At 39.4% G+C, this 144,179-nt stretch overlaps 6 protein-coding genes across 7 annotated transcripts; 4 read left to right on the top strand and 2 right to left on the bottom strand.

The window, feature by feature from the left end:
• Positions 1 to 6,301: 6,301 nt before the first annotated feature.
• Positions 6,302 to 16,494, bottom strand: SARAF (store-operated calcium entry associated regulatory factor). The gene is made up of 6 exons (XM_081940493.1): positions 15,912 to 16,494; positions 14,692 to 14,870; positions 13,904 to 14,285; positions 13,324 to 13,423; positions 10,344 to 10,480; positions 6,302 to 7,207 (listed from the first exon to the last, which is right to left on the bottom strand). Exons 1-6 carry the CDS (start codon positions 15,994 to 15,996, stop codon positions 7,182 to 7,184), a joined length of 909 nt encoding a protein of 302 aa, XP_081796619.1. The 5' UTR covers positions 15,997 to 16,494; the 3' UTR covers positions 6,302 to 7,181.
• Positions 16,495 to 18,691: 2,197 nt separating this feature from the next.
• LEPROTL1 (leptin receptor overlapping transcript like 1) lies at positions 18,692 to 28,984 on the top strand. The gene is made up of 4 exons (XM_081940511.1): positions 18,692 to 20,125; positions 24,227 to 24,302; positions 25,367 to 25,553; positions 26,224 to 28,984. Exons 1-4 carry the CDS (start codon positions 20,110 to 20,112, stop codon positions 26,338 to 26,340), a joined length of 396 nt encoding a protein of 131 aa, XP_081796637.1. The 5' UTR covers positions 18,692 to 20,109; the 3' UTR covers positions 26,341 to 28,984.
• Positions 28,985 to 31,364: 2,380 nt separating this feature from the next.
• On the top strand, positions 31,365 to 60,078 carry SRP72 (signal recognition particle 72). Of its 2 annotated transcripts, none has more exons than XM_081940489.1 (19): positions 31,365 to 31,535; positions 32,855 to 32,975; positions 34,218 to 34,341; positions 35,111 to 35,254; positions 37,629 to 37,740; positions 38,570 to 38,601; positions 39,262 to 39,386; positions 39,478 to 39,535; positions 39,718 to 39,849; positions 40,972 to 41,100; positions 42,126 to 42,198; positions 42,965 to 43,029; positions 43,715 to 43,810; positions 44,886 to 44,989; positions 46,625 to 46,702; positions 46,886 to 47,023; positions 47,247 to 47,280; positions 47,862 to 48,022; positions 59,802 to 60,078. In XM_081940489.1, exons 1-19 carry the CDS (start codon positions 31,403 to 31,405, stop codon positions 59,980 to 59,982), a joined length of 2,040 nt encoding a protein of 679 aa, XP_081796615.1. In that variant the 5' UTR covers positions 31,365 to 31,402; the 3' UTR covers positions 59,983 to 60,078. The 2 variants fall into 2 exon arrangements, with proteins under 2 accessions (XP_081796615.1, XP_081796614.1); XM_081940488.1 differs by having other exon boundaries at positions 31,368 to 31,535; positions 47,247 to 47,284; positions 47,863 to 48,022.
• Positions 60,079 to 61,744: 1,666 nt separating this feature from the next.
• On the top strand, positions 61,745 to 76,180 carry ARL9 (ARF like GTPase 9). The gene is made up of 4 exons (XM_081941893.1): positions 61,745 to 62,008; positions 65,448 to 65,616; positions 66,219 to 66,394; positions 71,376 to 76,180. The coding sequence occupies exons 1-4, from the start codon at positions 61,838 to 61,840 to the stop codon at positions 71,553 to 71,555; spliced, it is 696 nt and encodes a 231-aa protein (XP_081798019.1). The 5' UTR covers positions 61,745 to 61,837; the 3' UTR covers positions 71,556 to 76,180.
• A 308-nt stretch (positions 76,181 to 76,488) lies between these two features.
• SPMAP2L (sperm microtubule associated protein 2 like) lies at positions 76,489 to 112,636 on the top strand. The gene is made up of 9 exons (XM_081940492.1): positions 76,489 to 76,875; positions 79,067 to 79,097; positions 81,092 to 81,145; positions 88,695 to 88,817; positions 91,822 to 91,962; positions 95,898 to 96,018; positions 109,140 to 109,271; positions 111,003 to 111,178; positions 112,355 to 112,636. Exons 1-9 carry the CDS (start codon positions 76,857 to 76,859, stop codon positions 112,467 to 112,469), a joined length of 912 nt encoding a protein of 303 aa, XP_081796618.1. The 5' UTR covers positions 76,489 to 76,856; the 3' UTR covers positions 112,470 to 112,636.
• A 1,833-nt stretch (positions 112,637 to 114,469) lies between these two features.
• On the bottom strand, positions 114,470 to 133,773 carry HOPX (HOP homeobox). The gene is made up of 3 exons (XM_081944408.1): positions 133,349 to 133,773; positions 120,347 to 120,519; positions 114,470 to 118,603 (listed from the first exon to the last, which is right to left on the bottom strand). The coding sequence occupies exons 2-3, from the start codon at positions 120,482 to 120,484 to the stop codon at positions 118,526 to 118,528; spliced, it is 216 nt and encodes a 71-aa protein (XP_081800534.1). The 5' UTR covers positions 120,485 to 120,519; positions 133,349 to 133,773; the 3' UTR covers positions 114,470 to 118,525.
• Positions 133,774 to 144,179: the final 10,406 nt, after the last annotated feature.

Genomic DNA, 144,179 nt, shown 5'->3' with positions numbered 1-144,179 from the left:
TTGTTTGAAGAAGAAATAGAATTTTGACATATGAATTTGGAATATTCTGTTCCCAGAATGGTAGCTTTCACACATAACTGAAAAGAAACTATAGAAATGGAGACAGACTGGAGCTTATTTTAATGGTATTTATTTATTTATATGAGCTAAATTAGACATTCATAGTGGTATAGGCAATTCTAGTCTAAATTAATATAGCTAGTCCAGCTAGGAAAATGTGAATGACGTTTCTAAAAACAAATTACAGTCTTTCAATGTGGCATGAAGTAATACCAGTGGCAGCATTAATTATCCTGACCTCTTTCAGGAGACAAATTCTGTCAAGCATGGATTTTCCAGGAAACTATAATTAACAACTTTCTCCTTTAAAGGATTGAGGAGAGTATAATAATATCAGCTATTACTGACTGGATGCTAAGTATTAGAGAAAAGTTAATCATAGATGAAACAGGAACATTGAAAAAAATGGTAAATGAATAATGACCCGACATTAGAACCACCTTGGACTTCCGCTCCTTCCGACAAAAATTGAAGACTCACCTGTTCCGATTAGCTGGCCTGGCATAATTAATTATAAATGTTACAACTATGAACTCCTGGAAGCATACTCTCAACTGGTTATTTTAAGGGTAATGTTTTAATGTTTTAATTTTAATTGATTTTAGGGCTTTTAGAGCCATATTTATTCTTCTGTACAGTACTCTTAATTTTAACCTCCTCCACATATATACGTATATTTATAGTTATATTTGTATTTTATCTGTTATTTGTTGTGTGGACTGTACACCGCCCCGAGTCCCTTTTTGGGAGAGGGGGCGGTTTAGAAATGCGAAGAATAAATAAATAAAATAAAGACCTACTGGCTTATTATGTGCCATCAAGTCATCACTGACCCTTAGCAATGACATCAATCTACCACTAAATGGTGTTTTTTATTTTCCAATGGTCCATTCATTGTAACAGTGTGTCCATATTGCTATTGGATATCCTCTTCTCTTTCCTTCTACCTTTCCAAGCATTAGCCTTGTTCAAAGCATTAAGTCTTTGCATTATATGTTTGTAGTAGGATCATTTAAGCCTGGTCATTTATGCCTCAAGTGAGAATCTGATTGTTTTATTTGATAAGCCATTGGTTTGCTTTGCATGGGTTTTTAAATTTCATTTTAAAGATAATTAAACCAATGTGGTCCGTTCTATATTTTAGACTTTAAAAAAATATAATGTTAATATATAGAGAGTAATGATAAGTGGGATCCCATGGCAGGAGAAACTAATAGAAAAAAAGAGGTCAAGATGGGTGGGAATTCCTAAAGGAGGAGATAAAAGCCCAAGTACAAATACTTTCAGTGAGGAAAATAGAGATTAGCAGAAAAAGTGCAGCTATATCAAACATTTAATGAATATCTGGAAACAAAAAGGAGATGTAGAGGATGTAGAAGGGAGACAAGTCATCAAGAAAGATTATATACAGGCAGCAAGGAACTGAATAACTTCCATAAGCTCAACTATTTTGTATATAGGAGTCAGCCCTCCCCCAGGCTATGGAATGCTATTCTTAGAATATTTTGTTTCCACACTTTCAAATTTAGGGGGGGTGGGAAATAGCAGAAATGCATTTCTTTTACCAAACTTTTAATTATGTTTGTTTGAATTGTCTTGATTTTAATTTTGAATGTTGCTTTTTTGTAAGCCATTTGGGTATTTTTGAAAAGCCAAAAGTGGATTCTGCATAACAACATAAAATTAGTAATAGTTCCACTTTATTTTGAATTTATCAGAAACAGTATAAGAAAGATTCAGATAAACTGGAACAAGATCAGAAAAGGCAATGTGAATAATTAGGAAATTCTAACAGAACATCTAACCTTTACAAGAGAGAAGACTGTGAACTGTATGATAATATTCTTCAAATACTTGAAAGATGTCACACAGAAGGTCAAGACCTGTTTTCCACCATTCCAGAGCATGAAATAATAATTCCAGTTATATGAAGGCAGATGCCAGTTGAGTGTTAGAAAAAAATGAATACTATAATATGCAACCTTTCAGATTCTTCAAAAATCTTTCTTGTGCAATAAAATATGTAATAAACAATGTGATAAATGTAATAAAACAATGTAACAAAACAGAACAGTGGAATGGGAAATGGAAGGGAGATATATGCCTCTGTAGCCATGGAAATCTCGTCATTATCTGATTTAACTATTGAAAGGCCACTCCCTACTCGCCCGCATCCCTAATTTGCTGCCCAATCAAATGCCAAATCAAGTGGCCCAATCTTGAACTGCTTTGCGTGGCTGGCATTTTAAAATACAACATAAATGAATGCATTCTTATATTGAATATACCATCTAACTGGTTTTCTCTTTGAACTCAGCAATACCTAACTATTGAGGAAACAAATATACACTAGTTTGCAATACCTTAAGCATTCTGCTCTTGTAATCCATAAACACACTTTCCAAATACTTCAATATCCTGCTGGCCAATTCAGTATCTTGCATATTCTAATCAAATCAATTCAAGATAGGTTGCTAGCCACTGAACAGTAGAAATCCACTACAGGATGATAAATGTATTTAAGCCTGAGTATAAAGACCCATATCTAAGGATGATATAAATATAACATATCTATAGTTTATAAATGTAAAGTACAACTGTTAGTTTACATCCAACTTTTCTCACCCTTCCAAATTTTTGCATTCTGCCTGAAGAGTTCTAATGCATAACAGTGGGCCTTGATTTTGTGTCATTTCAATTAAGCTTCATGAAGGTGTTCCTATTCTTGTTTTGTTTGGATTTTTATTGTGAAATTGCAATGATTCTGAATGGAATCTGCACGAAAGCTTGTCTAGGTTGCAAAAGAATTAATCAGCAGAGGCAAATTAAGTCATGCAAGTTATCAAGGGAAGGTTGTTGGTGAACTGGTCAGATGTTATATTCTAGAGTCTCTTGTTTGAATGAACAGAATAACATTTTTTTAGATACTGGCTTTCTTGTACATCAAAGTTAATTTGCTTTCTATTTGATTCTGGGGCAGAGTGTTTGCTCATTCACATTTATTTTATGGAAGTATCCATATTATCATTTGAAAAGCCCTACAGTTTTTTGGCACTACAGGTAGCTTTCCTTGTAAATTTTATAACCTTTGAGGGTTGCGATAAGAAAGCCTTAAAATGTGCACTGCATTTTTATTTCTGAAGTTTCACATAAATAAAAAAAAGGTATTCCTATATTTGTCATAGGCGTTGGCCTGTTAGAATCTACACTAATATAAACGCTAATGGGCTGCAGAGTTCTGTCTATACTACCAGTCTATTTTATGAATAATTAAGTACAGTTAAGACACAAAGATTTTTTGTTCTGGAGACTGCACTTAATTTTTCCCTATTATTTTGGACTCCAGTAGTTTCACTAGTAAGGGATTGATCATCTTTCTCTTCTAACACTTTAGAAGTTCATATGGTGTTTTATTTCTTGAGGCTTTTTAGAAAACAGAGCCAAATGGGATCACTGAAGAGTACAACCTAAATAGGGGCAACTCCAAATCCAAGGCCTAGTTATACCCCCATTCCAGCTGCCCAATAATGCCTCAGTGAAACTGCCTACCAGTTCTTCAAGCTCCCTCTGAAACTGATCAAGGTCCATTAGTCGCCTAGGGATAGACTGATCAAACTGGTCTAACTTCCCCCTGGTAAGTACAGGACAGCATTAGCAAAACAAACAGCAACCAGACTATAATGACTGTAACACCTCTGTCCTGGATTCATCAGTGGTAATTGACAATAACAAAGGCTGATGATAAGGTTCACCATCTTATATCACAACTGCTCATATCACAACTGCCATAAGACAAAAAGAAAAAGGAAAGAAAAAAAGCCAAATTTTATATGCAACTTCCTATGGGCATCAGGCACTTAGCAATTTGAGTCAGATCCATAGTTGTCATGGTGGTCATGAATTCCTGAGTGCCCCCCCCCCCCCGTCCCTATATCATACAAGAGCATTTAAATAGCTCAGGCAAGGATGTCACTGTTCTCAGTAGGGAAGATAATACCATTAATAAAACGTTTTGAGACCAGTTTCAACCACAGGGTCTCCGAGTTTTCTGCAGTACAAAACTTCTGAAAGTGGTTAAGGGCCTTCTCAGATGACAAATGTCACCTCACTCCAGAGTTTGGCTGCTCCCAAACTCAAAACCCAAGTGAGTATATCTCGCGCATGCACAGAACAATAAAAATTGCTCTGCGTATGCGCAGAAGCAATAAACAAGATGGTGGCACCTATGGTGCTGCCTGGAGAACTCGTTCGGGGGCGTTGCAAGCCTAGGTCGCTGCCGGTTCCAGTGACACAGGCTGCCAAATCACTACCTGTTCGGCTGAACTGATCCGAACCGGTAGGAATCCACCACTGATCTAGTGATAGCAATAGAACTTAGACTTATATGGTGCTTTACAGCCCTAGTGTAAAGCACCATATAAATCTAGTGATAGCAATAGAACTTAGACTTCATGGTGCTTTACAGCCCTCTCTAAGCCATTTACAGAGTCAACATATTGCCATCTGGGTCCTCATTTTACCAACCGTGGAAGGATGGAAGGCTGAGTCAACCTTGAACCTGGTGAGATTCGAACTGCCAAATTGCAGGCAGTCAGCATCAGTAGCCTGTGGTACTGCATCCTAACCACTGTGCCACAACAGCTCTGATGGAGCTTTAAAAGTTAATACTAGGGTCAAAAACCAGGGTAAGTCACAGACATCAACTGTTTTCCCATGGAGGTCCATCCACAAATCCTTATGAAGTTGCTTTCTATCTTCCATTATCCTGATGTTGGTGCCTGCCTCCTGTCCATCTAAATCTCTCCCAAACTCTGCTCTCCTCCTCCCAGATCATGACACACACACACACACCCAACTTCACATTCCACTAAATATCCAAATTGTGCATCCTATCTCCATTAGAACACAGCACCCCAAAGCTGTTCCTGCTCAGGTATCACTAGGGAGATTCAGCTATTGTCATTTCCTTAATCACATAATCTACTTCAACCCCGCTTGCTCCAAACTATTGGAGCCACCTACGATAATTACAGTATTGTTTCTATCTTCAATTCTCCAGTCCATTCCAGGGTGTGTTCCAGATTTAATAACTAAGTAGGTGATCCAAGAGCCAATCCTAGCTGTTAGTACATTTAACATAAATCCTCTAGTGTGATTTTCAGAAAGACTTGAGCAGATGATCTACATTTGGAAGCCACAACCCTAGGTTATGGTACAGACCAATAACACATTATTTGGCATGACCTGCTCCTACTACCCAGCCTTCTCACTGCCATTCCTCAGATCATTGTTCTCAGGTCTGCTGAAGGCTATATTTCAGAAGCCCAAATTAAGACTGCTGCAATTCCCAAGCAGGAAAACCTTCTCTCCTGTGATGCCAACAAGCATTCATACATTCTGGGCCAAAGCTCTGCTCAAATCTATGGAGGGAATTGCCTCAGTGCAACCAGCAGGCTGACATGTAACTCCTAGTACTTAAGCAGAATATTGATCTGATAAGACTTTCTGATCCAACCTCTGGACTGGTCTGAAATAATTCAATGCTCTGTTATAGCCTGCTTCCAGGACAATGCCATTATGATTATTTCAATCATTGACTCAATTACCTCCACCACTAAAAACAATTAATAAGATTCAGGTCCCAAGGGAGCATCACCTTGAAATAAGTGTGTATGAGTGGTCATATGCGTGCATTTTTCTCTTCCTCTCTCCTCTGCTCTTCAATCAAAAAGCATTCAAGAGCAGCTTTCATGTTAATATTATGTCTGCTAGAGCAAAAGCTATGTCAGCAGGAAGATTCCAGAGGTTTCCATTGCCTTCCTTAAGTAGATTAGTTTTCAGCATTCAACAACTATAGAGCAAGACCTACTTCTATTAAAAAAAAGGTTTCTGCAGCTATAGTAATATTGTCAGTGTAATATAACAGATACCAGAGGTTTAGATTAAATTAATTCAACTGTTATGAGAGAGCTTCATTGTTTGGGGAATTTTTCTGTTTTTCAAAGTGTCCCTGCCTTTTATTATTAGATATTAATAAATACTTAATATTTATTAAGTATTGTTATGCTTATAATTCTGTCACTGTGTTGATTCTTTACTGCGATTTTATGCATTTGAATTTCATGAATTTCCTTGTTGAACAATTATGAGTTTCTTTACATGCCTGTTTCATTCACTCATTGTTTAAATATTTTAAAAAGGGTTCACGAAGAATTAACATTAAAATTCAGCTATGACATACTTTCAGACATTATTACTTTATTTTGAAATTTAAATACAAACTTTTGGGACTGCTGTTAATTTCCTCACCAATTTAATTTCCTACAGAAATGTAGGAACTACTAAGAAAATATTCACAAAATGCTAGGAAGAAAGGTGAGAAAGGGCACATACAAAAGAAAGAGGGGAAAATACATTTAATTGGAAATAAACAAGATGCCCAGTAAAGATAAGTCCCCAATGCCTTGTATCATTTATGTCCCATGCCAAGAAAGTAATGCTTGATCTAGTAAAGGACAATTCCACTGAATCTCGTGGAATTACTATCTAGTTAACTTTTTTCTCTCTATCTCAGTTCTTTCTAAATAACTATTGTAAAGAAAATAAAAGACCTAGATATCTCTTCTGTTGGTTAGATCAGTCTGTTCAGACCAAAGAGTACACTATTCCAAATAATGTTCCAAATAATGTTTCATTCTTTGTTTTTATAATGTATAATAGCCATCATCAGAGAGGCCTTAGAATAGGGCCAATCCCTGGTACATGGACCGGCACAATACAATTATTACTGATATTCCAATCTTTAGTCTCCAACATGATGTCAAGCTATTATTTCTAGAAGAGATATTCCAATTCATTGAAAGGCACTAGATTGCAGAAGGCTACCCTATGATCTTCCCTTTTCTATAGAACACAGTTCCATGTTAGAAATTACTTGAGAAGCTTCCCCATTTCGTTAAAAGCTACTATTCCAAAATAAATTTAGCCAATTTTTAAGAGATGCACAGATACAAATATATACAGTTAGAATTTTATAATTCTAGCAAGCAGACTTAGGACACATTTCAGAATTGCCAAAATGTTGCTTTATTCACTCGCTTAGGTAGAGTGGAAGTCAAACTTCATCTTCTTTTGGTACCTCCAAAACCTAAGAAAAAGAGATGGAGAAAGAGAAAAAAGCTATTATTAATCAATAGCAAATTCTAAAATAATCTGAATAATGAAATAATAAAGGAGATAAATATATTCATCTCTGTGATCTAGTTTACAAAAATATTTAACCAAGGAAGGGGTAGAGCAAATCAGACAGGGCCTTCATTTTCTGTATGGTAAGGTCTGATAGCTTGTGTATTTATTAAGGGTTGTAATATAACTTTGCAAGATGGCACAAGTGCTCAATCCTTTGATTAAAAATGACTGAAATATGAGATTGCTAAATCTTGCAAGATTTCAGCACTTTAGCCCCCAAATCTGGGGGAAGGAACTTATTCTTGCTTAAAGCATTTAAGATGTGGATGCATTGCTAATTTCTCCCTTACACTATGTGACCAGAAGATTCTACTGCTTAAGATCACCCAGACCCTAATCCTATTTAGCATTATTGGAAATACATGTTGTTTAAATATTATCTAGGAAATGGCTCAATGATTAAAATAACATGTCTTGCACTGTAATCCTACATATGTCTACTCAAAACTTAAGAGTCCATCTATTTGTAGGTGGAGGAGAATATGACTGCAGCCTCAGGGACAGAAATATATCAGTCCTGCCAAAAATATAATCAACACTTGCACTAGTTTGTCAGGTAATAACCCCCCCCCCCCCCCATTTTCCTACTAGCTGAATTCTTGGGTTTGACTATAATTCCAGGTAGTAGAATTCCATTAGGAAACCAGTTATCTGCTACTAGAGCTGGTCCTCAACCATTCATTTAGTGACTGTATGAAGTAATGACGACACTGAAAAAAACTATTTATGACTGTTTTTCACACTTAGGATGATTGAAACATTCCCATGGCCATGTGATCAAAATTTGGGTGCTTGGTAGCTGCCATGTATTTATGATAGTTGCACTGTCCCAGGCTCATGTGATCTGCAACCTTCCCAGGTGGCTTCTGATAAGCAAAGTCAATGGGGGAGGCCAGATTCTCATGATCCATTTAGCAGTTGCAGTTATTTGCTTAACAACTATGGCAAAAAGATTGTAAAATATGGCACAACTCATTTAACAACTCTCTTGCTGAGCAATGGGAATGTTAAGCTTAACTGTGATTGTAACTGAGGACTTTCTTGAATGGGGAGATGTGCTCAAATCTGAAATCTGGATGAGGCAGAATATGAAATCCCTCTCCTCCAGTAAGTCTTACATGAATGGTTGCAGAATAAACAAATGCAGACCTAAGCATTTGTTTATTATTTACCAAATTTGTAAGCTGACCCAATCTGCATGATTCTGAGTGGTTTAAAAGATACAACAGTAGGAACTATACAAATGTAGAATATATAATACATTAAAAAAAAAGGTCCTGAGAAAATAATTAATTAACAGCTAAAAGATTCCACAAGGGCTCTAACAAATATTCTAACCTAGGACCTGGAGACAGAACCAGAATTTTAGGAATCATTAAAACACTGCCAGAGTGCGGGCTATGAAAAACCAGCAACATAAGAGTAATAAAAGAAAATATTCTTATTTCAATAAAAGCAAAAAATATAGCGGATAGCAATCTGCATTCCAAAATTAGCATTCAATAATCTGTAAATAGTGTAACCAAACAAGAAAAATAGTGGATTAAAGCAAATACAAAACTGGAGAAATTGAGCAAACTGCATTAAACAGAAATAAAAACCAACCTCCGATTAAATCTTGCCTGGCAACTTTTATATTACCAGAATTTTTTAAGTTTATATTTGAATCCTGAAACTAGTTGCATAAAATCCATTTTCTTCAGATACTTGCTCCTCTGAGAACAAAATAAATTCCTTAGTTTCTCTGCCTTGAATCTCATCCTCTTCATTCTTATTGGAAGAGACAGTGATAGAGAATACTTAAAAGATCTCCCACCTAGCTGGCAGTAAATGTAAGAGCCTCCAATTATGAATTGTTTACCAGCCACTCAAAATTATTAAGTCCTACTAATGCATCCCAAGCTGTCTAAAATTTTGCATTGGGAAATTTCGGGTACTATATTAGATCCTCTGTCAAAGATCCAATCGCAAAAATCAACTTCTAACCAATCTCTGCTTGTTGGAGATGAGTACTTCATGAACCAAGTTCCATTCTCTACTTAGGAGTTCCTAAACTTTTTGCCATCACATCTACTTTGTGTATTCTTAATGTACACACCTCCCCTAAAACTCCAAACATTACAATGAACACAAATGAACAATGAAAAGAATACTATGAAACTTTGGGAAAAGGGAATTTATTGAACAATATACAATTGAAAGGTTACTCGCACTTCCCTTGGACTCTGCACATCCACAAGAGAGATCTACTTCAGTTTGGAAAATCCTGGTCTACAGGATGATTTGTGTATCTGTGCAAATCTACTTCTGAGACATTAAAGAAGCAGTACAATTTAATTCAGAAATCTTTCTGCTGTTAGACTATTTAATTATTATTCAATTATGTACTTAAAATCACTCAAAGATCTATTAGTAGATCCTGATCTCCCTTTTACTCATCATTTTTGAAACATCTGTTACAAATCAACACAGCCTAAAAAAAATTAGCAACAAAAAACCAAAAAAAACTCCAACAACCCCAAAACAGATCATAGTAATGGCAGAGTTTCATCTGAAGAGTCATTGTTAACTGATTTTCTTAACAATTAACCAAATATAGATACTTTTTGAAACTGATATTGTATTCCAGCTATACTCCAAACATCTATATATGGGAATGAATTATGTCTTCATATAACAAAGTACTAAAACCAGTTTCCATTTCAAAACAAAGAAAGATTTACAGACCAGATGTAGATTCCCTACCGCAATGAGAACTAGATATAAGTCTGATTAAAAGGAGTGGGGAAAGTTTATTTATTTATTACATTTATATGCCACCTATCTAATTATCCAGAGTGACTCTGGGCAGCTTACAATGGCATAAAAGTATAAATATAAAAGCATTAAAAACAATTAAATAAAAGATTAAAAACCAAAATTTGCTATCATTAAGTCAAATCCAACTCTTTTCAATAGGATTTTTTAAATTGGAAAGTTACTGATATCGGGCACAGTTAACCCAAAAATTAAGGATAACACGGCTTATAACTTACCAGAGGAGGGTTTTGTTTCTGAACTGTAAGATGTTGAACAGCTATTTGAATTGCCAAATGAACCAGAAAATGGAGGTTGAACAGATGGACCAGCCCACGTGCTATAATAAGGAGAATACCTGTGATCTGAAGGTGACCTAGAAGAAAATGATTCTGTTAATTATTTAGAGTTTTTGCATGTGTACAAAATTAAATTTTTAATAGATGAATAATCTAGAAAAGAAGTAGAAAGCCATTTAAGGCAAAGATGCTCTTTAGCAATCAGCAAGTAACCATAGAAAAAATATGTAAATAATTGGAATATATTCAATTATTCCAACAAACTGAGGATATCTGTTCAGTAATTTTTTAGTTCTATTTCTATTTAAAAAGGAATATTTGCAAGAAACACATTGATTTACCATTAAGGAATGTATTGCTATTAGGAAAAACTTAACAAGATTTCAAATTTTAAAAAGTGTGGTTGGAACGTCATACAAATTTGGTACAAAAGTCATACAAGCTGTATAATATATGCAAAAAGCTAAAAAAAAAACCTTTAAAAAGTCCAATAAAAATAAAACAGTCAGAATCCAGTGGTTTTGGAAGAAAATACAGGAGAATTATCAGTGAAAAACTGGGAGTGGGATTAGAGCAGTGCTTCTCAATTATTTTCTGTCATGCCCCCCCTAGGAAGAAGAAAACATTTCGCCCCCCCCCCCCGCGCGACTGTAAATAGTATAATTTGTCTATAAAATTGTTATAAGTACACCTCTGCATAACATAGCACACCGGTCTTTCCTCGTCTCCCACCGTAGTCACATGCTTTCTTTCCTCTTTCCCTCTTACTTGTCTATCCTTCCTTCCACCCTCCCTTCCTCCTTCCCTTCCTTCCTGCCTCCCTTCCAGTTCCCTCCTTCCTCTTTCCCCCTGCCTGCCTGCCTTCTTTCCTCTTTCCCTATCCTCCTATCCTTCCTTTCTCCCTCCCTCCTTCCCTGCCTCCCTTCCAGTTCCATTCTTCCCTCCTTCCTTCTGCCTCCTTCCTGCCTGCTTGCCTTCTTTCCTCTTTCCCTCTTGCTTGTCTATCCTTCCTTCCTTCCACCCTCCCTTCCTCCTTCCCTTCCTTCCTGCCTCCCTTCCAGTTCCCTCCTTCCTCTTTCCCCCTGCCTGCCTGCCTTCTTTCCTCTTTCCCTATCCTCCTATCCTTCCTTTCTCCCTCCCTCCTTCCCTGCCTCCCTTCCAGTTCCATTCTTCCCTCCTTCCTTCTGCCTCCTTCCTGCCTGCTTGCCTTCTTTCCTCTTTCCCTCTTGCTTGTCTATCCTTCCTTCCACCCTCCCTTCCTCCTTCCCTTCCTTCCTGCCTCCCTTCCAGTTCCCTCCTTCCTCTTTCCCCCTGCCTGCCTGCCTTCTTTCCTCTTTCCCTATCCTCCTATCCTTCCTTTCTCCCTCCCTCCTTCCCTGCCTCCCTTCCAGTTCCATTCTTCCCTCCTTCCTTCTGCCTCCTTCCTGCCTGCTTGCCTTCTTTCCTCTTTCCCTCTTGCTTGTCTATCCTTACTCCCTCCTCCCTTTCTTCCCTCCCTCCCTGCCAGCAGCTCCTCCAGCATCCCAGGGGCGAAGGGGTGGCGGTGGCAAGTTCGGGCGACCGCCGCCCCTTTGTCCCTTCCCCAACAGCGGCTGTTGCGCTTCCGCTTCCAGACGGAATCCTGGCGGTGGAGCTGCTGGCGGGGAGGCGAGCTACCTGCATAAAGACGCCGCCGAGGGCATGGCAGAATATATCCCGGCTTGAAGTGGCAGCGCTGGGGACTGCTCAGAGACTCATCAGAGCCGCGGGCTGGAGCTGTGCAAAAAGTCTGCTTGGGCTGGGGGGGGGGAAGGGAGGGAAGCCAGGGACAGCCATGCTTCCCTCCCTCCCACACCCGCCCGAGCAGGCTTCTTGCACAGCTCCAGCCTGCGGCTCCAATGAAAATCCACAGTCCGAAGTGCTGCCACTTCCAGGCGGGATATATTATGCCTCGCCCACGCCGCCGCCGTTGCACCCAGATGGAAAGGGAGCCTTCGCGCCCCCCTTTACGGAGCCTCGCGCCCCCCCAGGGGGGCGCGCCCCACTATTTGAGAACCGCTGGATTAGAGACAGACAACTTTGAAAGTTATAAAAGCAAAATTCAATGTGGAAAAGAAATAGTTAATAGGAAAGACATGATCATATTCGTACACAGAAATTTTGGAGAAAACAAAAGTAAAACAGAGAAGTGAGAATCTATTTAATAACATAAAAACAACCAAATCAAGCCTTTAATTCTTATATTTATCAAAATATAACCATTATTATTAAAAGAAAGACAAACAAACAAACAAGGATTTAGAAAAACCTGTGATTTGAAAAACAGATAATACTGAAGTAGTGATCTTAAAATTGACAGCAGTTTCTATCTTTGTTCTCTGGAAAATGCAGCTTCTATTTTTAACAGCATTGCAGGAGTTTCTTCCCTACTGATGCAATATTAAGCAACCACAGGGCATAATTGAAAGTGTATTGCATGAGTCAATGACAGCTGTTTTCTTTATTTTACAAATCAATCCATTTATCACCATTTACTACTAGGTTCTGAATTCCATGTATTCTGACAAACAACCTGCTTCTTCAGTATTTCTCAGTTATTCTAAAAAAAATTCCTAGACATACCTACCAATTGGACAACTATTAAAATGTTTTAATAGGAAAAAAAAATCTTATCCTAAAATAAGGATGCTGTAGACAGCTACGTCACCAATTCATCTTTTTATATGGTATTATTCATTAATGCTGACTGCAGTAGTGATGAGTTGGATAACTATTTCTCAAAACATTCATAATCTATTGTTACTTTAAAATCAACATGTAAACAAGACATTCCATGTTTACAACTGATTTTATTACTAGTATGAAAGAAAAAATATTTTTCTTTAGGAGAAGCAATTCCCTTTCTGTCATTTAGGATTGTTGCAAGAGAAGACAAGATTACCTTCGGTTGCCAAGCAAGTATCCAAGAAGTCCTCCGGCACCTAATCCAGTCCAGAAACCTGGACCTGTACTGGAATCAGAGCTGGACCCACTAGCAGCTCCTTAATTTAAATAAAATTATATCGATTTAGATCAAATAATATTTGGGATCAAAGCTTTTATAATTAAATATATATATTTATAAATAGGCTACCTCAGCAGATAATTGAAGAGTCTTACAAGCTCTCCAAAGTTTTAAATCAAACATTGCTGTGTAATGCTATAGAACTATTGATTTTACTGGAGAAACAGACTATGGGCTATCACTTTTTATCCCCTTATTTTCTAAAAGTTATATTTCCTAGACTTTAGACTAAAGAACCAACTCAGAAACACAAGGAGTTCTCATTTTAATTGTGCCTGAAATTTCTGCCAACTATATAAACAAGAGCGTAGGCTAGACATGACACAAAATTCTGTAGAAAATTCAGTGACCCAATTAACAATGATAATTATTAATGAAAGAACTTCCTAGAATTTGAAAAGTAGATTACCTATCAATGTTACTAATAAATGTTTTTGTTGTGACATAAGATATTTACCTGTGTAATTTGATTTAAATCCTGGTTGAGGTGGGCTTTGATAACTTTGCCCATAGGATCCTGAATGTACATCATCATTAGAGAAATTATGTTGTCGGTTATCACAGAGGAATAGCTTGTAGATGCCAAAAACAAAAACAGCGAATAATATTACCAGGATCACTCCAAATCCGGAACCAAATGACTCATGAGAAGGTGCAGAATAATAGGTCCCAGAAAAAGTGTTAGATTTTTGCTGTCCTTTCTTAGTTAACTCTAACGTGTATTCCAAGCCACATGATCCTTTTAAAATGAAAGGGTCATTTGGGTAATCGTAGCCTTCACAGCTTACTTCAATTTTTCCAAAGCGATATGAAACATCCAAATGTGCTTTACATTCCCACTGAAAATAAAAGAGAATTATTTTTCTACAATAAAATATATAAAATTGAACATTGACTTAAAATTGATATGTTTTAGCAATTTTATTAAAATACAACATTTTCCCAAAAAGTTCTAATTAAACTCATAAGTTTTACAACTCTAATAGGGCTTGAAAGAATACACATGAAAATGCTGCCAGACAAGAACGCTAAAGGAATATGCATTTACTTTAATTTTTTCTCCTGTTGGCAATGTTGCAGCCCCATTTTTAATTTTCAACTCATTGCATCCTCCTGGAGTTTGAGAGTTTTGCCTTGATATGTATAATTGTTCTTCAGTCTTCAAAAGCCAGCCATTTAATTAATTTTACATTTATACATATACACCACAAGATAACACATTTTCCTTCATACAAAGAAGCATACCTGCACATCATAGCCATCCCAACCTTTGTTGTAACACTGAACAACCTCAGGGGTATATGCCGTACATCCAGCTGAGCCTCCGGTACATTGCAACTGGGGCACTGGAGATGTCCTCCTATAATTTGTGTACTTTCCCTGGTAGAGTGTCAGGGCTTGGACCTCGCGCAATAGGACTTTCTCTGATAGAATATAAATATGTAGTAGATTTAGAAACACTATGCAAGATAATAAATACATATTTTAGGATTTCGTGACTTTATTAATGCCAATAAAGAAATTCTCAGAATAATTCCTGTTAGGTTGTATATTTTGAATACATAGAATTAGTAATTTCAAAAGGTGCTTTAATAAAGAATATATCTAAGATTAAAGTTAACATCCATGCTCTCTAATTAATTTTGCTTTAGTTGGTCACCAATTATCTCATTTTATCAAGTAGTCAAGTTTTCAGAATTTCACAAGCAATACATAGGTACTTCCCCCTGTTTCTTTTCTATATAATATTCAAGAATTTGTGAACAAAGACCTCCAATTTGCTCTCCAATGTCCTATGCAATTACGTACTTAGGAAAACATCTGCAATAGTGACTGGATTCCCACAAATCATCGTTTCTTTCAAATCTATTTTACAGAATAAACCACAAGAATAATATTGGCGAAACCTTAAATCTCTTTTTACACATCCCAGTGACCATATTTACACATTGCACTGGGCCAAGCTCACACCATTCACACCAGTTATAACCTGTGATAAACCCATTGATTCTGGGGAGCGCACAACAGAGTACAAGTAAAAACAAAAAGGCAGGCATCAGTGAATCAACATCCCCTGCAATGTGAAACATTTAATTCTGTTAAAACATGTTGCAGTGTGTGGGTGTGTGTGGGTATTTACGGATGAACGGGACATCTGAACCCAACCGGTGTCGTCGAGGAAGCCTGCAGCGTTTCGACTCACAATTGTTACAAATGGCTTCTAAAATGTCTCCCTAATAAGGCCGACGCCCGTCATTACATCGCACTTTCACTATAAAAACCTGTGCAGGAAATGGCCCTCGCTCCCCCAGAAAAGATCCTGTTTCCGGGGCGAAAACCCTCTAAACCAGGGACAGCAGCGTTAAGTCACAGACGCGGAGAGCCACGATTCCTCCCCGACAGTCGTTAAACGAGAGGCTGGCTTCCTAAAGAGGATCGCCCGGTGAGCCCGTTCCTCGCCTTACCCGGCTGCTCCCAGCCCATCGCTAAAGTCTTTGCCGTCAGCACCACCAACAGCGGCAAAAGCAGTCGTCCCAGAGACGGCTCCATTTTAGCCCTTTGATTGAGAAACGAAGCGGCAGCGCTCCAACCTTTTCCGCCTATGGCAACGGGCCTCGAGGCCTCGCCCCTCGCCGACAGTGATTGGCTCTTCCGATTGTCTTTCTGACAATCCGTTTCGTCAGCTGACTATGAGGCTCGGCGGCGCCATCTCCAGAGAAGAAGGGTTCGGTCCGCGGTAGTTATTACTGAGCGGAAGGCAATCTTCTCAGGACAATGGAATGGGAGGAAAGCCTTGATCTCACCCAGCCATCCTATTGGCTCACGGGCGCCGCCCAGGAAAGTCAGCATAACAACAAAATCTATTTACGCTCAGAACAACCAATGGAGTTCTTAATGGACGTTTAGCGTCGGTTTTTCTTCTTCCAGTGAGTCGTCGGCCGCAAAGAATGACTTTGACTTCAAAAGAGTATTGTACGCCGCTCAGAGTCACTTCTGGTGCGATGGGCGTTTGTATAAATAAACAAATAAATCTGTGTTGCGCTTCTGAAAACAAATTCGTTTTTTCTCATAAGAGTATCTAGGTTGTTCTCTGAACACAAAACAAGAAAAACTTGCAACTTCTTAAATTACCAAATGCTTCGTGGCAGAAAAATTAGCCACAACCAGAGTCAAGAGTAAGATTTCTAGAAAGGTTGCGATGTTAAGATTGCTAAATACCTAGGAAAAATGGGTCTTGTACATTTTTAACAGTTGCTCCATTAGTTTGTTGAATGAACAAAAGCTATATACTTTGAAATGCTCCCTATCGAGTAATAGATTACTTCTGAATAAAGAACATTGCATTTTAAATCATATTTCCTATTTATATTGCAATCTTTATAACCCACTCCAATTCCAACAACGTCTGATCAGGATACACAAATGTGCAAAAGACAAAACCAAAGTACAGTGTTAACAGCTAATTATAATTAAAAGCCATTAGTGAACCTTATTGTTGCTCTTAAAATTAAATCTAGGACTAAGTAGGATCAGATTATTGCTGTTTTTAATCTGAGGTATGCATATCCTGTTTCCCTGAATATAAGACCTCCCTGGATAATAAGCCCAATCCGGCTTTTGAGTGCATGTGCTAAAATAAGCCCTCCCCACAAAATATGGCAACAGAGCAGCAGCCATGAGGTGACCACACTCGCCGCCTCCTGCACCCTTTTTTATAAGACCTTTTAATAAGACTGCCCTGAAAATAAAGCCAAGCACTTATTTTGGGGTCAAAAGAAACATGGTATTAACTTGCAACTAGTGTAAGCATAATTGAACTTTTTGGACTTCTGAAAAAATAAAGATCTTCCTAGCTTTTTCTCACAAATGCAGGTCCACTTATCACCCAGGCCTGATGTCATGAGTTGAAAGACTTGACTAGTCCAAAGGCAGATTTCATGAGTAACAATGTGGACTAGAACTCAATCACCTGATTTTTAGCCTAGTGCCTTAACCACTAGGGCAGACTGACTGAAAACTGGGATAATCATTAGATGAAAGCAACAAGTTAGGATTTTCTGAATTTGTTTGCTGACAACTAGTTATCTGAATGTTTCTATCTCAGACCTCATAGCCCTAGTAAAATTTTTGAAACTTTCAATCGTAAGAACTCTGCTTGCCTAAAAAAAGGTGGATAAGTTTACAAATAGCATTTTAATCAGGTTTGCTGCTTGATGTGTCCTCTGAAGCTGAAATGGAAACTATTTGGAATAAAATTATCCAAGCTTTTTAATTTGTGTGTCATGCAAACTGTGCCAATATGACTTGAAATGTAATAGTTATTGCAAGCAGAAAATTCAGTTCACATAAGAGGGAACTGTTTCTTTTAAAAATAGATATGATATATATAGCCTTCCAATTTAGTCCCATGGTATGCATTTTTGCTTTGCTTAACGGTTTTCAATACATGCATAGTTTTAAGGCTTCGCAGTAGATGTTACAAAGATGGGTTTGAAACTGTTAAAATAAATAACTATATCTTTACTGTTTATTTTAGTCTAAATTATGAGTTCTACCATTTATATCCTGATCTCTATTACAAAGTAAGAATTTGGGATTATCCTTAGAAACTAAATGAAGAGAAATTTAGGTTGACAAATGATCTTTATATAATAGAATTAAATGATGGGATTTGTTGCCATTGTGGTGAACATCACCAATTTGGATGATTTTCAAAGGGGACCAAACATACTAATGAAAGACAGCAATATTTAATCTTTGCCCTACCTTTAGTTTAATCAACTTAAGGTGTAGCATACATACCTAATGTTCCTGCCTTTTATGTTTTGCAAAATAGCCACCTGTGAGGTGGGCAGAGACATAGGGACTGCTCCAAATACACTACATACCCATGACAATTGGTTACCAAAATGTTCAGTTTGGGGTATCCATGTAAGACAATTACTTGTGAGCTTCCTGAATGCATTGGACCATGTTTTGTGTGACACAGAATAGTAGAGTAGATGGACTATACAGTTCTTATATTACTTTTTTTCAAAGTTGCTCTCCTTTAGTCACAATGATTTTCAATATTTTACTATTTCGAATAGTATATTTACATAACATTGATAACCATTTCCCAAAACAAATCTTAATATTTTCTTAGCAGTTATTTCTGAACATACAACACTTAATTTATTAAAATATGAAAATTATTTATATATACTGAATCTGTAGAGATAACTCCCCAAATTTTATGCTTTGTAGACCAATTAGAATCAGTAAAGAAGTATAAGCAGTATTCTAAATAATTGCTGAATCTGGAAGTTTCTAGATAAAATAGATATGGGTGCTTGTACAATTAATCAAGCTTTCAGAACAGACAAAAAAAATATTAGGTTTGGAAGATTAACAGAAGTAATTATAAAAGTAATTCTGGTGTCATCTTGTTTCTGCAAACAAGGTAAGCTGGTGGATCTACCATAACTTCTATTTAACAATATCTGGCTGTTATCTTAATTGTGCTAATTCATTGTTTTGCAGTAAAAAAGCAGAAAAAAACCTTTAACCATTCAAGCCATTTATAAAATGGCTGCAACTTTACAAGTGCATAAACATATAGCAAATCACTGATGAAATCACTCTTACAGTCAATAAGTAAATAAACTTTCCACAACTATTTTGGGATATTTTGTCCAACAACCTCAGGTCCTAAAAGATTTTAAAAAGACAAAGAGTTGAAAAAAGCCAGACGAAAATGGAACAATATGTCTCTACAGAGTCAAGATTCAGTAAAAATTTAAAGACCTAATTAACTTATAATTGAAATCAAAAGTCTTTAATGTTAACAAAAATGGAAAGAAAGAGAAGACAACCAGCAGTGGATGGACTGACTCTACAGTGTTGATGAGTGATCCATTGGAAGCCTTGAAAGAACAAGTTAAGAGACAGATGTTGTGAACCAAATTTATGTGATAAATAGATAAATTCATGAGTTCAAAACGACTTGATGGCACATAAATGGGTCTTTTTTAGTTTTTTTTTTCTCCCCACATTTTGTTTTAATCATGGTAAATAGATTCTTGTTCCAAAGGTGCTTTTTCAAGAGACAACTGGACTTTCTAGTTTTTTCTTTGAAGGCGTTTCACTTCTCATGCAAGAAGCTTCTTCAGCTTTGACAGGATAGTGGAGAATGGACTGATTTATATTCCTTACAAACAGTTGGCAATTTGCATCCTGCTTTGAGCTGAAGAACCTTTTTGGATGAGAAACGAAACGTCTTCAAAGAAAAAACCAGAAAGCCCAGTTGCCTTGTGGAAAAAGCATCTTTGGGGCAACCATGACCTAGATGGCTGAGAATCTCCATAGATAAATAGGTTCTTGTTGTATTATCACTCGCGACTTTTGTAGCCGAGTGGAGGCAGCAGCAACTAGACCCGTCCATTACTGTCTCAGGATTTTCTTCTGTTTCGGAAAATAGGTCTTCCCTGGGGAAGGAAAACAGAATACAAACACGAAGCTTTGCCTTATGTTCCGAAGTTACGTCCGCCGTTTCGGAGGTCGCGATTCGTCGGAAGTATTGCCCGGGTCTCGAGCGCGCACTTCCGGGGCTTGTCTAGCCGCGTTCCTTCCCCTTGGTGTTGGTTGGGAGCGGCCTGGGCGAAGTAATACTGTAGCAGCACCATGGCCGGCATCAAAGGTAGCCTTGTTGGGGGTTGATTTCGGGGGAGGGCACGGGGAGGAGGGGAGCTACTTGGGGACCGGATCCCCCCATCCAGATCAGGTCGTTGGTGGAGGGGAGGGACGTCGCCCCCACCCTGACGATGACGCACGCCGGCAATGTTGGGGGGGGTGGAAACCTCGCTGCGTTTCCATGACAACGCAGCCTGCCCCGGTGCAGTGGCTGCGCCGCTGAGGTTTGAAAGAGGGCCTGTGGAGAGCCCCTATTGTCTCCTTTTCCCTAACTCTGCCCGATCAGACACAGGGCTTGACTAGGCAACCGCCGCAGGGCAGCCTTGAAAAGCACAGTGAGAGAGAGGCCTGTGCTTTTCAGTGGACTCAACTTTCAGGCTGTTAGGTCTAGAATGGGAGCTCTAGGTGGCTGTGTTGCAGATAAATATACGTGATTATTAGTCCTTGGCGGTTTGCATAAAACTTCCGGCTGCAGCGGCATACAGGCAGGGTGTCTTAGCTGATGGGCGGAAATCAGGACAGGAATGAAATCTTAAGGCTCCACCAGACTTCACTAAATTCATGCTCTCCAACAATATTCGACTGCGGTCCCCGTATTTCATCTGTCTGCATCTAGAGATCCTGGTGTGCTCATTCTTGCAGCATTCTTAAGATGAAATTGATTTTTAGTGGGATAAGATCGGCAGGAAGAGAATATAGTCTGATATAGTCTTGACACAGATCAATGCAATGCATATTACTATTTGTGAAATAGACTTAATACCAGTGCTCTTGTGGAGTTTTTCACTATTCAGAAATCTCTAATAATTCTAAATAAGTTCTGTATGTATATGTTGGGACTGCATATCTTTTATAGATCGGTTTGATAGAAACATATATTTTGTATTAAACACAAGAGTAAAAAGATAGCACTACTGTACATTTAATGAAAGAGAGAGTATTTTGAACTTTTAGCTTTGTTTGATGTGTTTCAATCATTAACCATATCTATGAAGACCCATAGCAGTATTTGTGGGTATTTTATATTTTTATGTGTGCTACATAGCAATTTAGGGGAATATTACAAGGAGGATCATAAAAATAACAATGTGACAAGTTGAGATGCTGTTTATCATAATAATAATAAAGTTTGGTTAGTGTACATGGCAGAACTTGAAGATAGCAGAATAGAACAGAAAGAATTGGAGAAAATCGCAAAATACTGAAACCTGCAAATCAAAATAAAATTACTGTGACAAAAGAAAGTGAAATGCCAATAGTAATAGTAATGAAATCCCAAAACAACCAGACCACTACTTAAACACGTTCAGCATTGACAAAATAACCATTGGTCAATTTGAAAGGGCAGCTTTACTTGGAACATCTTGAATCCTCTTATCATAACTTTATCATCAGACATCAACATTTGCATATCCCAGGCCCTTGTGAAGTACTTGATAGGTGGCTAAAAGTGCCAAATACAGTCTAAATACCTGGCTGACTGTGCAACCAACCATAATAAAATATCCACTGGAAGCTGCCAGTTCTTCCACTGGTTTTGATCTTCATATGCATTGAGTTCTTCCCAAGAACCTAGGATGTTGTAATGTATTGGCATTCTATATGTATAGTTCCAAGTAGCATGGCTTATTGTAATTGACAGATGGAAATTTTGTTAGTGCACAAATTTACCAAGTGCTGCCAAAGAGTTTTTGATATGGCATCCAGTCTATCACTACTGGGACCACAAGGGCCAGGTTATGTCATAGTATTTCAATTTTCACATCTTGATACTTTGTGATCAGTTCTTTCTGCTATCCCCTGGTATTGTCCCATCAATTATCCACATGTTCCTCTTTTCATCAACAGTTATATTTGGTGTATCACGAGCCTATTATTATATACACAACAACATGAAATCACAGCTGCCATTTTTTTAGCTGGGCTTTCATATAATCATTATTATGGTTGGCTGCACAGTCAGCCAGATGTTGAGGCTGGATCACAGCTGCCAATTTTTTAGCTGGGCTTTCATATAATCATTATTATGATTGGTTGCACAGTCAGCCAGATGTTGAGGCTGGATTTGGCATTTTTATCCATTTTCTTAAATCCTATTCAAGAATTTGGGAGAGGCAAATCTGCCTGTCTGATGCCATTAAAGGTATTGTAATTATGGTTTGTCACCCAGTCACCCAGATATTTAGACTGGATTTGGCATTTTTATTCATCTATTAAGTCCTTCCCAATGACTTATATAAGCATATATTGTTTATTATTATTTAAATACTAATAAGCTGCTTCACTCAATTATAAAGATTATTGATGTAAAATCATTTTACCACGCAATGTTAGGTGTTTATTGTTCAAATAGGAAAAGGCTGTTTTGGCAAAAGAACCTTAGTCAGGAGTGACGTAATAGTACCAGGCAAAACTTGCTAGAGACTAGTTGCAAAGCTGGTGGGGATTGGATGCTGCAACGTGGGTGGAAACACATCAGACATTTGAATGAGCATACTTTGACAAAAAATATGAGAGCCAGTTTGGTCTAGTGATTAAGGCACAAGGCTAGAAATCAGGAAACCATGTGTCTTGCCTTACACAGGAAAGCTGGTTGTGTGACTGAGCCAATGACTCTCTCAGCCCAACCCAATTTATGGGTTGTTACAGGAAAAATAGGAAGAGGAAGGAGAAACATTAAAGTAAAACTGATCATAAATATTTGATTATTGATCAGTAAGGTTGCAGTTAATGTGACTAAAACATAATACAATCCTTATCTCAGAGATTAGTCATGTAAATGTTAGTGGCTCCAGGATCTTGCTTCCTCTATAAATTCACAAAGGCAATTCAGTTTTTCTGAATATACCTTGACCTCCTATCTTTATAACAGCAATACAAAGATGATTCAGGTATTTTCTATAAAGTATATTTAACATCAGTGAAAAGTTTTTTGAATTTTCCTGTGTTCACGATACTTAATGCAGTATCAATTAATACACTATTAATGTCCTGACTGTTCTCTTGAAAATCTGCAGCAATAATATAAATAACAGTAAAACCTGTGGCAACTTGGCAGAAAGAGACAAATAAAAAAAAAGTAATAGTCAGAAAAATCAGTTATTAATAGCAGTGCCATATTGTTACAAAGCATAAACACGCATGTATAAGCTCTTTTTCATTTTATGGAATCATTACATATATGAATATAAATGCAATATAGAAAATTTATAATAATAATTTATAAAAATATCTAAATGTATAAATTAATGGGAAAAGACCCGAATACAACAAGACCAGCATACCTACACCGTGAAAATCTACGAAAAGTAATATAAATATAAATATAAATATGTGTGTGTGTGTGTGTGTGTGTTGTAATTGTACTGATAAATAAATAAAGGGAGACTAGGATAGATCTATTTCGAGCTAATTAGCTCTCATCAGCTAGCCATACCCTTACTGGGATTAGAACCCGGGCAGTATATATCTTAGGCAGGAGTCTTAAGCACTAAGCCACGGGTTCTCTTCCTTATCAGTTGAGCCAGGGAAATAGGTATGTATTTATGTTACAACCCCTGGTATGACTAAATATGGGAGGAAGGTCACTACTCCCTCTTTCTGTCCTTCGGCTTATCACAAAGACCATGCAGGCAGAAAACCATATTTTTATTTTTACTGTTGCCTTTTTATATTTGTGTTGTAATTGTACTGATAAATACAATTATACAAATAATTATACAAATATAAATACTGTGATAAGCCGAAGGACAGAAAGAGGGAGTAGTGACCTTCCTCCCATATTTAGTCATACCAGGGGTTGTAACATAAATACATACATACATACATACATACATACATACATACATACATACATACATACATATATATTTCTAAATTAAGATAAGGGTATTTAACATTGAAGTTTCACTTTTCCATCACGTTTATTGGAGTTTTTATGGTAAAAATATAAGTGTTCTGTATTTTAATTATGCACAATAGTTGAACAAGAAGTAATGCATTCAAAAAACAAACAAAATATTGATTTTTCGTTTTCTTATATTTAGTGTTTATTGATGCAAAACCATACAGTTTTGTAACTGACAAGGGTTTACATCTGCCTTTACAGCTTTAATCAGCTTGTCTTTTGGGGGAGCTGTTGGACTAATGTTCCTGATGCTTGGTTGTGCCCTTCCAGATTACAGGTATTGTACAATATTTCCTTGTTTTTTCTTGCAGTTTATAAAATTAAATAAACAGAGAACACCTGTGCTGATTTCAATAAAGGTCCAGCAGCCCTCTGATGCTGGGAGAGAGTAAAAGAAGGCAATTCTTCCAAGCTAAGAATAGCCATTTCAAACATTCTATGAAATTATAGTTATGTTTTGTTTGTGTTGACTGCTTTTCAGCCTAAACTAAAGTAGTACCTTGGTACTCATTGTTAATTGACTCTGGGAGGCAACATGAGTACCAAACAATTTTTTCCCATAAGGAATAAAGTAGTGAATCAAAGGCAGCTGACACCAAAACTTCTAGCTTGTGCACTGAGTACCAAACAAATGATGAATACCAGGACAAAATGTTCACATCAAAATGCATTGTATACCAAAATCAGTAAGTTTCAAAGCAGTTGAGTATCAAGGTACCACTGTATCTTCCAGGTTGGCATGTAACAAACACATAGTTTCAAGACTTATAGTAAAAGTGACAACCGAATTTCAGTCTGTTTTATAATTTTCAGCCTGATTTATAATGATATGCAAATGGAAGTATTTGGAAGTGCAATCTTTTATTCCTACTACCTTTAATTAATCACTTTATCCTGTTCTGAGGGACACTTAAAGGACCATGTTCTGATTAGATTTCAGGCTAACACAATGTATTACACTTGCCTGCCAAAATCTGTCTGTTCAATTTCTTGTTTGTGCTCTCTGCACATTATTACCTGGGGATTCTTCACCTATGGAGAAACTATTCCAAAAAGCTACTATAACTTGATTAGCAATATAGGTGGAGAGTCCTGTCACTAGCCATCTGTTACATACGTCATGCTCTGCATTGTCTTTGTGTGGTATTTTCGACTGTCATAAGAAAAAGTATTTTTAAAACTAGACAAAACAAGATAAATGTTAAGTCTCTCCACACATACACATGCACACCCAATGGGAAAATAGATAAAATATTTACATAACAGTAGTGTGATTTTTGAAGCAAATATAAGTGAAAGAATATCTATAAAATAAACACACATCTTTTTATTTACTTTCAGCAAATATTGGCCGCTGTTTGTTTTGTTCTTCTATACCCTATCTCCAATTCCATATTGCATAGCAAGAAGAGTTGTTGAAGATACAGATGCTACAAGTAATGCTTGCAAGGAACTTGCCATATTTCTTACAACCGGCATTGTTGTTTCAGCATTTGGACTTCCAATTGTATTTGCCAGAGCAGAACTGGTTAGTAATTCCTTCTTTTTAGCAGCTTTTCTTTAATGTTTGATACCTGCTTTCAGAATAGGACACAGGTCTGTAGTGATTCTCAGTCATCCAGGTCACAGTTGTCTCAAAGGTGTCGTCGTCCCCCCCCCCCAAAAAAAGGCAACTGGACTGTTTTTTCCTTGAGGGAGATGTTTTGCTTCTCATTCAAGGTGCTTCATTGATCCAGAACTGATGAAGCGTCTTGGATGAGAAACGAAACATCTTTCTCAAGGACAAAACAGTCCAGCTGCCTTTTGAAAAAAAACACCTTTGAGACAAGATGCAGAAGCCTACAAAGCACAAGTTAGCAAGATTTTGTTAACATATGCAAACTGTCATTAAGCGTTGTGATGAAAAAAAAAACAAACCTTGAAAGTTCCCCATTTTATAGATCCTTTGATACATAACATTCAGTCAGTGGATGTTGGGCACCACCTGGTAAAAATAGTTTGAGGGTATTGAAATTCAGAGGATACCAAGTTGTTTGCCTTCCCACTAGGCAACTAAGTCTAAGTGTTAACAAATACTGTAATTTAAAAATTGCATTAAATAGAATTACTTTGTGAAAGGATGTTTTCCCCATTCACAGAATAATTAATGTATGTTGGGTTTTTTGTGTACGTAAAACTTGTCTTTCCTTTTTCCATAGATTAAGTGGGGTGCCTGCGCACTTGTCCTCACAGGAAACACAGTCATATTTGCTACCATCCTAGGATTTTTCTTGGTTTTTGGCAGCAATGATGATTTCAGCTGGCAACAGTGGTGAAAAGAGTTGGAGTGAGAACTATCAACATGTCATGTCATTCAGTGGCCATCCATACTCAAGAAAGAATGGGCAATAAAGTGAATGTACTGTTTTCACAGAGGGGACCTGGGGTAGGACGCTCGGTAGCCACTTTTCTTCTCTTTTCACAAAGAACATTAACATTTTGCTTGATTTAAATTTTTTAACAGGCTGATGCTCTTTTATTTTAGTACTTTATTTTGATGTGAGAACAGAATGCTTAAATGTGATGTTTAAAATGTATCTTTTTAAAAGAACATGAGAGTGGTGCTTAAATATAAAGTCAAACTTTTCACCATTGATTATTTTAAAACTAATGTCAGGTTATGAAACCAAGTAAGAAAGAAAAAAACAAGAATGGCCCAATACAGTCAAAAGTGTGAAATTTTTGACTGGGTCGTAAGCACAGGTTTGGAAGTATTTGCCAAATTCAGCAAAGATTATGGTTATGCAGAGAATTGTGCATATGGCTTGTTGATTTTAATTAGAGAATTAAGCATGTGTTCAGTACTCTTAATTCTTTTCTGAAAATAAGTATGATTCTGGAATGCTGAAGTGTGCCCTTCAAGAGCAGTTATGGATTTTGTTGTGGGATTTTGGAAAAGAACTGAAAAGAAAAGCATTCATAGTAGCTGGCTGGTAGGTTTTTTTATTATGTATGCGTCTGAAAATGTTACATTTCCATTAATTCCATTTAAATGAGAATGAGCGAACTTTTGATGATAATGGAGTATCTAAGTGTCCATTACTTTAAAAGTTTGTCCAATGTACAAATACTTTGACAGTTTTTATTTTTGATTATCTGAAGGGGGGGGGGGGAGATGGAATTTTAATTTTTCTTGAGGAGTAGAAGACAGGACATTTAATGTTAATTTTTAAAGCCTTTTCTGAAAACTCTGTGTTTATGTATTGTGTGATTCAACATTCTGTATCCATTTTTTTTTATGTTTTACCAAAGGAAAGTGTAATGAAACTACTGAGTATAGTTATAACCAGGAGGAGGAAACCCTGCACCAGGCATGTGGAAATAAGTGGTCCTGCTCCTTTACTATTCACTTGTACTTATTACCACAAAGTATAAAAAGATAATTTCTGCTCCCCCATTTTTTACTTTGTACATGGTATAAAAAGGTTTTTCAGATGTAGATAAACATTCCCACTGTAGATAAAACATTTACCTGGAAGACTAATTACTGCATACATATACAGTCAGAGCTTGGTTGCATTGCAAATCTTTGACTATGGACATTTTATAGTAATTCTGTTAATGTTTTAGTTTATGCACTAATGTATTAAATGTTAGATCAAAAGTGTAGTTCTGTTAAATATAACACATGTAATTTGCAATATTGAATAACTGTTCCATGCCACTTGAGTTTTTTTGTTTCTATTAACCATAAATTACCATGTTTTGTAGATATAATTCTTTTGTAGTCATGCTTTCCTGGTAACTCCTTAATATGATACCCAAGTGTCTCTGTCTATGCTTGCATGTTATTTTATGCAAACTAGGCAAGATTTGATATAGTCACTTAAACATAGTCCCTTTTTTAAAAACAATGCTACTGACATAGTCCTCTCCACTATCAGCCAAGTCTAGAGTGCCTTGTCTCCTCTCTCCTTGGCTGCTCAGTAGATGTACGTGTTTCACAGTGTGTCAGATCTATGGTATAAGAGACAGGTGAGTGCATATAAAGGTACTGTGCAGAGGTGTCCGATTACAAATAGTGCTTGGGGCACAGCAATATTTGGCTTGAAGAGAAAGGAGGGAAGAAGACAATTTACTGATCTCTTTCCACTGACAGAACTCCGACTGGAGAAGTAGAGTTGACTCATGGTCTACGTTTGCAGACTTCATAAGATAAAGTGAATGTTACACAGGCTGTAGTAGTTATCAGTGCGGCATTATATAAAAACACAAGGATTCCTATGCCCCTCTTTTAAAAGTGTATGATATAGATTTCAGATAGAGAATGAACTCTAAAGCCCGATAATTATTAGTTTTATCTGCACTGCATTGAATCTTCCAAAATATTTTTTTCCTAAGAGTTAAAAACAGAAAATGGGCAACTACAAGTGTACTTTGCAAAACCTGCAGTTATTTACATCCCAGTCCAACTTTTAAATCTCTAAACCATAGCAGTCTTAGAAACCATGTGCAACTTCTGCTGCATGATACTAAGATTGATGCAATCACGTCCCTGAAACTCCCTGCACTGCACTGATGGTGGACTAGTCTTAGCCATCATATAGACAGATGTGAACTCATTTTGTGATTCCCCCTGCAATCCTGTATTGTATCAAGATGGGTTCTCATTTTTCCTGTAATACTCTTGCTTTATGATGACAGGCTACTCTTAGAGAGTGCTTACTCTATTATATTTTATAGTAATGTTTGTCGTCTTAATACTTTTGGGTAGCATTGTGGCTACAGACCCCATTAGACATACTGCTGCCTCCAATTATCAGGTGTTAAGATATTTGAGACATATATCTTTTCCCATGTAATATGCACTGAGAAGCATTGCCATCCTACCGGCAGAAATTTTGATGAAAAAACAATAAACGATTTAAATATCAGATGGTTTTGGATTTTTAATGAGCATCCCTTAGCAATAAGTTTTTTTATAAGAAAAACTGTTTCATTCTTTAGCAGAAAGGAAGTTATTTAAGATAACTATTGGTCATATATGTGGCTTTTGACATATTCTATGCATTTTATTCCATGTACAGGTAAATATAATGCTACATCCAATAATTCAAATTCTGCTAATTGTGGGTAATTAGTCAGATTTGAAATAGGATTTGTAAAGATCATTAGCATTTCTTTTAAATTTAAATTTAAAAAAAAAACAAAGAGAGAATACACTGATGTTTTAGGTGGGAACTGATATACAAATGTTTTAAATTAATAAACAAAAAAATGCTGTAATGAGCCATTTATACCTGAGGTAGGGGAGGGAAAGGAATGAAATACAACTTTATCTCTTATCTGAACCATGATCCACTACTTCTTTTGGCAAGAATATTTCTTAAAGCAGATACAAAAGGAGGGAAGAAAAAGCCAACATGCAACTACCCTGGTAATTTTAATTTTACTATTTTTATATACTTATTTTCCTTGTTTCAATAAATAAGGGGCTCTGCTGTGTGCCAGAGTATCATATTTCATTCAGAAGTGCAAATTGCTTCTGAAATTTTAAATTTCAATTTTAAAGTGGCGCAGTTGCTAGAGTGCAGTGCTGCAGTCTACTTCTGCAGATCACCGTCTGCCAGCAGTTTGGCAGATTGAATCTCACCAGGCTCAAGGTTGACTCAGCCTTCCATCCTTCTGAAGTGGGTAAAATGAGTTGGGGGCAATATGCTAACTCTGTAAACTGCTCAGAGAGGGCTGTAAAGCACTGTGAAGTGGTATATAAGTCTAGGTGCTATTGCTCTTGAGATTCCATAGTATTCTTACGAAAAGTAAGTAGAAGCTTCCAATTTAGACATTACTGGATACTTTCTTTTAAATTACAGATTAACCAAAACATCTTTTACAATAAGAAAGAGCTTCCAGTCTAAAGATGCTGATATGTATCTCAAAATCCATGTTTGGAAGGAATGGTTTTGATAGAATTTGTAGATTGGGTTACTTTGTAGTATAATAGTTTGGTACTAGATTTGGGAGGTGAAATTATAACAATAAGACTTTTTTTTAAAGTGGAGAAAACTAAGTGGATTGCCTTACATTTTCTATTACTAACTACTAATTTCCAGGAACTCAATAAAATATAAATTTTTAATGCACTTGTGAACTTGGTCCTCTTGGATGAGAGGCCTGTAGAAAACCAGATTTGTTGCTTGAGTTATTTGGGAGTAATGACATAGGGCAATAATTATAGTACTAATCTATTGGACTGACCCTAAATTGGAATCCAGTTTGAAATGGACTCTATTATAATGAATACTAAGAAGATAACATCAAATATCTAAAATAATTAGTGGTCAGAATGGTTTACAAAGTGTGTGCTTTGTTCTCTGCCACAGTTTTGCAACTAGTGCTCTGCAAAAACATTAGGCTGCTGAGTCCAGGTGTTAAGTTTTTTTTTCCCTTTTGGAAAATGCAATGTGGATCCTGCAATTTAGGTTAAAAAAAGAGATTACAGCTGGTGACGGATGTGTTATATGTTTTTCTAATTTCTTTCACCCCATGAAAATGTGATGACCAAATTCTGAAGGGCTGGGAAATTCATTTGGCTTCATTCACTGTATTCATTTTGTTTATTATGGTAACATAGCAGTAGGAGAATACAAGTACATAGATCTGTAGTCTTGAAATTAATTACGTTTATTTTGTTATTTCAGTGTTGGAGGGAAAAAAACCTGCATGTTTATATAGAATTTGATTTTTTTTAAAGATAAAAACTAATACAAACTAAGAAAAACAAACCAAAGAGAAAGTTAAAAGTGCAAGGAACAAAAAGTAAAGAAAAGAAAAAAAAGAAAAAAGGGAGAAGAGTCAAAGATGTGGCTTCTGATCTTTACAGTAATCCAAGTATAAATCTAGCTCTTAGTCTTTGGCTACAAGTATAAAAACCCGTTTTAAACAATTCTATTAAATCTTCTATATTCATATTTTTTGTTAACATCTCCGTCTTCTCTCATTTACTCTTGAAACCTGCTAATGCACCAATTATTTTAGTTTTCCCATTAATGTTTCAATTCCCTTTAAAGGATCTCCCAGGAGCAAAACTTTCAAGGTTTAAGTTATACTAACACGTTCAAAGGTTTCCAGATTAGGGTGGGCCAAAAAATAAAAACCCCGCGACCAAAAATACTCAGAAAATTTTCGAGGCGGAAGACCTCTCGACAGTCAAAAAGCCAACTTGTCGCCACCTAGCCCCCCGCTGGGCACGCTTGCGCCTTAGAGAAATCGCGAAGCACCATAGAGAGCTGTACACGACAACAGAACACGGGTCTCGATTTACTTCCGGTATCAAAGAGGCATGTTCAGCTGTTTCCTCTGCTCGTAAAGTTCGGTTACTTCTCTACCTCTGTCAAGATGGCGGCGGGCGCGGGGAGCGGAAGTGGCTCCGGCGCGGCTGGAGCTGCCTCGGTAGCCTCGCTCTGGAGCGAAGTGAATCGCTGCGGCCAGAATGGGGACTTCGGGCGCGCGCTGAAGTCCGTCAATAAAAGTGAGCGAGTGTTGCCGCCCTACCGGCGTATTCTCTATTCTTTTTACACGGAATGGGGGGGGGGAGGGGAGGTCAGTGTGGACCGGCAACCCTCCGTTGTAGACAATCGCAGCAGCACAAGTGACGATGCATTTGTCTTCGGTGGAGTTCTTCCGACTTTGTGAGGCAGATTGCTACCTGCCTTTCCCCCGCCGTAGGTAGAGCAGCGGCAAAGGAGTAACAGCTGGTCTTGCCTGAAGTGAAATTCAACTGGAGCTTGTTATTCTGGAGTGCTCCGCTTCTCTATTAAAGATACAATGTATCTGCTTTCACGTTGATCTCGCCATGGGGGGGGGGGGGAAGCTTGCCTCTGAGAATGGTTGTTGGCTACTTTGATTTAGCCTTAGCCGATTAATGTGCCTTTTTGCCCCAAGATCTGTGACATAGGAATGGTAGTAAAGTCGGTATTTACTTTCTGCGACTCTGTAAAAAAATAGTGTGACAGAATGACACCTACTACTCAAAAAATATTTTATAATAGGTGTATAGCTTTTTATGGGGTTAAACAAGCTTCCGAAAGCTGTTGTTACTATAATGCTTCAGCACCAATGCTTCATTTCTATTAATTAATATGCTCTGCAAAATATCCATTTCATGCGCAAACCCTTTTCTATATTTTCATCTCAAGCGAGCTCTGATGGCTTTTAACAGCTGTGTCACAGGTAGGAATTCATTACAAGTCTTTCTAGTCACTGCATTAAAAAGTGCTTCCTTTGCTGAATGGCCCCTTGTTATATAGTTTTTAAAAGCATAGGGAAAATGGAAAGTTAACAGCCTTTCATGGAAAAAGCACCTGTATTTACTAGAACAAGCTGGCCTTCCTCACAATTGTCCTAAACAGCCATACCTTTTTAATGTTTCCAGGCACAGCTTAACTGTAATTAGGCAAAAGAAAAATTAACTAATATTTATAACGATCCCATTCCCTAGTAGTATTAGCATATTATTTGTCTCCTTTATCATACTATGTGAATTTAAAACTCAGTTCCATTTTAAATTATTTGGAGAAAATTGAGATAGATGTCCTTTCAATTAGATACAGTAGTTCAGGAAAGACAGTAATTATGTTGTTAGTGATTTTAGTCCAATATGGAAACCTTCCACCAAATAATTCACTCTCCAAAAATAAAATTGACATGCACATGAGCATACATTCTTCAAAATGTTCAGTTTATAAATCCATCAAAGTTTTCAAAATCAGAGATATAAATAGGTAACAGGTGCAAACCATTTTTAGTATATGTTCATTCTGTAGCTTAATGCATTGAATTTGCTTCTAGTACTACAAATCAGTAAGGACGATGTGACTGCTTTACACTGCAAAGTGGTATGTCTTATACAAAATGGAAGCTTTAAAGAAGCCTTGAGCGTGATTCACACCCATGTCAAAGTATTAACTAGGTAAGTATTATTAAATATTATTAGACAGCCTATCTCTGCTATGTTTTCTGTATTTTTTGAAATATGAAAAATTACATAGATGTGTAAAAGTAAAACACATTTATAGAAAACATAGGGATGCACTTCATTCAAAACACATTTGAAGGAAGTTTTTCAGAACTCATACAATTACTATACCTCTGATACTTATTAAAGCAACCCAGTCTTTCTCAGTTTTGTGAGCCTGAAAAAAGAAATTGCTGCCTTAATAAGTCCACTGATGAGATTGTTGGAGCAGTCATGTCTTTTTTCAGGCGTGCTCAGACCTAATTATCAATGCACAGAGAGCTGTATTCTCTTATAGTATAAGGTGACTCAGAATGCAGCTACAACTATATATGCTGTTATATATTATCCCTCCTGAACTTGGTATCAAGTTGAATTGAAGTAAATCTTCTCATATAAAATGATTTTAGAATACTAGTAATATCAATCCAACAAAGTATTGTATCCAATTAGTCAGTGTGCTAAATATTCCAGAATTTCAGCTTCATAAGAGACAGAAATAATATTATTCTCTATGCCTTTTGTTTGTTTCTCCCATTGGTATAGCATGCATTGTTTTAGGTATTTTTTGCTATTACTTCCATGGTAATCCCTTTTCCCCAACCTGTAGATTTGTTAAAAACCAGATATAGTAAGCCTTAGGAATAATGAACTCATTCTCTTAAATCCTTTATTTTGTAGTTTAACAACTGTCAGTTGTCCATTAGGACTTAGGTTAGAAGGTAAATGCTAAACCTTAGCTGTGTTACATATGCACCTGAGTTAATCTCGGAACTGGCAGTTTTATCTATTCATTAAACCTCTGCTAACATCCTTTGCAAGGTTTTTATGCTTATATTTACTCTTCACGGGAAACAGCTGGGTTTTCTTAACTTTTAAATACTTACAGTGCATTAAATTCCAGGATGTTGTGATCATATTTTATTACATTAATATCCTCAACATAGAATATAGGTTCAGATGTGAATTGCATCAATTATAATTAATCAATTATTATTACATGCTGCAACTTTGAGCAGTTCCATAATATATTTCTAGAATTTAAACTTTATTCTCCATTGTACAGTGTAAGAAAGTAACCTCCCCCACAGGTAAAATGTTAAGCGACATACTATGTATATATATAATATATATATCAATGTTTTGAGAAAAATGAATAGTGAGAAATAACCTCTGTATTTCATTTATATGTTGCAGTGACTTGATAGCTTTTGAGAAGGCTTATTGCGAATATAGGTTGAACAGGATTGAAAATGCTCTGAAGACCATTCAGGGAGCAAGCCACCAGACAAACAAACTAAAGGAGCTCTATGGACAAGTGGTAATTACTCCTTTGTTTCAAATGCAAAGTCCTCCTGTTGGTTTGGTGTACATTTAGTGATTATGCAAGTAAAAAAACTGGAGGTCAACCATTACTGCCCCAAATGTAGCATTAATTATGAAATAACTTGATATTACATTTCCTTCTATCATATTAAAGTGTAAACTAAAAAGATTGTTGGACATTATGTGTCCAGGGCTCAGGTCTGAGGCCCCGAGGCCTGTCTCCTGGTTATGTGGATGGTTGTTTTTCTCAGTTATTGCATATTTTAATTTTTGTACATATATTTGTTTATTGTTTTTATTTTTTATTATTATCCATTGTTAAGTAGTGTACACAATTTACAGAAAACCTTTTCCCCAAAAGGTATTTTGTTTTTTTCCACAAAACAGCTTTTTATATCCAAGTGTTTAAATATTGTGAATATCATTATGACTACGTGATTATCTTTTTTAACTTCACACTTTTATATATACACTGTAGATTCTTTCAACTATAGAGGAAAGAACAACATTTTACTCTTCTGTGTAGGTTGTGAATTGAGGGCAGATAAAAATATAGCTGCTATTGGTTAGAAATATCCTGGCTCAGATTGAGGAACCAGCTTTGTCCGAAAACTTGTAGAAGCTTTCTCTGTTGTTTTTTGGAACTGCTAAAATGTGATGCTAAATAAAATGAACTGCAGCAACTGGATGTTTATCCAGGGATTTGATTTTATACATGTTTATTCTGTATCTGATTTACCAAGTTATTATTTTTTTCTTTTCAGTTGTACAGATTAGAGCGTTATGATGACTGCTTGGCTGTGTATCGGGATCTTATCCGTAATTCACAGGATGACTATGAAGAAGAACGGAAAACCAATCTTTCTGCAGTAGTTGCTGCACAGAGCACCTGGGAGAAAGTGATGCCAGTAAGTAAGTTTATAGTAACAATATACAGAATATGTGAATCACTCCTTTCACACCTCAGTTCTGTCACTCTGCCATAGATTAATTACATGAAGCATTTAATTATATAAAGCATGTAATAATACAGGATCCTTACTCACCAGCATTATTATAAAATGACTAATGAGAATGGAGGGATTAAGAATTGTTCCTGAGCCATAGACTTATGCAACTGCTTTTTCATCAGCTCTAACTTGGCAGCAAAATTAAAAGAAAAGAAAAAAGAAAAAGAAAAAAAGATCATCAAATCATTTTGCTATGCGAAAGTGTCAAGTCTCTATAGTACCCTAAGGAGTAGCAGGATTTTCCCCTCAACTGTGGCATCCATGGATCTCAGTCCTTTATAGCCAAAAGAGAGCAGCAAATACAGTCAAGACCAAAGTATCTACAGTAGTAGTGAACGAGTTGTACATCTTGCCCGAGAGAATTGTACAATGGCAAATTAGTCATCTGTGATCCAACAATAACGCTGCCTTTCTGAATCAGTAGAAAGTAGAGAATCTTAGTTACAGAATCCAGTGATGAAACAAGAGTTTTACTAGGTGTGCACACTGAAAATAAGGATTGCAGTCTTTTTCTACTTTCAACAACATCAAGATATGAGCACATGTTTTAAGCATTGCATTGATTTTTCATATCCTATTGCATACTCTGCCTTCTTAGATAGGAAGCAGACAAGCAGAGTTTGGGAGTTATTAATTTAATTTAATCAATTCTAGCTTTAACAACGCAAGTACCCCTCCAATAGCCAAGCAAAGAACTAAGGCAAGTGTCCTTTAGCATGCCACCGCTATCTGTTAAGCAGGAACACAAGTTGACAAATTGCACCATAGCTGGAAAGATACTGTGCTAGAGAGTTAACATCTTTTGATGGTGCTGAAGAAAGATAGAGATTGGAGAGCCATCTGGACCCTGAGGCCTCAAATATATTTGCCACACATTAAAGTTTACAATGGACATATTAGTAGAAGCTTTCCTGTGGATAATTTCCTAGGTTTGGTGGATATGACAGAGACCTATCAAACATCACAGAGGCCCATCACACAATTCTCCCTTATCAGAGGCCTCTCAGGTTTGGATCCAATAGTGATCAATTTTAGTTGAGAGAGTTGTCCTTCAATCTGATATCAGTAGCAAAAGTATTCATTGAGGTGAGGGTGGGACTTACAAGTCATTTAAGATGCTTATATGTGCACAAGTTGTTTCAAGTCCATATCCCTATTTATTTATTTAGCGAATGGCATATAAGTATAAGTATACTCTTTATTGTCATTGTACTTAAATAAAACAAAATTGGTTTTAACCTCACTGGTGCAAAATTATAACAGAAACGAAAAAAAGAAAGAAAAAGAAAAAAAACTAGCGTGTGCATGGAGTGATTGTGGTTGTATTTAAAAGTCTCACAGCCCAAGGATAGAAACTATCTTTAAACCTGTTTGTTCCGCTGGTATATCATACATGGACTAGCAATATATCTTAACATTGGCCATATCTCATAGTCAATTATCTAAATACCTTCAGGCATAAGATACTTCTCAAGTTCTGCCTGGGTTCCGCCCCAGAGAACACATGTAGCTCAAGCAATGTGCATTAGATTTTGAGGATCTATGTTATATGTATATTAGAGAAGCAAAGCCCTGGTGAATTACTTGTCTCTTATGAACAAGAAATCAGAGGAGACAAGTTTTCCATTCTGCAATTAATAGAGAATAGATTAATACATTATCTTGGTCTTCATAGTCAGCAAGATTACAATGCTTTCTGTAGGGGACCACTACACTGGCAGGTTTAAAGGCAAGAGTCCTATTAAACATTTGTAAGGCAGTTTTAATATGAAAATGTCTACTTTTATAAAAAATAAAATAAGGATGCTTCTTTTGTAGATGTGTATGCTTACACAGATGTACACTTGAAATACTGCTGTACTTTTCTGTCACTGGAAGATGGACCCGATACTCCCATCCTGTGGCCTATGGCCTCCTAAACTCTCCATATGACTCCAAGGTTGAGGTCCTTAGACACTTAAGTGCATTATGCTAACTGTTAGACGTTGTCCATCTAACTTACCAGTTATAATTTGGTTGTAACAAGAGGATGTACAGTAATCACTGTTAGCTTAAGTATGTTCATGCAACTGAAGGGAAGAGTTTTCCTCCATGAGATAGGAAGAAGTACTGTCCTCTAGCTCCACATGTAGATTTCACCCTTTCCTTCAGATGATCAAAAAGGTAAATTTTGAAACTACCCATTCATATTGGAATAGTTTAAATAAACAAGCAGATGCTATTTAAACTTATTCAAACTAAATTTCCTATTAATTAATTTTGCTCTGCTCAGGAAGACCTGGGCCTTCAGGAAGCTACCTATGAACTGTGTTACAATGCTGCCTGTGCTTTGATTGGACAAGACAGGTTGAACGAGGCAACGAAAATGCTACAGAAAGCTGAAGGTAATGAGTAGTAAATTTAATTGATCCCTTCCATATTTAGAAAAAAAAATATTTCACCTGGATTTTGTGTTTATAAGCAGTGGTATTCATTTTTTTAAGAAAAATAAATCTGAAGAAGTACATTAAAAAGATCATTCTTATGTCCTCAGTTAATTGCTTGATCCATCTGCCTAGTTAGTTGGTAGTAAATAGCCAGACTCAAAAACAGATTGAAACCTGGGTAATATCTTGGTAGACAAAACTAGGAAATTACAGAACTTCACCAGGTGTTTTAATGTACTTGTTAGAGCCACTTATATACACACACTTCATATTCAGGGCAAACTCATAATTGGGCAGAGAATAATGATACCACCTTTCACAGCCCAGTACTCCCAAATGTTTTCTCATATAATTCCATTTTTGTAGACTAGTGCGTTGAATGTTCATGTTGATGCTGCTACTTCTATATTGTTGGTGGAGACCGATGCATACAACGAGCACCAGCTTGGGGAAATAATAATGGCTCATCAGGAGTGAACTGCATTCTAATGTTTAAAGATGGTTTGCTTTCTGATTAGTTCTTCATTCTTGTCCCTAGAATCACTGCAAAAACAGCAGTATCTTGTTCACATATGCAGAGTCTAGTTCCCTATATATTTTTTGTTTACAGCAGTATAAAATAATCTAAACGCTTTAAATATAGCTCTATTTCTTATAAATCTTGAAACCCAAATATTTATGTTGGGGGAGGCGTAACTTTTTGACTTGCTAACATTCTGTCACTGCCTCAATGTTTGATTTGTGGTTTTGTATCTTCCAAAATTAATTTGTTACACTTTCCCTATAGATTTGTGTCGCCAGTCTCTCTCTGAAGACTCGGTAAGTGTTTCAGTTCAATTGAACAATATATTTTTGCATATTTTGTATATATGTAAATATGTTTAGTTGGTTGCAGCTGATATTTGCTATCCAAAGGTTTATTAAATTGGAGAAAGTCATTTGTGTTTTGTATTTCAAAACGTTTTAATGTTGTCTTTATATATTTTGTACTTATTCTGAATTTTAATTTAGAATTATAAACCACCTCAAAATGTGGGCTGAAATATAATATAATATATATATATATATATATATATATATATATATATATATATATATATATATATATATATATATATATATATATATATACATACATACATACATATAATAAATATATTATATTTATAAATATAATAAATAAACAGATAAGCAATTTATAAGAATCATTTCTGAGAGATTCTGAAACAGCACTCTTTCTGTTGAGCCTTTAACTAACATCATATCTAACATGTAAAATGTAGTAGTGAAAATCTAGCTATAGACTTGGTAGCAAGGTCTTTAAAAGATAAATAGTAAAATTGCCCGGTTTTATTGTTTTTTAAAAGTTTAAAATACTTGCAGTTACTGATTTGTAGCAAAATATATTTATTGTGTTTGTAATTTAAACTAATAGGATTCAGTTATCATAAATCATGTGTGTCACATTATTTGTTTTAGGATGTGACTGAAGAAGATGTTGAGGCAGAATTGGCCATTATTCATGGTCAAATGGCTTATATTTTGCAACTCCAAGGTCATACAGAGGAAGCACTACAACTTTACAATCAGATAATCAAACTAAAGTAAGTAGTTGTAAGTGTATATTTTGATAGTGCATTTAACACTTTTTAAAAATGTCATACTTTCCAAAGTGGATGTATTCTATTTTTACAGACCCACAGATGTAGGATTGCTTGCTGTCATTGCTAATAACATCATCACTATTAACAAGGTATGGAATTTTTGCCACAATACCTGAGAAGTCTTCATAATGTGATACTGTTTTGAACTACATTATATTTTTGTAAAGCTCCACCTTCTGTTTGCAAAGCATAAGATGAACAGATTGTCATAAGGCACTCATGAAATACCACATTTATGTTAATTAAGCATTCCATTCTGTACCTTTCACAGGACCAAAATGTCTTTGATTCAAAGAAAAAAGTTAAACTGACCAATGCTGAAGGTGTTGAACATAAACTGTCCAAGAAACAACTCCAAGCAATAGAATTCAATAAAGCTTTGTTGGCCATGTATACTAATCAGGTAATGTAGATTTTGTACCAGTTTAAGTGGATTGATTAAGCCAAGTCATCAGGTGATAACTCAGGAGATTGAATTCTAGTCCTGCCTTGGCTACAAAGCCAGGGTGAGTCAGTCTGTCTCAATCTTGGGAAGGAAGCAATGGCAAATCATTTCTGAAATCTTGCTAAGAAAACCTCAGGGGCTCATCCAGGCAAACACAAGGAGTCAACTCATTTATTATGTCACATGGCTTTGAAATACACAGCTTAAAATGTAGGAAGTGACTTCCTCACATAAGAAAGTAAACATCCATGCATATAAGAATCCTAACTTCTAAAGAAAGAGTAGATCAACAATTTCCTAAAAAGCAGAGAGCTTATGTTAGAAGGAAGCTTGTGATACAAGGGTACTGTCTGTAAAGAATTATGTTCTCAGTGGCTTTTCTTTCTCTAAAAAAGCTTTGTAAAATCTGCCATACAATTCCATGTATTGTAAAGAGCTGTGGGTCTAAAATTATTTATGACAGTTGCACTGTCCCAGGATCATATGATCACCATTTGTAGCCTTCTCAGATGGCTTCCAACAAGCAAAATCAATGGGAAAAGCCAAATTTGCTTAAGAACTGCATGATTAACTTAATAATTGCATTAATTTGCTTAACAACTATGGCAAAAAGGTGGCAAAATGGGTCAAAACTCCCTTAACAACTCCGTGTATACTATTTTGGAAAATTACAATAGCAATAGTACTTAAACTTATATACTGCCCCATAGCGCTTTACAGCACTCTCTGGGCAATGTCAGCATATTGCCCCCAACAATCTGGATTCTCATTTTACCAACCTTGGAAGGATGGAAGGCTGAGTCAATCTTGAGCTGGTCAAAATCGAACTCCAGATTGTGGACAGTGTTAGCCTGCAATCTAACTACCAGGGCTCTTTATTAATGTGGAGTCTACATAGGTTCTTTATTATAATTCCTACACATATATTATATTCTCTTTTGAGAAATGTTGGGCAAAATCACTACAAACTGGATATCCTGCTAATGTAGTATTCAAGATGTTTATTTGTTACATATATGTCTATCCTTCTTTATTGAATTGGTTTTCTGAACTTGACGATTTTTTAATCTTACCTCTTAGGCAGATCAGTGCCGCAAGCTGGCGTCAGGTTTACAGTCGCAAAGCCCTGAACACCTCCTTCCTGTTTTAATCCATGCAGCTCAGTTGTGTCGAGAGAAACAACATACTAAGGCAATAGAGCTCCTACAGGTATAGTTGGCTGCTAGAAAAAAAAATGCAATAAATTTCCTGCAGGGGAACAAATAAACATTCTGATACAATTTTTCCCAATGGTTTCCTTTTAAAGATTCTTTTATTTTGATATTTCTGTATATCACTGAAAATCATTTCATTCTCTAATAATCATGGTCCATGGTAAACTGTTAGCACTAACTGTATTTGTAGTCTTATTTCTGATAGAGGTTAAAAATAATCAATATAGCTGTAATGCTGTTAAATTCCTCATAGAGGTCTATATCAACCAACATCTTTCTCTGATCTTTGCTTAATTCCTTTTTACATTTTTGTGAATGAGCAAGAACTATTTTTCTTGCGGTTTTTAAAATTCACGAATAACTTTAAACTGTGACTGGTAGCAATTGCTAGTTGGAAGAACATTTACAGTTTTGATTAATGTTCGTTGACAATAACATTAGTAGAAATATAATACTGCACTACAGCTCCTATACTTCTAAGAGAAAATTAGTATATCTGGATTTGTTTTAAAAAACTTGCAGCATAGGCAATAAAGGAAGACACGATGAAGATTCATAACATTACTTCTGGTATAGAAAATAGAGATAAGTGTTCCTCATTTCCAACATTTAAATTTTGAGGGAAGTTCAAAGCCTATAAAAAGAAGTGCTTTTTGTATAGGTCATAGTTAAACTATCATTAATTCTATAAAGACTACTATTTGCTCTCAGTGGCTATTAAGCTTTGCAATCTCCCAGATCATAGGCTACATGTCTTGGATATTGCTGCTAGGAGAAACAGTGGAATTATGAATCAACGTCTGTGCTTCTGCTTGGCCAAATGCTTCACTAAGTGACCAATCAGCTTGATTCAGCAGAACTGCTTTCTTAGGCTTTTACAATTAGATTAGTCTTTTCATATTCACATCTAAGAGTTTATTATTGGGAGGTAAATATTCCCCTATGTCATAGTCACTCAAAATAAAGTTCCTATTTTGAAACAAAAAAGTCTGATTTGAATTATTTCTTTTTGCCCTGTAGGAGTTTGCAGATCAACACCCTGAGAAAGCATCTGAGATTAAATTGACCATGGCACAATTAAAAGTTGCTCAAGGTACTCTGCCCCCACTTGCCAATTCTTTAAAGAACTTTCATATGCTTAAAGTAGCGCTGTTACAGTCATATGTTGTTTTTTTGTTCAATTATTATCTCTGTGGAACATGTTGCTGTTTTCTTGTAAGAATAAATTAGCATTAGAAGAAAATAGGTAATTGAGCATCAGTTGTTGGGAGACACTTAAGCCAGGAACTGCTTCTTTTGTGCTTAAGGGTCAGATGAATTCTTTGCTTTATAGAAATACTATAAATTGAATACCATTTATGGTTGTGCATTTTTTAAATATTTTGTGTGAAGTTGGTTTTGATTTTCAAGGGAATTATATAAATAATGCTGTGACCAGAGTGACATACAAATTTGATAAATAAATAAAAACTTAACTGTGATGAATTGCATTTGTATTCCGTCATCTCTTGTGCTTCTAAGATTTCAGGCAGGTTTGTAAGGATATTTTTGTATTCATTAGAGGCAGAAGCCTTCTAAATTTTTCTATTAACTTTTGTCTGCTTAAATAATAACCAATATTCCGACAAAGCTGGCTTATGCAATGTTGTATGTCTGCAAGCCACCTGGAGTCGCTTCTAACAAGATTGGCAGCACACAGGTTTAATAATAAATAATTAAATATTGTGGTACACCTGTAGCTCTAACTGAAGATTTGTTTGGTGTTGCCCTCTTTCCTCTTATTTAGATGGTAAATCTAATGTCTAATAAAAGACTGGATAAGAATATTGATAATTATGTTCATTTGTTCTCTATCAAAGGCAGTGTCACGAAAGCATGCATCATCCTAAAGAGTATAGATGAGCTAAGGCATAAACCTGGCATGGTGAGTTATAGATATAATTCAGCATATATGAACGTAGTTATAAATTCCACGATAAAACAAGAAATTCAGAATTTGCTTTGGAAGTCATTCTAGCACAACTGACAACTAATTTGTACAAGCAGTGACATTGAGAATCACGACCAGTGTGCTATATATATTTGTTTGTTTGTTTGTTTGTTTGTTTGTTTGTTTATTTATTTATTTATGAATTTTTAAACTGTCAGGATGTCTCTTTAGTTATGCATAAGAACAAGAGTTGCAGCCAATGAAATAATAGCAATAACAAGTAATAGAAATATGCAATTTCAGTAAAAATTATGATTACAATAATTCTTGTGCTGGACATTTTATAGCAGTCTACTCCCAAAGGCCTTCTGGATTAGGTTTTTATGAGCTTCTGGAAGGCCAAAAGAATAGGGCTATTCCTTCCTTGGTATATTATTGGCAAGAAAAACTTTTTTGTTTATAAAATTTGTAGCATTTAGTTGTTTGATTTTATTTTAGTTCTGAGAGATACTTTATTTCTTGAGTAGTGATTAAATTACTCTTGATTCTATTCATTTTACACACAATTTATCCATGAGAAAGTTACAATTAAAACACAATGATAGTCTTTGTTTCAGCATTTATTACTTAAATAAATGTTCTCTTTCTGTATCGCCTATCCATTCCTGAATGGCTATAGATATCAGCATTGGTGACAATGTACAGCCATGAAGAAGATATTGACAGTGCAATAGAAGTCTTGGCACAAGCCATTGAATGGTATCAAGAATTCCAGGTAAGTTATAAAATGTAGATGTGATTCAAGAGATAAGGTGGTAATGTACAGTTATAGGAGCGAAGATCTTACTTTTGAATTAAATACAATTTTCTCTAGAATAGTTAGCACCCAGGTGTTTATTTTCTTAAAAGATTGCTGTGATTTCTTAAGCAACTCTGAGTGGCTTACAACTACCATAAAAATCAATAAAAACAATAAACAAAACTCTCCACATTTGAATAGTCTCTTTCCTCCTTTCAAAAAAATCTGCAATGCCATGGTTATTCCATAAGGTTTTGGGGCAGATTGAATATAATGTATGATTTAGAAAATTCAGAGAAACAGCAGAATAATCTATTGAAGAAGTGCAGATAGAAATAAGCAGTAGTTCTTCCTTTTGCATAGATAGATAAAGTATGCCTCCATTTATAATTAATAATAACATATCCCCCAGTTATCAGAGAGTTGAGACATTCTATGGCCTGGAATTATGCATTATCCCCATCTCAATGGATTACTCTTGTTAGGTGTTAAAATAATTCCACAACAATAAGTGATTTTTTATGTAGCTGTAGCTTTGTTGATTTGGGACAGAATTGGTAAGGAACAGAAATGTGTATTCAGGGAAAGGGTTATTGATAATTGGGAGGTACTGAAAGCAATGTACTATTTTTTAAAAAAATTAAAAAGTATATCATCTATCTTAGCCATTACTACATGCCTGCTTCCAAATTATTTCTTGAACTTCAGTATTAAAAAAAACTTGAGTTTCAAAGGCATAAATTTCCTCAGTGTTCTATAGGATACTATATTACAACAAATATCTATGTATAACAAAAATTATATATCATTTGTAAATTCTTGCCAACTTATGACATCTAATAAAAAGTTAAATATAAAAATAACCAAAGAAGATTATACATGAGCTTCAAATCGGGATATAGATTTGCTACTAAGATTGATACATAATAAGATTGATACATAATTGACTTTGGAGGCCCCTAACATTCTGAAAGCCCAGAGTAGGCATCATCTCACACCAGCATGTTAGTTGCTTTCAAATTAATTGTAAACAAATACTGTATTTTTTCAGCCCAAGTCTCCAATACTTTTGTCACTAATAAGAGAAGCTGCTAACTTCAAGCTAAAGCATGGCCGAAAGAAGGAAGCCATCAGTGACCTTGAGGAACTGTGGAAGTAAGTCTGTCTGAGAACCCCTAAAAAAAGAGGCTTACAGGAAGTGAGAAAGACATTCACAAGTATGCTCCTGAGCAAATATATTAAAAATAACATAAACTTTATGTTAAATCCAAACATGGTAGTAATTAAAGCACGGATCAAAATTAGACATGGTCTAGTTTCACAGTTCATAACTTTGAGACAGATGGACAAAAATAATGATTCTCCTCACATTTCAGCCAGGCTAGAAGTATTTTGAGACATTGTTTAGGAAACAAATCTCAAGGGTTCCTTGGTAAATACTGAAAGAAAAATTCACTACAAATGTGGGTTTAACCTGTGTGTTTATTAATAGGCTTTAAAAAGCAATTTTTAAAGCAATCAAATATATAACCTGTAGGCCAACATTCAGATAAAATTTCATTGCTTTTGATATTTCATGATCAAATTCCACACTTTTCCTCTTTCCCAAGAGCAATTTCATTCTTTTGTTAGAGAAGTTTGTCTTTTCAGTTAAATACAAAGTCCCATGGCTCCTTGCCTCCTACACTCTTGGTAGTTCAGTGGATATTCTATTGAATTTAAAATTGAAACATTATTCCTTACACTATTCATTAGATTTTTAAAAAATTGTTCTTGGACTAAACATTTAGGAATAAGCAAACTTATAATCTTCCTCTTAGAGAACATATTAGCCACCCTGTGATTCTTTTTAGTTTGCAAGCATCTGATGTATAAAATCTGACTTAGGGTACTGCCACTGCACTAAGTGCTCTCTAGTAAAAATAGATTTTTGGATGAAATTTAGATTTTTTACCTTACTATTTTTGTATACAGTGGTCATGTTTTGTTACAATAATGGATCTGCTGCTGTTGAGAGAAATTACTATATCTGATCTTTGTAATAATCCTGTGAAGCTGGTCCCTGTTGAACTATTTTGGCAGATTTTGTAGAGCAGAGGCAGCGCTTTCCACAGTAGTTGGTGGTTTTAAATCTGAATCAGTATTCAACCTCAGTTAATTCAAGTATAGTGGTACTTCAGTACTCATTGTTAATTGGTTCTGGGAGGCACAATGAGTACCCAAAAAAATACCACACAGGTTTTTCCCTTAAGGAATAATGTTGTGAGTCATGAGGCAGTTGACACTAACAAGTTCTAGCTTGTGTATTGAGTACCAAACAAAGGATGAGTACTGGGACTAAGTTTTCACATCAAAATGCATTGAAACCAAATTTGATGAGTTTCAAAGCAGTTGAGTACCAAAGTATCACTGTACTGTATTGATTTATCTCAAGGTTGTTTCTAGCTGTAGCTTAAATAAACTTATTTCATCCAGCAAAATCTTAGGTTTGTAGCCATGCTGATTCTTGACCAAGTAAGTGAGGGTTGCGTTAATAAAACAATATATAAATCATCTTAATCCAACTGGATTTTCCTGTCTCTTTTCTGATATGGATGTAGGTGACAAGCAACTGTGAGCTACAGCTAGGCTTGACGTAAGAAATAAAGAGGCTACATAGTTCTTGAAATATTGCTTGTAATTCCCACGGGTTTTAGCACTGGGATACTTCATGGTTGCTGCTATCCAGAAATAATTTATCTGCTGTTAGTGGAAAAGATATCTGATTAATTCAGCTCTTTATTTTCATAGACAAAATCCAGATGATGTCCATACCTTGGCTCAGCTGATTTCTGCCTACTCACTGGTTGATGCTGAGAAAGCCAAAGTGTATCCTTTCTATGAGATTGAGGAGATGAATCTACAGGCAGTGTTTGGTCATTCCATCAAGTAGACCTGTTTGCTACAGTAAACTTGTACACCTTCATGTTGTTTGTTTCAATATTTAAATCATCCGCTTGCTTTTACTTATTTTATCTATATTGTTATTCCTAAGCTCTTTCCTTGCAATAGTCTCAGCAAACATCTGCCTTCTTCAGACACAATGTCTTTGAAAGTAGATATAGAGGCACTGGAAAACTCACATGGAGCAACATACGTTCGGAAAAAAGGCGGGAAACCCACAACTGAGAATCAACAAAAAGAACAAGGGTAAAATAAGCTTTCTAAAATGATTATAAAATGAATTATAATGTCAAGCAAAGGGGATATGGAGAAGTCCAGTTCCATAAACAAAACAAATATACTGGTTATACATTTCTTTCTTTCTCCCTTTTAAATTCTAAGTCAAAGTCCTAAAATTTATCTTGGGCAACCATTAACTTCGAATCTTCTCATGCTCTTCATTTCAAACATTTTCTTGCTTTTTTTTTAGACAAGGGGATGTTAAGAAAAAGAAGAAGAAGAAGAAGGGTGAGTGTCTTATTGCTACAGTACTAGCTTGTTGTAAAACATACATTTGGGGATTTGGTTATTAGGACCTAAACACTTACCAGCTAAAAATAAAATTTAAAAATATAGATTTTATTTTATTTTATAATGCAGCATTAGCTGTAGCCTCTTACTAAATTATTATTTAGAAGGTAATACATTTCTGATATCTAAGTGCTGGATGAAACAAGGAATACCTGCTATCCTGCTTCCCAAAAGCAATTGTTTAGTCACAACTGGATGCAAGATTAGATAGATTTTGGTAGTTTTAATGCATCTTCTAAACTTCTAAAAAGACTGTCATGCTTGAAACAAATCCAATTTCCACAAGCCAGAGTTTCATCTTTGCATAGTATGCTATTTGTGCTATTGTATTACTGCAAAAAGGGACTTTTAAAAAAGGCATATAGCCTACAATTAATATAAAAGTCATAGTCCCATACATAAAACATTTGGATTATATGAGTTTTGCAGTGGAATAAAATTTTGGGTTATTTGAGTTTTGCAATGCAGCTATTCTTAAACATACAAATAATCATTTTATTCCAAACACTATATAGGAAAACCGCCGAAGAATCATGATCCTAAAATGACACCTGATCCTGAACGGTGGCTTCCAATGCGAGAACGCACTTACTATCGTGGGAGAAAGAAAGGCAAGAAGAAGGACCAAATTGGTAAAGGAACTCAGGGAGCAATGACAGCAGCTTCCTCTGAATTGTGAGTAACTAGTTATCTAAACTTATGGATGTCAGTTTTTGGCCTAATGCTACCCAAGAACTAATACAGGTAGTCCTTAACTTACAAACATTCATTTAGTCACCATTCGAAGTTTCAACAGCACTGAAAAAAGTGACTTATGTCCGTTTTTTATAGTTATGGCCACTTGGCAACAGGAAGCCAGATTCACTTAGCAACTATGTTACTAACTTAACTAACTTAACAACTGCAGTAATTCACTTAACAACTGTGGCAAGAAAGGTTGTACAACTGTTACGCTTAGCAGTGAAAATTTTGAGCTGAGTTGTTTTGTAAGTTGAGGATTACTTGTAAGAAGGATGAAAGGATAGATATTTCATGTTAGGAACAAAAGATGGTAATTCTTTGCTGTGATAAATAAGCACATTGACCAGGAATCTGAAATAATTTTATATTACATATATAGTTGCGTTTAGTTAACTTATAATTAATTCCAGTATATACAATGGGTTGAGAAAAGGAAAGATAGGTGAGCATTTTATGTTGTAGACAAAGGGAAAAGTAAGTTATAAAACAACAACGTTCTGTTCTGAATTATTTCTTGAATTACTTTGTTTGCTTGCATAAGTTTACTCATGGCTACTTCTATACACAATATTCTTATACATACCTTTTCGCAGATGTTCTCTTTTAAGTATTTTATCATTAATGCTGTCAAGAAATTGCTTTCTACTATCCTTGGAAAAGCAGAGTGTGGGGCAAAGTGTTGCTGCTTAGTTAATTGACATGTTGTGATCTGAAGTGCTCAGGGCGATGAGGTTGCCAGTTTAAAATCATTTAATATGGCTTCCTGTTTTGTCCCATACTGAAGCAGACAAGGCTTTTCTTTTTCTTTTTTTTTTAAACAAAATTTTATTGGTTTTTTAAAAAAATATTCAAGGAAAGGGGTACAAATTTTGACAGTTACATTATGCAGGAAATGGCCCTCCCCCCATTCTCATAACTTTCATTTACTAATACATTAGTTTGTTATTACTTGATACTATTTTGTCAGCATATAAACTTTTATCTTAAACTAGTTTCAATCGTTTTATATCACACGGATTTTCAACTTCATTTTTGTGATCTGAGTTTTCTCAATGTTGCCTCTTCTCCCCCACCCCCCGCCCGGCAGAGCTCCGGCACCTCCCGTGTCCTTTATGTCCGGTGTAGTATCATCAGGTTTATCTAGGCGGACTTTATTTTTTTCCATGAAGGCCTCAGCCTCAGTGGTTGTGTTGATTCTAACTCTCGTGTCCTTTCAGAATATTAACATACCTTCTGGCAGCAGCCATCTAAACCACACCCCTTTCTGGTATAATTTATTCGCTAAGAGCGAATATTTTTTTCTTTTATCTCTAACTTTCTTTGGGATCTGTTTCAGAATGGCTATTTCTCTATCCTTGTATTTTAGTGTTTGCCCCCTTTGTGCACTCAGAATCTCGTCTCTTGTGGTCTTTCTAAGAAATTTAATATGTACCTCCCTTGGAACATTGTGTGTTCTAGCATATGTTGAGTTTACTCTATAAACCAGGTCCATGTCCCACCCCATCTGTTGTCTGTCTTTTTTAATAAATTCAGCCAATATATTTGCCATAATATCCCTCAAATTTTCATCATCAGCGTCAATTACATTTTGAAACCTAAGGAAAAAAGACATTCGTTCAAATTCCGTTTTTATCTGGTGGTTCTCAAGTTCTGGATTTCCTTTCTGGACCCCCTTCACCTCTCTCCTCATCTCAGCCGCCCCCTCCTCCAAAAGTTCCAGTCTCTGTGAGTTTTGGATCACATGCTCTTTATTCTCTCTGAGCTGCTCATTCATTTCTTTCAATTGATTTTTTAATTCCTCCTGCCCCTTTAAGAGTTGTTCAAACATCTGTTGAAAGTCCACCTCAGAGGGCTTTGGCTGAAACAAAGAAGTTGGTGTCTGTTGTCCGCTGGGGCTGGACATTGAGGATGTTGGGGCGGAGCCCGCAAATCCCGGCTTCCCCGGTGGTGGTCTTTTGGGTGGCATTGTGGTAATCAAAGCTCAGAGATAAAGATTTCAGTACAGAGAAGAAGCAACTGGGGAGGTGGGTAGCCGAGAGAGATCGCGAGGCAGGGAGCCCAGACAAATAGGGACCTAGGCAATAAAGCAGTAAAGTCCTTTGTTCCAAGTCCAGGATAAAATGTAACATGAGACTTCTCTGAGTGCCACGGAGACAAAGACAAGATGCCAGCAACTTCTGTGGGTGGAGTCAAATTTCAAAGTACATGAAGACAGCGGAAGTGTGCCATCTTGCCCTGCCAGCTCCGGGATCCAAAGGCAAAACTTTTCAAAGTTTTCAAAATAGAACAGATCATCACCTCATTTCACAGTTGCAGTAAAGGAAATCTGCTATTTGCTACGAGGGTGATTCCATTCCAGGGCTCCCCCCCTCCTCTTCTGGGGGCAGGGAGCAAAACAGTTTCAAGCCGCTTGTCCAAGGGGGGGGGAAATCCCCCTCCCTCCAATCACACTTCCCAGCCACAAGTTGAAAACCTTTCCAAAGAGCTGACAATCTTTTTATTTTCATTCAGTCATCAAAGGGAACGGGGGGAATTCCATCTCACCGCACAGCAACTGCATCCTTTGAATCTTGGGTTTCATCCTGCTGCCTCAACGCGAAGACGCTGCGGCGCCTCCCCTCTTGCCTCCTGGTGCCTAGGGCGATGCGGGGGGAACCCTGGCCGCCGCCGACACAGGGGATCCCCCGCTACGCCGCCCCCTCGGCAGGAGCCCCTCCAGGGTGTCCTGTGCCCCCCCCCCCCGATTAAAGGGGAGCCCACCAGGAGTGTGCAGGGCGAGCAAAGCTTGCCCCAGACGAGGCTTTTCTAAGTTTGGGTACAGGTAGTCCTGGACTGCCCATTTAGCAGTCTGAAAGTATGCAAATTTGAGTACATAAATAAGAACCACTTTGGTGGGAAGGTAACAGGGTATCATGTACCTCGTCATATAGTTTTGCTGGCCACACGATGATGGAAATGTCTTTGGACAATGTTGGCTCTCTCGGGTAAGAAACAGAGATGAGCACCGCCCCCTAGAGTTGGATACAACTGGATACAACTGGACAGGGGAAAACCTTCACATTCACATTTGACTTATTGACTTATGACCTGTCCTTAAAGTACAACTGTCATATAACACCAGGGTCATGTGATTATAATTTGGGCAATTGGCAATTGCTTGCGGTTACAACTGTTACAGCATCTTGTGGTCACATGATTGCAATTTGTGACCTTCGTAGCCAGCTTCTGATTAGCAAATTCAATTGGGGAAGCCAGATTCACTTAACTGCATGATTTACATTAACAGATGATTCATTTAGCAACCATGCTAAAAATGGTCATAAAGTTTGGTCTGATCATTAGATAATTTATTTATGACTACACTGACAGATATTCTCATCCCAATATGGTCATAAATTGAGGATTACCTGTATTGCCTTCTTAATATTTGAATAATATTTTTTTAAAAAAACTTTTTTATTTATTTTTAATTTTCAAAACAAACATAAAAATCCTCCTTCTTTACATACCGTAGAAAGTGTATCAGTTGGTTAAAAAAGGTTTTTGTGCATCTCTTCTACCGTCAACAAGTATAATTCATATTAACTCTAGTATCTTAACTCAAATGTTTATATATATTACCACCATCATACCTCCACTTTTATTTGACTATAATTGTTTAAACGTCCTTCATCATAAAATATAGCAGAATTTAATACATAACCACATTCTGGCATTTCATTTATTTAGTTATAAAATCCTTCATTAACCCTAAATCCTTATATCCTATTCTAGCTAAAAATCCATAATATTTATTAACAAAGTTTTCTAATCCTCCTTTCCAAATCACTGTTTACAGTTTACATCCATTTCCCTTATATTATACCCATACATATATATAGATTATTATCATTATCCTTTCTTTATTTGGCTATATCCTACATCATAACATTTCCCCCCTAATGATCAAAACTTAACTGTGTCTAATTTAGTTCTTTTTTTAATAATAATAATAATAATAATAATAATAATAATAATAATAATAATAATAATAATAATAATAATTATTATTATTAGAAGTGTATCACAGCGGCCAGTTGTTTCGCCGGATTTGGCATTGATTACTAGTCGGGCCCCACCCAGGGGCCTAGGACGTCGTAACGTATTTTCGTAATATACGTGCAGATCCAAGCAGTGCAGCCTTTTGCATTTGACTGATGGTGATTTTGTCAATTTTTAACTGTTTTAAATGTAATTCCAGTGCTTTTGGAATAGCACCCAGTGTGCCGATTACCACTGGAATTACCACTGCTGGTTTGTGCCATAATCGTTGAATTTCAATTTTTAAGTCCTGGTATTTTGCGATTTTTTCATATTCCTTCTCGGCGACCCTGCTATCACCTGGTATTGCGATGTCTATGATTGTAACCTTATTTTTCTCAACCAGTGTGATGTCTGGTGTATTATGCGCCAGTATTTTATCCGTTTGTATGCGAAAATCCCACAAGATCTTGACCATCTGACTCTCGATGACTTTTTCAGGCTTATGTTCCCACCAGTTTGTTGCTGTTTTAATATTATAATTTTTGCACAAATTCCAGTGGATCATTTGTGCCACTGAATTGTGCCGCATTTTATAGTCAGTCTGCGCGATTTTTTTACAGCAGCTGAGTATGTGGTCAACAGTTTCATCAACTTCTTTGCAGAGTCTGCATTTGGCATCATCAGAGGATTTTTCGATTTTGGCCTTAATGGCATTTGTTCGGATAGCTTGTTCTTGCGCAGCCAGGATTAGTGACTCTGTTTCTTTCTTTAATGTACCTGTTGTTAACCATAACCAAGTTTTTTTACTGTCCACTTTATCTTTTATTTTTTCCAGAAATTGACCATGTAATGCTTTGTTCTGCCAACTCTCCATTCTTGATTTTATCACATCTTTTCTGTATTCTTGTTTCGTCTGTTGGGCCTTCAATAGATTTTTGTTCTTTACTTCGATTAATAGATATTCTTGACTTTCTTATAATAATAATAATAATAATAATAATAATAATAATAATAATAATAATAATAATAATAATAATAATAATAATTGACATTTATATATAATCCAAAAGGATTTCTAGTCTTCCCTTCACGGGTATCATTCAATATTCATATCCATTTATTGCTTATCATAACACTACACATTGTATACAGTATTATCATTATCAATTTTTTATTTAACTATACCTATTATCACTAAATTTCACTAGGTTTAGCTAGTAATTTTAAATTATACTCTTCCATCTATCAACCTGTATCTTTCCAATAACAAAACAATCTTATGTCCTCTGCCATTTGTGGCATCAATCTTCTGAGCTTCTTCTTGATCCGCTTTGTATGGACTATTCCTAGCAACTCCTTGCTTGTAAGATCTCTCATATAATCCTGATGCCCTCTTTCTGTTTCTTTATTCCGCTTATCTTTAATTGTCAGCAGTGTTATCCATATTTTTGCTGATAAGGTTTCATAGTCCATAAATTCTTTACTTTCTTCTTCTTCTTCTTCTTCTTCTTCTTCTTCTTCTTCTTCTTCTTCTTCTTCTTCTTCTTCTTCTTCTTCTTCTTCTTCTTCTTCTTCTTCTTCTTCTTCTTCTTCTTCTTCTTCTTCCTCTTCTTCTTCTTCCTCTTCTTCTTCTTCTTCCCCTTTGAAATAGATTTCTCTCCATTTATTTCCTCTTTCAATATTCCATTCTTTGCATTTTCAAAAACAAACCAATTGCCATAAATATCAGCAAGTTTAATCGCTTTATATTCATTTTCCACTTCAATTCTTTGGATTTTAATCCCCTCATTTTGCATTTGGTGAACATCATCACATTTTTCATCACATTTTTCTGATAGCTGTTCCAAATAATTCAGTTTTTGTTCAATTCTCTCATTTATATTTGTTAGTTTTAGTAATTCTGAAAATATTGTCTGCAAGCTTACAATCTCTATATTTTCTTGACATTCTGCCATCTTAAACAAAAGCGCTCTCGCTTGGAAGATTTTTTAAAGTTAAAACATGGATTCACAAAAGCCGTTTCCCCCCCCCCCGCTTCTCTGGTTGAAAACACGCTTCAAAGGGACATTTGGCTTACCCCTATCGCTCTGTAACGAGCCGTCAAAACAAACCGTGAAGAAAGGGAAAAGTTCCGCTTGAATACCCAAAGCTCCAATCAAAAAAACCTCCCAGCACGTAGTGCTTTTAAGATATTTCTTTTATACACACACACACACACACACATACATATATATATATTGTATTTCAAATTAGAAAAGGAGGTCCAGTCCTTAAATGAATTAAAAAAAAAAATACTCACAGCGATGAAAGGGGAAAGCTTTAGTCTATAAATCACAGAGAGTCACAGAAAAAAAAATAGAAAAAGAAGACTTGATCTTTCCATTTTAAAAGGCTTGTAAAGATTCCATCCATGAAGATAGCATATTAAAAAATGGGATAACCACTGTCCAAAACCGTTACAAGTTTAATTTCGCCGCTTGATTCTTCTACAATTTAAATCAATTTTTAAGTTTTTATAGGTAGTCTCTCTTTTAAAACAATAAAGATTCCTCACCAGCTGGAAACACTTTCACTTTCCATTCCTTCCGTTTTGGGGCCACCACAACTTCATTAGCCTTGGCTGGATTTTTTGTCACTGGCTTGAAGAAATTTCTCTTGCATCTTTCAGGATTTTGCGATATCCCTGAGATCAGCAAGACACATTCTTCTTGTTCACTGTCTCTTCGGGACAGTTTAGATCCATTTGGACCCCCCCAGTGGCAAAAGTGTCGACTGGGATTTCAGAGCATTGAGATCGCATGTCGTGCCGTCACGACTTTGGCCCCGCCTATCTGAATAATATTAAGGTACTGTGCATGCCCTAGATCAATGATGGCGAACCTATGGCACGCGTGACAGAGGTGGCACACAGAGCCATTTGTCAGGGCATGTGAGGCGGTGCCCTGTTAGCTGGCCAGTGCTCATGCACGCGCTGGCCAGCTGAGTTCACCCTTTTTTAAAGCCATTTTTAGCCCTCCCCAGGCTCCAGAGGCTTTATAGGAACCTGGGGAGGGCGAAAAGAGCCTCCCCCGCCCCCCCAGAGGCCCTCCGGAAGCTTCATGAGCTTCCCTGAAGCCTCCGGAGTGCAAAAATCGGGCAAACCGGAAATTCAGGAACGGACTTCCTGTTTGCTCGGAGGTTCGTTTTGACTGCTCCGGGGGCTTCAGGGAAGCATCCTGAAGGTCCCTGAAGCCTCCGGAGGGCTTCCGGGGAGGGTGGGGGGGCTGTTTTCACCCTCCCCGGGCTCCTATAAAGCCTCTGGCGCCTGGGGAGGGCGAAAAAAGCATGCAAAAAATGGGGGGGGATCGTGCCTGTAGTGTGCGCATGTGCACTGGGGGGTCACACATTGCATTATGGGTGGGGCACGCCTGCACACGACCCCCCTGCACTCCCCCCACTTATGGCACGCGATCCAAAAAAGGTTCACCATCGCTGCCCTAGATGGTGTCCTGTCACGTTTGAGGAGAACTTCGGGAAGATGATTTTCCTTTTCGGGTTATGCAGGGGATACCCTATCCCATCGTCGGTTCCAGATCCAGCTATGGGAATTTCTTGGAACATCGGGGGTGTTATTTCCTGCCTTGTAGCCGGAACGTTGTGAGTGAAACGGGGCGGTTGGCGGTGAATGGAGAATGAAGAGTGTTTTTTGGCTGCTGGCGTGGGTTTGGACGGTGGGGGTGGCGGGGCTCCCTGCCTGGGGTTTCTGCCGCTGCCGCTGCCCACACCAAGGTATTATCCCGGTTGCTCCCCCCTCCTTATGGACGTGATAGACAGGATTAGCGGGGAGTGGCTGAGGCAGCTGGCATGGGCATTGATGCCAGCGGAAGATAGCTTCGGTAGTTGGCGTGGGTGCGGTTGGAGTGGGGGAGGCTCCTTTGTTGTGGCCCCCACCGGTATCACCGCCGTTGCCTGGGCCACCTTACTGTGCCATTTGGCCCCTCTCCTTGTGACATTATGGATTGGGTTAACGGAGTGTGGCCGCGGCGACGGATATGAGTGTGGCTGGCATGGACGGAGCTCAGTTGGAGTTGTTGGAGCAGCCACCACTTCCGCCGTTGTCCTCACCGCCGCCATCATTGGCCGCCTCACCAACTCGCAAGTTATCATCTGCTGCGATTTTGATATCTGACTGTTACCCTTACATATTGTCTTCAACATCGACCATGGCTATGATGGACATAAGCCTCCCACTACTCCCCTTGAACACTTGAACACTGTCGGCTGTTCCCCCTTGGATATGTCATCTACCCGTTCCATCTCCCTTTGATGTCACTCCTTTTTGGTTGATGCCACACTCTCCTCTGTGTTATACTGCGACAGAACTTTACTTCCTTCGGGAACTCCCCCTTTCCTGGGGATGGCCTTCTTGCTTATCAAGACGCTTCCTTAATGATGGCTCTTGGGATCCCGAGGGGTGGCATGCGAGGAAGAGGCTTCTTAGGGTTTTTTTACAGGGTTTTTTAAATCAAATTTTAAGGGGTGGGCGGGGGGGTTGATTCGGATGGCTCAGACAGGCTTGGGGGAGAGTCTGCCAGGACACAGGCCAGAGCTAACTAATGGGAACGGGTCGGGAGTGCTGAAAAGGGTTGGGATTCCGGGAGAGATATTAAACCATTCCATTGGGGGGTTTGCCACTTCTACTGTATGCGGGAGGGGCAGATACGGTGGGAGCCTAGGGCCAAATTATGTCCGGGTTTGCTGTTTAAGAGCGATCGCGTGCTCCGACCCTCATTGCTGCTCTCGCACCCCTGCCTATTAGGGAAAGTCTCAGACCTCAGGAGGTCACTGTGCCTCAGATAGGCTTCAATACTGCTACCCCTCGCCGCAGGGAGGCGGAACCAATTAGATGGTTCCGCCCCAGGCGCCTGATGGACCCTGAAAGGTTGCTGATGGAGCCTGGGACTTTTCCTGAATCCCTTGCTCACAGTTTGACCGAAGCCCTAGCTGAAGCCCGGGATAGGGCGGCCACTGGGGCTTTGGACCACGTTTTGTCTTTACGGCCTTTGACCCAGTGCCGATCCCGGGTAGCTTCCTGGTTTACCGAGGAGCTCCTGGAGATGAAACGCAGGAAAAGACACCTAGAGAGTGATTGGAGGGCCAGCGGGTCTGAATTTGACCAAACACTAGTAAGAATTCATATTAAATCCTACTTAGTGGCGATAAAAGCGACAAAACGGCAACATTTTTTCGCTCTTATCAATTCCGCAGATAACTGCCCAGCCGCCCTGTTTAGGGTGACCTGCTCCTTACTTAATCAAAGAACTGGGGAAGACCCCTTGCAGGGTAGGGCTGAGGAATTTGTTCAGTGTCTGCAGGATAAAATTGCTCAGATTCGGACAGGCTTGGACTCTGACTGGGTAGATTCGGGCGAGTCGACGGGGATGAATCTTATGGAAGCTATCTGGGATGAGTTTGACCCTGTGACTCCCGAGGGCATGGACAGGATTATGGGGAGACTCAGCGCTGCCATTTGTGTGCTGGACCCGTGTCCGTGTTGGTTAGTTTCGGATTCCCGGGAGGTGACACGAGGCTGGCTCCAGGCGATTACCAACGCTTCATTGAGATTAATTAATTTTAATTGTAAATTTTAATCTAATTTCTAAATCTTATTGTTAATGTCTATTGGGTTTTCTAGATATTCTATTTAATCTTTCTTTTTACCTTTTGTAATATGTGTTTTTATGTTGTACGCCGCCCTGAGTCCTTTGGGAGAAGGGCGGCATATAAGTCCAATAAACCTAACCTAACTTACAATACAATAATACAATAGTAGAGTTGGAAGGGACCTTGGAGGTCTTCTAGTCCAACCCCCTGCCTAGGCAGGAAACCCTATATACCCTTACAGACAAATGGCTATCCAACATCTTCTTAAAGACTTCCAGTGTTGGGGCATTCACAACTTCTGGAGGCAAGCTGTTCCACTGATTAATTGTTCTGTCAGGAAGTTTCTCCTCAGTTCTAAGTTGCTTCTCTCCTTGGTTAGTTTCCACCCATTGCTTCTTGTTCTGTCCTCAGGTGCCTTGGAGAATAGCTTGACTCCCTCTTCTTTGTGGCAACCCCTGAGATATTGGAACACTGCTATGTCTCCCCTAGTCCTTCTTTCTCTTAAGCTAGACATACCTAGTTCCTGCAACCGTTCTTCATATGTTTTAGTCTCCAGTCCCCTAATCATCTTTGTTGCTCTTCTCTGCACTCTTTCTAGAGTCTCCACATCTTTTCTACATCGTGGTGACCAAAACTGAATGCAGTATTCCAAGTGTGGCCTTACCAAGGCATTGTAAAGTGGTATTAACACTTCACGTGATATTGATTCTATCCCTCTGTTGATGCAGCCTAGAACTGTGTTGGCTTTTTTGGCAGCTGCTGCAAGCTGCTGGCTCATGTTTAAATGGTTGTTCACTAGGACTCCAAGATCCCTCTCACAATTACTACTATTGAGCACAGTACCACCTAAATTGTACCTGTGCATTCCGTTTTTGTTGCCTAAATGTAGAACCTTACTCTTTTCACCATTGAATTTCATTTTATTAGATAGTGCCCAATGTTCAAGTTTGTCAAGATCCTTAATAGGGAAGGCAAAGGACAAGTCTTATAGAATACATTGCTCTCAAAGAATGAGCCTGCAAACAAAAGCGTGAAGTGGCAAAAAATAGAATCTGAGAAATTCTCACTTTGTTCCAGTTCTTGAAGCCTAGCTTTCTATTCATACATCCCCTTTAGTTCCATTTCTGCAGCTATTTCTGCTGTTTCCTGAGCAGTTCAGGCAGAAGTTGGAGGGAATGGAAGGTTGTAGTTCTGTTTGGAGAAATAGTAATCTTATCTTTTACAGTTAGGGAATTCCATGGGAAATTTTGCTTTTTAAAAGGCTTTGAAAAGTTTTGTGTTAGCATCGAATGGTAGCATCATATCTCCATCTTTAGTCACCTCTAATTATGGGGCAAAAGCTGCTGCATAATTGGTTTTGAAACAAAGAATCTTTAATAAATTTGGCATACCAAGCAGCAAGCCATCACAACTATCTTGCTTACTTCCCCACTGCTTAGTGGACATTATTGGTCAACTATATATTGCTGTGTGTCTCTGAGATAAATACTCTACAGCTTAATAACAAAATTGTTTAAAAGTTCTTTGATTAGATTTGGAACTCAGTACAGACTGTCAAAGATAGTAAGTTGACAGATAACTTCTTGTAGATAGAAATTAATCCTTGGAAAATAGCCTTATATACTATTTAAATGCTTGTCAACCTTACAGAGCTTTCTAGACGAAGAAACCAGTGCCATGTTGGTCTAAAACTTCTTTTATTACAATAGCTTTAGTAACAAAATATTTCAAATCTGAATGTGCTTCCTCCTTCATTTTATCTTTGTATGAATTGGTGAGAGGGCTATCTGAAGTGTTTTCCCAAGTTACCATAGTTTCTGGGAAAGGAGTCAGATCCCACTTGTCTGATTGTTTCCCTGGTAGCAGTTCTTCCAACTGTCCTCCAAAGCCTCTTCAGTTCTTTGGAAGCAAAAGTTAGAATTCTTATGTAGTTTATCTGTGTTGAATATGTGAATACTGTAATTTCTTTGCATGTAACGTATTTTGGTCTGTTTGTAGGCATAAACTAAAAATCAACTTTATATTATTCTTTTTTTTTTTTTTGCAGGGATGCTAGTAAAACTGCTAGTAGCCCACCTACATCCCCACGGCCTGGCACTATAACAGCTATTCCATCAGCATCAACAAGCAACATGATACCACCCAGGCACCAAAAGCCTCCTGGTGCAGCAGCAACAAAAAAGAAACAGCAACAGAAAAAAAAGAAAGGTGGGAAGGGAGGCTGGTGATCAGGACAAGCAGTTGAAATTGCTATATTTTTTTTCTTGTTATGACAACTATGAGCATAATAAAGGTCAAACAAAAACAAGGTGAATTTTTCAAAATTGTGTTTGGTCTCTAAAAATTTTTTTATAGAGAAAGGTTGTTTTTGTATTAGAATCCATTGTTGGGGGCATTATTTATTTTTGAATTAACTGAACATTTCAAGGAGACATTTAACTAAATGGGAACTGAATAGCAACGCTAAGAAGGAATTGAGTTCTGATTTTCTTTTACTTGCAAATGTTTTAAAAAGAATGTCTTCAGCTGATTTTTCCACATGTTGACTGGCTAGTAGCAACTAGCATAGATTGCTAGATAGACTGTTTATGGCACTGAATGAAAAAATAAAAAAAGCCTGGAACTCCTACTGAGGTTCCATTCTTTTCTATGACTTGAGTTTTGTTCCGATTATATCTCTGACCACCTTCAAGTTTAATTTCATTAAAATGCACTTAGACTATCCCAACAAAACTTGTGTATTGATAATATAAAAGAGAATCAAAATTGAACATAGATGACAAATACTCAACATTTGACTCCAAAATGGAAAAAAACCCAGCTATAATACTGTCATTAAGCATTTTACTGCAATAACATTTTTAAATGCTGTATCATGCTTTTGTATTTTATCCGTTTCTATATTCCCTAATTTTCCTTTTATGGAATATTAAGAGAGTACAAGTAATCCTCGACTTATGACCACAATTGAGCCCAGAATTTATGTTGCTAAGTGAGAAATTTGTTAAGTGAGTTTTGCCCCATTCAATGACTTTTTTGCTACAATTGTTAAGTGAATCACTGTAGTTGTTAAGTTAGTAACATGGTTGTTAAGTGAATCTGGCTTCTCCATTGACTTTGCTTGTCAGAAGGTCGCAAAAGATGATCACATCACCCCGGGACACTGCAACTATCATAAATGTGAACCAGTTGTCCAATATCCAATGAAAATCACATGACTATGTGGATGTTGCAACTGTCATAAGTGTGAAAAATTGTCACTTTTTTGAGTACTGTTGTAACTTTGAATGGTCACTAAATGAACTGTTGTAATTCAAGGACTACCTGTAGTTTAGTTATGATAAGGTACCCATCCAGTTTAAAACAATAAAGTGTAGCTCTTGGCAAGTTCCAAACAAAAAATATAAAACAAAAAAAAAAGGGGGGGGGGAGAAGAAACAGGTTTTTAAGCAGCAATGCACCTTGCAAACACTATGTCATAAGTAAAAACGAATGTCGCATAAGTATTTAAACTTTTTTAATGTCTAATTGGTAATGATTTTTTCTTGGTGGGTAGAAAATACACACACACTGAACGTGTTCAGAAAGAGCCTAGAATTAATGATCTGTATTCGCGCTCAGGCGATAACATTGCTGGAGCTCTTGAATCAAGTGGTAAAGCCATTCCTTGCCTAATTTAAAAGGAAAACAAAAAGAAACTGCATATTAGTGCAACAGGCGGAAAGCCAAACGCCATGTCTTGCGCAAGTAAAGCGATCCTTTCTTTGGCTGCCCAGAGACATTTTATCACTTATCCCTCTCGCTCGCTCCAGCGGGGATAACTGCTCCGTAAACGAGCAGGCAGGATCGTGCTTTAGGCCCCAATTCCTACACGCCTGTTCCTACACATAATACTAAGGCTTATCCGCTTGGAAGAAACCGCAGCGACCTTCCTTCCGGTTGTGGACGCAGCAGGGGCGGAGCCCCAACGAGAAGAGGCGGGTCTTGGAATCGGGCTCCGCCTCCGCACCGGAGGGGACCCAAGTGAACGTCGCCGATCTTGTTGCTTGCCGTCCTGCCCGAGCTCTATTCTCACGGGCGGTCATGGCGGGCAACCTGCGGCAATTCGCGTTCGTGGGTACGGCGGTTGCCGTCACCGGTGGGGTCGCCTACGCTCTTTGGCGCAATTACCTCTCCATTCAAGAGCCTCCGGGACGCGACGATCAGCAGTCTCGGCTCCGGGTGCAAGAAGGCACAGGCCCGCCGGAGGGACAGGTAGTGAACGCGTGGGAATTAACTTCCAAGGCTGCAAGTAGAGCCCCGTGCATTTAGGCACTGTTCTTGTCAGTAGAAGTCGAACGCGTAAAACTCTAATTACTTGTAATTATTTTTTCTTTAAAAAATTGTGAACTGTTTGCTGCTTCTCCCTTCTCGCAAATGGAGTTAAGGAAGAAGGGTTCTGGTAGGAACTGTATTTTGGGGACATTTTTTCTAATCTCAGTATAACTCTTCTGGTCGGAAAGAGGAAAGCCACGGGTTAAAAAGTAATTCGACATCTACTTTCTGGAAAACCTTGCAAAAGTGGTTTTAAAAAAGAAGAAGATGGTTGTTGGTTTAAAATTAGGTGCTGGGTTGAAATTTTGGAGAGTCAGCCTCCTGGAAGTCACAACATTTGCTTCTGGGTAAGTACAGGTGGGATCAGACCACACTGGTGATGGGAGGTTATAAAAGAAGAACGTTGTTGTTAGTTGCTAAGTCATGTCCGTCCCATCGCGACCCCATGGACAATGTTCCTCCAGGCCTTTCTGCCCTCCACCATCCTCTGGAGTCCATTTAAGCTCACGCCTTCTGCTTCCGCGTGACTCCACTCCATCCAGCCACCTCATTGTCTGTCGGTCCCCTTCTTCTTTTGCCCTCAATCTTTCCCAGCATTAGGCTCTTCTCCAGTGAGAAGAATAAATAGAAACAAATCTTGCTTTATCCCACCTGCTTAGAATCTGCCGGTTTGATTTTGGTTCCAACAGTCACTTGAAACAAATAATAATCCGTAGAAGTTTTTTTGTGAAGCATAATTTTGTAATGTATAATTTGTAAGAATTTTAAGTTAGATTTAATTGGGGAATTATATGAAACTAGATTACATTTATTTAAATTAATTTAAAATTTTAATTAATTAGATTAATTGGCGAGTTAATTTAAACGTGCCAATATACCACTACCCTAAAGATAATTGGTGTTCAGGGTATCTGCTAGTTAGGTCTAGCATTAGAATAACAGTTGTTGAAAACTATGGCAAGAAGTTACATTTCAACTCTGGTTTCCCATTAATTTTTCCAATGGGAACATTTATTTCTATCATTGTTGGATCCTCATCTGTTTGGAAATTGTTTGGGTTTTGCCCCAGGCATTGGAAACAAAAACAATTCTTCCGTCTCAATGTTCCACCCAACATGGTCATATCACTTTGTTTTTCAACGATACTCATTTGTTTTCAGGCTTGATTACAACTTGATTGCATTTGAAGATATTTTTAAATAAGGAGCTACTAAAAGGTTATACATCAACTAGTAGTTTTTTTCCTCTAAGTAAATTTATACAAACTTAGCTTTTGGAATAAATACGTTGAGGAAGAAAAGTGGCCAAGACTGTAACTCCAGATTTTGTAAGCTCTTGGTTCTTTTTAACTATCTGAAGGCAGGCATAGATCTTAACCATTGCAGATTTATTTATCTCTTTGAGATCATGAAAGGCTTAGATAAAATCAGTCAGGCAGAATCCTATTACTGCAGAATGGAAAGAGATAAGAATAGAAACCTTCCAGAGGGCTAGCCCTCCTTTGTTTTACCTTGGTATCTTATCAATTTGAATGCCAAATCAACTTAATAGTGAGCCATTTGGAATTGTTTGTTTCATTGCTGTTGTGTACCCATATCATTTTCTTCAATTGATACAAGTTTCTGTTATGAGATGACTATCAATATATGCTATTCTTATTTATAGAGGGAAAAAACCTGTTGTCTTTGTTGGCTGGTACATTCCATGGAGGCAAATTAATGAAGGAGGCCATTTTTTGCTTCAGTTGCCTTTCCAACATCCTAGCATCTTTTGCATATCCATTCTGGATACTTTTGTAATATTTGCACATTATTGGCTGGGGCCTTTGGGACTTTGATTTAAAGACATATGAAAGATTTTAGATTGAGAAGACTGGTTTGTCTGTTTTGATACCTTACTGTTGATGGATTTGGTAACCATTATGATTTTTTAGGATGGGAAACATTTGACCCTCTGGATTTTGTCATTATACGTTTGATTTGTTAAGGCAGCCCAAATTCCAAGAAGACATGTTTTGTAGAGCTATAACCCAGAACATCCTTGGTTATATTGGCTGCCTGACTTGAAGTTTAGAAACCACTGGAGCAGGGGTGTCAAACTGGTGGCCTGTGGGTCAGATGTGTCACACACAGACCATGCCCACTCCAGCTCCTCAAATGAGAAAAACATAGCTAAACGCCTCATGACAGCAATGTGAAGTGGCAAGTTTGACACCCATGCACTAGAGCAGTGATAGCGAACCTATGGCACGCGTGCCACAGGTGGCACGCGGAGCCATTTATCAGGGCACGCGAGGCGCTGCCCTGTCAGCTGGCCAGCATGCATGCGCGCGCTGGCCAGCTGAGTTCACCTTTTTAAAAGCCATTTTTCGTCCTCCCCAGGCTCCAGTGGCTTTATAGGAGCCTGGGGAGGGCAGAAAGAGCCTTCCCGCCCTCCCAGAGAGCCTCCGGAGGCTTCAGGGACCGTCTGGAGGCTTCCCTGACGCCTTCGGAGCGCTTAAAATCACCCTCCGAGCAAACCGGAAGTGACTTCCGGTTTGCTCGGAGGATCCTTTTGAGCACTCCAAAGGCTTCAGGGAAGCCTCCGGACGGTCCCTGAAGCCTCCGGGGGGGTGGGGAGGCTCTTTTTGCCTTCCCCAGGCTCCTATAAAGCCTCTGGAGCCTGGGGAGGGCGAAAAAAGCATGAAAAAATGGGGGAGCTCGCGCGTTGTGCGTGCATGCGCACTGGGGGTCGCGCATTGCATTATGGGTGCGACACGCCTGCACACAACCCCCCTGCGGTCCCCCCATTTGTGGCACGCGAGCCAAAAAAGGTTCGCCATCGCTGCACTAGAGGATCACCAGATACCTATCCCAGCTGTAAATGATAATATCAGTATAATTTTCAGAGTATTACACATATTTTGGATAGTAGTTTATAGAGTTGTCTTTAATTATAATCCTTTTGTGTAGTTTTCTAATGTCCAGATTTCTAGGAGAACTTACCTGCTTTTACTTGTCTGCTTAGAACTCTTACGTATCTATCAACCCAACTAGCTACTCCAATTATGATCAGAAACAGTGAACTACGATTCAACAATTGCTATAACAACATTTGGATAATTAGCTATTTCAGTTTCTGTCACTATTTCAGTTTTGTCACTTGTAACAGTTTTATGCTGAGTTAGCCAAAACAAATCTAATTAAAACATTTGATAGATACAGTACTTACATTGAATAATGTAACTATGCTGACCTGGAATTCTAATCCAATTTATGTGTAGTCGGTATATGTATGGTCAGTCACTAGTGAGGAAGGTTGACCACATAATCATCACTCCATTATTTTATTTGTTCAAATGTCTACTTTTCTGATAATTGTTTTGTCTTGTATTTTGTAGGATAAAACATCCAACAAGCAAATCTTGGTTCTAGGCTTAGATGGGGCAGGAAAAACCAGTGTTCTCTATTCACTAGCAACTAACCACGTAAAGCGCAGCACAGTTCCCACCAAAGGTTTCAATGCAGTGTGTGTCAACACAGAAGAAACAAAGATGGAATTCCTAGAAAGTAAGCATAACTGTCTTATAAGAAACGCACACGCTCACATTTGCAAACCGATCGGGAAAGTAAGTGAATACCATCCCTGACACACATATACACACACACATTCAATTTAAAAAGTGCTGTGTCATAAGATCCATCCCATCTATTGGTCATTCAAGAGAAGTCATATTTGTCAGGGTTCCAAATAGAATCCAAAAGTAAATCAGAGTCCAAGGCAAAGTATTGCTCAAATTTTGTTATGGCTACATAGCATCTATCTCCATACAATCCCCCCTCCCATTTTCCCACAATAGAAAATGCATAATAGAATAATAAAAAGTGGCAGGCCAAAGATCCAAAAGAAAAAAATGGATGCAAGCCTGACAATATTATCATTTTTTATTCTATATCTTAATTCCAGTTGAATGTATGCACTTTAACCTTAGTATTTTTCTGCTATATTTTGAATTACGGATGATAACTTTTGGCAAGATTTTCTATCATGTCCTTCAGCATTTCCGTGAAATGAGTTTGAAACGTAACTGCCTCCTGTTGAAAGTTTTACTATGCTGATGGGAGTTTTAATTGATAATTGCTGATTCTTTTCCTATATTATTGATTTACAGTTGGGGGCAGTGAGTCTTTAAGAGAGTATTGGAAGATGTATATGCCGAGAGTCCTGCTGCTGATCTATGTTGTAGACTCAGCAGATCATGAACGCTTCCCAGTTGCAAAAACACTTCTTCATCAGTTGGTCCAGAATAATTCTACGTTGCCAGTAATGATTCTAGCCAATAAGCAGGTAAATATAAGCTGTAGAACTCAGAGCAGAAATGGTAGCTTTCTGGTGAGTGTGTGAAAAACCTTAATTCTATAACAAGAGTATCATTCAATAATTTCTATAATGGTTTAGTGCAGGAAGAAAGGATCAGAGTTGTGGTCCTTGACTATAATCGATTTGTCTTAATGGTGTTGCATTATTATTTATGCTGCATTTTCTGTAAGTAAAATTAACGGTTTGGTTAAAACCATGACCCTTTGGTTTTCATTTCTAGCAAAATATGTGCCCAGCTATATATACTATTGTATATATTGATGTGCTAATAGAATATGGTAGCATTGTTTGTTTGTTTTGTGACTTCAACTCAGTCTTGATGTCTGATGACTACCTGGTCTAGTCCCTGTATTTTTCTTGCAAATATTTTTTGAAGGTGGTTTGCCTTTTACAGTTTCCTAGGTCTATGCTATGGTTTTCCCAGTTGCAATGTATGGTTGTGAAAGGCTGAGCGCCAAAGAATTGAGGCCTTTGAACTATGGTGCTGGAGAAGACTCCTGCGAGTCCCTTGAACTGCAAGTCGATCAAACCGGTCAGTCCTAAAGGAGATCAACCCTGACTGCTCTTTAGAAGGCCAGATCCTGAAGATGAATCTCAAATACTTTAGCTACCAAATGAGAAGGAAGGACTCACAGGAGAAGAGCCTAATTCTTGGAAAGATTGAGGGCAAAGGAAGGAGACAACAGAGAATGAGGTGGCTGGATGGAATCACTGAAGCAGTAGGCGTGAGCTTAAATGGACTCCAGAGGATGGTAGAGGACAAGAAGGCCTGGAGGAATGTTGTCCATGGGGTTGCGATGGGTCAGACACAACTTTGCAGCTGACAACAACAAGGACTGAGAAGAATAGCTGGCCCAAGCTGACCCAGCTAAGCTTTATGCCTAAGACTGGACTAAAACCCATGGTCTCCCAGTTTCTAGCCTGGTGCCTTATCCACTACACAAAACTGGGTCTCCATATAGGAGCATAGTAATGGCCAGGACAGTGGCTTCAAATCCCTGACAAGCTTCCTGACCCATATTTTATAGACCTCCTGTACTTACATATGGCAAAGTATATGTAATTTCTATCTATAAAACCTAAATAGTGAATGCTATTCTCTGGTATCATTACTATAGTCGGGATTATTTAAATCTCAAAAATCATTGGACTTTATCTCAGAATTAAAGAGACAATTGTTGAGACAGATGTGATAGTATTTACTAAGATATTTGCCAAAGCCAGCTAACAGTAATATGTTAGGTAAAGTTTGTTCTTCAAAGGTTTTCAGCTTCCATTTTAAAACTTTTCCTAGTTGTCTCCTGGTTGGAATGAGCAAATATATTCTAAAATCCTATAAAATGTATTTTTTTAACTATATACTTTACCTTCTAAGTTACTTGGATTCTGCTTTCGTTAGTAGTTGCATACAGGTGTTCCTCAACTTACAACCATTTATTCAGAGTTATTGCGGTGCTGAGTTATGCTCACACTTACAACAGTCATCCAGTGTCTCTTGTGGTCACATGATCAAAATAGGGCTCTTGGCAAGCGGCATGGATTTATGATGGTTGCAGCATCCCAGGGTCATGTGATCCCCATTTTTAATTTTCTGCGGGCCTCTAATAACTAAAATCAATGGGGGAAGCCAGATTTGCTTCGCTTAATGAACTCAGTGATTTGCTTAATGACCATGGCAAAAAAGGTTGTAAAATAAGGTGTGGTTCACTTAAGAACTGCTTCACTGAGCAAGAAGTCTCAAATGTGGTCATAAGTCAAAGACTATCTGTGGCCAATAACAGCTTTCAAGCAACTCTCAAATACCAATAGAGAGAGCCTCTCTTGATTCAGATGTCCAAGAAAAGGTTCAATGTTATCTAAAAACTGATGACAGAAAAAAAATTGATAGATAAATATCAAAATTATTATCTCTGCAGCTTCCTATAGCGGTAAAGAGCAGCAAAGAAAGAATAGAAACTTGTGAGGTCTCGATACAAATGCTTAGCAGAAATCGTCTACTGTAAATCTGCGATTGTATTATTGCTGCAGATAGGAAGGGACCCATCCATCTCTATTATTTTGGTGGGATCTACCGGTATAAGCTGTATTATTTTGGTGGGATCTATTTATTTATTTTTTCTTTTAAGACAGTTGCTAATCAGTAAAATTATAAAAGTGATATGCAAAAAGCAAATCCATCTAGTCAATTTACTTGTCATGTTATCAAACCAATAAGAAAAGCAAGGAACCTTGAAGCAAGTTATCTATCACATACAAAAAGTCTTAAGCCATCCTTAGAAAATTAATCTGTAAGAATTTTGCTTGACTCTCATTTGGGGCTTAGTTTCTCAGCCTCAGGGGGCAGTAATAGAGGACTACCTTTTTGTGTTTTATCTTACAGGTAAGAACTCTGAATTTAGAATTGAAACTGAAAAGATCCAGGCAGATAACCTTTCTTTACCACAAGGCTTGTTAATTGATTTTATCTTTTCTGACACAAAAAATTCTGTACAGGACCAGCAGGTGTTGTCACAGGGATCCATTGTGCACAAAGAAAAGGATTGCTTTAAGCACAAGCTCTTTGAAGATGAGATCAGTTGCTCCAGACTTCAGAGATAAAACAGATCCAATACTAATTGAAATGATCTGATACTGTTCAACAGAGGACAAAAGTAATATTACAGCATTTTAATCTGTTAGGATATTCAATTACAGAATGTAAAATATCTATCTTAGGGCAATCAAATTTCTCCAGCATCATACAGCAAGAGACTGCTGAATTCATATTTATATTATATTTATATTTCTTTGCACTTCTAGACCGCCCCCTCTCCCAAAAGGGACTCGGGGCGGTGTACAGTCCACACAGCAAATACATCATCCACAGTAAAATACATTAAATAGATAAACAGATGAATAAGTGAATAAATATAAATAAATATGGAGGAGGTTAAAAGAATTAAAAGAACTGTACAGCAAGAATATAAATATGGCTTTAAAACCCCTAAAATCAATTAAATTTAAAACACCCTTAAAATACCAGTTAAAAGTATATTTCCAGGAGGTAACAATTATAACAATTATAATTATGCCAGGCCAGCTAATCGGAACAGGTGAGTCTTCAATTTTTGTCGGAAGGAGCGGAAATCTGTGGTGGTTCTAATATCGGGGGGGAGGTCATTCCAGAGGGTTGGGCCCATCACAGAGAAGGCCCTACTCCTTGGCGCCGCCCGCTGGCATTGCCTAGTGGACGGCACCTGGAGAAGCCCCTCCCTGTGAGAGCGAATTGGCCGCAGGGATGTATGTGGGAGGATGCGATCCCGCAAGTAACTAGGTCCTGTGCCATGGAGCGCTCTAAAGATGGTGATCAGAACCTTGAAACGCACCCGAAAGACCACAGGCAGCCAGTGCAGCTCGCGCAGGAGTGGTGTTACGTGGGAGTATCTGGTACTCCCCATGACAACCCGCGCGGCCGCGTTCTGGACTAGCTGCAGTCTCCGGGCGCGTCCCAAGGGAAGCCCCATGTAGAGAGCATTACAGTAGTCTAGGCGAGACGTCACCAGCGCATGAGTGACTGTGCGTAGGGCATCCCGGTCCAGTAGGGGGCGCAATTGGCGCACCAGGCAAACCTGGTGGAACGCCCCCCTTGCCACGGCTGCCACATGGTCATCCATTGACAGCCGGGCATCTAGGAGGACGCCCAAATTGCGCGCCCGTTCCACAGGGGGCAATTGCTCGTCCCCTATGGCCAGTGATGGAGTCAGCTGGCTGAACCGAGGTGCCTGTAGCCACAGCCACTCAGTCTTGGAAGGGTTGAGTTTGAGTCTGTTGTCCCCCATCCAGACCCCGACGGCTTCCAAACACCGGGACATCACTTCGACAGCCTTGTTGGGGTGGCTTGGGGTTGAGATGTACAGCTGGGTATCATCAGCGTACAGATGATATTCAACCCCAAAACCATGGATGATCTCGCCCAGCGGCTTCACATATGCATTGAACAGAAGGGGCGAGAGGACCGACCCCTGCGGCACCCCACAAGAGAGTGGCCTCAGGGTCGATCTCTGCCCCCCTGTCAACACATATTGCATCCGGCCGGAGAGGATGTCCATCAAAAGGCTATCTCAGAGAATCTTAACACAATAGATTTTTAATCTTTTGTATGTATGTATGTGAACATGCACTTTCAATCACTGTTAATTGCTGGCTACTTCCTGAATTAGTTCTTGCAGTTTTCTTTGCAAATCTTTTGGAACTAGTTTACTATTATTTCCTTTGTAGGGCTGAAAGAGAAAAGATCTTCCTAATTTTTATTCATTTGGGGAAAAAATTTAAACATCATCCTGAGAAGCATTTCAGTATGTACTGTCTCTTACAAGTTCAGTGGAGAAAAAACAATGGGGAAGATTCCATTCAGAAAAAGATTCCATGTAAGGAACATTGATCATATATGAGAAAGTTAAACAGTCAGAGCTGGTTAAAATGTGGATGAGATACCCTCAAGAAATTGCAGGAATGTAGATTGAAAAGAAATAATGGAAGAAGACAAGTGTTTCCATATTGCATTTGTATCTAAATAGGAAACAGATATAGCTAAAATTTGGAGCCCACTTCCTACAGGTTTGTTGGATTTCTTATGCATCAATCACTGTCCTAACAGATCTCCCCCAGTGCTTGAACAACAGAAAAATGCTGCTTCTGCGACATGAGTGGCCTAAATGACAGCTGTAAATTTGGTCTTTTTTGAATGCCTATATTTTAATTTACGTAGATTACTTACAGTATATCTTGTGTAAAGGACCCATCCCATGACAAACTTGTATAATAAAATAATAAATTCTTTGCCCCTAGGAATATTGTTTCTTCACAGTTTTACTAGGTGTTTTGACAGGACTGTGAGGGAGATTATTGTAACCCTGCTTTGAAAAAGCCAAACTGAATAGATTAATGTCTCTTTTCTTTTGTCGGACAGGATCTTGCAGACGCATATTGTATCACAGACATTCATGATGCTTTGGCTTTATCTGAAATTGGAGACGAAAGGAAGATATTTCTGATTGGTACACATGTGGCAAAGGAGGGCTTAGAGATCTCTTCCGGCTTGAAAGATACCCGGGAACTGATTACACAGCTGGTGTCAGAAATTCTGTGATAATGAGACAGAATGGAATTCCATAATAGGACATGGAATAGCAACTATGAGTAGCGTCTCTTATAATCTTGATGGCAGTCAAACCCCAGATACAGAATTGCTATGAAAATGGTTTTGAAATGGAAAGAAATGATGTTTAGAAGTGCTTTAGCAGAAAAGAAGACAGTATGCTCTGAGAGCCCAACATTTCTACATGTAATATGTATTTGTCCAAAACATTTCTTTTTCTAGGTTGTTTCACATGTGATCACTCCTTCAATTTAAATGCATATTTCTGTGTCAGTTTCCTTTAAAATAATACTATTGTGTAGCATTGCAGAGGAGCCAAAGTTGCTAACCTGGCTAAATACTTATTATCTCTAATATAGAGGGCATAGAGAAAAGATTATACCCTAAGAGTGTTTACGGGACTAGAGATTTCATGTTCAAATAACTGAGGAGGTTATAAATTATTTTCTTACTTGAGAAAAATGTAATGGAAAACATATATAGAAGTATACGTATTCCTGATCTTTCCTTGGGACACTCCAAGTAAGAATAATTAAGCAGATCTACTCCACAGTTCTTTTAGCATTATCTCAGTTTTGTTTATTAGTATTGCTGAATTCAATACTGGAATTTTAAAAAGTAGGATATAGTATTGATACCTTCGACTTTGATGTTTGAGGAGACCTCTGGAAATACGATTAGACAAGAAAACAAATTTACAGATTACAGAAAAAAATCTAGAGCCCTCACTTGAGGCACAAATGACCAAGTTCAAATTATATTTTAAACATAAGATGGACCATTGAGCAATCTATAATTCTGGGAAATTGGCAGCAAAGATGATGGACTTGATTACAGAAGAGATGGGGCACCATTGGAAGGTCTAAATTTTAGAGACAGAAAACATCCTGGAGAAAGTCTAGGAGATATAAACATCTTAATCTCCACTACCAGTAAACTGCATGCTCACATTTCATCAGCTTTAGTGTGTGTTCAATTAGCATTTTTTAAGATTTGGTTCTACCAATTTCTTCACTAATGTTTATTTACTATTTAATCCCTCAAAGTCGTATTTCTGAAATCAAGAGTAATGAGACCTCCTTCAAAACTGGCTTTTCAATCAAATAACCAAATTCCAAGGCCAGTATTAATAATAGTAGGATATTATTAGATTATTATTAGATAGTAGGACCCAATAATGAGGCTGTGTTCCAGCATTTTAACATCCCAGACTTCTGCCTAATTGGGTTGGCTCATTGGAAATCTAAAGATAAAAAACATTGATATGGAGAACGAGTGAGAATTGATATGAGAATGAATAGAGTGGTGTTTGCTTCAATTGGTAAAATTTGCCCTGAAGATCTTCAGTAGATTTACTCTAAGTGATAGGGTACACTCACCTTTTGTGCTCCAGAGGAACTTCTGTTGTAGAGTTGATTTTGAAGATTCAGTCCCTGTTTAAATTTTAGTATTAACTTCCACCTTGACAGTAATCACTTATCATTAATAGAATCCTTTTCCTTGAGTCTACAGAATGCGGACAATTGCACCTCAATCTTGCTCCCATCTGCTTTGTCCCTCATCTGATAGATGCCATCCAATACAGTCTAGTACACTGTTCCTCAAAGTGTGATCCTTTCAGGAGTCTGCAAAATCAAAAATATGTGCCAGCTTATGTTGAAAAACAATACATTACATTATTAAAATGCCATTAAATGAAATGAAGCAGTAGCACATGTCAATTTAATACAGTAAATGTTGATGAATGTAACCTGTGCAAGTAACAGCTATTTTGGGGTTCTTGGTAAGTGTTAAAAGTGGGAAGGAATCCTGGGGGGGGGGGGGAGTAAGAAACATTAGTAAAATGCTGCATCTTAATTTCTTTAATCGTAGTTCAACCATTTGAAACAAATCATTGGTATAATCAAGGATACTTCTAACATTTTTTGCCACTGTTCAAAAAAGTGACAGATTTACCTCAGAACTGCCTAATCAAACTCCAACCCATTGTTCAAATAAACAGCCCAAACCTTGGTTTGTAAGAATAGTGTTTGAGTGAAGGCTATATTAACCCAGTTTATAGATGATTCTCCCTATCATGAAACATTTCTTATACTAAAAGAATGATAAAAACATTCCTTAGAGAGAAAAGACAATACTATACATTAATGAGATAGAGTTCGAACAGGCAGTAACAAATAAAGATGATAGTTCTGGCATTTTATTCTATGCAACCTTTGGTAGTAATTCTCTTGGCTCACCATATCTGATGCATACACTGGTTGGTCCCCAGCTTCACATAACCAGATCTAAAACTGATTTTCTTGTTTTAAAAATGGTAGACCCCAGGTAAAAATGGGATTATGCCAGAATGGTTGAAAACAAATCCTTATTGATGAGTCTCTCTGTTAGCCCTCTTACTGCCATTAATAATTCTTCACCCCAAAGAATTGGTTAATTCTATCACCTATTATACAAGTAAGGTGATGGGCAAAACCAATTAATTATTGCCTAGTTAAATTAATGCCAGTAATTAGTAAATTCTATGCTCAATTTTTGACCATAAACTTTTATAGACTGCTTGTATTCGGAGAATATTTTGGTCCCTGAACCAGCATGCTTTGGACAAGGATATTCCACCATGGATCAGTGTGCAATTTGCACCATTTAGCTGCAAAGTATTCCTAGCCTAGTGTTGCTCTCATTTAGGTCCTTGAGAGAGTCTATGAGGAAATTACCTGCAGCAAGCATCCATTGACCAACACTTGTCAAATTGATAATTTTGCTACATCAAAAGGCAACACCGGTTAGAGGCAATCGTAATGGCAATTTAACAACTCTGTCCACAAACAGGTCAAACAGTGCTGTAACCTTGACCCTTTATTGTTTAACCTCTACATACATGACATTGATGTAGCTCTTTTTATACTAGAGTTTCACTACTCCCAACACTTGCCCATTAACCTATTTCCTCTTGTACACAGGAGATGCATCCATATTATCTGTAATTTGAAAGGGCCTTCAGAGGTGCCTAGCTGCTATAATGTCCTGTCCTAGGAAATTTCTTGATACCAACTACTATACTCTCAAGTTTAGATATCTTTAGAATACACCCTAAGTCCCTTGTTAAATGGAAAATTAACTAGTTGATTAGGCCAAGATTGAAAATGAGAAATAAGAGGCAGTTGAGGATGTTTTATTATAATGTCAGTTTTATAGGTCCTGCATGCTGGCTTAATTCTCCTGTGCTAAATTTTCTACTAGGTAGACAAGATAAGCATTTCATATCTGAGCTCTGGTACCAATCTTACTCAATAGCTACATTTTGTTCTGTTAAGTACAGTATGAAAATCGGCTCTGGGCTGACATCAATAAACTGGGGTAGTCACCAAATCCATACAGGGTTATACAAATCTAACCTTAGATTAACAAGGACAATTCTGGCACTCTGGTTGGTATGGATAAGGAAATCATTGCGGTCATCAAGCAAGGATATCACACAATTGCCATTTGCAATCTTCTGCCAGGTTCTCCATTAACTTTGTGGGAAATCAGCAAATAAGGTTGCAAATAAGGTGGCCGCTTGAGTGCGGGATGCTAAAATGGTAGAAATTCCAGGACTAGGCAAAAGTACCACTGTTCAAATGGTTGCTAAATGAGTGGTTGTTAAGCAGGAAGCACCTTAAACATCCATTAGATTGTCAATTATGCCACTTTGTTCCATTTGTAACAAGTGCAGCTTGGTTCCTCAAGCTATAAGGTCACAGTGACATTTCATTTTAGTTTTACAAAAATATTAACAATTTTGATTTGATTTTAGGCTTAGCTGGTTGATATATTTTAGATAGTTCATATGGCTCTCATCTGCTATTTTTATATTGTATTATATAATTTATTTGCTATGTTATCTCATGGCTTTGTATTTCTGTTTGTTACATTGATTGGTCATTTAATAATACTAGCAGTCTTAATGTAAATTCCTTGAAGAATTGAGAGTGTCTTGAAAAGTTTAAGTATCCCATATAACTTGGGATAATATCTTTATTTTTTCATATAACATCATATGTCTTGTTTTTATTGTTGTAATAACTTTATAGTCCACTCAAAAAAGTTGCGGTCAAAACTGTTTGTGAAAAGATGAAACCCGATCTTCAAAAATAGATTTGTAATCTTTTAAAATAGCGCGGTAATGTTTTAAAATAGTTCCTCCACCCAGTTTTCTGTCTTAAGACCATATGCCTGGATATTTCAGTGTAAAAGTGTGCCCCTATGAATTGGGGGCAGGGACAATTAATGGGAGACATTTTCTGTGAAATATTAACGGTGGAGAACTCTCATTCTTTGCTTCGCTGTGTGGCATGTTTATCTTTCACAACATTTGATGGCCTTGCCTGGAGAAGCCTAGTGGCTCCTGTGATCTAATCCCATTCAGTATTGTTGCAATTTTCAGCCTAGAGGTACTTTCAGCAACGGAATAAAATTATTTAAAGAAATATTTGGTGCTGATAGTAGTGCTAGGTTACATTGACATTGGCAAGAAAATGTAACAGAAGACACTACTTTTGTTTTTAAAACAAGTTTAAAAACTTTTTAAAAAATTGTAAGAATAAAAATTCTACCAAACTTTTCTAAACATGTTTTCTGCTTGAGTGTGATTTTTTTAAAAAATTAAATCAGAATATATATATATATATATTTAATTATGCATTTTACTGATATAAAAGTATTGTACCGTGTTTCCTGCAATGACCTCTTCTTTTTTTACTAAGACAAATGCATCCGAAAGAAGGTGATAGAAATGCCTTGACTTCCCTTCTTTGGTTTTTCAGATTTTAGAGCAGTGTTTCTCAATCCCGGCAAATTTTAAGTCATGTGAATTTCAACTCCACGGTTGCATACTGACTGAAGAATTCTGGGAGTTGAAGCCCACATGGCTTACAGCTGCTGAGGTTGAGAAACACTATTTTAGAGCACTGCAAACAGACAGCTAGTGAATATTCATGTTAGATATAGTAATAAAAGCAAAGCAATGTTAATAATCGCACAGAATCCTCTTGCATAGAAAAACAATTAAAACGAAAGGGCGAGCCGAAGCGACTGGACTTTTTGCACTGTTAGGAAATAGCACCTACGGATCCTAGGCGCCCTCCCACGGCACAGAAAGGAAATTCAGAGAAAAGAGAAACAAACGGCAGTGTTGTCGTGGCGACGGGAACAAAGAAGAACGCAAGGTGCGCTCCCGAGCACCCGCTTTTCTACAACTGCAAGCTGCGGCGTGAGCTAGGAGAAGCAGGGCTATTCATATCGCGCAGGATGGTCCAGCCACGATCGGGTCAGTAAAGGGTACAACCGTCTAAAACGCCACCGCCTTTCCGGGTAGAACCTGCCCTCTTGTTGGGCATTGCAATTATGACACCTCGCAGAATGAGACCATCTATGCACAGAATGGATTTTCGCGGGAGGGGAAAGCAAAGATACTACTTTATTTTTACTTTTGATTTAAGAGAAAAAGTGGGGCTTGAAGGGCAAGCTATCATCACTATCGCGGCTAAATAGGTCCCTCTCGCTTATTTTTTTCTTCTTTGTTTAAAGGCAATAAGATTGTACTGATTCCATCGCAAGGGAGCACTTTGCGCAGCTGGATGGATTTTATGGAAACATATCTTTTATTTTACCACTTGAGCGTAGCGGTCATTTCTCATTGTTTACAAATGGGGTGCAACAAATGTATTTAATGCGGCACTTAAATGCTGTACTTAAAAAAAAAAACTAATTGTGTAAGTTTCTGAAAATCCCATTAATAATTTGCTCATCGATCCCTGTCATGCTCATTTATTTATTTTTAACTTTTTGTGAACTTAGGAAGGCCAGGAGCAGTGCTAATACCTCTGTGTGCAAGCCTTGTCTTTTGAAATCTAGAGATAACAGCTAGTCTTTTTATTTCTTTTACTTACACCCATGTACTGTTTAATTTTTTCTTATTGCTGCGATAGCTAGAATTTATATTTCACATGGAACTGCCCTTGCCACTTAACCACCAACTGGTAATTAACTAAATGAAATAGTTCTCCAACCCACATCCCCTGTGAGGCAGCCATCCAGTAAAATCCTTTAGAAAATAAATTTATTGGGCCTCACATTTCAGAACCAATATAGGAAATGGTTTTATGGTAGCCAAAAACTCAGAGATTGGTAGCACTCTTTGTGACTTAACAAATTTTTATTAAAAGGCAGTAGGTTATCAATTATTAGAACAAAAACAATAAAAACCAAAAGAAAAATACATCGTTCATTGAACTAAGCCCTTATTTCTGCATTATATGAGATACCTGAAAGTTTAAGATAATTGTAATTCCTAGCATTCCAGAATATATTACTATAATTTAGACTGGATTTGGCATTTTTATCCAGAGACCAAGTCCTTTCCAAGGTCCTGGAACAGAGAGATGATGTTGTTTGTTGTTAACGGTATCATCTCAGGATATAAACTGTTCCAGGTAAAGCTGCCTTTTGCGATTGACTGATGCTGATTTTGTCAATGCTAATGGAGCTCAAGTGATGCTCCCGATATTTTGGGATTATTATTATTCAATTATCAGAGTGTTACAAACAAATACAATCATGTAGACAGCTCCAAAAATAAATGATCGATGTAACTATTAACCATGCCAGAAAAGTTGCACATAGGGCGTATTACATGGGATAGACTTCCATAGCACTTCTCAGGACCATATGAATCCATGGAGCAAGGGTTCCCAATCTGGGGTGCTCCACTCCCAGGGTGTGTAGGATAGAATTTCAGGGACTACAACAAAGAGTGGCCTGTGATCTTTTGTGATGAGTCACAAGTCACAATTACTTTTGTACAGGGTATGAACATTAATCAAACATTTCCTAAGGGTGTGGACCATAGAAAAGATTGGAAACTACTGCCATAGAGAATAATATACTCTCTCTTTTTTGCATTATTAAAGCATATCCTGCTTAAGGTGCTGAATAAGGGAATCATGCTAATATTTGCAGCACAAAACAAAAGTCTTTTTGGTACCTTAGAAGCAAATGCTAATATTAGTTACAAAAGCTTAATCAATGAATTCAAGAATATATTAGCATTCAGGATGCTGTATGTCTCTTGGATGTTTAATATAGCTGCAGAACTAGTTGTGCCCTTTGGACCTCAGAAACCCAGAGATTCCATGCTGGCTAAATTCTAAACATTTATAAGACTGGATATTTAAGCAAAGCCACATTTTTTTTGCTGTAATTCATGGCATTTTTATGAGCCCTGTTAGCACTTTATCAATAAGAATTTCCATTGCTAGTACTGCAGTTGCTGGTTGCTATTTTGGCAATGTCCCACAGAGGTAGAAAAGGATTGGAATATTGAATTAATGGACTCCATGTGTCATCTTGCTGATTTAATCCCACACCCAAGCATTACTGAATTACTTACAACATATAATTAACTATAGAATATGGACATCATTTTCAGATCCATTTGTTCTTTTCTGCTTCTCTTGCAGCTACTTCCCATGGGTTTTATTCAAATGAATGGTAAGATAAAAATCATCAAGCTCCTATATCTGAGTAGTTATATATAGATACATTCAGGAATTGCAGAGTGATATCCAAAGTGATACATTCAGGCTTCAGTTTACAAAACAGGTCATGCCTCTCCTTTTCTGAATTCCTCCCCAATATTTGAATCAGAATGATTACAGAACTGAGTTTGAGGTTGTGAAGGCATTCTAGAGAGGAGAAAAGTTACCTTGTCTTTTCCCATGATCAATTGGGAGGGAAAAAAATCTGAATGTATTTATTTATCTTGATTTTTTGGGGTAACCAGTGAGTCTTCTAGTATGCATGATGTCATAATTATTTTCAATTGTTTTGCAGTAGCTGGCCTGCAGATTATCTTGATTCTATGAAAATAAATTTAAAATGAGGAAAGTAATAACATACTGTATAATACTAATAGGAAACATATTCTCTACTCCCTAGTATAAAGTGATGATATTTATATGAGCAGAGAAGGTAGATGATGACTTCACAATCATTTCTTCCTCAACGCATTGCTCATAGATGTTGATCAGGTTTAATTTTGCATTTCAGTTATAGCACAAGCAGAACTGGAGAGAACTGCTAACTCTCCTTCATTGTCAACTTACCCATATTTATCACTCTTATTTCTCTAGTTTATGCATGTGGGTCAGGGATATTGCACAGAAGAGTCTGGGACAAAAATGCTATCAATTTTAATAGTCTTTATTTGGGATATAACAGCCATATTAACTTTATAAGGAAGAATTCACAGGGAGTGTCAGAATGTTGACAGTACCTATTTGACATAGATTTAGATTTAACTTTAATTGCATAAGTGATTACTTTACAGTTAAATTGCTGCACATAAGAAAACTAGAAAAAAATTCTCAGACAGTGACCAATCTAGTTTACTATTTTGTTCTAGCCAGTTTAGTGGGTGGAATTGCACTCGAGTGGTGAACAATAGTTACATTTTGTGTTTCCTGCCTTTTTTTCTTCTCTACGTAGGACAGTTGATAGCAAAGAAAATGGTTCAATGTTTGGGCAGAAAAAATAAGTAATACTCTGGGAGGCAGTACCTAGAGGCTCCTAAATTCTGTCCTACCACACATTTTGTACAACAACTGATGGTTATTTTTCCCACTGGGAAGTGATGCTGGTTGGGAGAAGAAAGGACAATAGGAAACCCACCAGTAGCTGATCCGAAACTGTCCCCTATTAAAAATGTGTAAGACTGCAACACCACCTAGCTTTTTGCTTGAGTGTAATAAACACTCATCCTGGGCGAAGTAGATATACTTTGCTGTTGACTCTAGCAAAGTGGGTGTCCAAAAGAGCACTGATCCCATTCCTTCGTGCACTGGCGTGTTCGCACACTGTACACTCCATTTGATATACAATCTGGAACTACAAGCTTGACGAGCTTAATTTATAGCCTGTGTTGCTAATGGATGAAGGAGGAAGATCTTTCTGTCTCTTTCACAGTGTCTGTCACTGGCTGGGAGAAAGATTCTTCCTCCTTCTATAGTAACTATTCTCAAGCTCCTCTCTCTTAACACCATTATGAACTGGAGGGTGGGGTTTAGCTGACAAGGAATGTTCCTCTTTTAACAAGTCTCAGCCTGAATTAAAGGCCTACCACCCCAATGCATCGGTGCCTCTCAATGAAGCTTTTGCCTAGAAGTAAGATTTATACATGGTAAAACCCTATTGGAAATTAAGGGCAATCAGCTAAATGTATTATCTGGGTATCAAATGAACTTGCAATAATAATATATAATCTCCTTGTTGATTCTCTCTCAGTGCTCCCAGAGCAGATCAACAGTAATGGAAGTTAAAGACCTGAAGGAATGCAGCTCTGGTATTTGCACTTGGTATAATTAAATGCAAGACATGCTTGGAAGTTGCTCAGTGGAATTGGGAACATTTGTCAGGCTGTAAAATTTTAGAGAATTGACTTTCCACCCCATCACCATGTAATGCTTTTAAAAAAAATCATTTTCCAGGTTACAAGACCTTGCAAAACCAAAGCCAACCAAAGACGTATGGAATTTTCATCGGTGAGTTAGATATCAAGGTAATAGTTAGATACAGATAGTCCTCAACTAACAACCATTTGTTTAGTAACTATTCAAAGTTACAATGGCACTGAATAAAGTGACATAAATGGTCCTCACATTTATGACTACTGCAGCATTCCCATGATCACATGACCAAAATTTGTCTGCTTGGCAACCAGCATGTGCTTTTAATGGTCTTAGCATCCTGGGGTCATGTGATCACCATTTGCAACCTTCCCAGATGACTTCTGAGAAGTAAATTGTCAGAAATGTCATTGGGGAAAGATGAATTCTCTTAATGACTGCATGGTTTGCTTAACAACTGCAGAGATTAACTTAACAATCATGGGGAAAAGCTGTAAAGTTGGTCATGAGTCATTTAACTATCTTGCTTAGCCACATAAATTCTGGTCCCAATTCTGGTCCTAAATCATGGACTACCTGTGGACTTTAAAGTGCTTTTTAGGTGTGATGGTCAGAACATTTGTGATTTACCAGCATATGTTGTAAGTACATTGATGAAGTTGTTGTTATACGGTCTTGCCTATTCAACCGGGTAGATGAGGTCTTGACAAAATGCCCCATTTATTTTCAGCCCAATTAATTCAGGGCCCCACACACGAAGGCGGCCACACACTGGACCTTGTCTTTGTATCTGAGCAGTGGATGAGTGATCTGGGAATAGGGGATTTAGATATTACGCCCCTGTCATGGTCAGATCACTCATGTCTCCGGCTGGACTTCCCTGGCGCTACCCTCCACCGCGAGGAGGCGGAGCCAGTTTGCTCAAGCTGGTACCGCCCCAAGCACTTGATGGAACCAGATAGGTTCCAGACGGAGCTTGGGCCGCTACCTGTAGCCCTGACCCGCGCTCGGTCGGAGGACCTAGTCGACGCCTGGAATAGGGCGACGGCGGGGGCCTTGGACCGGGTTGCGCCTTTGCGACCTCTCCTACGGCAGCGACCCACCCGGGCTCCCTGGTATACCGAGGAGCTAAGGGTGATGAAGCGCCATAGGAGACGTCTAGAGAGCAGGTGGAGGTCCTCACGCTCCGAGTCTGACCGAACACAGGTAAGAGCCTATTTACGGACCTACCTTGTGGCATTGAGAGCGGCCAAACGTAGACATTGTGCCGCTCTCATTGCGTCTGCGGATAACCGCCCTGCCGCCCTGTTTAGGGTGACCCGCTCGCTCCTGTCGCAGGAGACGCGGGGGGCACCCTTGCAGGGAAGAGCAGAGGAGTTTGGGGAATATCTGCAGGACAAAGTCGCTCAGATCCGGAGCGGATGGGCTCCCCCCAGTGGACCGGACGAGCCGTCAACAGTGAGTCTTGTGAGTCCACTCTGGGAGGAGTTTGACTCTGTTGCCCCCGAGGATTTAGACGGGTTGCGTGGACGGCTGCAACCCACCACGTGTTCAATGGACCCGTGTCCCTCCTGGTTGGTACTGGCATCCTGGGAGGTGACGCGAGGCTGGCTTCTGGGCCTGGTGAACGCCTCATTGAGTGAGGGTTCCTTACCGACTGCCTTGAAAGAGGCGGTGGTGAGGCCCCTACTCAAGAGGCCTTCACTTGACCCAACGGAGCTAGCTAATTACCGTCCAGTCTCCAACCTCCCCTTTTTAGCGAAGGTTGTTGAGAATGTGGTGGCGCAGCAATTTCCACGTCGCCTCGATGAATCCGTATATCTAGACCCACGCCAGTCCGGCTTCCGACCCGGGCACAGCACAGAGACAGCCTTGGTCGCGTTGGTTGATGATCTCTGGAGGGCCAGAGATAGAGGTTGTTCCTCTATCCTGGTCCTATTAGACCTCTCAGCGGCTTTTGATACCATCGACCATGGTATCCTATTGCGCCGGCTGAAGGGGATGGGAGTCGGAGGCACCGTTTTACGGTGGTTCGGCTCCTACCTCTCCGGCCGGATGCAATGTGTGTTGACGGGGGGGCAGAGGTCGACCCCGAGGCCACTCTCTTGTGGGGTGCTGCAGGGGTCGGTCCTCTCACCCCTTTTGTTCAACGCATATGTGAAGCCGCTGGGTGAGATCATCCGTGGTTTTGGGGTTGAGTACCATCTGTACGCTGACGATACTCAGTTGTACATCTCAACCCCAAGCCACCCCAACGAGGCTGTCGAAGTGATGTCCCGGTGTTTGGAAGCCGTCGGGGTCTGGATGGGGGACAACAGACTCAAACTCAACCCCTCCAAGACCGAGTGGCTGTGGCTACCGGCACCTCAGTTCAGCCAGCTGATTCCATCACTGGCCATAGGGGGCGAACAATTGCCCCCTGTGGAACGGGCGCACAATTTGGGCGTCCTCCTAGATGCCCGGCTGTCAATGGATGATCATGTGGCAGCCGTGGCAAGGGGGGCGTTCCACCAGGTTCGCCTGGTGCGCCAATTGCGCCCCCTTCTGGACCGGGATGCCCTACGCACAGTCACTCATGCACTGGTGACGTCTCGCCTGGACTACTGTAACGCTCTCTACATGGGGCTTCCCTTGGGACGCGCCCGAAGACTGCAGCTAGTCCAGAACGCAGCCGCGCGGGTAGTCATGGGGAGTACTAGGTACTCCCACGTAACACCTCTCCTGCGCGAGCTGCACTGGCTGCCTGTAGTCTTTCGGGTGCGTTTCAAGGTTCTGATTACCATCTTTAAAGCGCTCCATGGCATAGGGCCTAGCTACCTGCGGGATCGCATCCTCCCACACACATCCCTGCGGCCAATTCGCTCTCACAGGGAGGGCCTTCTCCTGGTGCCGTCCACTAGGCAATGCCAACGGGCGACACCGAGGAGTAGGGCCTTCTCTGTGATGGGCCCAACCCTCTGGAATGACCTCCCCCCTGACATTAGAACCACTACTGACCTCCGCTCCTTCCGACAGAAACTGAAGACACACCTGTTCCGACTGGCTGGTCTGGCATAATTTATAACGTCTACCCCCTGGCATACACATTTTTTACTGGTTTTTAGAGGGATTGTCTCTTTTAAATTTAATCTTATATGATATTGGGATTTTAAATTTTGTATATTCTGATTTATTTATTTAGCTGTACAGTTTGGCATATTTTTATCCTCCTCTCATATACGTATTTATGTATCTATTTATTATGTTTTAATTTGTTGTATTTTGATACGGACTGTACACCACCCCGAGTCCCTTTCAGGAGAGGGGGCGGTCTATAAGCGCTAATAAATAAATAAATAAATAATAATAATAATAATAATAATAATAATAATAATAATAATAATAATAATAATAATAATAATAATAATAATAATAATAATAATAAGTCAATCAATAAGGTGGCTGCTTGTTTGTCATGCTTCTTAACTTCCCAGGTTACTCCTTACCACCCCAATTTACTTCTGTCTTTTTTGAAAGGAGACTTGCAAAGAAAGCATTGGGCTCTATCATTCACTATTACCATTTTCTAAAAATGACTTTAGGCTTTATATCAGTGTTTTCAAAATTGATAAGTTTAAGATACAGTGGGGCAAAAAAGTATTTAGTCAATCACCAATTGTGCAAGTTCTCCCACTTAAAAAGATGAGAGAGGCCTGTAATTGGCATCATAGGTAGACCTCAACTGTGAGAGACAAAATGTAAAAAAAAAGACCAAACAATCATATTGGCTGATTTGGAAATAATTTATTTGCAAATTATGGTGGAAAATAAGTATTTGGTCACCTACAAACAAGCAAGATTTCTGGCTCTCACAGACCTGTACCTTCTTCTTTAGGAGGCTCCTCTGTCCTGCACTCATTACCTGTATCAATGGCACCCGTTCGAACTTGTCATCAGTATAAAAGACACCTGTCCACAACCTCAAACAGTCACACTCCAAACTCCACTATGGTGAAGACCAAAGAGCTGTCGAAGGACACCAGAAACAAAATTGTAGACCTGCACCAGGCTGGGAAGACTGAACCTGCAATAGGCAAGCAGCTTGGTGTGAACAAATCAATTGTGGGAGCAATAATTAGAAAATGGAAGACATACAAGACCACTGATAATCTCCCTCGATCTGGGGCTCCACGCAAGATCTCACCCCGTGGGCTCAAAATGATCCCAAGAACGGTGAGCAAAAATCCCAGGATCACACGGGGGGACCTAGTGAATGACCTGCAGAGAGCTGGGACCAACATAACAAAGGCTACCATCAGTAACACACTACGCCGCCAGGGACTCAGATCCTGCAGTGCCAGACGTGTCCCCCTGCTTAAGTCAGTCCATGTCCGGGCCCATCTGAAGTTTGCTAGAGAGCATTTGAATGATCCAGAAGAGGATTGGGAGAATGTCATATGGTCAGATGAAACCAAAATAGAACTGTTTGGTAGAAACACAACTCGTGTTTGGAGGAGAGAGAATGCTGAGTTGCATCCAAAGAACACCATACCTACTGTGAAGCACGGGGGTGGCAACATCATGCTTTGGGGCTGTTTTTCTGCAAAGGGACTAGGACGACTGATCCGTGTACAGGACAGAATGAATGGGGCCATGTATTGTGAGATTTTGAGTGCAAACCTCCTTCCATCAGCAAGGGCATTGAAGATGAAACGTGGCTGGGTCTTTTAACATGACAATGATTCCACACATACTGCCCGGGCAATGAAGGAGTGGCTTCGTAAGAAGGTCCTGGAGTGGCCTAGCCAGTCTCCAGATCTCAACCCCATAGAAAACCTTTGGAGGGAGTTGAAAGTCCGTGTTGCCCAGCGACAGCCCCAAAACATCACTGCTTTAGAGGAGATCTGCATGGAGGAATGGGCCAACATACCAGCAACAGTGTGTGCCAACCTTGTGAAGACTTACAGAAAATGTTTGACCTCTGTCATTGCCAACAAAGGATATATAACGAAATATTGAGATGAACTTTTGATACTGACCAAATACTTATTTTCCAGCATAATTTGCAAATAAATTATTTCCAAATCAGCCAATGTGATTGTTTGGTCTTTTTTTTTTACATTTTGTGTCTCACAGTTGAGGTCTACCTATGATGCCAATTACAGGCCTCTCTCATCTTTTTAAGTGGGAGAACTTGCACAATTGGTGGTTGACTAAATACTTTTTTGCCCCACTGTATGTGGACTTCAACTTCCAGAATTTCCTAGCTAGCCAGCCAAAATGCTGGCTGGGAATTTTGGGAGTTGAAGTTCACACATCTTAAAGTTACCAAGTTTGAATATGGAGTTCAGATGTTACTAGAGGTTGGGGTTTGATTCTGCAGCATGCTTGCACTGTTTTGTTGTAATTAAAAGAATCTAAACATACTTATGCAGACACATAAAGTAGAGAGCTTGGTAAGCATCAAAAGAATATTCCAGAGCAGCTGGGTGACAGTAGTTACCAACTTGCTTCACACTTCTTTAGCAGGTACAGTACTATACAGAACAATTCAGGTACTTTATTCAGTTGACTTATTTCCTCCCTGCTAAATTAACTTTTTAGGTACAAAAGTATTTGCACTAATAATACTGAGCATCAGTAACAGGTTAGTAGCTACTCCTCCTGGCAAGCTACCGTCCTAGTGCAGAGTGTAAGACACACCAATCTTTCTGCTCAAACACCTGTTTCAAGACCCCTAAGGTAAAGATAATAATAATAATAATAATAATAATAATAATAATAATAATAATAATAATAAATTTGGATTTATTAGCCGCTCCCTTTCCAAGTAGGACTCGGGGCGGCGTACAATGGAGCATATAACATAAAATACATAACAACACCAAACGTACATACATACACAACACATATACATATACACGGAGGAGGAAACAAATTACATCAATAGACAGTTAAAAATCTACTTTAAAATACCCCAATTGTAAAAAGATAAAGGTTCCCCTTGCGAATATGTGCTAGTTGTTCCCAACTCTAGGAGGTGGTGCTCATCTCTGTTTCAAAGTTGAAGAGCCAGCGCTGTCCGCAGACGTCTCCATGGTCAGGTGGCCGGCATGACTAAACGCTGAAGGCACATGGGACGCAGTTACTTTCCCACCAAAGGTGGTTCCCATTTTTCTACTTGCATTTTTACATGCTTTTGAACTGCTAGGTTGGCAGAAGCTGGGACAAGTAACGGGAGCTCACTCCGTTACACTGCACTAGGGATTAGAACTGCCGAACTGCTGACCTTTCGCATTGACAAGTTCAGCATCTTAGCCACTGCTCCATTTTGTCCCACCATCAAGACCCCTACCACCTTGCAATGGCTTCTTTTAGTATAAAAAAGAAAAATAGTTTCTTTTAATATAAAAAAGAAAAAGAAAATTATGGTTTCACTATATTAAAATTTAGTGAAACCCCACCCTTTTTAGTACATCTTCAAGATCTGTTCAGGTAGATTATTCCTGTGTAAATATACTGTACCAAGAACTGTGTAATTTATTAGTATGTAGAGATGAATCACGCAGTGCTACTGGCAACTGTTGTTCTTCCTGTACTGTAGTCCCTTTCATTTTGTGTGATGGCAACAACAGTTACAAGTCCGCTCTTGTGAAGTCCGGGCAGAATTTAACAACTCCCAATTTATGGGTCTCTGTTGCTGCAGTAGCATTTATTGCTGTCTTTTTTCAACCTTGGCAACTTTAAGATGTGTGGATTTTGACTTCCAGAATTCCCCAGCCAGCCTTATTTTGTGGGGAATTTTGCCTGGATTTCTGTTTCTGCCTTAAAATGATATTTTTTCTCTCTTTTCAATTTGCTAATACTTGGGGGCAGCAGTTACGTGAGATAATATGTATGAGTGAGTTTACATGAATTGTGAGCTGTGTTAGCGAATTTACAGATCAAAACAAACCAATCTCATAATTGTTGGCATATTCTCTGCCCAAATAGTTTCAATTTACTGATACTTTGAAGAGTAATAGTTACAATTACTACTGTATTTAGATAGTAGAAACACAATCTAAAGATCAATGTTTTTAATACTGTGGGATCAAGCATAGATCTTATGCTATATAACAAATATTTTTTTCCTTTGGTTCAATCATGTCTTTTTATTTATTTGTTTGTTTGTTTGTTTGTTTGTTTGTTTATTTATTTATTTATTTATCTTGCCTTTATTATATTTATAAATTACTCAAGGCGGCAAAATACCCAATACTCCTATTTTCTCCACAGCCACATTCCTTTGAGATGATTTGGGATGAGAGAGTAAGTGGCCCAAAGTCACTCAGCTTGCTTTGAGTCCTAAGGTGGAACTAGAATTCACAGTCTCCCAGTTTCTTGTCTGGTACCTTCAGAACTTAATTGTTAATTAAATAAGTTTTTGAAGAATGCCTTTTCTTGGCAACATTTTTAAAAAATGGCTTGCCATTGCCTCATTTCTGAGGCTGAAAGAAAGTGACTGGCCCAAGGTCACCCAGCTGACTTTGGGCCTAAGGCAGGATTAGAATTTCCACGGTCTTGGTTTCTAGCCTAATGCCTTAATCATTACACCAAACTGGCTCTCATATAATAAATATAATATGATATTATTTATAGATTATCCGGGTATGTGGTTGTATACTCATTTTGACTGGCATTTTGCATTTTGTATTTATAACAGCAAGTTAATCTGGGGAAATCAAGTTCCAATATGGCCCGTCTCTTCAAGCGCTTTGCTGAGGCAGCCCAGTGCAAGAATCCTGAGTCTAGCAAGGCCAAGGGAAGTGGTTGAGAAACCAAAGAGGTTTGCTTTCATGTCCTTTTGTGTTTCTCTCTTTGTCTTGATCTTCCCCATTCCATGCCACTCGGGCCAAACTGTTTTAATCAGATTTCTTAAAAAGCAACTACTTACAGTATAAAGCAAATTTCTTTTGAAACCAAGAAAATATTATCTTTGGTTTAGTGTGGAAAGGTTTTGTTCAAGGAAAGTTCCTCAAATGCAGCTTATGAAACAGAATGGTCAAATATTTAAGAATTGAGATTTTCCCTTCTATGTCTCATGTAACGGAGCTAAAGTCAGCTGCTACTTTTCTTACTTGATCCCCTTTGGTTCTACGCCTCCTGCTCATTGGGCAATTGGTGGATCAAATATCATTATATGTTAATTTCATTTTTTCCCTCCATAAGGGAGTTCCTTGGTGTGTAGAAAACAGGAAAGAAAAAGAATGTGGAGAAACAGTGAAAACACACAATACTATTAACAAATAGAGTATAGTATTACCTAGGTACTCCTAAGATTCTATGAAAGATGGAGAAGTTATTCAGAACCATTCCAAGATCTAAACATGACTTGTAAATAGCCAGGAAGGGAAGCCAACAGGAAAGGACCAGATATACTGGCAAATCCAGTGTTGACTGCTAGGCAGCAAAGATTGTTTGAGAAATAACTGTTTGAATTCCAAGAAAGACTATATTAGTTTGTAGTTTTGGAAAAGATACCCCACATACAAAGTGAACATTTTACTACTTATAGGAGAAAATATTTGTTCAGGGTTGAACTGTGGAATCTTTGGTGCTATCTGAGTTTGGTTGTTTCCTTGCAGATGTTTCATTGCTTAACTAGGTAATGTCTTCAGTGTTAGTAGCACTGAAGATGTTACCTAGTAGGGTATGAAATATCTGCAAGAAAACAACCAAGCTCAGAGATCACCAAGGAGTCTACGTTTCTACTACCTAGAGAAAAGATTCTTGACTGAAAGGTCTTTGTAGAAGAATAAAACTGTTTTAAAAAGTTACAACTACTTTGTGACTATTTTTTGTTAGGAACTCAGAATGATGAATTAATTATTCTTTCAACGCTTCAGTATACTAAACTGGATACAGGAGGTGATGTTTCTCAACCAACAGATGGCCACCATCCATTTAGGAAATGGCAATTAGCATGCTGCTTTACCAGTACCGCATTTTGAGCATGATACGTACGTTGAAGTCAGGACAGGCTGAGGGAAAATCTGGTTATTTGGAAGAGGACTTTGGGAAGCAGCAACTTCACCAACTGGCAAATAGATTGCCCAAATATGGACTTGGTTCAACTTATTGAGGGCCTGATGCAGTCTGGAGGGTAGAGTCACTATTGCAGAGCTCAATGACAAATCTGAAATTTGGTGGGCAGATATCCGAGAGAAGTTCTCCCTTTCTTTCCACCCTTGCCCAGGTTTCAATAAATAGGCCAGTTTACCACTGAAGTCCCATTGATTTCAGTGAATGAACTAGTTAAGCATGAAATAACACCTCTCACACTAACATCATTGGGACCAAACCATCATTTGTGCATTGTTTTGTCTTGGTATTGGAGATGTTGTTTTGCTTACTGTTGCTTCAATAAATATTGTGTTTGTCCCTAAGCAGATGCTCCAGACATTGCTTCTATGCTCAGATCAGCATCTAATTTTTCAGGATACAGCAGCACTACTAATTTAAAGGACAAACCTATCTGAAGCTGAAGTCCTAACATTCCTTGGGGGGAAAACTTAAGGACCATTGTCACTCACCAGTGTAGATATTGTTAAAAAGTTACAAATATCATGTAGAATCTAATACCTCCTACATTGTAGTTTCAACTGCCGAATGCAAAAGTTGAAAAAAATAATAGTTTTGATTAATAATAATGAATTTGTTCAATATGAAATACAGTTTTGGTGCCAACAAGGATGAAAGAAAAAGTTGTAGGGTAGCTTCAGACTGTAATAGTAAAGTTTATTGTTCACAAAAAGGGTGTAGCATTTATCTTGACTGCTATTGCCGGCAAGATTGACTCATTGAATAAGCATCTGTTTATTCTGGAATGGTTGGATGTTTTAATTTGAATCCCAAGTCTGACATTGAATGCTTTTGAGTCCCAGTAGCAACAATGGAACATTTCTTTAAATGGTTTAAGCGCAGCTTGTGAAAAAAAGACATTTATTTAATTACTTAGTCCTGAACTTCTTTCTAAATCTCCTGTTTACACCAGAGGGCAGAAATAGGAAATGCAAATGTATGTATGTACAGGCATGTGCTTGCCACAATTCTGAAAAATAGCATAAAAATGCACCAGACACCAATAAGCCAAAATTCAAACTTTGGGATGATTAAATAAAAAACAGACAAAACATTAAAAGCAGCACAACTGCAGGAGATGACAAAGGTGAGTCTGAGAGAGGGGTAAAATGTGTCATCAGTCTCGAGTCCCTTCACAACCACAAGACATCTAAGTTCAGTCCACTTTGTATTCCAGTGATTCTTACCTACCGCCAATTTGCTTGGACTGTTAGTAGTTCAGATTCTTGTAGGGAGCTTAAACCTTTATAACCATTTAAACTGCCTGTATCTTCTGATTTCCCTGGTGCTTGACATTAATCTGAACTACTAACAGCCAAATCAATTTGGCAGTAGATAAGAGTCAAAGAAACTCAAGGTGGGCTAGACTTAGATCTCTGGTGGGCATGAAGGCACTCATGACTGATGATACGTTGGACTCCTCCCTCAGGGTCAGCCTGGTCATCTCCTACAACACCCGTAATTAAAGTGCAGAATAAACAGGTTGCTGAAAAGCATTTAAGTTTTAAAATGTCATTTTAATTTAAGAAAATAAACTATCTTTGATTCTTTCTAATCCATCCGAAAGGGATACAGGAAGCTGTAATTGCTGTTTTCAACTAATGAAATCACAGCTTTCTATAAGATGAAGCTGTACAGATGACCTTGAGTAATTGAAGTTGCAGTCTTAACCTGATTCTACTATCTCACTTATCCTTGTGGTTTTTCAGTCGATCCCTCTTCTGGTACAGCTGTGGACAAATGTCAGAGATTTGGAAACGTTCTTCAGCAGTGTATTCTGCATTGCCATCGAAGCGATTGCTGAAGCTAGCAGAACCCAGGCCAATTTCTGCAACTTATCTGAAACTCAGGTGAGGCCCTAACGGTAGTGAGTTTTTCTAATTGCCGCAGGCCAGTGGGATTTTCAGTATAGAATTCAGGCAAGAAACCCTTTGAAAAACAGGCTGGTATTCTAATATAGAATCAGTTCAGCTCTCCGTATTCCTGAGTTTAGGCCTTGGTCAGTAACAGTTCTAATCTTTAAAAAAAATCTTTTAAAAGTACAATCCAGAAAATTTCTGCCCAATTCATCTCTTTAATAATGTACAGTTAATAGAGTTTACAGATTATACTTGACTTGTTAAGTGAGCATTGCACTGTTTTACATCTTTTTGCCACAGTTGTTATGCAAGTCATTGCAGTTGTTAAGTGAATCATGCAGTCACGAAGCAAATCTGACTTCACTCTTTGCCTTTGCTTGTGGGAAAGTGACAAATGGGGATCATATGACCCTGGGACAGTGCAACTGTCATAAATACATGCCAGTTGCCAAGCGGCTGAATTTTGACAATTTTGAACATGGGAATGCTGCAACTATTGTTAAGTGTGAAAAACGCTCATAAGTCAGTTTTTTTCAGTGTCATTGTAACTTCAGTAAATGAATGGATGTAAGGCAGGGGTGTCAAACTCAAAGCCTGCAGGCTGGATCCAGCCCGCGGGGCTACCCTGGAAACAGTGAAGAACCGGACTGTGGTGCCTCTGCCAGCGAAAATGGAGCTCGGGAGGGCTGCACGTGGCCAGTGGTTTTGGGCCGTGGCAGCCTCCTGCAGCCCTCTACCAGCAAAAATGGAGTTTGGGGGTGCCACACACAGCTCTGGTTTCCCTGGCAATGAGTGGCAGGAGGCCATTGCAGCCGAAAACAGAGCCTCAACAAGTGACGTCAAGCTGGCCACACCCCCTGGCCATTCACCACCACCACCACCCTGACATGCCCCCCTGGCCCACCCAAGGTCAAACACAACCCTGATGCGGTCCTCAATGAAATTGAGTTTGACACTTCTGATGTAAGTCGAGGACTACTTGTGTACTAACAATCTGTCTTGCCTGGCTAGGATGATCACAAGGCTTTGGCTAAGCAACAAGCTAGATCAAGACTGGGATAGTCTAATCTGACGTCTGTTTAATGTGATTTTGTGAAGTTTGCATTCTTTAAAACTGCTAATTGTGCAAATATTTATTGCTGCTATTTTCTGTACTGTCTTCATTTGGTATGCATATTCTTTGACAGCTGGTCAAGATTATAAATAAAGCCGAATCAAATATTTTATCAGGTGTTAGCTATCTGCAGAATCTCCACCTTTTCTTGCAGAATTACATAGTCATGCAGGACACTAATAGTTTGCTTCTAAAAATAATATGTGGATTATTCCAGATATATGTTTCCTTCATATGCAGCTTGCGGCCAGTTTTCCACTTGGGGAAAGTCTAAATGGGAAGAAGCCGTGTAATAAACTGTAAAGGTTGTGCCTTGGTTATGTTTCTCCTATTACTACCTGTGTTTTGGGCTCCAAAATGAACACCAGGGCTTATTGTTGAGGGATGTCTTATTTAGACATAGTTTGGTACTGCATTGCACTGATAATGTTAGCTAGTTTGGGTAATGAAACTCTGAAAGAAAACAACCAAGCTGAGAAATCACTGAGGACTCCTTAGGTGATGAGTTTTCTAGGTATGGTGGCTCAGCTCTACTCTCAACTGTTTGCAAATTTAACAGTCAGCTCCCATAAACCTAGGTGAGCCAGGAAACCTCTGTAAAGATAATATAAAAGAATGATTGTTGTAAAAAATAAGGATACATAATTGTATGACATACGCAGAGAGAAAAAAAGATAGTTGCAAAGATAGTTGCAAATTCTAACTTTGATTGTACACCGCCCCGAGTCCCTTCGGGGAGAGGGAGCGGTTTATAAATCTAATCAAATCAAATCAAATCAAATGTGGTCAAACAGAACCCGAGAAAAGTTTAAAATGAACAAAGCAATAAAAATACATGTAGTCCTTGACTTAAAACAGTTCATTTGGTGACTGTTCAAAGTTAAAACGACACTAAAAAAAGACTTCTGACCATTTTTCACACTTATGACCATTGTAGCATCCCCATGGTCAGGTGATTTATATTTGGATGCTTGACAATTGACTCATATTTATGACAATTGCAGTGTTCTGGGGTCTGTGACCACCTTTTGCGACCTTCCCACAAGCAAAGTCACTGGGGAAGCCAGATTTACCTAACAACCATGTTACTAATTTAATAACTACAGTGATTCAGTTAAAAAATGTGGCAAGAAAAATCGTAAAATTGGGGGAAATTCACTTAACAAATTTCTCACTTAGCAACATAAGTTTTGGTTTCAATTGTGGTCTCAATTGTGTGTGTGTGAGAGAGAGAAAGAGAGGGAGAGATTTAAAAATTGGAAATCAATGAAAAGGGCTAAACAAAGAACTTTGAATTAATAAAAGTGATGATTTGGGAGGTAATTGAAATGAAGGAATGTTTGAATAAGAGTTTCAGAAATATGCATGAGAATGATAGTGATATTTTGAAGAACAGAATTGCTTTCCATGCTGGTGATCAAGAAAAAATGACATGCAATACTAATAAAGATATTGTGAGAATATAGTTAGACAGTTAAATCTAGCTGTGAGGATACCTGGTATTTTGACATTGTTTAGCCACATTATAGCGCAAGCATGTTCAGGCAAATTTCGGATCTCTAAAAATTGACATGCAAGCCACCATGTTGTTGGTCACATCAAGAAGGAAACTGCAAACTCTTACATTATTTCTGAACGCTCAATTTAAAAAATACATTCAATGACTGAAAACTGCGTAACTTATTATCAGACAAAATTTAACTTACCAGGAAGGTGGTCTCAAGTAACTACAGCATCTACAACATGTCAGATGTTTTAATTTTAAATACTTGAGAATGAGATCAATAAGAAATAATCCCAACAAACACAATTTTACATACTGAAGAGAAGAAAGTATGTTCACGTTAATAGAGGCATTCGATTAGATTTGCACATACAATCTTGGAAAACACTATGAATTTGAATATACAATTTGGATGTTGTCTATTACAGTCTATAAAATGGCCAAAAGAAATTTGATTTAGATCCATTCCAATTATTATTGAAAAGAATTATGTATGGTTTCTGATATGTCACTGGCTGGATCATATATATTCAGTAATGCTAAATGTTGCTAGCAGTATTAAAAAAGCAAGCTTCTTCTCATATTTCTTTTCCAAACTTCCATCCACCGTGGCTAGTCCTATCTTGGATACTAAAACTTGTAGCCAGTAGAGATGGCATGTTGGCAGTATTGTATTTTGCAGTTTTGCTCAATCGCCATGCTCATACCAGCCGGGAGTTACAGTAGGTGAAGGGAGAGAGTAAAGGAGGATAAGTTCTAATGCAGGTATATCCAACCCACAGCCCAGATATGGTCCCGGACAGCTGTAGTAATGGGCCCTACAAGACAATTTAACATTATGGGATTTTTAGCAATATTTATATATATGAACTATATTATATATTTTATATGTGGTCCAAAACAATTCCTGTTCACTCAGTGCAACTCAGGCAAGCCAAAAGGTTGGACAGCCATGTTTTAATGTATACCCAATAGAAACTTCACAGACCTTTGAACCTCTGTAGGCAGGGAAGTCTGGGAGTGAAGCTTACTGAAACTTCTTTGTGATAAGTGAACTTGGTCTTCTGTGTGATAAGTGAACTTGATGAGGGAAGAGGCAGTTGTCTCAATTTGGAAATGGACTGCCCAACCACAGCAAGAGCTTCCTGACCAAAGTTGGATTATCCCACTTCAAAGAAAGTCGTACTTACCCCATCTATAGAAACAATGGGTGGTAGAAGCATATAAATCAAATCTGAGACCTCTTTAGAATCGTGAACACAGCTACTAGGAAACAAAAATTGCAGTTGCTCTTCTGTTCATTTACAGGCCACGAATTTCCCCTGTGTGGCCTATCAGCGCCTCCACACTTAGTTGCAAAGCTTCCCATCGGATTCTATCCCTTGCTCAAGCAAGAAGTATCCATCCAAACTTTAAATTTCCAGAACAGGTAATTATGAAATAAAGCCAAACAGTAAAAATGATTTGAGTACATCTTTCTGCATGCATGATGTGGCAGACTGAAGGAATGAGAGGTAACCTTACGTAAAGACATGCGTAGGAAGCTACCATGATCTCAGTAGCTGGTTGTCTTGGATGCCTACAAGCTCACCTAATTAGCAGAACCAGATGTGGGATGAGAGGAAAGGTTACGTACAGACATGCGCATTACAGCCATGATCCGGTTATCTTTTTGCCCATTATCTCCCTGAGCAGAGACAGGCCGTATCAGGGGAGTTATGTGAGATTCAACCTTGGCTGGGATAGCCTTCTGGATTCACTAGGGAAAAATGAGGGAGTAAACCAAAATCAATACTGTTGCTTTCTGTGCTTTGCTTGTTAAAAGTGTATTAAAAAAACCAAATAAACTCTGCAGACAGACATTTTGGACACCACTGCTTGATGGATTTCTGAAAACCCACAGCAGACAAATCATGTTAATTTAATTTAATGCTTTTAATTCATGGGGGGGGGGGGGGCAGAAAACCAAACGGGGTCTGTGCAAAACTTCAGGTCCTCTTCTCACTTCTTTACTTCTTTAAGAAGTGTGTGGACTGGAGACCTCTACGAGTAGTCCTTGTTCAGCAACTACAATCGGGAGTGGCAGTTTGATCGTTAAGCAAAGTGGTGACTAAGGGAAACTGTGATTGTGCTTATAAACTTACTTCATCTCTTCTTTTCTTAACAGACCTGTGGAAGTCATAAATGTGAGGATCACAAAGTTACTTTTTCATCATTGTCATAACTGCGAATGGTCACTAAATAAGGCGATTGATAAATAAGGGCTACCTGTATGATTGTCCAGCTGTTTATTTATCCTCACAGGTTTCTTTAGCATAGTTCAGTGCTTGCATTGGTGGCAACTATCTGTAGGCCGGGTATAGGATGAGGGTGGAGGTTTGTTCTCCGAGCTTGTGGTTTGGTTTACAAACATTTTGTTACCAGGCTATGTAGCATCTCCAGCAGCGTTTAGGGGATGTCGGTGTCAGTGTTCTGCTTATAAGGGCTTCTGCTTAGTAAGTCTTGTGATAGGGTAGTGACGTCAGGTGAGGGTCCTGTGATGGGTCAGGTGTGGGTCATGTCAGATGGAGACTTTGTGATGGGTCTTGTGATCATTGGTGAGGTGAGGGTCATTGGAGGTAAAGTGCTGGTTGGGGAGAGGTTGCATGTGTTGGTTGAGGGTCGTGCCATCAGTGGTAGCTCAGTGCTTTGGCTCCACTGAAGGAGAAATTTGGTAATAACCTGATTGATCAAAATCCTAGGCCTATGTTAGATAAAGTAGATTTAATTGGGTCATATTTTACCTCCATGTTCTACAGAAAATTCAGGACAATTTTCTTTCTTTTTTCTACATTATTTTATGGTCATTGACCAGCAATTTTATATAAGACTTAAATTAGATGACTAATAGAAATAAAGTGGTTCGTACTTAAGGCAATACCTGTAGAATATGAAAAAAAAATCTAAATACTTAGAACTAATTGATTGCATTATAAAACTACTCTGCGGAAAAAAAATGGCAACACTCTGAAGTGAAGGTTGAGTCTTAGATCCCAGGATCTGACCATAGTAAGTACACTATGAGTCAAGAATAAAAACAACAACCATATTTTTTGGAGTATAAGACGCACCGGAGTATAAGACACACCAAGATTTTGAAGAGGCAAATTAAAAAAAAAAGTTTTGGCACTCTGCAGACCTCCCCAAAACAGCCCATTTTTAATGAAAATGGATTCATTTTTTGTCAAAAAAAATGGCATGCATAGCCTTTAGGAGGCTTATAGAGTGCTCATTTTTTGCTCATTTTTGCCCTCCCCAGCCTCCAGGAACACTCTGGAAACCTTCTAAAGGCTATGCACGGCCATTTTTGCAAAGGGCACGGGGTTTCAGGAAGCTAAAAATGCTGTATTCAGTGTATAAGACACACCCAGATTTTCACCCTCTTTTTGGGGAGAAAAAGGTGTGTTTTACACTCCGAAAAATACAGTAAATCTAAATGCAAAAATGCAAAATCATTTAAAAACAACTAAATCTAAATGCAAAAAACAAAAGTATTAATCCAAATAAGAGAGTGCTTATAAAAATTATAAGATTTAAGCTGTAGCAGTGATGGCTAACCTTTTTGTAAAGGCATGCCAAAATTGTGAGTGTGCCCGTGTCCACACCCACAATTCAATGTGCCTCACCCACCTGCGCATGAGCGACCCCCCTCCCACGCATGTGTGCACAACCCCCTCTACATGCGGGGTGGGAGTTTTTGCCCTCCCTAGGCTCCAGAGGCTTTCCTGAAGTCTGGGGAGGGCAAAAATGGCCTTCCACAGAGCCCCTCCAGAAGCTGGAAACAGATCATTTCCGAAATGCCGGTTGGCTTGTTGGGCCCGTTTTTCTCCCTCCCAGGCTCCAGAAGCTTTCCTGAAGCCTGGGGAGGCTGAAAACGGTTTTCCCCAGCCTCCTGGAAGACCGGAAATTAGCTGGCCGGCATGCTCACATGCCGGCAAATATGGCTCCACATGCCACCTGTGACACACGTGCCATAGATTCGCCATCACAGAGCTATAGCATAAGCTTTTGAAAAATAATTGATTTACCTTCTGATACTGAAGGCTCAATTCCTTGCCTGGTTGTTTAGAATAATGCCTACAAGAGTCTCCTATGCTCTCTTCAGATTGTAATGTACAGATCTAAGAAGCACTTGAATTAAATGCTGCAGGAATTGTTGCTTCTGTCATTAAGTTTGCAAAACTGACCGAGATTTGTTTTTCCAGAAAGCATGTGAATTGTCTGAAGCTCAAGAATCATCTTTTAACCATCTTCTATGGTGCCTTTAAGAAATTAGCTTGATCCAGCATATAGCTTAGCCAAATTGTTTTTTTTTCTTGTCTTTTTTTCTGAAGACATTGAAGTTTTTCCCCCAAATCTCTGCCATCCCAAGCAACAATGAGATAACCCCCCCCCCCCTAAAATGAGCAGATGCCAGTTATGCTTCCACAATGCAGTGGATGATTTATTTGGTTTTTTTTCCCTTTGGGGGAGGGCTGGTGGATGAACTTCCTCTGTCAAGGCTAATACTTTCCTGGCATTTCCCTTTGGGGTTTTTTGTTTGCTTGTTTCTCTCCATTAACATTTCATTCATTTCAAATTTCAATTGATGTAATTTCTTTATCAAGAACTACAATAGTTTGGTACAGAATAGTGACAGGATTTTTGCTGTCCATCCAGAGATCTAGATTATCTTTCATCAATGAAGGGACAATGTGGTTGAGGTCTGGCCATTTCTTTAATTTAGTCATTTAGGTATACTGAATGGCTAATTTTAATTTAGACTTCATTAAAAGATATTCATGCAGCAAGGGTCTTTGTTTTCTCTTGGATCAAGTTCACCACTTTCCAAGACCTTCAATTTTGGATCAGACCTCTGACTTTCAACTTTAGCCAGTCTGCTGTAAGGGTTAGTTCACTTTCAAAAGAAGCAAATTGTGGTCTTACTGTACTACTTCGTGAATCTTCCTGCAGTTAAAGACAGAGATGATAAGAGAAGCTTGATAGTTGTCTGAATTAAGCATACCGTTTTTTCAGTGTGAGAGTTCGTGTAACATTTTTTAGGAGAGGTCTCATGTTTTGATCAATAAATATCTGAATGCAGAAAGTTCCAAAGCGTTCAGGAAGATCTTCATTTTTAGGAATATGGATGGTATTATTGAATTACTGAAGAACCCCTGAATCCTTTTTCCAGCTAGTCAACATGAACAAACTCAGCAGCAAGCAACTATTGATGAAGTAGATGGCTTAGACAAAAATAATCAGAGGCTGTAGAACCCCTTCTTCCTACATTGACGCTTTTCTTAAGAACTGAGAGCTATGTATGTGAGAACAGAGGGGTTTTTTGTTATCTGGAATGAAGGATCACAATAATTACTGTTTTCAACCTGCTTATAAATTAGTAAAGTCTGTTTCTGAGAGTCAGAAAGAATCAGAATCTGTTTCTGTCAGAAGGATCCATTATGGGTATTAAATCATAGAACTATAAAATCATAGAATTGGAAGAGATCTTGGAGTTCTTCCAATTCAATCCCTGCCCAGGTCAGGAATCAATATTTTCTTCACAACATTAGTTTTTACAGAAATAATTTTTAATTGATCAAAAAGGTTATTATAGTCTGGGCACTTATAAGGGAATGTTAAGTTTTAAAGAGTGTTTTATTGTTAGAATGTTATTTAACTCATCAGTGGGAGAATTATTGGAGGCACAGGTACAAATGCAATCTTCAAAGTGAACCATGCATAATAAGCTTTTTTTAAAAGCCATCCTTCTATAGGAATCGATCATTTTCACTTGAGAGAGTAGAGTTTGGTGTATCATCTCATTGCTGAGATAACTCTTGAAACAGGGACGTGTGGTCAGGCGAGGCAGGGGAGGCAGAGCCTCACCGCTCTCATCATGAAAATAAAAAAAAAGGGAAAAGGCGCTGCAGAGCCTTCTGCACACGTGGTCCGGGAATGGGACCACGTGTGCAGGAGGCTCCTCTAGCCTCAGCCTCCCTGCTGCACACGTCCCATTCCCTGCCTTCCCGAGTCAACATGAAGGGGTCCGCGGAGCGTGAGCCGCGGTCCCGCAGAGAGCGCTCCATGGTCCCCTTCATGTTGACTCAGGAGTCAGGAAGAAGGGGAATGGGACCACGTGTGCAGGAGGCTGAGGCAGCTTCAGCTTCCTGCACACATGGTCCCATTCCCTGCCTTCCTGAGTCAACATGAAGGGGACCGCGGCTCGCGCTGATGACGTCGCCAGCCTCACCAGCCATAAACCTCACCACATGTCACTGTCTTGAAATCTGTTCACAGAATTCTGAGATTCTGAAATTAGATCCTCGGTAGAAGCCTTTGAGGTGAGGAGATTATTTTCAATTGTTTTGCAGCCGTTGTTGGTTTCAAGAGTCTAGGGCAGATTCTGGATCTTCTTTTCCTGACCACAACAACAGGAATATTATCTTGCAGGTTATAGAATTACATTCATAAATGTAATTGAAATAATAAAATGATAAAATAAGCAATCAGAAAGAGGAAAACGTAAGAAAAACCAGCTGAAAAAAAAGAATTATGTGGTAGTCCTTGACTTACAATCATTTGTTTAGTGACTGCTGAAAGTTTCAACAGCACTGGAAAAAGTGACTTATGACTGTTTTTCTCACTTATGACAGTTGCAGCGTGCTCATGATCATATTAGTGTTGGAAGAAATGTCCACCTGGTTTCAGTTCCAAGTGATGAGAAAGACCCTGGAAACATGGAAGCTGTTTGGAAAGATGGGTTAACGGTGGACAGGATCACATGGATTTTTTGGATTGATTTATACCCTCTCTTGGGCCCTGCCTTGGAGTTTGCTGTTCCTGTGCAAGAAATGTATTCTGATTGGTTGTCAGACTCCCTTGGGGCCATGCAGGGGTAACTTGGTAGGTTGTCTTGAGTCCCAGGCTTGGTTGAATCTTGCTGTAATGAAGAGGGGTTTGAGCAGTCTGCTTCCTGCTTTAAAAAAAATGTTTCTCCATTTCTCATCCAAGGAGGTATAATATTTTGCCCTTTTAATATTTCCTAGAATATTTCATTCTTCTAGGACCGTGATGGCAAACCTATGGCATGTTCCACAGTGGCACAGGGAGCCATTTGTCAGGGCATGCGAGGCGTTATCCTGTCAGCTCCAGGTTTGCCCGTAGGGCCGTTTTTCGCCCTCCAGGGGCTTTAGGGAAGCCTCCTGAAGTCTCCAGAGGGCCTCCAGGGGGGGCTGTTTTCACCATGCCCGGGCTCCTAGAAAGCCTCTGGAGCCTGGGGAGGGCGAAAAATGGGGCTATCACGGGCCAAAAGCGGGGGGAGGGGGGGTTGCGCTCACATGTGCTCATGGGGGTGGGTGGGGGTCACGCACATAGCATTGTGGGTGTGGGCATGCCCGCACATGACCCTCCTGCACTCCCCCTGCTTTTGGCACGCGATCCAAAAAAGGTTAGGCACCACTGTTCTAGGGGAAGGGTGAGTGCTTACTTTCTGCATTAGCAATGTTTGAATTCCTTGGCAACTGACATGTATTTATGATGGTTGCAGTATCCTAGGGTCATAGGATCACTTTTTGTGACTTTTTGACAAGCAAAGCCAATGGGGAAGAAAGATTCACTTAACAATGGTATTATTAATTTAACAACTATAGTGATTTACTTAATTCTGGCATGAAAGGTCGTACAATTCTCTTAACAACTGTCTTGCTTAGAAATGGAAATTTTGAACTGAATTGTGGTTGTAACTTAAAAACTACCCATATAGAGCTTACTAAAGGAGGTGCTATTGTTGTTACTTTAAAAAGAAAAGAAAAGAAACCATGGCCTACATATGTCAATTTTATATGCTGTAGATCTTGGGAAGAAGAAGAGATGAAGCACATATCCTTTCAAAGCAATACATAGAAGTTATCTTTTATGTTGCTAGGATTTGTATATATATACAACAGAGATTACTCAGAATGCATTAGATGTATGAATATATCCAATATTCAGTAGTGGACTGTCCTATGTAATGTGATTCTAATGTGATTATGAATTACATTCTAATGATTCTAATGTGATTCTAATGTGATTATGAATTACATTAGATTTCACCAGCATATGCAGAAAAACTAGTTTAAAATATTAATGCTTCTATTCCTTTTAAGTGTCTAAGAGCAGCTCATTCTTTTACCATTTGAAAAATTGTTTCAAGAAAATAGAAACAGCATTCTTAACTATGGTATCCTCTACTGTGTAGATCAGAGGTGTTCAAACTTGGCCACTTTAAGACTTGTGGACTTCAACTCCCAGAATTCTCCAGCCAGCTATGCTCCAGCTATGCTCCAGCTATGCTCCAGCTATGCTGGCTGGAGAATTCTGGGAGTTGAAGTCCGCAAGTCTTAAAGTGGCCAAGTTTGGGGATCCCTGGTGTAGATGGTTCAAAAGTAAGAAACATCGCCAAATCCATCTCTAATGTAGAAATGCAGAGGGAGGGAAGAAAGGAAGGAGGAAAAAAATAGGAAACAGTGAGGTAGATAGCACATTTTTGTCACATTTCTGTTTCCTGATTTCCATTCACAAAAGGTTTGATCTGTTAGCCTGCTGTATCTTCTTTCCTCCCTAGTGAATTTATTGTGCCCATGAGCACTAACAATTTTTACACACACCCTCGCATACACAAAATAGTAGCCATAAAAAAAGAAAGAAAAATCCATAATCGGCATATTTATTAAGCCAATTGAAGGCTTATAGAACATGGTGTCAATTGGTCATTAAGCATAAAGAAGCTTACAAGCTGTGCTGATAATTTCTGTGCCCAGCCTCATCTCTTTCTTGCTGCTAATGTTTTTGTTTCCAAATTTGAGCTGGTGTATGAAAACAGAATTTGCATTCTGGAAACTTTGACGTTCCCATCTACCTCACCACCACCTCACCACCATTATGTTTCGAAATTGTGTGTTCCTTCCCCTTTACTGCACTAACACATATAATGACATGTTGTTGTGTTGAATGTTTATGGAACTTCCTTTTTAAGTCTGTTGTCAGCTGATTGCTCACCAGTAGTGATTCAGCATCAGACAAGGTTACGTGACCTGTCTTGCACAGAATGTTCATCAAAATTATCACTTTTTGTTCCCTGACTCACTGCCTATTCTGTAATATAATGACTAGCATCCTGTCAGTTGGACTATTAGGTAATGTTTATTGCACTTGCTCCATATTGCTTTAGCTAGAGATGGATTTTTACTTATAAACGCTCGTGTTAAAAAATATATATCAATGGATTCTCAAAGTTCCATCTTTTCTGTTGCAAGCATGATGAAATCGTACCCTCCCTTTTTGTCCCAGTATGAGGCAACCTGCTAACCATTTGTTGTGAGCCTGTCCTCACAACCAAGTTTCCATTTTAGTGCCAGGATCAAAGCTGAATCAACATGATCTAGCCGGCATTTTTTTTTTAACCTGGTGGAAAATTCAATAAAGCTTCCTATGCAATTATACTGGTTTGCAGGGAGGAAGGAGGATCTTTGGGGATTTCCGCAAAATGCAGCCCCGTTTAGCCAGCTACAAGACCATCCCTGTTCATGGCAATTTCTGCTTGGGTTAACAGAGACCAAAACCTCCCAGTTAACTAACAAGTTTTTTTCTCGTTAGACTCTTGGTAGGAAAAGTGATCTTACAGAAGATATGTCTGCTTTTTCTCCATCAAACTTCCATACTTGCTGGAGAGGAGAAAAACCTAGGGAATCCTTTGCGCTCCCTACTGCCTTTCCTTGCACCTGTATTTCCTGCAAAGCAGCCTCCAACCACTTCAATTCCCCCACCCCACACTCCCACCCAGTGACGTGCGGTGACGTTTATGACTGGTGAGGCTGGTGACGTCATCAAACCACGTGGTTGCTCCGATCGCAGTGGCGCAGCCCAAACGGAGACGTTTCTTCAGCTCCAGCCTCAATCAGCGCAGCCGCGGTCCCCTTCATCTTGCCTCAGGAAGGAGGGGAATGGGACCATGTGTGCAGGGGAAGGGGATCGCGGCTCTGCTAATCTGAGGCTGTGCGCTGAGGAGCCGCCTGCACACATAGTCCCATTCCCCTTGCAAGGATCCCGGGCTCGCCCGATGTAAAAAATGCCTAAGTACCGTGTTTCCCCGAAAATACAACCTGTCCCGCGCTCACTGACCTAGCGTTATCCTGAAAGCGCCAAGTTACAGGAGCCGGGGGTGGGGGGAGCGCTCACGTTGCTTGCCGCCTTCGGTATACCGCTAGGTTGGGGAGTGCCTGCTGCCGCCCCGCGCTGCCGCCCCGTGCCGCCGCCGCCCCACCCCGTGCCGCCGCCGCCCCGCGCCGCTCTGCGCTGCCCCGCGCCACCGCCGCCCCGCTCCGCGCCACCCTGCGCTGCCCCGCACCACCGCCGCCCCGCTCCGCGCCACCCTGCGCCGCCGCCGCTGCCCCGCTCCGCTCCGTGCATAACATCCAAACTCCAAAACTTCCAGCATCGGCCGCCGGACAGAGAGTTTTCCGGACAGAGTCTTCCAGCAGCCGGCCCACCATAGAGAGCACTCCTAGAGCGGCCGATGCTGGAAGTTTTGGTTGTGGAGTGCCTGCTGCCGCCCCGCGCCGCCGCCCCGCGCCGCCGCCCCGCGCCGCCGCCCCGCGCCCCCGCCCCGCGCCCCCGCCCCGCGCCCCCGCCCCGCGCCCCCGCCCCGCGCCCCCGCCCCGCGCCCCCGCCCCGCGCCGCCGCCCCGCGCCGCCGCCGCCCCGCGCCGCCGCCACTGCCGCTGCCCCGCTCCGCTCCGTGCATAACTTCCAAACTCCAAAACTTCCAGCATCGGCCGCTCTAGGAGTGCTCTCTATGGTGGGCCGGCTGCTGGAAGACTCTGTCCGGAAAACTCTCTGTCCGGCGGCCGATGCTGGAAGTTTTGGAGTTTGGATGTTATGCACGGAGCGGGGCAGCGGCGGCGGCGCAGGGTGGCGCGGAGCGGGGCGGCGGTGGCGCGGGGCAGCGCGGGGCGGCGGCGGCACGGGGTGGGGCGGCGGCGGCACGGGGCGGCAGCGGCACGGGGCGGCAGCGGGCGCCGGCAGCGGGCGCCGGCAGCGCGGGGCGGCAGCAGGCACTCCCCAACCTAGCGGTATACCGAAGGCGACAAGCAACGTGAGCGCTCCCCCCACCCCCGGCTCCTGTAACTTGGCACTTTCAGGATAACGCTAGGTCAGTGAGTGTGGGACAGGTTGTATTTTTGGGGAAACACGGTACCTAGGCATTTTTTGCATCGGGCGAGCCCGGGATCCTTGCAAGGGGAATGGGACCACGTGTGCAGGAGGCTCCTCAGCGCACAGCCTCAGATTAGCAGAGCCGCGATCCCCTTCCCCTGCACACGTGGTCCCATTCCCCTCCTTCCTGAGGCAAGATGAAGGGGACCGCGGCTGCGCTGATTGAGGCTGGAGCTGAGGAGCCTCCTGCACACGTCCCATTCCCCTTGCAAGGATCCTGGGCTCGCCCGATGTAAAAAATGGCGAGATCGGCACACTTGGGGCTGCTGCTGAGATGTCCAAGGAGGCTAAACCAAGCCGCGCGACTCTCCCAGCCACTTTCACGGCTTCCTGGAGTAATTCTTTTTTATTTTCATGATGAGAGTGGTGAGGCTCCGCCTCCCCTGCCTCCCCTGACTGCACGTCATTGCTCCCACCACACACACACACATTTGCTGCTTTATCCTGGAGGTATAGCAAGAAAGATGCTCTGAATGGATGGTTTCTTTGAACTGGAAGTCAGAAATGACAGGAGAGGACATTGCTGGGCCTTTTGCTTTCCTTGGGGGGAAAAAGGACATAATGAGAAAAAGGGAGCTGAGAAGACCCATTTTCTGTTGTGCTGAGAAATGGCAATACCTGAAGCACCAAGGAAGTGAAAGCCACACAGTGTGGATTTTGTAATACCAGTGGCGTGGGCTTTGTAGTATAAAAATATGGATGTCGAGGCACGGGCCTAGAATCAGATTTGGCCTTCAGTGGCAAAGGCAGCTCTTTTTATCCCCATCCATGGCAATGAAGAAAGAAGCTGTTGTTCATAGACCTACAAACTTTGACCTATTGCTAAGGCTGGGGAAAATTTGCTTTTCAAAATGGCTTCTTCTGCCTCTCCCTCCCTCTTGAGGATATGCAGTGCTTTAGATTCTACACTGCAGAAGCAGTAATAGTTGCAGCTAAATGGTTATGGTTTTCCTAGACTACACGTTCTTCAGTCTAGCTTTTACTATGTCCAGGAGGCATTGAGCAAGTGCATCAATTCCCTCTAGTGGAAAATGGAACCCTTCCATTGGCTGCAAACCTTCTTGATAATGAGAGCTGTACTAATGAATAAACGTTAAAGGTGGGGTTGATTTTCCTTCTGTGTGGAAGCAAAGGAAGGAAGGGTCATGTAAATCCTATATTACAGAGGGAAGAAGTACAATATACTGAAAACCCAACATCAGATGGAGCATTTTGCTGAGAAATTAATATACATCTCTAGAAATATCCAGGGTATCTTTAACTTATTTTTTAACTTTTGGAGCCTTGAGGGTCATATGCTTGAATTATTATTTGTAGACCGTATTGTAGACTACTTTGGAAGCCAGTTTTGATTTGGGTATGTACTTTATAAAAGCCTAGTCAAGCATAGTGATCCTTACATGAAAATTGCCAAGCAGAGAAGTCCTTAAAATACCATAAGTGCTAGAAGGTTTATAAATAATTAGAAAGCTGCTGGTTGCAAAAATCAATTTTAAAGTTGGCTACCATTGTTATATGTAACCATTTGTTTCAAAGACAAGAAATAAGAGGTTCAGGATCCAGAAGTACTGTTGACAGAGTAGATTTGCAGGCCATTGATTGGAAGTAAGTACCCAGAAGATTTGACACAGACAAAACTTAAAATCTGACCTCCAAAGCTTTTTCTTCAAGAGAGAAGACGACGAGAGAGAAGTACTAAATAGTGTTTTAAGCACAAACTCCCAGGGATCCCCCCCCCCCCAATGCCCTGGATGGATGAAACACCAGATGAAATTGGTTTGTAGGCCAAAGGTTTTCTATCCTTGGTCTACACTATCTTTGCTGAACCTTTTTGCTCCTTATTCACACTTGAGAATTTCTTGTTTCAGCAAGCTGAGAAAATCTTTCATACTACCTCAGCCTTCTACATTTGGCTATGTTATTGTGCAGTTTGCATTTTAAAAAGGGATTTTTCAAATCTTCTACCATGGTAGATGACATAGTTTGTATTGTAAAATTCGTTGGCGCCTTTTTGAGAAGACAATGTAATTTTCATCGTTCAAAAAGCATCTTTTTGATTTTTAATATGCTGCAAAGCAAATCTCTTACCAGATATATCAATTGAAGCCACAACTGCTCAATAGTGGGATTATAAAATGAATATGGAAAGAGCAAGTTTAACTCTAAAGCTCTGAGATGGAATGATTGTGAATAAGGGATGAAGAGGTTAGAAAGATTTTGACCTAAATAGCTTCTGCTATTATGATGAAGTTATCTTTGTCCTGTATTTACCCATCATCCCTGATTCTTTGACTTTTCCTAGGAAAAGATTGCTATTATTTTTCCTTCTGGAAAGAAGCTTAAATTACAAAAAATGACAGAGGGAAAGACCTGATGAACAGCAGGAGAAGGTTGAAGAAGAAATTGAAGGATTAAGAACCTCTGCTAGAATGCTGGAAGTAGAGAGGAGAATATTGGGGGTGGTGGAAAACATGAGATTACTGGAGCATTTCCCAACTTTCTACATGGATTGTTAAGAAAATGTGGAGCAGTAGGGCCAGTTACAATTGTAATTTGCTTTTCTGCCCAAATCACATAACTCTGAATTGCAAAACTGATCATAAGGCTGGGAGAGGAGGGAAGAAAACTGAAGACAATCTTTGCCCTAGAACTCTGACGCAATTAGCACTCTGGGAAATACATTTATATCAAATATGTAGATATATTTGCCTATGATCTTCTGGTTTTGGGCTGTACATTGGCATTATGTGTTTTCCAGATGGGCCGTGTCTCAGATAAGCAGCCCTTGAGGTAAAACAAAACTGGTAGTCTGTAAATTTCCATTTTCAGAGCTGGGGCAATGAAACAGAACTGTACAGTTCTGACATCTGGGTTTCAGTGCCAGGATGGACTTGCCTGCACTCTCACATGAGCATGAGAATTTATCTCATTTGCACAAGAGGAAATGCTATCTCTGTTAAGAATACATTGCTGTATGCCTTCCCAAAATTGGAATGAGCAAATAAGCAGATTTTCTTGTGTATCATAACTATTGGCGCGACCTTTCTCTATATAGGTCCTTTCTGGTCTACTGTGTATAGATTAAAAATGCATCAGCTTGAGTTGAGACTAAATAAGAAGTAGATATCCAGCCTGCTCTTTCCTCTTCCAAAGGATCCTTGGGAAATGTTACTGCGAGAGAAAGAAATGTGTTTTTCTGAGCATCTGACCATATTTCTTTTGGTTGGTTGGTTTTGTAATCAAATTGCTTTATTGTTGGTTTATTTTTCCTATCTAGACTGAAAAAGAGATTTCAAAGGCTGCAAGAAGAGCTGAGGCTACCCCAAGATTACAAGAACTTGCCCATCCAGTGGTTAGGAAACAAATGAAGTTCTATAAAAATACAAGGATGGAGGCCCCAATCCGCCAAGTAATTTTTTTTAAACTTTTGATACTTCTGTGTTGATATAAGGAATACAATTGCAAGGTAAGGTCAACCAGTTATCCAGCTGGAAAGAACCATTATGTAAATAGGTCTCAACAACTTCCCAAGCCATCAAGATACTTGCTAGTATTTGTTGAACGGAAGCACTATTTAAAGATCAGAGCATAGATCTGATCATATATATCATATATAAAGGCCCTGATTTCTCTTTCTTGGCACTGTGGTAGGCAATCTGTTTTGTCTAAGACTTATTTGTTTGCAATAAAATATTCTAATTTAGTTGAATTCTGCCTGGGATATCGAGTCAATCCAAGGGCTGAACAAAGAGTCAAAGGTCTAAAGCAGTGTTTCTCAAACTTGGCGACTTTAAGTCCTGTGGACTTCAACTCCCAGAATCCCCCAGCCAGCATAGCTAGCTGGGGAATTCTGGGAGTTGAAGTCCACAGGACTTAAAGTCGCCAAGTTTGAGAAACACTGGTCTAAAGAGCTAGGATTTACTGCTGAGCTCAAGTGTGAAGCTTTAATATTGAGGTTAGCCAGGGATGAATGTTTATCATTGTATGCATAGGATTAATAGATTTAACAGAGTTGGAAGGGACCTTATAGGTCATCTAGTCCAACTCCCCTCTCAAGCAGGAGACCGAACACCATTTCTGACAAATGGCCAAAGGATAAATTTGTTAAAAGCCTCAGTATAATAGACCCCAATATAATGCCCCAAATTTCCAGCCATCCTATGTCTGACCACATCCTCTGTCCTTTCCCACTTCTCACTGGCTGCTGCCACCATAGAAGGTAAGAAGTAGCTACCGGTACACTATCTGTTCCTCCTCTCTCCGTGCCCAGTTCAGTGTCATTGTCAATGCCTTCCTATTCAGATTACCTCTGCGTGGTGTTTCTCATGCTACTGGCACCCTCTCCTGATTACTGCTGCTCCTGTAAATGCTCAAAAAAAAGCATCCAAGTGAGACCCTATACCATTCGTCTGAAATGATATTGTAGGAAATGGCCAGACTGAGCCCAAGGGTCAAACGTGTCATAAGTCACAAGTCACTTCATAGCCACAAGAGATCTAAGTCCAGTTTACTTTGAATTCCTTTCTATCCTTAACTCCCACAAATTTCCCTTGACCGTTAGTAGTTCAGATTCTTGCAGAGAACTTAAGCTTGCAATAAATTTTGATACTCATTTGAACTGCCTGAATTTTCTGATTTCCCCGGTGCTTGAGATATATAAGGTCTCCTGCTTGAGCAGGGGGTTGGGCTTGAAGATCTCCAAGGTCCCTTCCAACTCTGTTATTCTGTTATTCTCCTGCCATGCCCATAAGATGGATCACCATCAAGGTCTTCCATCCTGTTACCTAGGCAGTCTTGACTTAATTCCTTCCTCTGAGGAATGTGACTTAAGAAGATCATCCATTTCTCTTTGGAGAGTCAGCAGATCTTTCTGAAGTGATCTTATTCATCTGAGGGATTGACAGAATCCCATATTCAGCTATTATTGGGACCTGTCACACTCATTCTGCTACCTTCAGAATCCTGCCAGAAGTTCTGTCTGTGGCTTTGCCTCTACTTTGATTTCAGAGATTATTGAGGGAAGGGGAGAGTCCGTAGCTCCTAATCCTTTGGGGCTGGATTTATCTTGTATCTTAGCTTTTTCAGAAATGTTCTGGAATAAATCTCATGTTCAAAAACCAGCACTTCTGTTCTTCTGTAGATACCCCTGACTGCTCTGCAAGCAGTCCCAAGTCGAAGGCTACTTGAACTAGCTAGACCAAAAACAATCCCTTCTGAGAGTGCCATGGATCGTTCCCCTGAGTGGCCTGTGTCAGCGGCAGCCAAGCAGGCAGTAGCCTCTCCTCGGCTCATGGAACTCTCGCATCCTGCCAACAGGTGGGCTTTCCCAGATGATCTGATGGCTGTGTTGATGGTCTCACCAACTCTCCAATTGAGGAAAAGGATCTTGGCCTGTAGATAACTTTTGAAGGCTCTGAGGGACCTATGGGCAGAAGGACCCTATGAGCATGCACTGCATCTCATGCCAGTGTCTTATTCTTTCCATTGTTTTGTCCACTAAAATTAGTAAAGAAGAATGTGTGAGGAAAGTTATGAAAATATATTTGCACAATTCCTTCATTTGATGAACTTGGCAATCCTTTGAAATCAGGGGTGGGATTCAAATAATTTAACAACCGGTTCTCTGCCCTAATGATTTCTTCCAACAACCAGTTCACCAAACTGCTCAGAAACTTAACAACCGGTTCTCCCAAAGTGGTGCGAATTGGCTGAGTCCCACCACAGTTTGAAATTGATCGATCTCCATATATGGAGCCCATGGCAATTGGTACCTTTGCTCACCTTTCATAAATGCCCAAAGTGCCTTTTTTCAGCATGTCATTCATAGCTGCCTATGCTAGATGTACTGTATTTTTTTTTGCAAACTGTATTCTTTCCAGTTATTTGCTTGACAGGTGATTAAATAGCATTCATCCCAATGACTTCAGTGGGAACCATTAGGTTGGCTGAGAAGAAAGAGCCTTCCTGAATTGGATTGTTAATGGAAAGATATTCACTTCACTGCATAAAGAGATGGAGAGACAGACTACTTTTTCACTGTTTTACCACAGAATATCATTTTTTCCTATTATCTTTTCTTCTGCTGAAGCCAATGGGATGTTAAAAAGCAGCAGAAAACACTGTGGTATCATAATAATAGGGACAAGAAGCTAGCAACAAAGCACACGCTATGACTTATGACAGCGCAAACCTCATGAGTTACATACAACATCAGGAAACAAGTGCAAAAAGATTTGTGTTGTGAAAGCATGACATATGTTTTGTCGACTGGTTTGCAGAAACTTAGAACCAGTCCTGGGAGGTTTATTATCCTACTAACAGAAAAATTATCTGCCAAGAAAACAGCACAGATCTTAGTAGCGTTAATCCCCCCCATCCCTGCAATCCAGCATGTGAAACTCTCCGGTTGGATTTCTTTGTTAATCTTGCAGAGTGCTTTATAAAAAGGAGCAGCATTGAGGCTAATGACTCTTTTCATATTTATTTTGTCAGGGCCCCAACCAATCTCGTGCAGTTTAATCCAGATGCCTTTATTGTAAAGGAGTCTGCTAAGAGAGCACTTTGTACAGAAAGAGTCAAGACCTTAGCACAACCAATTACTCGTTAATCGCACGGATCACCCACATCTAGCTCTACGTGGCATTTTCAATAAATTAAAGGAAGTATAGTGACGTGCTTTGTCTACTTCTTGGACTGTTGTGTTTTGACTTCCACAAGTGCATAATAACATCTGAAAAGTAACATCAGCTGAACTAACAACACCGTTATTGGTGCTTCAGCAGGAGCCTGACTTTTAAATATTAATGTTTGGTTTGCATTTTCTCCTGATCCAATGTCATCCCACAGCTAACAATAGAATTTAAGTCAAGATAAAAATCAATATACTGCAAAAAGCAAAGCAACAATAAAAAAACAGAATTAAAAATAATGCCATAAAACAGTATACAAATAAAATGTTAATATCCTTAGAACAGAAATAATGAAATAGTATAATAAAAAGTTAAACCCAGATGTCTAGAGCCCATGCTAGAAACTCCAAAAACTTGCCTTTGCTTTGGGCTTGCATGGAACTAACATTTTCTGCTCCTCAAGAAATAAGGGCAGGTGCCTATTCTGGAGACATCTAGATATAGTTTTCAACCAATGTAGCAACATTCACAATTGAAGGGATCTGGATAGCACTAGCTCCTGGAAGTATCAGCAATATAATTCACCGTGAGGATGGAAAAAGTGGTAAGATTTAGTTCAGAAGTATTGTATACTTCTTTTTTTCTTTTGTTGAAATGAGTCTTATGCAATTTCCTTGGCAAGGTGTTTCAGAAATGTTTCACCATTGCCTCCTTCCTAGGGATGACACAAAGTGACTGGCCCAAGATTACCCACCTGGCTTTGTGCTTAAGGCTAGAACTAGAACTCACAGTCTCCTGGTTTCCAGCCTGATGTTTTAACCACAACACAACTGGCTCCCATTGTATAAACCATAACCAATTAAATAATTGCAAATGTCTGTTTCTCCCTTACAAAGAGAGGGCTGTTATTAAACTTGTGCACTGAAGAAGCAGAATTCTATTGTGTAAAACCAAAAGATTCTAGGCATCTCCAAAGTTCTAAATCACAACTGTCAAACTCCCGGCCTGTGGGCTGGATACATCATACGCTGGCCACACCCATGTCTGGTTTAGGATATGTCACGTGACGCCACTATGACAACGTGAGTTTGACACCCCTGTTCTAAATGGTGCTCTGCCATTTTCCACATGATTGTATTGCTACTGAACTTGGCAAGCCAAAATGTTGATTTTCTTCTCCAGTAACACATATTTAATATTATTTGCATTCATAGGATTAAGAGTACATACTTATAACCTCATTACAGCAGCTGCATGAGACGCCTGGTATCTGTGTTACATCTGTATGGTGCAATTGAAATAATATACAACTTTTGGAAAGCCCTTGCCTTCATTATTCTCAAGTGCTTATTAGGCAACTAACACCCCCCCCCCCAAAAAAAAATCTGGAAGGCACAAAGCAGGTCGAACATTTCATATTCTCTCTCCCTACAATCTCCTGGTTTGGAATAGTGATTTAGCACACTGGTAATGTTACCCTGTAGCCTGGAATGTATTATTATGAAAATGCCCTTCCCTCTCATTCATCCCTATTGAATTGCCTCTGGATATGACAACAGCAGCAGTACAGAAAAATATTTCCCCTTTCCATCTCATCCATCACTTTCATACATGGAATGGAGTTTGGTTATCTACATTTCTCGTGTTCCCCAGTGTTTGCAACACTATTAACAATTTCTCAAATGCTGTGGAAATATAGCTATGATATACTGAACTCATAATTACCAACTTTGAATAATTTCCAATTTTGCGCTAGTGAATGCCTTTCCATTCCAAGGAAGATTTGCCTTCAAAACAAGTATTCTTGTAGAAGACTAGAGAAAAAAACCCACTATTTTTCCTCTGCTGTGTTGTGCGGGATAGTAAACTACATTAATTTCCCAGCCTTATGATCCTTAACCATGTTGAGATGGACTATATATGTAGGAATAATCATGGAGAAATTCAAGATCACACTCCATATTCTGTGAGCTGGAGAGGTTGAAGCAAACATGATTATCTTGCAGCAGCAGTCAAAAGAGAACCTGGAATCTAATATGAACAGCACAGATGATTGCAGAGCAATACTCCAACTCAAAAGACTTGAAGAAAAAAGGAGTTCTGAGTCAGAACCAGAGGTAGGATTCTACCGGTTCATGCGCTCAGCAAATTGGTTGTTAAACCAATAGGACAGCTAAAACTTTCTCAAGAACAGTTGCAGAATGTAAACTCTGAGCATGAGGAGGAGAGAACTTTGCATCTTCAGCCGCTCAAAGGTTCAAGGCTGAGGCAGAAGCCAAACTATGGAATAATTGTTAGGACGTTATATGAAATAAATGAACAGCTAATGCAATGGGACAGGATATTTCAGGTCAGTAACAGAGAAGTAAAGGTTTTTGTCTTGGTAAGATGGTAAGCAATACGATGAAAGAAAAACGTAAACTGGAAATTTCCCAGAAAAGAATATAGTTGGTTCAAGAGAGATCCTTAGAGAAAGATAACTGTAATAGGCTGTGAAAATAACCTTGAGGAATAGGAGGAAGAGCGGCAGCCAAGCCAATGGCCAGTGAATGAATCGGCAGAATTTGAGAAAGCTTGGCCCTCCCTAGTCCTCTTTAGGATAGAGGCACAGAAAAGAGAGGCACATTCATAGGTGCAAAATTATATTATTGTAACTCTATAATAGTAACAGAAGCATTCAGGATGGTAGAGTTCCAAGTTTGGTCAACCTTAAAGGGCTGACAATAGCTCAGGACTTTGGAATGAGTCTTAATCTGGAAGAACAAAACATGCATCATTGACCTCCTGCCGTAAGATCAAACAACAACACTGAAGGTTGTATTGTTATTTATTTATTAGCTTATTTATTTATAAATGGCCCAGTTCATGATTGTCCAATTAATCATTGACTCTAGGTGACATACAAGGTTTATAACAACAATCCAATTCAATAGAATAACATTCCCATCCCTCAAGAAGATGTTCCTAATGGAAAACATACAGTACATAGACCATACATCCCATAGAAGACATACCCACACCACTCAAGTCCAAGGCCTAGGGAAAAAAAGCCAGGTCTTACCTGGCTCACCTGAAGGAACTAGCCATGATGAAAGCAAGAATACCACCTATGGCCCAACTACACCACTTCCTAAGAATGTATTAGTGCATATTCCTTGTTATGTGAAGGAAGCAATGCCTTATTAATAATATTCATATTCTCTCAGGAATATCCAAAAGATGAGAATGCTAGTTTAATCCATATGGCCAACACTTGACTATGAAAGATTAGCTTAAAATAATGCATCTAAAGGCTCACTGTCCTTGACTGATCTTCAAAGACTAAGTAGGTCTGATCTATTCATACTTGGAAATTACATTGATGGTCTTATGAAAAATCAGGAATCCTCAGGCTGTAGATTAGATTTGGAGGTCAAAAGAGTTCTTGAACAAAGAGAGTGTCAGGAAACATGCAGAGGTGCGCCCTTTAGGTCACAAGTAGCTGATTTCAACTAAAAGGAGGCTACTTCTGAACTTTTGATCCACTGAGCTCTATTACATTCAGATAGTGAGCAATATTAGAGGTACTCATGACATAATGTGAGCGTTTCTTCACTGAATTGCATTGTTTCATCAAGAGTTTCATAATGTCCCAACAAATTTCTTTATGTGGGTAAAACATCTCCCTATAGAAATCCACAGTTGTGAAGAAATGTCAAAACAGTTCTACGTTTTTCCTGTTTTTGCAAAACAAGAAGTGGGTGTGTAAATTCAGTCTGACTTATCTAGCCGTTTGCTATCTAAAACAAAACAAAACAGCAGCAATTCTCCAAAACGGCAAACAGGGCTCATTTGGAGATGTCAGCAGCCTTTCTACCTGAGAGACTTTGAGTGTTCACAGAGACCTTCTCTGCTGAGCTATAGACCTTCATATGTTCTGATTCTGTTCTTTGTTACATGGTTTGCCAGTTTTCCGTAACGAGTTGACATCATGCTGCCACTTTTAGATTCTTTTCCCAAAATAATTCACAGTTAAAATGTGTGCTTCTAAACGTAGATACTTCTTCAATACAGTTGCTGAAATAATGTATTACACATTGTTCTCATTTTGGCTGGAAGGATGGGTCAAACCCTCACTCCACCCATTTCAACATTCCAGGTTTGAAGTCATCAGAATTGCTGTTGTGTACCTCTGAATGCTTTTGAACTTCATTGACTTCTCGGAGGATTATAAGTACAATGATATATTTGCTGTCAGCACAGAATACTTCTCTGGGCACTCACTTCTTGCTTTACCTCCCCCTTTTCTCCCCATTGTATTGCCCACTGAAATAAATCACTCAGTAATGTAAGTAAATGGGTGAACAGATTGCTAAAACCTTGAGGTTCAATTTTAACTGGTTTGTTTTGCTGCTTTGAATGAGCAAGCATGATGAATGGTTCATTCCTATGATCACTTCATCTATTGACCTATACTTTGAAGCAGCCTTCCATGTGTAGGAACACGAAGCACTTGCTTCTAGGCTTCACGTGAAAAAAGGCCCAGTTTGCCACACGTCGTCGTGGTTGTGACATATCCTGTACATAAAATTGAATGCATTGTGCAACTGTGATGAAGAAATAAATTCTTATCTCTATAGGTTTTGTGTAGGCCTTTCCTCAGAAGTGGCTTTTTCAGAGATAACAGTGTATGAAATCAGTTGGACGCCCACATCAAGTCAGTGTACAATGTGTGATGCATTAACATAACCAGAGAAAAATACTCTTTCATGCACAGCATTAGAATTATTAGAAATATGCTTCTTGTATTCATTTAATATGTTGACGTCTAATGAACTATCCACATAAGCCACCACTTTTGGTGGATTTGGCTAGTCTGTAAACAACCCATGTATGCTGAATGCCTTCTGCCAGATATCCAAGACAGGGATGAGTTAGAGGAAAGGTAGGGAGAAAGAAGCAAGGTGCATTGGCATCTTTTTATTCCTATCACTTTTATATACAGGTAGTCCTCAACTTACAACCACAGTTGAAATTTCTGTTGCTAAAGTGAAACAGTTGTTTTACGATCTTTCTTGCCAGAGTTATTATTTTGTGATCTTTCTTGCCAGTTGTTAAACGAATCCCTGCACTTGTTAAGTTATTTACATGGTTGCAAAGTGAATCAGGCTTCCCTTTTGACTTTGTCAGAAGGTCACAAAAGGTGATCCACATGGCCCTGGGGCACCACAACCATCATGGATATGAGCCAATTGCCAAGTGTCCATGGAGTGCTGCAACAGTCCTAAGTGTGAAAAGGGGTCATAAACCACTTTTTTCAATGCCGTTATAACTTTGAACAGTCACTAAATAAAAGATTGTAAGTCAAGAACTATCTGTACTTCACCTGCTGGCTAGCTGGGCCTTTTCATGATCTGACTGTAACCAAGCTGCACTAGCGGGACTGAAGATACTATACAGGGCTCACGATTGCAGAACGTTGTTTCGCAGTGTTCATTAGTACGTCTGCCCTGAATTCACAATGGATTGTGTGAGTTTTCTGTGTACATAGGAACTGAATATGGACTCTTGTTTGTGTACACATGAAGGCCTTCACAGACACCACATGATGGATCATGGCCAAACGTCTTTTTTGTAAATCTAGTTTCTATAAGATGTTAATGGATGCAGTTGATTCTAGATTTTGCTTTCCTGAACTCTGGTGCTGAAGCTGTTTTCTCATAGTACAGTAGACAAGAAAAGCACATTGCTCCTTCCTATCAATTTTGCTGGAATTAATAGAAATATTAAAACAGATCCACTCCATTAAGTTATCACTGTATTTGCAATAGGCACAGTTTGTAGCTTTTTCCTTGTAAGTTTCATAAACTTGTCTACATTACAATCAGTATGCATAATTTCATATACTTATTGTCCACCTCTAGTATATACATTTTAAATAAGCAGTAGGTTAAATAATAGGAAAAAATATTTTTGACAGTAACGTTCCACAGAGAAAGCGATAACTGAGCTGCTGTCCGTTTCCCAGGGATGTCTCCAAAAGGGGAAGCTTTAGTCAATCTCTGACAGATCTGGATTCTGAAGGCAGCCCTTCCGATTTCCTCCACTCTCCCAGCCGCTTCTTGAACCATTCCTGGAGAAATAAAGGAATGTTTCCCAATGAGTAAAGAGGACAGTGGGATACAGGTAGTCCTCAACCTATGACCACAATTGAACCCAACATTCCTGTTGCTAAGCAAGACATCTGTTAAGGAGTTCTGTCTCGTTTTATGACTTTTCTTGCCTCAGTTGTTAAGTGAATCACTGCAATTGTTAAGTAAGTAATCTGGTTGTTAAGTGAATCTGACTTCCCCATTGACTTTGCTTGTCAAAAGGTCACAAAAGATGATCACGTGACCTCAAGACACTGCAACAGTCATAAATATGAACCAGTTGCCAAGCATCTGAATTTTAATCAGATGATTATGGGGATGCTGGAAAGGTCATAACTGTGAAAAACGGTCATAAGTCACTTTTTTTCAGTGCTGTTGTAACTTTGAATGGTCACTAAATGAACGATTGTAAGTGGAGGTGTCAACTCTGAAGCTGGCCTGACTGAGGCCATTTTGAAACTTCAGCACTGACACACTGGAGAAGAGGGTCAGGGAGTGGGGGATAGAGATAGTTGGGGTGTTGTAGCCAAAATACTTTCTCTTGGGAACCAAGGACATTGCTGCTGGTGCTCGGAAGGAGGGGACTGGAGTCACCTTGCAACTGGACAGTATCCTGATTGGACCATGTGACTGATTGCTTTGAGAAAGTGAAAAACTTTTAATTAGGTTAAAACCATGGTAACAGGAAGAGTTGGTTTTCACCAACCTGTGCCAATATGATATATAAAATATGTCATATAAACAAACAAACAAACAAACAAACACAATTATTCTTTGAGGAATCTACCTGTCTCAGAGTTTTGCTTGCTGTGTTATGTTACTTGGAACTCTGACAGGAGGACTACTTGTACTGGATACAAGACAATGAGAGTTTGGCAGGCAAGGGTAAAATGAGTGGTGAGCTACAGAGAATCTAGGATTTGAAAGGAGAAAAAAAAGAATGGCCATTCCATCTGGGGAAAATATAGGTGTGGAATGGGTGTTATCATTTTGACCTATTAGTAAAAGAAAAAAAGTTTTGAATCCTTACTAAAAAAAAGGGGGGGGGAAATGCTTCCCCAGTCCATTCCCTATTGCTTGTATATTGAAGGAGGATGAATTAGTTTTTAAAAAAACCAAAAAGACTGAGCTCTCTTATCTGTAGCCAAATGTGCTGTGATTCATTCTACCACCTCTACAGCATTCTACCACTCCATTTCTGATCCACTGTGGAACAGGAGAGTCAAATAGCATAAAGGATTGGTCCCACCATAAACATCCCACAGTGGTCTCCTTCTATCAGTAAGAAGATTCTGATTCCACAGAAGGGATTATAGGCAGATTCTCATTCCCCTCCCATATGTTCTAGAACAGTGATGGCGAACCTTTTGGCACAGAGTGCCCAAACCATAGGGCGCGTGTGCATGCCAGAGAGCTGGAAACCCGACAACCAGCTGGCCAGCATGCATGCGCACATTAGAAAACCAATGGCCAGCTGGCTGAGCTGGGGCAATGGTGTGTGTGTGCCCACAGAGTGGGCTCTGCATGCCACCTCTGGCATAGGTGCCATAAGTTCACCATCACGGTTCTAGAAGGTGATACACCCTTTAGCTCTAGCAAATGCTGGGAGGAAACGAGAAGAAACAATTGATTGGGAAGCAGTGAGAGAAAGGTGGTCCAGAAATGAATGGATCACCTCAAGATGCAAATGATTGTATTTGAAGTTAAAAGACATGACTACTCACTAGAACCTCTTCTACTGATAGCCCCGCCTCAGCGGCGATGAGGTCAAGGGTGGCACGATCAGGGTTCTTGCTGATTCTGGTGAAGTTGTACTCCAAAATCTCCACCTGGTCTTCTCTGATAGCCTTTTCCGTGGACATTGTCACTTTGTACACGTTTGATAGCACACAGAAAGCTAGGAAGGCATATCAACATAGAGAATTAGATTCTTATTTTTTATTTTATTTCGTCAAGCATGAATTCGTTAACATATATATATATATATATATATATATATATATATATATATATATATATATATATATATATATATATATATATATATATATATATATATATATATATATATACACGATTATGAATACATGAAATGGATATAAATACAAAGAAATATTAGGACAGGGACGGTGGGCACTCTTCTGCGTTTATGCATGCTCCTTAAAGACCTCTTAGGAATGGGGTGAGGTCGACAGGAGACAGTCTAAGGTTAAAGGTTTTGTGAGTTTGGGGAAGAAACCACATTAGTGGTTTCGTAGTGCATTCCAGGCATTGACAATTCTGTTATTGAAGTTGTATTTTCTGCAATCAAGTTTGGAGTGATATACCCTAAGTTTGTATCTATTGTGAACTCCTGTGTTATTGTGGTTGAAACTAAAGTATTCATTGACAGGTAGGACATTGTAGCATATAATTTTATGTACTAAGCTTAGGTTGGATTGGAGACGGTGAACTTCTAAATTGTCTAAGCCCAAAATTTCAAGTCTAGTGTCATAAGGTATTCTGTTGCAAACAGAGGAGTGAAGAACTCTTCTTGTGAAATATCTCTGGACTCTGTGCAGAAGTTACTATTTGCCTGACCCCTTTGGTTCAATCACAACAAATTTTGCCAAAACTTCCATTTCCATTTTAAATACACAATCATCCCACTACCGTTTCCATGCAGCACAAGGTAGAGATTTATTAGCAACTAAGAACCAGTTTGATGTAGTGATTAAGGCACTAGGCCAGAAACCGGGTGATGTGAGTTCTAGTTCCACCTTAAATACAAAGCCAGCTGGGTGACCTTAGGTTAGTTTCTTTTTCTCAGCCTTAGGAAAGCAGGCAAGAATAAACTACGTACTTATGAAAATCTTGTTAGAAAACCACAGGGACATGTCATCAAAAACTGACACAAAGGCACCAAACAGGGAGTTTTCTTTTGACAATGGTCAAGAGGGAACCCTGACAAGCTGCCCAGTGTGAAATGCAATCCACCAGCTTTGCTGGCTGAGGAATTCTGGGAGTTGAAGTCCGCAGACTTTAAAGTTGCCAAGGTTGGAGACCCCTGGTTTACACAGTATAGTTAGAGAGATAACATTATCCTTTATTCACTCTCCACTTCTTATTTTCATTTTCATTTAAAGTCTACCATTTGGAAAGGGGTGGACTTTTTGCTTTGCATTAGAAGCATTGGCTGTAACTGAATTAGACTTGCTGTAATCTTTATGAACATAATCTTCCAGGAGAAGAAGTCAATTATTGTTATATGGATGGCTTAATTATATCCAACTGAACTAAAAAGACTTGCTTTGGGGGGGGGGGGAGTAATATACTCCAGTTTTTTGTATCATGCTCAGCATGGTTAAATACCAGATTGCAAAGGACATTCAATTTTTTCGTACTGAACCTATCCAACAGTCTGTGCCTACAAACAGCAGTTGGGAAATAGAAGACTGTAGAAGTGGTAAAAAGGTTCAATGTTTGCAGTTACTAGCACTCTCTCTTCCTTGATACATAATCCTCCAAGTGGCTGCGTGCGTCCCTATTGTGTTTCAGTCCCAACAAAATTACACTGCAGAAATGCAAAGAAACTTCCAGAGAAAATAAAGCCACAAAAAGAAATCAATGATTTCTGCTGTCTCCATCTAAATTACCAGATCGAATTTAACTTGGCAATATCCAACCTTTTGCAGAAAGATGATGATGAAAATAACCCTATGGAAACTTTTGGTGCCATCTAAAAGGGACTTGACAGCCCACATGAAAAAGTGTAAAATACGTGGCATGAGATCATCACACAAATGTCACAACTTATATACTTGTATGAGAAGTCAAGAAGCAGACTTAAGTGTGACATTTGCATGATGACATGACCGTGCATATGATCTCATTTTAGCAACATGATTTATTGTGATGCCATTGACTTCAGACCCCAATATATGTGCCCCTTGTGGCATAATGCTCATAGAAATGTTGGAGGTTGCATGTGAAGTGATCTGCCTGACTTACATCTCATTTGAAATGTGGGATGCCCCAAGAGGGGGACATAGCTGAGCTCTGACCTCTTCTGCCAAAGGGAGAAATTTAAAGCAGGGCTACCCTCTAAATAGTATAGATACATTTTGCCCCAGATTACAAATATTGGGTGCCATAGAAGGACTACAGATAATAGTTCTTCCTGGTTCTACTTTCTATCCAATTACTGAGAAACTTGTTGATTCCCTTTGCCTGAATGCTTTTGAGCAGAGATGGGACAGCAAGCCATCAGAAGTGGTATTCAGCAGGTTCTGACCAGTTCTGGAGAATCAGTAGGATAAATTTTGAGTGGTTCGGAGAACCAGTAAATACCACCTCTGACTGGCCAAGCCCTCATCTATTCTCTGCCTCCCAAGGCCCAGCTGATTGGGAGGGAATGGGGATTTTGCAGTAACCTTCCCCTGGAGTGGGGAAGAAATGGAGATTTTACAGTACCCTTTCCCTGCCACCAAGCCATGCCATGCCCACCAAGCCACGGCCACAGATTCGGTAGTAAAAAAAATTGAATCGCACCTCTGAAGGACAGGCAAAACATTTTCAGTTCAAAACATTTCAATTTGGAAAGAGTACATTTCAAACCCACTTTGAGTTTGGAAGAGATATTCTGGTTTTATTAGAAATATTTAGCAAAGTTCTAACCATTGTGAGAACGTTCTGAGCTTGAAACAGCCTCGTTTCACATTGAACCACCCATTCCAAATTTAAGACAAGATATTTTTGCTGGGCACTTAAACCTTAACGAAAGTTGAAACATGGTAAGGTTGCAGAAGATTGTTTCAAACCCAAAGCAACCTTTTCAAATCTGAATTTTTAAAAGAATTGCACACCTAAAATCTCTGCCAGGGAAATTTTAAATGGGATTACAAAATGAAGCTGGTGGTTGGATTTCCAACTGATCCTATGATGCCTTCCAATATAATACCCAATACCAAAGCTATATGGCAGTGGTGAAATCTAATTCCCCCCTTCCCCAGGTTCTGTGAGCGTGGCTTGGTGGAGTGTGTGTCATGTGACTGGGTGGGCGTGGCCATCTTTTTTTTTCACTTTCAGCTATTTTTTTTTAGCTTTTTAAAGCATTTTCCCTGCCAGTTTGGGTGAACCAGCAGGAAAAAAATGCTTTAAAAAGCTAAAACAATAGCTTCTGATGATCAGGTGGCTCAGCTGTGAGCCGCGCGATCATCGGAAGGTTTTTTTAAAGCTTTTTAAAGCATTTTCTCCTTCTGGTTCACCCAAACTGGTAGGGAAAAATGCTTTAAAAAGCAGAAAAAAAGCTTCTGACAATCTGAGCTGAGCCATGCGATCGTCAGAAGCTATTTTTTTACTACAGGTTCACAGAACTGAGGACAATCGTGCCTACCGGTTCGGCTGAACCAGGCCGAACCGGGAGGATTTCACCCCTGTGATATGAGTTATATTCATATACACATAAGTCCCGAACCATATATATCTGAATACAAGTAACCCGTTTCCCTAGATTTGAACAACAGACTGAATCAGAAATAATCCCCAGTGGCTGAGTTTGCATAACATACTAGTTTACAAATTGGTGTTGGTGATGGCAGTGATAATAGTGTATCATACAAATCTGGTTTAGTCTACAGGCATCATCTAGTCTAAAATACCTCAAGCAGCAAGTGTCTGTGCCTGCCTTTCTTTAAACTGCAACATGGTAAAGCAACCTTATTTGGGGTCTTCCACCTGAAATTGTTATTGTACTTGTTTTTAACCGATTCTTCTACCAAGAAAAATATATACTTCTTTAAAAAACCATTTGAGGAGGAAAAGTGCCAGCTGGTAAGCTTTGGCTTTCCACAACCACCCTCTCATGCTTCACTTTATGTAGTATCATTCATTTATTGTAGCAATCTACCTGCCCAGGAAAAAGATTGGCCATCCAGGTGCACATCTGTATTAGTATGTGGGAATGACCTGGGGGGGGGGAGAGGAGGGAAAGATGCAGACTGGACAACTAGCATGTAAAATATATCTCAGCCCACATAAGGGGGGAGGGCGTGGGAAGCATTCAGAAGAGACCCTCCCTAGTTAATAAAAGGAAAGGAAGGGAGAAATACCTTCAGTCTTACTAGAGCCTGCTAATATAACCTTACAATAAAAAAAAATGAACTAGTACTCCTGATTGTATTTTTTTGTCTGGACTATCTTACAGGGCTAACACCATCAATACATTTTGACATTATTATGCATTCTAAATATAATTTTCTATCACTTTAAGAGTTTATCACTATATAAACTCCTATATGAGTTTATATTTCCTAGATCTCCTTTTTCCCTTGTGTCATCACTCTGCTGAATACCTACAGTAATTACCACAGTACTGTCTTATATATAATGATGTTTACCCTTGTTGTGTGGCTGAATTACTATTATCCTTTTCATCTTTTTTACTACCTTCTCATGTTGGCACCTTATGATTATATTACTTTATTGTTTTTATGTACACTGAGAACTCATGCTGAGAGACAAATTCCATCACACTTGGCCAATAAACTATTCTATTCTATTCTATTCTATTCTATTCTATTCTATTCTATTCTATTCTATTCTATTCTATTCTATTCTATTCTATTCTATTCTATTCTATTCTATTCTATTCTATTCTATTCTATTCTATTCTATCCCATTCCATTCCATCAAAACCTCTACAGCAGGAATGTCCAAACTTGGGAACTTTAAGACTTGTGGACTTCAACTCCCAGAATTCCCCAGCCAGCATGTCCTAAGTTTGGACACCACTGCTCTACAGGAAGCAACTCTATGAGAAATCTATGGAATGGGGAATGTTCAAAATATCACCAGATAAGAGGTTGTAACCAACAAAGCATCACAATTCCCATGTAGTTTCACCACAGTCCCAGATTCTCCTTGAAATAGCTATTTGAATAAAGGGAGATACAAGAACATTGGCTCATGGAGAATCAGGGAGCTGAGTATCTCCCATTATATCTGGCATCCTGAAACCATTCACATGGTGCCTTTGAAATGGCTTTTGAAGGAAAGAGGACTGGGAGGTTTTTGTCCCTCCTGTGCCCACCTCTATACAAATGGTTTGGTATAATTTTAGGACATAACTTTGCTTAAATAGCTTAAAAGCTTCTTAGTGTCCCCCTGTGGACAAGAGGTCACTGAAACTATAGCTCATACCCTGTGTATTGCCCTCTCTATAGGGACTCACAGACTCATCTTAACACCTTATCTGATTCAATATCTGGGGGACTCTGATCATTTTTATGTAAAACTTATTGTCGAATCATTATGATTCAGTTTCTCTGACTGTAGCTAAAATAGGTTATACTGTCTGTAAAATTAGGTAGGCTTTGCTCACCTATTGATTTCACCATGAAATGTAATATATTACCATGCCTTGTTCTGTTCAGTTTTGCTTTATTTTAATAATTAATTTTTGTGCTGGTCTATGACCCTAATAAATATTTAATAGAATTGACAATGTTTTTAGAAGCTTTTAAGCCATTTGGAGTTTTAAACTATTTGCAGCCAATTTGACTAAAGGAACCTTTTCCTATGAATAAATGTCTATTAGGTTAATCCTTTTCCTCCTCTTCCTTCTTCCACAACTAGTACAATAACATCCCCATTTGAAGAAGTAGTAGAGGCATGTGGCATAGTCAAGTCATGGCTATGGATGTGGCTCTAAGGAAACTTATAGCCAAAGTAAATCTGATGATTTTGGCATTTAAGATACAGGTGCTACAAAACCAAATATTGCAGTTTTAAAACATGCAAATACCATAGCTTTGCTGATCTTAAAGCAAACTTGACGGTGCCTTAGTGTTCTGCCCTTTAGTGAAGCCCCAAATTAGAAGCTATTATTTGCACTTGGAGAGATGCCCTCCCCTTACAAAGACCTAAACATGGACTGCAAGGAAACAGATACATTCCCAGCTCCTCATGGCCCCTCTCTTGGAGGTATTTGCAATTAAAACGAAAAACAAAAGTGCACATCAAAGACAAAGACAATTGAATGCAAAGTCCATTTTAGCTTCCATCTGCAGCGACTCTGTTTTCAAGCAAAGGCCAATCAAAATGCTGAAGGTCTTACATAATGTTTTGCTGGCTTCTGAGTCCCAGCCAATGATCCTCAACTCCCTGTCACAGAAGCCAGTTGCCTTGGCACTCCTGAGGATGGAGGGGGGAAGGACACAAGGCCCATTCACCAGATGCTGTTTTTGGGGTTGTTCTGTCCCAGTTTTGAATAGAAACATAATCCTAGTTCATCTTGTCTTTGAGGGAACACAGCTTTGTGACTTGCTCTTGTTTGCTTTGTTGGCAGCCATTGTGCCCTGGGTAAAGAATGGGTGCTTTGCGATACCAACAACACCCCTCACCCCCACTTAAAAATACGACTAGGCCAAGTTGGGCTCTGCATATTAATTTGTTGAGTGTTGCCTACGGAAAGCGCCCTGGAAATGGATCAAGACTTCTTCTCATAAATCCAGCTCAGAGACCTGCTTAGTTAACAGTGAAACACAGGGAGATACGTGAAGAGTGAAGCAGACTGTTTTCAGTGTTACTATTGGAAGGTAAAGATCAAGGTAAAAGGTAAAGGTTCCCCTTGCACATATGTGCTAGTTGTTCCCGACTCTAGGGGGCGGTGCTCATCTCCGTTTCAAAGCTGATGAGCCAGCACTGTCCAAAGATGTCTCTGTGGTCATGTGGCCAGCATTACCAAATGGTGAAAGTGCACAGAACGCTGTTACCTTCCCACCACAGGTGGTCCCTATCTTTCTACTTGCATTTTTACATGCTTTCGAACTGCTAGGTTGGCAGAAACTGGGACAAGTAACGGAAGCTCACTCCGTTACGTGGCACTAGGGATTCAAACCGCTGAATTGCCAACCTTTCTGATCAACAAGCTCAGCGTCTTAGTCATTGAGCCCCCATGGCCCTATTAGAAGGTAGAACTATCAATTGCAAAAATTCTGACTTTGGCAGCAAAGGGTTAGGTTTTCTATATCTTTTGGCTAACTTCTAGAAACCATTCTGATTTTTGTAGCCCAGATCTGGTAGTCCTATTATTATGTATTATATGTGGGCCAAGACGAAACCAACCAACCATAAAAATCCCTGTATCCTAAGGGGGCCACACCTGCAATGAAATACTGTTCCACTAGGCAACGCTAGACTGGATTATTAGTGATCCAGCATTAAATTGGATTATTAGCTTTAGACTGGAATACCAGTGATAATATTTACACCTGTGGTAACAATTTCCCCACTTTTATAACAATGCCGATTTGGTGGAAAATTGAAAGAAATTTAATTGACATAAAAGGAAAAATAAAAATATATTTCTATTTAGTAGCATATATCTGACAGTGGTTGATATCTGCTTAGCTATATGCTACTAAATATTCTGCTAAGCAAAAGCAAAATTGGCTGAAATTGAGATGGGAGACAACAAGAAAATCTAGAACTGTAGGTGTCAATGGGTCATCAAAAGATATCCAGTAGAAAGCAGTGGCAAACCATTTCTGTCTCGTTACCAAGGAACCCATGTCAATGTGTCCACATAGCTCGATGAGCACATATTTCTGTGGGTTAAGCTTGTCTTGTAAAAGTCTTGACTGAAATATGGAATTCTGGAACAATAGATTGGAAAGGGACTGCTCTTTATTTGATTTTGTGACTTTCAATTTTGTGGCCCATACTTGAATGTATGATGCATAACTTAGTCCTAAATTATTTTTTCCCTTTCTGGAGTGATTGAGGAGAGTAATGGAACAAAACTGAGACTAAAGTGCTGAACAACGGTGTTCCAGTTCTCTTCTTGGGGAAAATAGTTGAGAAAATGGAAGGCCTATACCTTCACAGTGTTTCGGAAGAAGAGGATTCCCTACACCTATCATAATCAATTTCAGGCCAGGATATACAACAGTATTAAGATGGAACTGATAACACTTGTGGATGGTAGAGGGGATGGACCCTCTGGTAGGGTCAGGATCTGAGGTGATATTCAGCAGGTTCTGACCAGTTCTGGAGAACCGGTAGCAGAAATTTTGAGTAGTTCGGAGAACCAGTAACTACCACCTCTGACTGGCCCTGCCCTCATCTATTCTCTGCCCTCCCAAGTTCCAGCTGATCAGGAGGAAATGGAGATTTTGCAGTAACCTTCCCCAGGAGTGGAGTGGGAATGGAGATTTTACAGTATCCTTCCCCTGCCACGCCCACCAAGCCATTCCACACCTACCAAGCCACACCCACAGAACCGGTAGTAAAAAAAATTGAATCGCACAGGCTTCAGGTCAGGGTGGGGTGATGTACCTGGGCCCATTTTTTGCTTGTTTTTGCGTTCCCAGCCCAGGGATATTAAAATACTAGCTTGGACAGAAGAAAACATGGTGTGACTGCCTTCTGCCCCTTTTTCTTAAGCAGAAGTTACTTTTTATGACACTATAGTAAGTTAAAGGAAACTTGTTTTGATAATAAACTTGTAACTGAGTAATTAGAGCAGATCGAACTGATTATAAAGGGATATCAACAATCTGTTTGCCTGCAACTCATCCTCATCCTTGTTTTCCAAGGTGTGAGGCAGTGGTGGGTTTCCAAATGTTTTACTACCGGTTCAGTTGTGCACTCTTGCATGTGCATGTGATGCTTCTGTGCATGCGCAGAAGAGTCTGGTGTGTGTGTGTGTGTGTGTGTGTGTGTGTGTGTGTGTGGAGCCTCACGCCGTAGCTACTACCGGTTTGGCTGATCCAGTCCAATCCGGGAGCAACCCACCTCTGGTGTGAGGCCCCCACTAGTGTTTACTTGCTTAAAAGATGGCTAGGAACCAGGAAGAACCCCCATAGTAGTAGTAGTGGGTGAGGATCCTGCCTAGTAAACAGTTCATCTTGTAAACAGGCATTCTTCCATCACCTATTTGGGGAAAGAGGTGGAACATGGTACAGACAGTCCTCGACTTACAACTATTCATTTAGTGTATGTTCGAAGTTACAACAGCATTGAAAAAAGCGACTTATGACCATTCTTCACCCTTATGACTGTTGTAGCATCCCCATGGTCATGTGATCAAAATTTGGCCACATGGCAACTGACATGTATTTATGATGGTTGGCGTGTTCCAGGATCACCTTCAAACAAAGCCGATGGGAAAGGCCGATTCACTTAACAACCGTGTTATTAACTTAACAATGGCAGTGATTCATTTAACAGCTGTGGCAAGAAAGGTTGTAAAATGGGGCAAAACTCACTTGACAACTCTTGCTGACCAATATAAATTTTGGGCTCTTCATTCAAGGACTACCTGTACTGCAGGAAACAATTGTTTAGACAACACAAAGCCTTCCTCCAGCGTGCAGCTGTCCTGCAGTTGCCCTACAGCTTATATGAGCAATATGAGTCTTGTTTGAGGACTCTCTACAGCAGGGGTGTCCAAACTTGGGAACTTTAAGACTTGTGGACTTCAACTCCCAGAATTCCCCAGCCAGGCTGGCTGGGGAATTCTGGGAGTTGAAGCCCACAAGTCTTAAAGTTCCCAAGTTTGGACACCCCTGCTTTACAGGGAAAGGAACTCTGTTAGATTTCACACAAAAAACACATAACAACTGGTTGAAATGGCATCATTCTATTCAAGCAGCATAATATCTCTTCTTACTCTAGTAACAGACAGAGAGGTCATCCAATGAGACAGCACGAGGAGATATCTTTCTGTCTCTCTTTGTCTATCTCTCTTCTCAAGCACCCACATAGACACAAGTGTTTTGGAAAATGTGAAATTGCTTCCTCGGACCAAACAATTACCTCTAACAACTGAAGGTCAACATTATCTAGACCAGAAGGTGATCTTTTTGTTTAATGCATTTGGGAGGAAAGCAAGAAATCAAGGGCTCTTGAAGGGAAATGCAGGCAAGTTGGAAGGCTCTCATTGAAAATTCCCAGGCAATCCTCCAGCTCCCCTGAAATAGGTGTACAATACTATTATTTTTGCAACTGGTTGCAGAAAATAGTCTATGGCTGTAGAGGGAGATGCCATGGAACTAGCCATAGATTTCAGCCCTATAAGTGCTCTACACTCTCAGTACTATACATTAATTTCCCTCTCCCCTAATATGTTTCAGCCCTAGCAAAGCCATGGCTACAAACAACAGTTATATCAGATTATGATAAACGGAAAAGGAAGGTTGAGTATATCAGGAAAACTATATATAGTTCTCAGATATACATGTTAGTGGCAACTCTGAAGAGGCCTCTGAAATCTGAAGAGAGCTTTGAAGCTGGATCTCCAGCTACAATCAGCACTGGCTAGAGCTCCCCAATCTGGGCTGCCAAAATCAGGTTAATAACTAGGGAGTTGCCAGATAGTGTCTTCTGGAATTTTACAGCCCCAGTTTGGCCTCCTATCATATCCACCCAGCAAGGCACTTTTGAAATAAGACCTCGATTCATAAAATATATGAAGAATGGTTACAGGAATTAGGTATGTCTAGTCTAATAAAAAGAAGGACTACGGGTGACATGATAGCCATGTTCCAGGATCTAAGCGGCTGCCACAAAGAAGAGGGGGTCAACCTATTCTCCAAAGCACCCAGACGCAGGACAAGAAGCAATGAATGGGAACTAACCAAGGAGGGAAGCAACCTAAAACTAGGGAGAAATTTCCTGACAGTGAGAACAATCAACCAGTGGAACAACTTACTTCCAAAGGTGTTACTGCTCCATCAGTGGAGGTTTTTAAGAAGTGATTAGACAACCATTTGTCTGAAATGTTATAGGGTCTCCTGCCTGAGCAAGGGATTGAACTAGAAAAGCTCCAAGGTCCCTTTCAACTATTCTGAATCCTCTCAAATATATTTGCAGAAATCTCTGCATACCCCTCTGGTGCCCTCCATTTTCCTCACTAACTCGCTTCTTAAGTTTCACCTTTGGGTCCCAACTTGGAGAAGCTGCCCATGGGACAGGAAGGAGAGCCTTCAACAAATATTGCTGGTGAAAGAACCCATTTCACTGGCATGTATTTAGTCAGCTCCTATTCAGTAGAAACAATGGGAAGATTCTAATTTCCTTAGGAAGCAAAACTGTCCTGAGATGCACTCTCTGTTCTTTTTCCCAGAATCAGAAGTGGACCTGGGCATGCCTGAATAAGGCCACTTTCTCTCACATCTGCCACCTTACAGCAATCATCACAATATTTTACTCTTTGGATCATGCGGTAACTCATTACTTCAATTGCTATTCTTAGCCTCTGTTTATTTCTTGCTTTGTCACCCTTCTGGCAAGATTATCATTATGAGAAGCTTTACAGAAATACATCAATTTCTGCCATATTACTACTGTGTGGCATTTCTTACCACACAACTTATGGAAGATCCCTCTTTTCTTTAAGATAGCACTGATAAGGGTAGAAAAATCAGTTATTTGTGCATGCTGAAGGTTTTGAATCACATGAAACATTGCTTACTTAATGGCATTTGATGGTTAGTAGCTACTCATGTGTAAAATGTGTGCCATGCCACAGCTATATAGATAGAGAAAGAAGTCTGACTTTTGCAAAGAAACTTTTGGAAAGAAGTTGTGGTTGACAATTCCTGCACTGTGGAAGTGATGGAGCAGGATTCCTATGAGATTTAAGTTCCAGCAATCTTACAATTATTCGTGTAGTGTACAAGATAAACAATAATATACTAAAAATAAAAGACAATCATAACACAGCATCATCACTACTTTCATATTTGAAATATACAATTATAGTAATTAAAAATCCCTATGGCACTACCCTAGTTTGTTAACAAAAAAAAAAAGCCACCGAGAAGAACTGGAGGTCAGCAGAGTCAGAACAAACTGTACCCCAACAAAAAACTAAATTACAAAATGTAGGCCTTCAGATTATCCTGTCCCTTTGCCTTCCTAACTCACCACCCACCTCAATGGATTCCTCATAAATAAACCCTTTTTAACTAATTATGTCACCAGGTTTACAAGTTCTTTTCCTCAGAATGAAGGGCTCCCCTGACGTTGCCAGGAGACTAGACGACAATAAATAGAATTCTGGAACAATGTAATGTCAGATTTCTAATTTTACTACTCAAATATAACTGGTTGAAAACAAGACCCTTGGATATTTTTGAATTAAAAATTGAAATCCCTATTTTGAAATGACATTTCCTTCTTGAAGTGGGAATGCTTGTTTGTCTTTCAAATATAAAAGGTACAAAATTTTCTAGTATATAAAATCACATTATTACCTTTCATGTCAATCCTAAAATACCTTAGACACTAAACACTAAACACACGCATGATGGAGCAAGCCCTACCCAAACCCTCACTTTCATATAAACATCCACAAGTGTGTCCCATACCTCTCCCTTTCTCTGCTGTTTGCTCTCCTTCCCTGCATGGCTTCCCTGTCAAAATTGAACTGGCGAAGATGTTAGGATAAAACCCGCATCAGTTTTATTTTTGGCTTTTGCTATTCTGGGAGGGTTTATTTTAAAAAGGTCAACCCATTTCATTGTATTTAAGTACAATGACAATAAAGATTATACTTATAACATCAGCAGCAAAAGTTGACAATCCCTGCTCTTAGAATATATGATTTGAAATCTTTAAACTTGCTTCCCTTCCTAGATCCTTCTGCATAAATGTGCCCAAGCCCCACTGCATTGGAGAAGCAGGAGCAGAGATACACTGGGTTCAAGTCAGCAAGATCTGCTGCTCAGTCTGGCACTTACCTGGCCCTCAGGAGATCTTCTCTGGAAAGTCAAGGTCCTCGATGAAGATACCTACAGAGGCAGGAAACTCAGGCAGCACCTTTATCCCTAGATGTGTGTGAGTGTGTATGAATGAGTGAGAGAGGGAAGAGAGAGAGAGAAAGTGTCTGTGTGACAGGCAGGTGTGTGTGTGTGACTTGAAAAACCTGCACCACAGACAGGCTGAAACTTAAAGCAGTTGCTTAGTCCCTTTCCCTGCTGGCAATTCAGGTTTGGCAGTCAGCTTGCATATGTTGGGGGAAAAAAAATATATCTCCAAATCGGTCTGCTGAACTGAGCTGCAGCTCCCTCACTCCTCACTCTTTCCTTACAACAAAGCAGGCTTGCTTTGGAACGGATGAAATAGCAAACACAAAGTGGGGGGGGGGGAGCGAGGACAGATTTTGGGCTCCACTCCCCGAAAGCAGAGATGCTGCAATCTTTCCAAGAGTGTCTTGCTGCTGCTGAAATCCTTATCAGGAGTTGGACTTTTGCCACTGTCAATGTCATCTTGCCAGTTGCCTCATGAAACCACAAGTCGCTTCCCTTTGGGGATGGAAGGCAGAGAGGAGGCACGTCTGTCTGTTGCAACTTCAATTCTGATAGACGCAAAAGGGCTCACTCCACCACACCCAGGATCTGAGCAGAGATGTTGGAAGAGGTTTGCTCAGAAGGGATGAAGGGCCCTCTGTGTTGGGCAGGGGAAGGCCCATCTCCTGACTGGTCCCACTCCCCCAAGGCCGAGGAAGGTCAGGCAAGGTGGAAAGTAGCACTGGCTTCAATTTCACGTGGGATGGGATGGGACACAATCTAAAAGAGGCAGACAGAGTCTGGAGGACATCTGGAGATTCAGTTATTTTATTCCAGTTCCTATTCCACACTTTCAAAAGTTGTTGCATGCCAGATATCGGCCCCTCTAACCTGGCACTGTGTGTCTTGCCTGGGAGAGTCCCTCAAGGTTTCAGACACGGAAGACCTCCATGGAGATGGTGGGCTGTTAAATCTCCACCTTCTGCCTGTAAACTTCCCCACTGAGTTTTTAGAGCTGAGAGTTTGGGCAGCTGAACAATGAATTATGTATCGGGAAGCCCAACGATTATAGTCAATATATACTCAGTATATTCAAGCCACTTATTTCACTTAGAAAGTATTATTTAAAGGAATAGTTTTTCCCCCCATTTATTTATCAGGGGTAGGCTGAAGTCCAGGGCTTCAGACTCACGAGAATGGTTAATCAGATCTTTAAATGCTATAGAAGTTATTTTTCCATATGTTTCAATCAGTCAAATGTTTTCATAATAGAAATCCATATATGGGAACTTTGGGAAGGGCTGGCAATTATGATCAAATGGGCCTCATTATGTCATGGATGGACTTTTCCCCCAGGGCTGCAGAAATGAACTCTTTGCCTCGGTTTTTTTCTAAAGAGTTGATGCCTTTTTCTTTTCCAGTGGAGTTATATTGCAAACATTTCTGTACTTTTGTTGCTGTACTTTTGAAGCAACACAGAACATACAGGGCTTCAGAAGGAAACAGAAAATCACAGCACCAACGTGGATATCACCATAGGTCAGGCGATAACTGCTCCTGTATTTGCTAGAGATGCATTGCAGGCAGCCCAAGGCAATAGGGGATAAAGCCCTATGCAGCTTTTGATGAGGTGGAGAAGGCAGTACTTTCTACATGATGAACAAATATTTTCCTAATTCTAGTTCCCAGCTACTCATAAAGCACCCTTGGATCTCTGAAGCCCATTTAAGGCAATGCCCTTGCTATTTTTGATTTCTAGCATGATGTATCTAGTGAAAATAGAATTGTACAGATGCTACTCCTGACCCAGCATCATCCCAAGAGTTGGATTGTGGTTACTGGTGAAGCAAAAAAACTCCCTGTAGATGAATGGGGCCTTTGCCCACCTGCTGATGGCTACATGCTTACCTAAGTAATACTCTAGCATGTGAGATTTGTCGCAGATACCAAAATTTGCAGGTTCTGGGAATCCTTGTGTAACATGCATGGTTATGGATGTAAAGAAGGATCAACAGAATGATTGCTGTACCATACTTGCAATGAAAGCAAAAAGCCAGGGGGATGCTGAAAACTCCACGATATTCTCTAGATAACAAACAGTTCTCAAGAATGGCTAAGATGCCAAAATGGATGCGTTTGCCAGGCAGAGTAGAAAACTTCTTCCATTGCATCCATATTGTTGGAGCACTACTGTTTAAAAACTCAAATGTTTATTCTGCTGAAACAATGGGAAAGGATATAAATCTTAACTCTGCAACTAAGAAGCAAACGCTTCAGCCAAGTTAAAGCTCCAGTTTGCCTTTGCAGTTGATCATAAGCCAGCTGTAGTGCTACTTGATTCATTTACTGACAGCCAAATAGATTTATGTTATTTTAGCAACAAGAAGCAAAGTGTGCAATTTATATCAGGAAAATACTAAAATCTCTTTTCCCAGCCTCCTAACATTTTTCCAGCTTGAGATCTGCCCCTTGGGGCTGAAAAATCTCAGAGACTGATTTAGCAGACTGTACTGTACTTACATTTGATTCATTTTACTTTATCCCATTTTGCTCTCAAATACTGAGTCACAGTGAGGCAGATTTTTTTCCACCCTAATTTTCATGTGCTAACATTTAATGTTACCTGGATCTAAGCCTATATTCAAGTTGTTTCTCTTTTGCAACACACACACACATTGTCCCTTTCTATGTTTTAAGGATAAATGTACCTTTTCTTTTCTTTTCTTCCAAAAATAATGTTAAAATTGTCAACTGCTGCAGTACTTAGCTTTGCTATTGTCTAAAGGGATCTTTCATATTGGGGAATATTTTTTAAACATTTCATACTGGACTGTTATAAAGCACTGCAATATAGAAATTGAGTCAATCGAGAGTTTTATTACTGTTTCCTTGGGAAGGTGCTTATAGTGCCAAAGCCTTTTAAGAATTACTTTTTTATTTGGCAGAGTTTCATGAAATGTTTTCCCTTGCTGTAAAACAGCAGTCGCTGCCATGTTTCCTATTAAATTGGCAGGCACAATTAGATGAGGGCATGTACCATCATGCCTTCTTAAGTAACACAGGGTTCAGTCCTCTAGCAAAATTCCAGTCCCATGACTCTTACTAGGAGTAATTCTGGACAACTAGAACCAGTCTCCTCCCTCAGAAATATTTGGGAGGCTCATTTAATGGTGAGAGGAAGGATTGCACACATGAACTGTGGTTTCTGGGAAGATGTAGTAAGTGTTGTTCCTATGCTCTTCCCACATAATTACCAGTTTTGTGTGAAAGTAATATAAATAATTGTAACTGCCTGCATTTTTAGCCCTATAGGCCTGTGCGTGTGTATGTTTTTTGGTGTGTGTGTGTGTGTGTGTGTGTGTGTGTGTGTGAGAGAGAGAGAGAGAGAGAGAGAGAGAGAGAGAGAGAGAGAGAGAGAGATAGATCCAATTTGCAAAAGCATTGCACTTCACACAAAGCCATCCTTCCCCATTTTGCCTGGATTATCGATGTCTAAGATGGATCATTGTGGTTTTGTCAGCACTAAAGTCTCTGAAAATTGAGTCTGTAGTTGCTATATGAATGAAACTAGTGAACTAACCCCAAAATATGTATGTTTGTGTGTGTGTTTGTGTGCGTGTGCGTGCGCACACGCCAGTGCATGTGTTTAGAACAAAACCTGATTATCCATTTAAAATAGTTCAATGGCGCCTCCATTTGGCTGCTGTTGAGCCATATTGTGACTATAGTCAAAGCCTTATTTAGATCAATAGCTGAGGAAAACCCACCAAAATTAAATTTTCATTCCAGTTCATTGAAAAGTGAGCAGTCATAAAATTAAGGATATCTTCATTGGGAAGCTATTTCAGTTGTGGGGTACCACAACAGAAAAGGCCTTGTCTCATTAATCCTCTTGCTACAATTTTAAAAATCAGTGAATCAGACTCAGAAATGGCATAAATCAGTGATGGCTCACCTTTTGGGCTCTGAGTGCCGAAAGCGTGTGCATGTGCAAAAGCGTGTGTGCACACACACACCCATAATGCAATGTGCGTGTGATGCACGCACACACCCGTGTGCCCCCGCCATGCATGTGGACGGAGACCTGAAAACCAGCTGACTGGCAGGAGGCGTGCGCGCATGCGCGGCAGGGCTGAGCTGGGGTGACGGCTCGCGTGCCATAAGTTCACCATCACAGGCATAAATGCCTAGGCAACTTGATGTTATTTATGTATCTTGATTTATATGCCATTCCATTTCCCAAAACTCTGAGAAGCTAGTTAAGCAATTCTATTTTCAGAAAATCACTAGCATAACTGTAAGCTAGAAGTCCACAAACTGTCACCATTTAATTTAACATGGCTCTCTAGGTTATGTTAAATGCTGATGTCAACCAAATACAAAGAGGTGAAGAAGTAGTAACAGATTTTATGTCTCTGAGCTAAAAATAAATAAATAAATAGGAATAGTGACTGTAACCTTGAAATAAAGAGAGAGAAAGAGAGAGAGAGAGAGAGAGAGAGAGAGAGAGAGAGAGAAAGAGAGAGAGAGAGAACTCTAGATAAAATATTACCAATATTAGATATCATACTGCCAATAAAACCATATGTACTCAAGGCTGTGTTCCTCCCAGTCATAATATATACAGTAGCTGTGGAATTTGAAACCTGAACCAAGAAAAAAAAATGTCCTTGAACTATGGTGCTGAACAATATTGTTAAGAGCATCTTGGATAGGAAGAAAAACAAATTGGATGAAGTAAAACCAGATCATTCCCTGTTAGTACTAAGAATGAAGCTAAAGTTTAAATATTTTGAACTTATAATGGGCAGACAAAAGACAAAGGAGACAATAATGGTACTTGGAAAAATGGAAGGAGGCAATAGAAAAGTGACTGTTAGAAGTTAAAACAGCTGAACACTAATGGCATACTTTTGTTTACAAGAACTCAAAGAAATGTTTCGTATAAGATAATCCTAGAGAACTAGGTCACAAAGAGTTGGAAATGACTTAATGATTGTAAAACAAATCAATAATCACCAGGGCCTCAAGCATAATAAAGACATTTCAGGAGGGGATATTCTCATCTTGTTTGTACAAGGTAGTTCTAGGGTTGAAAAGTGCTGGAAATGTCATTTATGATTTTGAAGAACTCATTTTGATGGTAAGCTCATTTTGATGATCTTCCAGGCAGTTGCCTCAGGTTTTTTTTTCTCCACATAAATCCTAGGAGTTCATCTGACTTCTACAAAACATCCACATCGTTCTTCTTGTCAAAAATTGATAAAATCAGTAAGAGTACTAAAATCTGGAAGACTTACTGAAGGCACTCTCGAAATGTGAGTGCTAGGCAATAACATCGGACAGGCTACCATTATCATGAACTTAACATGTACTGATCTTTCACTCTTGTATCAGATCTGATTCTGTAGTGCTTACATGGGCAAGAGCCCAAATGCTTGGTACAGTAGTATTTCCCAAGGATTAGTCCTTGCAGTGTCCTAAGAGAATTCTGAATATGATTCATAGTCAAGGCATTCACATACTCCAACATATCATTTATGCTCTTCGTTTGGATAATCATTTGGAGGTATTGCCAAATGGCTACTTATTGCTTATTCTCGAGACAGAAAAGACTTATAATCTTGGAACTATGGAAGAAGGCTTCTCTAACAATTACATGCTTGAAATCCACATCTAGAGTGTCTTCCAGAGATTCTTATCCAACTACAATATTCATTGCCTTGGTGTGATTGCATATTTCCCACATATTGGAGATAATAAACATTTGAATATTGTTATATATATTGTGTTATTATTGCTATCTTCATCAACCATTCACAACAACCTACCACCAATTTTTAAAGCATCTAAGTGTGTGTGTGTGTGTGCGCGCACACTAATAAGACAATACACTAATAACACACAAACACTCAAGATGAGGAACATACCCAAGCTACGTAATATTAAGTAAGATTGAGCACACCAAAGAGTATGGTAATTAAAATAAATATTTAAGAGTAATAAAATAACAGGGGTATGTTGTGCAATATTTTCTTATCCATGTAGAATGAGATATATTTTCTAAATGTTATAGTTGCTTTTCACTCTCCTTGTGCTTAAATTGTAAGTGCTTCACAGCCTCTGTTCCAGTAAGCCCTCACATTTCTCCATTGTTTGATGGGCTTTCCACATGAGAGGTTAGAGTTCAGCAGAAGGACTCATGACCTCGGCTATTTTATCTCTAGATTTTACTTCCCACTCTAAAGGCAATTCTTGCTTTAACTTTATTTTAGAAATTACAATCAAACCACACAAAGCTGAGGTGAGTAATCTAACAATGGCCATAAGCTGGTTTTGATATGTTTTCTGGCTAGGAAGTGCTATACATGAGGCCATGATATAAGACAGAGTGGGACCAGCAGCCAGAAATAATAAAATAAAAATAAAACTCAGAGTGGTATGTAATATAAATTAAGGGCAAAAAGAAGTCGTTCAGCTGCCAAATGGCAATTTACTACTGACAGTTGTCAGCAAATTATGCTACCAAATTTGGACAGCAGACTTTAATGGATTCCAGAGAGCAAAGTTTGACAAAGGTTTCATTGATTGTCTACACTGTGTAGACTAGGGATGTCCAATCTTGGCGACTTTAAGACTTGTGGACTTCAGCTCTCCCAATACCTCAGCCAGTCATGCTCATGAGGAATTCTGAGAGCTGAAGTTCACAAGTCTTAAAGTTGCCAAGATTGGACGTCCCTGGTATAGACTATGGATTGTTTACCCCGGTTTAAAGGCTAAAAGAGACTTGTAAGTTTTGCTTTCAACTGCCACAACCATAGGACTAGTATTTAGTTTGACGGAGGGTGGGTAGAGGGCGATAATACTTTGCTCTTCCCCTGCAAGCCTTCCTTCTTTCAAAGCAGTATTTTGCAAACTTGGCAACTGAGAGACGTGTGGACTTCAACTTCCAGAATTTTCTAGCCAGCAGGCTTAGCTACCTTAACAGGATGACAAGGCGGTGCTGTTGAAAGCAATGACTGATGCCATGCTAGATTTTATGAACTGGTGTCCTTAAAGTATGTTGGACTTTCATTTTCTTAAACATACCATCACATTTGCACAACTTTCCCATGGGTGGACTGAGTCATTTCAACTATTTTTAGCCAAGTATGAGGATGACATCAGCTGTCTTTCAGAACTGCCATTTTACGCCACAGTAGAACACACGTTGGCAGGTTATGACTCCTGGGGGAAAAAAAAAAAGCCAGGATAGATTCATTTGACATCTCTATCTTTTGTCAGATCTTGAGAAACAGTCTTACGTTTTATAAAGTAGGAGAAACAGTTAACTAATTTTTATAGTATAATGTTCTTTGTAATGTGTTTTTTATTTACTCCCCACTAGAACTGTGAAAGCTATGGAAAAACAGATAATCCAGAAAAATACAAAAAGGATATTGCCTTTGCCTCTGATCTACTCAGGGTAAGAGAGACTTTTCTTAACCCATCTCTTCTTTACCTTCTATGGTAACAAGAAGAAACCTTCTGAAAGAAGGAAATTGAAATGCCTTCAAAGGCCACCAGAACTCTTTATAAGTCCTGCTACAGATACAGAGGTTGGGCAAGCTTCATAGAGCAATAACTTCTGATTACAGTGTATACAATCAGCAGAATGATGTAGTAAAGCTTCCTGTGAACAATGAAACATTAGATATTTCATATTCTGGTACAGATAAAAATATGTAGATAGAAATGTAACAAGTAAAAGAAAAGTGTTATTTTAGTCTTCTTTCTTGAAATGTAAGAACATAAAATGTACATCTGTACATCTGTAGATCATATCCAATGTTCCCTCTAATTTTTTTTTCAGTGTGAGCAGAAAAGTATAGTGTTTGAGCGGCACATTTTAATGCCTGAGCAGCACCTGAATTTTTTTCACAGGTGTCACCTAAGACAACAACAAAATCAGTATTATTTGAAACTCAAAGTTATGTTTATTCAAGCTACCTGCTTAATTAAAAGTGTTATATAGTATCACTTAACAACGCTCCTGCTTAGCAACCAAAATGTTGGGTCAGAAACTCTGGCATTTGAAGCATGCAAGTCTTAAAGCTGTCAAGTTACAAGATCCTTGCATCCCTAACCCTTTAGGAAAAAAAACAACCCAAGGGGTCTTCAAACTTGACAGCTTTAAGACTTGTGGACTTCAACTCCCAGAATTCCTCCTCCAGTCATGTTGGCTCAGGAATTCTGGCATTGAAGCATGCAAGTCTTAAAGCTGTCAAGTTGCAAGACCCTTGCACCCTTAACCCTTTAGAAAAAAAACCAGGGTCTTCAAACCTGACAGCTTTAAGACTTGTGGACTTCAACTCCCAGAATTCCTCCTCCAGTCATGTTGTGGCGATGTCATCTGCGTGGATCTGCTCCATCTTCGGGTTTTTTCACAGGGGGCAGGGCTGCTGCTGAAGATGCCGACGAGCTCCTGCCGCCACCAGAATAACAGCTGCCTCCTCTTCCTCCTCCAACAGCACCACCACATTTGGAATGAAGCCGCCAAAGCTCCCGCTGGCGCCCCTGCCTGTGGCAGCGGCGATGGCGCGTCCCCCTCCACTCGGAGCACCTGAGCTGGGCCCCACGTTACCCCTGCTGCCCCCTCCTCCTCCGCCGTGCTTTTGAGAAGCCATGAGGCTTTTTTTCCCCCTGCTGCCCTCCGCCGCCTTCCTACTGGCTCCCGCGGCCTCATGGCTCCTCAAAAGCACAGCAGAGGAGGAGGGGGCAGGGGTAATGCGGGGCTCAGCTCAGGTGCTCCGAACAGAGGGGGAGGCGCCGCTGCCATGGGCGGGGGCGCCGGCGGGAGCTTTGGCGGCTTCACTTCTCACTGTCAGGAAATCTGCCGCAGCGTTGGGCAGCAAATGTGGTGGTGCTGTTAGAGGAGGAGGAGCCGGCAGCAGATATTCCAGTAGCGGCAGGGGCTTTGAGGGTTTATTTTAGCTGCAGCGCCGGGCGCAAGCAGCTAGGATTGGCCGCCCACAAAGGACCTCCCCGGGATTGTTTTGCTGAGCTCAGTCGCCCCGTGCTCACCAAAACAAGTCCAGGGAGGTCCTTTGCGGGCGGCCAGTTCTAGCCGTCTGCAAAGGACCTCCCCAACCTCCGGCACCTGTGACAGTACAAAACACTGCACGGCAGTTGGAAACTGCTGCGTGGTGTTCTGTTGCCACCTGCGCGGCCGCGCACCCGCTTACCTTAGAGGGAACAGTGATCATATCATATCTGTAGACACGGGAATTTTATAGTGGAGTGTTAAAAAACATGATTCCTGCCATTTGTATAAAGTAATATCATTGAGAAAAATGAATATCTTATATATATTTTTATGATAATTAGCATTGTCATTATTGTATGCTTTTGTCTGTGGTAATGGCTTTGGGGTCAGAGATGAAATTTAGCAGATTCTGACAGGTTCTGGAGAACCGGTAGCGGAAATTTTGAGTAGTTCAGAGAACTGGCAAATGCCACTTCTGGCTGGCCCCAGAGTGGGGTGGGATGGAGATTTTGCAGTATCCTTCCCTTGCCATGCCCACCAAGCCACGCCCATAGAACCAGTAGTAAAAAAAAATTGAATTTCACCATTAGGTTTAGTTAGATTTTTCTTAAGACAGGCTCACAAGAGCTATGAACAATAGGCCAATAAAATCATTCTTCTGTTGCCTACAGTCAGCTGAAGATGATTTTTGCTACTTTTTATTTATTTCAGCTTCCCTCAGAATGGCATTCATAAGCTCCATGTCCTAGAATTTCTAGCCAGTTGTATTAAAACATGTTGGTCACTTTCAAGGAATCGAAGGTAAAACACTTAGGTTTATCTTCAGAACAATCCTGTATTTAAGATTGAATTGGAGAGACTTATGACTGAAATCACTGTACTTCGTGATTTAATTGATTTAAATCAGATTGTGTTGTTCAAACAAAGCTCAGTCTCTTAAGTCCAAATCAGGACAACTTTGTTGGTTCTAAGCTGGCTATTTCATTTCTAAACAAGCCCCTCAAGAAGGCTGATTTGCTCTTTCTATCATCCTGGCAGGCATACAGATGTTCGACTTCTGCCAAATATTACAGAGGCAGAACTAATCCTCTTTGTGCAGCAAAAACAAACTCCTTCTAATATAAGCCTCACCAGCTGGGTCAAAACCTCTCCCAGCTGGGTCTAAAAGAACCAAATACCAGTGTCAATCTCGGCCTTTCATTCCGAAGGCTTGAAATCTCCGCATTGCTCCCTCTTAGCACCATGCCAACCAAAACGTTCTTTGCAGCATCACAAGCAGAAGTGATATTCAGCCAGTTCTTACCGGTTCAGGTGAACTGGTAGCGGTGGCTGCTGGAGGCTCCACCCCCGCCCCAACTTAAGGTGCGGATGTGCAGAGGGTGGTGCGGGCGGGCGAAATGCTCACATTTGTGAACTGGTAGCAAAGGTAAGTGAATCCTACCACTGACCACAAGCCAAATATGCTAATGTAGCGATGTACAGTGAGCATCTCAAGATAAACATGTCAGGGGGATACAATTCCATACATGTGGCAAAGTGGCTGGAGCTTTCCCTGGGGACGTAGAAGATTCAGGTACTGACCTGCAACTGCCATGAAATTGACAGTACGGGTAGTCCTCGACTTATAACCATTCATTTAGGGACAGTTCGAAGTTACAAGGCAATGAAAAAAATGCCTTTATGACCATTTTTCATACTTACGACTTTTGCTGAATCCCATGGTCACATGACCAAAATTCAGACACTAAACAACTGGCA

This window comes from Natrix helvetica (genome assembly GCF_964273705.1).
Source record: "Natrix helvetica genome assembly, chromosome: 2".
NCBI classification, from domain to species: domain Eukaryota; kingdom Metazoa; phylum Chordata; class Lepidosauria; order Squamata; family Natricidae; genus Natrix; species Natrix helvetica.
The sequence above is the reverse complement of the archived record's forward strand: the minus strand, read 5'-3'. Positions and strand labels throughout refer to the sequence as shown.

Excerpts from the sequence above, each read along its gene's own strand:
- HOPX (XM_081944408.1), bottom strand. The coding sequence starts at position 120,484 with ATGTCCACGGAAAAGGCTATCAGAGAAGACCAGGTGGAGATTTTGGAG. Across the intron at positions 118,604-120,346 it reads TATCAGTAGAAGAGGTTCTA|GAATGGTTCAAGAAGCGGCT; the intron begins GTGAGTAGTCAT and ends TTATTTCTCCAG.
- SARAF (XM_081940493.1), bottom strand. The coding sequence starts at position 15,996 with ATGGAGCCGTCTCTGGGACGACTGCTTTTGCCGCTGTTGGTGGTGCTG. Across the intron at positions 14,286-14,691 it reads GGGATGGCTATGATGTGCAG|TGGGAATGTAAAGCACATTT; the intron begins GTATGCTTCTTT and ends TTTTATTTTCAG. Across the intron at positions 10,481-13,323 it reads TACTTGCTTGGCAACCGAAG|GTCACCTTCAGATCACAGGT; the intron begins GTAATCTTGTCT and ends ATTTTCTTCTAG.
- SRP72 (XM_081940488.1), top strand. The coding sequence starts at position 31,403 with ATGGCGGCGGGCGCGGGGAGCGGAAGTGGCTCCGGCGCGGCTGGAGCT. Across the intron at positions 39,850-40,971 it reads TGGCCATGTATACTAATCAG|GCAGATCAGTGCCGCAAGCT; the intron begins GTAATGTAGATT and ends CTTACCTCTTAG. Across the intron at positions 46,703-46,885 it reads GATGCTGAGAAAGCCAAAGT|TCTCAGCAAACATCTGCCTT; the intron begins GTATCCTTTCTA and ends TCCTTGCAATAG.
- ARL9 (XM_081941893.1), top strand. The coding sequence starts at position 61,838 with ATGGCGGGCAACCTGCGGCAATTCGCGTTCGTGGGTACGGCGGTTGCC. Across the intron at positions 62,009-65,447 it reads CAGGCCCGCCGGAGGGACAG|GATAAAACATCCAACAAGCA; the intron begins GTAGTGAACGCG and ends TGTATTTTGTAG. Across the intron at positions 66,395-71,375 it reads TGATTCTAGCCAATAAGCAG|GATCTTGCAGACGCATATTG; the intron begins GTAAATATAAGC and ends TTTGTCGGACAG.
- LEPROTL1 (XM_081940511.1), top strand. Across the intron at positions 24,303-25,366 it reads TGTGCCCTTCCAGATTACAG|CAAATATTGGCCGCTGTTTG; the intron begins GTATTGTACAAT and ends ATTTACTTTCAG. Across the intron at positions 25,554-26,223 it reads TATTTGCCAGAGCAGAACTG|ATTAAGTGGGGTGCCTGCGC; the intron begins GTTAGTAATTCC and ends CTTTTTCCATAG.
- SPMAP2L (XM_081940492.1), top strand. Across the intron at positions 96,019-109,139 it reads ACTTTAAATTTCCAGAACAG|ACTGAAAAAGAGATTTCAAA; the intron begins GTAATTATGAAA and ends TTTCCTATCTAG. Across the intron at positions 111,179-112,354 it reads CTCTCGCATCCTGCCAACAG|GGCCCCAACCAATCTCGTGC; the intron begins GTGGGCTTTCCC and ends TTATTTTGTCAG.